The sequence below is a fragment of the Rhipicephalus microplus genome, chromosome X, assembly GCF_043290135.1.
Source record: "Rhipicephalus microplus isolate Deutch F79 chromosome X, USDA_Rmic, whole genome shotgun sequence".
NCBI lineage: Eukaryota > Metazoa > Arthropoda > Arachnida > Ixodida > Ixodidae > Rhipicephalus > Rhipicephalus microplus.
The window spans coordinates 427,647,046-427,791,224 of NC_134710.1; the positions used below are offsets into that span (position 1 = coordinate 427,647,046).

Below are 144,179 nucleotides of genomic sequence, written 5' to 3' on the forward strand. Positions count from 1 at the left end.
CCACATCATGCGGTAGCGCCCACTCCAGTATTCTACGCGTACTTTGCCCGGCTTAGAGAAGAGGAGCGACGCTCCCTCGTGCGCCCTTATCTCGCGGTGGTGAGGAGGAGAAATTAGTCTATCTTGGCTGCCCTCGGGTATAAAGTTGAGCATGTTGGTAAGACATACTTAATCGACGTAGCGCGTTTTAAAACATAGGACAGGGGAAGGGACAGACGGGAGCGCTTACTTCCAACAAAATTTGATTTCAAGGAGCGTACATATATATGCTCATGAAATTCGAAAACAACAGACAAACAGATGAAAAACCCTCTATTGCCATGCGCTAAAAACTTTTGATTTCAAAAACGATAATTCTTTTTCACAAAGACCGAGAGAAGGATTGCTGACGCAGTTCAACCCTAATCTACTAATCCTTTCTGCTTCAATAATCTCCCTTGTCACTTTATTTCTGTTTTTTCCTAGGATTACCGTACCATGAAAAAGTGTTTTGCAGCCACACGTGCTGCAATGTAGTGTCAAAAAAACCATCTCGACCATTTTTTACGTTGCAAGCGTGTTCGCGGAGCCGGTCATTATTACACCTGCCAGTTTGTTCTGTGTAGTGCTTACCGCATGAAAGAGGTATCTGATAGATTACAAACTGCGCGCATGTGACAAAAAGTGTTAAGTGCTTTTTAGAGCATCCCGGTTTTGCTTGTGAAACAACTTTCATACACAAGTACGAGAGCTTTTTCGGGGCAGAAAACGTTGTCCTTTACATTGTCCCGCTCTCCAACCTTTTTCAAGTTGTGGGAAATTCCATGCAGATAAGGCACTACGGCCAGCTTCTGACGTCTTACTGGCTCAACATGAGGGAGAGCTTGTTGCATGGACTGAAGCTTCTTGGGAATTCTGGTCAAGAAGCTTCAGTCCTTGCAACAAGCTCTTCCTCATGTTGAGCCAGTAAGACGTGAGAAGCTGGCCGTAGTGCCTTATCTGCATAGAATTTCCCAGAACTTGAAAAAGGTTGGAGAGCGAGCCAATGTAAAGGTGGCATTTTCTGCCCCTAAAAAGCTCTCGTACTTGTGTATGAAAGTTGTTTCACATGCAAAACCGGCATGCTCTAAAAAGCACTTTACACTGTCACATGCGCGCAGTTTGTAATCTATCAGATACCTCTTTCATGCGGTAAACACTACATAAGACAAACTGGCAGGTGTAATAATGACCGGCTCCGCGAACACGCTTGCAACGTAAAAAATGGTCGAGATGGTTTTTTGATACTACATTGCAGCACGTGTGGCTGCAAACCACTTTTTCATGGTACGGTAATCATAGGAAAAAACAGAAATAAAGTGACAAGGGAGATGATTGAAGCAGAAAGGATTAGTAAATTAGGGTTGAACTGCGTCAGCAATCCTTTTCTCGGTCTTTGTGAAAAAGAATTGTCGTTTTTGAGATCATAAGGTTTTAGCGCAAGGCAATAGAGGGTTTTTCATCGGTTTGTCTGTTGTTTTCGAATTTCATAAGCATATATATGTACGCTCCTTGAAATGAAATTTTGTTAGAAGTATAAGCACTCCCGTCTGTCCCTTCCCCTGTCCTATGTTTTAAAGTGCCCTACGTCGATTAAGTATGCCCTCGGGCTTAACCTAGAACAATTCTGCTCTAGTTACCGGGCGCACAAAGATCACTGCAATCATGGCAGTCTCCTTTTGTGAAAAGCGCGCGCTTTTTAGACACAGCGAAGTAAGAAATAAGGAGCTCAGTTGTGTGCATGCGCACCTGGGAGTACGTTTCTGGCGTCATTTGTGCGTGAGAAACGCGGGGCACGTTTCGATCTGCTTTCTATTCTGCACGTAACCTTTCAATTTTTTTCTATTCATTGCTTCGCCTTCGCGGCAAAGCTGTGACTTTTTTTTTCAATTTAGCGCGATGTGGTTACGGACACCGGCGGCGGGTGCGGCAGCAGCTGTGGCGGAGAAGTGCGCGTGACCCCACTTGAGGTCTCATAACAGCTTTCGCTGTGAAACGTTCGTGCCTGTGTCAATCAAAGCTTTTACAGGAATGCCATCAACATCGACTTGAAGGGTGTTCTGTTGTAGACGCAAAGAGAAAAAAAGGTTTTTCAGGTAAGATTGACCGTGCAGCTTCACCTCGAAAAGCTGCGCATCATAGTTTTCCGGGGACCTGTGGCAGTTACTGTTAGGGCGAGCGGCCACGTATGGGAAAACGAGACGTGTGGCTTGGAGTTGGTGGTGACGAGAAGGTGCAGCCGTAGTCCTCAGGAGCAGCGAACGTTCAAAACTCAAAACGGGAGAGATAACGCTGCATTAGGCGAAAGTGGCCGTTGTAAGCGGAATACGGGCTAAAAGGCGTAGAGGGCCACCGGCTGCGACAGTAATGAACAATGTGGCCTGCACGACCAGGCCGGCCGCAGATCGGCTTGCCGTCTGCTGTGCACTATTCAAGTGGGTTTCTTGAACGAGGGGGGTATTAATGGCGGCGTGTTGACTATAGAGAGGCTACGAAGGCATCATTATTGTTCGTGGCGCAACCGTTAAAAGATAAACCCATTTTAGTGAATTCCTAGTAGTCGACAGCCTGGATCAAGGAGACAGGCTGTCGGTACCGGTGTCTCGGTCAACGTTGGTTTGTTCGCAGCCGGGCACGAGGCCTCGAGGTCGCGTCGGAATATGCGCGTCCCATCTTCTGGTGTGGACGACTGACAAGGAGTTTCTTCGCAAGGCGACGTGGCATTGGTGTTGGGGAGTTGATGGAACTGCTGTAAAATGCACCGGCTATTCGCTGGCTTGAGGCGGTGACATTCCTTACTTTACGACGTCGAGGGTGGCTACGTTGTTAAAGACGAGCGGGTTGAACGCACCATCGGTGATATCTTTTAAAATGTGCGAGATCTTGTCAGCCTCAGACTTGCTGTGGTTAGACTTCTCGCAGAAGGCTAGCACGTCTTGGATGAATGTGGAATATGGTTTCATTGACGTCTTAGTTCGGACGGCCAATAGTTTCCGCGCAGCAAGCTGTTGACCACATGTGCTGCCAAAAAAGTCACGGAGCTTCTGTTTGAACATGTCCCACCTCGTAACCTCGTGTGCGTGCTTCTCAAATCAGACACGAGGACTTTAGTTGAGGTAGAGTATGACGTTTGCCAACATGGCGGTTAGGTTGCAGTGATATTGATTTCTTTCGCGCTTGTACATGATGAGCCACTTATCCACATTGATGTTGCTCTCTGCAGCAAAAGTACCTGGATCGTAGGGTTGCGTTATGCCGCCGTACCGGGTGGTTGTCGGGGATGTTGCTTACGTAGTTGGCAAAGGCGCGTATTCACCTGGAGCCATGGTCGTAGATTGCAACAGGCGTTTACTGCGGAGCTCCTTTGTCTAAGATAACTACCCCACAGCTCCAACAAAAATGTTACGTGACTATCACACTACCAGTCACAAGCCACAGTACAGTACAGTCAACTTGTTGTTGTTCGTGTTGCCCTTCACTTGTAGCTCATACCCACTGTGAGGGATCGGCCAATAATGGAGTGGTCTTATAAAGTATTATTCTATTTTAGAGTAAATGAACTTACAAGTTGAAAACGTTACAACTTTTAGAATACAATTTTGATGATCACTGATCTGTACTTACAATAAAGTTCTTGTATTAGTAATAGATAATGACCTAGATCAGAACCTAGCTTAAAAAAGAGACAAAAAGGGAGAAGTTATGCGTATGCCGACACAGAATAATAATATTAGTTTATAAGTCTTTTAGTATCATTCATATAATTCCGCACTGCCTCGCAAACTTTCGCACCTGCATACCCAGAAATAGAGGCTCCAAAGAACAGAATCACGGGCATGAATAAATCAATTCCAATAGCATGTAAGGATTTTCTAACTTGGATCTTTGCTTTGCTTTGCTATCTTAGATACATGGCATGTACCCATTCTGGGGGATGGGCGGATTTGGAAGATTGGCATTTTGGGGAATTTTGAGGAATTGGCGTTTTGGGCGATTGATTCAACGTAGAGGCTAATAAATGTTATTTCAGGTAAGCTATGAAATTTGAAAGCAAAAATGAAGAAATGAAATGGCAAATATATCTAAGAGCTCTAGTAAATCGACTTCTCCAACTTCCCACTTAACACCTTTTTGGGTATGCTCCGCTACACACTGATAATATCAGTGGAGCCACACAGCAAGATCTCATTTTAGTTATTTAAGAGGATTTTTAGATATATTTTCAGAAGTGGCTTCCTTGTAAATGCCGCAACTATTGACGATATCCCACGTCTCTCTCTTGTAATGACGTATCCTTGTATCATCTGAGGCCATTAGAATGAAGACTTGCATTCCGCGATGAAATGAGATGAAGTAGTTGTAGATCATGTTGTTTTTTTGTACTACCGTCAAACCCACTTTTACAATACTACGGTGCAAGAAGATCATGTTGTTTTCTTTGTACTACCGTCAAACCCACTTTTATTATACTACGGTGCAAGAAAACTGCATTGTTTTAACCAATAATTGCTGTATTGGGTTCTACAAAAAATATAGGTGCTGCAGGCTGTCGTGAGAAATCCATAACATTATATTGGATATGCCAACAGATATCAATGATAAGGATAAGAACACTGCCGAGTTTTTCGGACATGGTTGAAAGTAGTTTGGAAGACTTTAAGGCAGTGGCTCTGCCCGGATTTTTTTACAGGGGGGAACAACCACAAAAAGTGCGTTTCTTCGGGGGTGGGGGGGCAGCAAGGTGGAGACGTTATGCGCTATATTTTCACTATGTTTTACTCTATTCTACTTACATTGTTTTATAATTGCCCAACCTATTCAATTGGAAGCTCGAGATATGGAACCTGTCACTGGGCACCTACGCTTCCTTCCATCGCTGAAAGCTTCAATAAACGTGCGCGCTGTTCTACTTCGTTAATCGCAACGTAATAGATATTGAGGTCACGCATGATACATGTTGATCATTGCTCATTCCAACGCTACTGTGCATACAAATTCTCCTATTAGTCATCCAGACAGCATCTGCCTCGTTGCCTTACATTAGAAAGACCACAAGAGTTGGTCTAAATAAACATAGGATATTATCTGCAATACTCTATCTCAAACTAGGTCAAGTCCTACATCAGAAATACAAAAGCACAAGCCATATACGGGCCAGAATTATGGTAAGTAAAAAAACAGCTGAGCTGTGTAGTTTCCTTTATTAGACACCAGGGCAATAGCATCTTCAAAAGGAGTGGCGCGCAGCTAGGATAATGTTTTTTTTGTCAAATGTTCATCAATAATAGCTGTGCAAAGGTGAAATAACAATTTCAACGCAATCGTGATAAAGAGTTCGTTTCGCAGAAATTCCGACGTTTGCGTACGCGTCGGCTTCGTTTGTGTTGAGTGAGAAATAATCGTATTGTCTGTGACCAAAAAAGTCTAGCAAGATGCAAATAAAATAAAAAAATAAAACATTCTGTGTGCGAGTAAAGATAGGTCTATGACCGTTTGCGTGGCAAGCAGGTGCTCTACTACACAGCCAGGCGTTCTACCACACAGGTGTCCTACCAAACAGTATGCTTGAATGTACAGTGAAAATAACTTAAGCTGCTTGCCCAGCCACGGTGGTCTAGTGGCTAGGCTACTCGGCTACTGACCCGCTGGGCGAGGGATTTAATCCCGGCTGCGGCGGCTTGATTTCCGATGGAGGCGGAAATGTTGTAGGCCCGTGTGCTCTGGTTTGGGTGCTCGTTAAACAACTTCAGATGGCTAAAATTCCACTATTGCATCTCTCATAATCATATAGTGGTTTCGGGACGTTAAACCCCACGTATCTATCATCAATCAACATAAGCTGCTTGGAAAATCAGTTAAAATAACTCGTGCTTTACAAACACCAGTGTCCTGTATACAAGTGTTGCAATACAACATGTAATAACGCAGCAATATTACGCGGTGCAAGCGCACATTCTTACCTGACATCAGGGCATGTGATTATCGTAATAACATCGTGGTTTAAAGTCCGCCACCCATTACAAAAGGCACGCACGTTACTGTGAGTATTCCCTTAAGACAACGTGGTGGGTGCATAGCAATCTCGAAAACATTTCTCGCGCACAATTGCTAGTGGATTTAAAGCACGCTATGCTTTACACATTAAGAAGTTATGTGCAAAAGCGTCACCGACCCAAGTAATTTTGAGGCTTATTGATTCCATTGCAGTAATTCACAATGGAACATCTCGAGTAACTTGATGAAATAAAAAATGTGCACCAATTGGTTAAAGTATGAACTAAAGGAACAAGATATCGCTGTCGCGTTCAACTTTTGAAGGCCAAGCCTAAAGGGCCACTCTCACGCCGCGTTCGAAGACGAGGGGGTGGCTTTCTCCTCTCGTTTGCACACCTGGTGCGCCATGCTCGTCCTTTAGTTCTTAAAAGCACGCGCACAATGTCAGCACCAAGTGCTAAAGCCTATCAGGATTTTGTGCTTCTCGTCTACACGCTGTTACCACAACTTGCGCGGTTTTAAACACACAAAATGAAGAGAGATACTTTGTTCATGCGAGAAAAGGAAGAAAAGATAGGCGGCAGCGTGGCGACGCAGTGCAGGAGACAAATCACATTTGATATTTCGCGTGTATGGACCAATCGAGAGCATGTATACTATACACGTCATGGGAACTACTGTCTGCGTCACAGAAGTGCGCAAAGAGGGCTAGAAATATCAGGAGATGATATCGCACTAGTTTTTTTTTTATATTGAGAGCCTAGTGAGTGGCCCATTACGGTTCCCCTATTTGGTTTGAAGTCAACGCTTCGTTTTTTTTCTCTGTGCCTCTCTGCGCAACCGACAGTACTTGTGTTCTATTTCACCATGCCTTGCGTCAGCTACTAATGAAATCACGGGAAAAGGAAAAAAATGGCATTTATCCATGAACATTCAGCACAAACTTTTGAAAACGCAAAATGATACCGATTTGTCAGTGGCTGAACGCTTATAAACCGTTTAGCTCGGCTGAAAGCCCAGGTTCTAAACACGTAATAATCGTTTAGATGGGCCAGTGCTTCTTCCATTATTTTAGTGCGTGGGCGAAAGAGCAGATTTAAATGGGAAGCGGACGTCAGTGCTAGTGCGGCGTTTCACCGCCAGTCGCCGCGACTGGACTACAGATACCGCCGCGTCTCTTTTCGCGAAAACTAATGCAGCGGCTGCATTTGAAGCATCGATACGGCTCGGATTTCGGATGTATTTGCATTATTTAAGGTGTAATAAAAAATTGGATACGAGAATCGTGAAGCACTTGTTGTTGTAAACGCCTAGCTCAATTCAAAGGCATGTGTCGTTCGTTACTACTTCATAGAGGCAATTGTGTGCCGTCTACTAGACTGATACCAGATAGTTCATGCTAGTAATTCGGAAAAGATTGTTTTGTCACCGTGCCGTTTGCTTGTCTGAGAGTTGCTTTTTTCGACTAATTGAAAATTGATTTTTTAGAGAAGCCTCTGCCAGGAGCTATTATTAAAGCTTCGGTGCCTACTGCCCCCCTCACTTGTACTTTCGTTGCGTAGGACACTATGCGCAAGTCTGTAGTTCATGCACTAAATAGCAGAAAATGACTATAAATTGCTTTCAGCGATATATGTCATATCCGTTCCCTTCGCAACGCATTACCTGTGTTGCCACCGAGAAAAATAAAGTGCCAGAATTGAGGAACTATGGCAAGTGATTTAACCATTTGACAGCCTAAACAATAAAATCATCGTAAAATAAATAAAAACAGCTCCATATGCGCTGCAATTTCTGTGATGATTGCATATGTCTTGAACAGGTGCTGTTAAAGTCTGAAGTTTAATGCTGACTCTCAACTTGAGCCAAAGGAACAGACATAAAAAATACGGCCTGTGGTCAGTTGCTTGAGTTTGTCTGTGCAATCGTTGATGGTTTGTAGTATCCCTAATATCCAGCTCTTCAGCTCTATTTCTTTCTTCTTCCCTCCGGCCTTTTAATTCGGTAGTGAGCAGAGTAGAGCCGAATGCCTGTGTGGTGCCCATGGGCTCTCATTCAGCTTCGGGACGTAATGTTAGCGTTGTACACGGCAGTGATCGTGAGGCAGCGTTGTTACTGACAGACTCAAGTTTTGACTGTTCGGATGCAGCGCGCTCCCACGTAGTGACACTATAGATGCTATGTTGCTAAACGTGACTGGTAGTCTTCAGCCACCACTACTTATAATCTATAAAATACTCAGGTTGTAAATAACAGCTGCTTATTAGAGTGTACTACGAAGATTTATTAGGAGGCCAATTGTTCTGCCTGATTACTGCAAGCCCCCTCTCCCCGAACACATGCGGAAGCGACACTTTCACGGAGCTACAGCCGTACAATGCATTAAGGCTATAGCTTTAAATGCCTCACTAAAAGCGGAAATTGATCGCCGGCGGCGTCCGGCGTCTTCTCGCGTTGGCGGTGCGAACGCGAGTGATGCTATAAATCATCAATACTCGAAAACGTCGTCATACGACGTCACATAACATATGACGCTTGTGACGTATTAGAAGGTCACGTAACTTGATGGCACCATATACCATCTTCACTTGGTTGAAATGGGATGATCATGAGGGCAGTGCATAACCAGCTGAGGGGCAGAAAGCTAGCTTTGTCTCCAATCCTTGAGGCAGTAACAGAACGATGTTTGGCGGAAAAATATCCCATAGGGAAGTAGGAAACATTTAGTGTATTGAATCGGACGAAAACGAGGATTGTCTTTGCTTTCAGTCGTCTCAGGTGAATTCAAAAAGCAACCAGCGAGTTTTTTTTTGTAACTAATCAGAAATGAACAAGAAAATTTGGTTTTTCTCCGTCAGATATGCAGAGTGGTACACAGCAGTATTATATACTGAGGCAGGCAAAAGATGAGGTGGCAAAAGCTTGAAAGAAAAAATAAAACGCGATTGCCATAAAACTCGAACGCGTATAACGAACCGGTAAAACGGCCTGACAGAGCCAGGTGAAAACAGTGCGCCGCTGTGTTAGTGTTACTTTTCATCCTCCCTGCATCCGTGAAAGCCACCAAGAAGCACAACAGCATAATAAATCGCATGAAAACACTTCGCGAGCTTCCTAGTATGCACGGCCATTCAGCGTCAGCATTCCGTAGTCTTAGAGTCACTGGAAAAAATTTCATAGTATTGCATCTGTTTTCCGCTCGCCGACGCCGCCATTGAGCCGCGGTGATTGGGCTATTTGTGTCGCGTGACCTTCCCGCGCCATATCTCTTCCAAGCACGTTAGGCGCCGCCGCGCAGAGACATTTCTTTCGCTGTTGAACAAGCATTGCGGACGGATTTCAACGTGCCAGCTACGTATTTTGGACGGATTATGAGCAAGCGTACGTGCCAGAACTATGCTGGCTGCTGCGCCTTCGGGTGCAGCAACAGAACGCAGTCTGGGAAGGCATTTTTTTTTGCATTCCGACCAGAAAAAACGGCCAGCAACGAAGTTCGAAATGGCTGCACAGAATCAGCCGCAAGAAGCTCGTGTCTTCGAAGAACACCCGCTTGTGCGAGGTAAGTTGGCGAAGTCTCCAAGTGCAATAAAAGTAGCGTTACAAGTTGGACGCTACTTTGCGTGATCGTATTGCAAGTATTTATTTCATAACTTTGTGACGATGGTTAGCCGGCCGAGAATGGCAAAAAAATGCCAGTAATATTAGTCTGTAGAATGCGTTTCGAGAATGTTGGTTTAGTTGTACATACAAATCTTGAACGGAAAGGTGGCAGTGGTTTCCTCCTTTTTTGTCAACATGTTTTCGCCTTTATATTCCAACCTATAAGACTGAATAAATGTGGACAGCCGTTTGCATAAATTTATTTTAAATGAAGGTGCCTAGTCCATTTTTATATTGTTGTTTCAACTGTGCACTTGTTTCTCTCACTGTTGTACTACACAACTCAGGGCCCCCCTTTTCCATGCCTCCCTTTTCATCTGAGTCAGCACCCTTTCATTCTGTTTTACATTTAAAACTAGGAAATAGTGAGCAAGCATACATGAAAATGCCTCTGATAATTTAGGAACGTGGTTGTGGCCCCAACATCGATAAGTGATATTTTCAAGATGTTGGCAGCAAATATATTCCCTATTAAATCTTTTCTCATGACTATTAAAGTACTTTGAAACAATAGGTCATAGTAACGTCAATCACATTTTTTCCTGGTAGGTAAAAAACAGGACCACTTCCTTCCGGATGATTTTGAGAAACTAGGAGTGGATGGCAAAAATAAGTTGAAGTGGATCGCGGTGCCATACATTTTCCAGCATAGACCACAGAAAAAACCCAGAAAGCCTCCATTTTCTTGTCTGGTCTCACAACCAGCATGCCAGCAGCCAATGCCAGATAACCCAGGCAAAGCACTTTAAGCGCCACAATTTACAGACAACCAAGGTGCACCTGAGAACCCAGAGGAAACCCCGCATTGCGAGGGAGCACCTGCGAGCTCAGAAGGCAATTAGTCTTTTGTGGAAGGAGGCACAGCGATTGAATGCTCTGTAGCAAGTACCTTATGTAATTACGCAGTTAGAAGCTAATTCGATGCACGAAAGCATTAACGAAATGAAATCCTTATGAATAGTATTTGAGTTTTGTTCAAGGGGTATTTGTGGCTTTCATTTTATGGAACTAGAGTTACCAGTGGAGACTACACGTGCGCATAAAGACGCCAGTCCTCTGCTGCAAAACCAGGCTACTCTAGAGATTTGCCAGATGAAAAATATGCTTGTCCTCTGCATTTGTTGGCAATATTTATTCTTAATATTTTCGTTTTCATTTTTCATGGTAATACACCAAGGAAACCGGAGAAATCGAAAGAACGTGAGCTTAGGCGTGTTGGTAATCCATCTTAACAACAATAGCGCACTGCAGGGACAGGAACACAAAGCTACACGTTGTCGCGACGTTGTATCTTTGTGTTCCTGTCTCTGCTGTACGTTATAGTTGTTCCTGTCTCTGCTCTACGCTATAGAAATCGAATGATGTCTGAGTCTCAAATTTTCAAAAACTCTGGTTTGCGCTGCTCAATGTATGCTTTAAATACGCATTCAGTAATTGCGTTTCAAGTTGTTTTGTGCACTCCGCCAAACGGCTATGGGGCAATCCTTGTGCAAATGTTCCCACAGCTTCCGGATTTCGAAGCCTTTGTGACGCTCTAAGGTGTTATTTGTGCTAGTTTTTTTTGCTAAAGCAGCAATGTTTGCACGATCTGTGTTTCTTCTTCGTCCACATTCTTGGTTTGCGCCGACAATTTTCAAGCCAGCACAACAATGTAGAGAATCATTCAACCAGTGGATTGAACAACACCTATAGCAGTTGTGTGTGCAAACTGCTCTATTTTTTGTGTATCGGCTTTCTCTATTGTCAATGTAAAGTTACAAATAGAAATTGGTTGTTACTGTTTTTATCCAATGTTTGCATGGTTTTCGTTAGGTCCACAAACAAATCAATTGGTTCAGTTGAATATGCTCATTGAAGCACTTTTTTAGGTGTGTAAAGCCATCACATTGGTCATGGTGCACTTAGCCTCGAATGTCTTTTAGGTGCTTTTCTTAATCCTGCATGTTTCCTGATTTTGTATTGTTGAAAGTTTTTAGTGCTAAAACTAATAACTAACGTCATGAATGGAATCATGTTTTGCAGCAGAAGGTGACCGAATGAACGAGGCGTCATCAGTGCAAGAATGCGAAATGACGGGAGGGAGCACTTTTGCAGACAATGACCCATTAATTGAGCTTTTCGTCTTAAAGCCGCAGCTCAATTTGAAGCAGAAGAAACGAGCACAGGCTGAAGAAAGAGTGCAGAAGCCCAAAAGAGTCGTTTAGGAAGATCTTTGCTGGTGATCAACTGCGTTATCTTGGTAAAGGAACTATGAGGCGATCTGCATGGAGTGATAGTACAGTGCAGGACATTAAGAGTTGTACTTACTTGTGGATTGAGGGGTCGCGAATACCTCCGTGACAATCAATGGCCACTGCCCGCAGAAAGAACGCTCCATAAGAACATTGAAAACATCAAGTTCTCGCCAGGTACGTGCCTTCTTTTTCGTACAAGGGACAATATAAAAGAAACAGTCAATCATCAATACAGCAATTTATGGTACGTCTTCTTGAAGTAACCAACAAATGCGAATAATACACTACTGGAAATTAGGGTGAAACTTGATGCGTATAGCTCAGTACGAAAAATGTAAGAAAAGCCTATATCAAGCCACATTTTTACAAGGCTTCCTAATTCACCTAAAGGGGACGTGAGATGCTTTTCATATGCATCCTGCAGCACTGCAGTGTCTGTAGTGCTGAATCATGAGATGAGCGCAAAAATAATGATCAATATTGGTGCATGAGAATGGAAGTTATTAGTGCAGTGTAATTGTGAACTTCTTGTTGTTGCAAACACCAAGATGCAAAACTGGTTTCGTAGTAGTGGTGACAAGGCCGCGCATCACTGTCTGAGTGTTCATGTAGTATTTAGTTCATTCGATTGGATTCAGCATGTCAAAGAACCCTAGGTGGTCAAAATTTCCAGAGCACTCTACTATCGCATGCCTCATCATATCATGGTTTTGACATGTAAACTCCTGGCAGTTATTATTATTATTATTATTATTATTATTATTATTATTATTATTATTATTATTATTATTATTATTATCATTATTATTATTATTATTATTATTATTATTATTATTATTATTATTATTATTATTATTATTATTATTATTATTATTATTATTATTATTATTATTATTATTATTATTATTATTATTATTATTATTATTATTATTATTATTATTATTATTATTATTATTATTATTATTGGACGTGCTTCTGGCACAGTTCAAATCCTGTTTCATTCGGTCCCAAAGCTGTTCATGCATGCCTCTCAATAAAGCTGTATGGCAAGTCGACAACAGTCTCCATAATTCTAGGAATCCTTGAGGATGTCTTTCCTGCACTTGCGGCAAAAGTTGCAACATTCAAGGCAGAGGATCGGTACGCTGTCCTAATGCTTGATGAAATTCAGCTTGCTCCAGGCCTCGATTTTGACTGTACTACAAGTTCTGTCATTCGTAAGGGTTCATGCGAGTTCTGTTTTTCGCAGTCCGACCTTGGTGTAAAGGCGCAATGCTTACAATGTGTGAAACTTGAGCTAAAGATAATGAACAACATTTTTTCAGCTCGGCGTAAAGTGTCCTGCTCTTAAGCTGGCTTCTTTCGTAAGCTGTGAAATCAATAGCTCACTTTCTATTCATAATGCCACATGGTAATATGTATATGAAAATTTCCGCTAAAAGGCATGTAGGTTATTTGTTTTCAAGTGCAAAAGACAACTTGCCACTGGTAGGGCCTGAACCTGCACCCTTCAGATAATGCGTGCTTTTTTGTACTAAATAACAGCTAAATAACACCTTACAAGTAATTATTACTTCTAGTTAGGCGTTACCTGCATCAACAAATCATTTCTGCATTCTCTATTTAATATTTATACTATCAAGTGATTACTTAAAATTATAATACTGTTTACAAATATATGCTTGTGCGCTACTTTTCAGGATATTCCATTTTAACATCATCAGACCCAAGTGCACCAACCGGTCTTCCAACACACGCCCTGGTGTTCATGCTTGGAGAAGTTACGTGCAGGTGGAAACAGACAGTAGCATACCACTTTTCAAGTAAATAATGCATTGCTCTGTAACTTCTAGAGGACAAAATCAGTTTATCTAGCCAGCAGTGACACATTGTTCTCTCTCGTTATACACTTTCTGTTTAAGTGAATCTCAGTAGACTGCAAAAGTAAATAAGCGAGCTTATCATAAAACTTTAGCCCTTGCCGCCACAGTGAAGCAGTGATTATGGTACTCGACTGCTAGCCCAGAAGATGCGGGTTTGATTCCAGCGGCAGCGGTTGCATTTAGATGGAGGTGCAATACTGAAGGCCCATGTATTGTTCAATGTCGGTGCACTCTAAAGAACCCCAGGTGGTCGTAATTATTCAGAACCCTCTGCTAGGCCATGACTCGTATTCATATCGTGGTTTTGGCGCAATACCTGCAAAGCAGGTATTCGCCATACTCTTTGACATCATCAGGAAATGGGAAGCAGTTGGTCTGTCTGTAGACTGTGTAACTTCTGACATGGGGACCGGAAACCAGGCCATTTGAAGACTATGCAGTATAATGGCCACCAAGTACGGGCGCCCTCGGACCACATGTGTTCACCCCTGTGATGAAGGCCGCAACCTGCACTTCCTTGCGGATGCAGCCCACCTTCTGAAAAACTTGCGTGGTCATCTGGTGAGGCAGCAGAAGATATTTCTGGATGATGAGACTGTGGTCAAGAACAAGTTGCCAACGAATGACGTTAGGTACTATGTTGCTATGTAAGCAGTCAGTGCATGGCATCTTGTGGTCACGTCGTCGCCAAAAGAAACTAATTCCTTTGACTGCGTTTTTTTTCATGACCACGCGTTATAACACTTCAAGACAAATGCAAATAAACATCCTCCTATGTGCTAAAGTGGTTGCTTGAGCGCGTTGCTACGACATCTTGGAGGGAAACAGCACGAAAGACAGAAGACCAGGCAGACACCAGGATGTTGTAAGTGTCCTTTCCTGCCTGGCCTTCCACCTTTCAAGCTCTTTCCCTCCAATGTCACCAATGTGCACAGCTGTATGAATGCTTCTGCTTGCAATTGCCAATTAACCCTGCCAGAATGCCTGCACAAGGGGCTCTACCACGTTCAAGTACAACTTAAAGTACATGAAAGACAAATGTGAAAGCCAAACAAAGCACACACTGTCCACATTTCTGCAGGTTTGATGGTTTATGCCTTTCAAACTGTCAACATGATACACCAAATGGATCAGCACATTCTGATAGCCCCATGTTGCATTATATGACTCTATCTTATACCTGCATATTTCCACAATTCATCGCCTCTATTCCTCTGCTGTAGACTGCACCCCTTCTGTTATGCTGATCGATGACCTGTTATCTACTGCAGACATAACTTGCTCAACTTCAGGTCACTAATTCAAACTGCCTCTGTTATCTGATTTACAAGCATTTACTCTCTTCAGTTAGGGGTTACTACTCGCACTACTTTTCACATTTATAAACGTTATTTATATACTTTTTTCTATCCTTCAGTGCAGTCCTTAGCTTCCTTATGAACTTCTCTGCTTGAAATGAATGCACAATTGGTAAATACAAGTAGGGTGAATACAGCACTTTCAGTCCTAAGGGATACTAGTGAGCTGCCAGTCACAACTTAGAAGAGCCTACAATATAAGTATTTATATGTCATATGCATTTCTAAATTTACTTGTGAGCTTTGCTGGTTAGTCTGAAATGGCGAAATTCTGAAAACACATCGTAAAGGTTGGCAGAGAAATGGTTTCATTTATGCAAGTTTTTACTATATTTCAAAATGAGCAAAAAATTGTTATGTACACTTTTCCTGAATTTTTTGATAATGCAACCAATTCATGTGTGATTATTATTACATAAAGAGCAAATTTGACCATAATGACTCGTTTTCCTTTAAGGTCAGCTTAAAGTATGTGGAGCATCTGTGCAAAATCGACGAACAGCACAGCCTCAAGCTTGCCCCACGTTTAAGGCAGAAATATCTAAACCCAAGCCACTTCGACAAAATGAATGTTGGCACAGCTTGTGCCTTGTTCGACCACAGTATCTCTGTTGCTCAGCGGCTTCTGGTTGAGCAGAAAAAAATTAATGAGAAAGCTGTAACAACGGCTTCGTTTTTAGATCAGGTGTTTAGGTGGTTCTCGCTAATGACATCAAAGACATCGACATTGGCTTTGAATGATTTGTGCCCACAAAAGGGCAAGGAGGTTGAAATATTTCTTCACAATTCTATCGAGATGTTTAGGAAACTTGACATTTTCGACCACAGCCAGCCTAAGGCAATGTGGAAGCCAGTGCAGACTGGCATGATAATAACAACTACTACAGCATTAAATCTTCGCGAGGGGTATGTCAAGTCCAAAGGCTTGAAGTTCCTTCACCTGAGTCGCTTCTCGCAGGACGCCCTAGAGAATCTCTTTAGTGCCAAAGGAGCCAAGTCCTCTGTCCCCAGAGATCGGGAATTTAAGTACACGCTGACACTCATTGTGCTTGCACAGTTTTTTAAGCCAAGCAGGCATGGCAGCTATGACACAGATGACTGTTCAATTAACAGATTTTTGGAACTCAAGACCAGGCTTGAGGGCTAAACTAGATGATGTAAAAATACATGCCATGCTTGAAAATCTTGAGTCAGAAGAGCAGGAATCGCTAGAGTACCTGGCAGGGTACATTGCTCGAAGCGTCGGTAAGAACTATGGATTTTGGGACCTTTGCAAAGGCACGTTGACTGGAACTGACGCTGCTCGGGCTGGCTTGCTTTTGCAGTTGAAGAATTATGTACCAAACAAGCAATCGTTATGCATACCATCAGCATCAGTCATGTCCCTCATGGAATGCATGAAGAGTTACTTTACAAAAAAATGAAGAGTCATGAGTAGCAGGAAAACTTCCACTCAAGCAAGTTGCTGACGTGATTTCGGCAATGGAACCTGCATTTTCATCCCTACTATTTTCATGCCACAACATTGCTGATAAGGCTGTGTAACAGTTCTTGTTGTGTAGACTGAGGTTTAGTTTGCGTAAAAGGAATGAAGAAATGCAGAAGGAAGCAACACAGCAAGCAAAAAGTGCGTCAAAAATTGTGGGAATGCGTGTAGCTCTTAGTAATGTTAAATAGGATAATTTTTTTTCGTGCTTTGTAATGTTTTTTCTGTGGGTTTTTTTATCTGTGTGACAAGTTCCATTTTCACAGTGGTCATACGAGAGCTATCAGTATTATTTGCTGCTGACAGCATTATTTAGAGTTGTGCGAATTGCTTGGTATACATTGTTCTGTGCATTTTTATGTGTATAAGCTGGCTTACTCTCAAATTAATGTAGCCACTTTAGTTTTTAGAAGAAAGCTGAAGCTTCCGCATTTATTGTCTGTTTAATTGATTCGTTGTAAATCACTAATTACAATGGCAGTTTTATTTTTCAATACTTTATTTGTACGTAATACAAGGCATTTTGATACTATTTACTTCTGCGTAATGGGACTATTTAGAGCTGTGTCATTTGCACATAGTAATAATGGCGTTAACTTACATCTTCATGTGCTATTTTAAAACCGGATTCATAACCTATCTTAAGGAGGCCATGGCACCGAATTCGCAAATTCCATTCATGCATTGCTTGTTAAGCAACACATCTGAGAGCAAGCAGAAAAATATTAGCATAGTTTGCTGTGACAGCGAATTTCTATTTGGTTTTTTCAATTTAACTATACAATTACGTAGTACCACTGCGTGGTACTACGTAATACTCTGGGAAATCTCTGGTAATATCTGGTAATACTCTGGTAATACTCTGGGAAATCATTAGAAGCAACTCAGGTACAACAAGCATTTCTTGAAGGCCATGCATTTACACACTGTACATAAAGGAAGCGATTGCAAGAGCTGTAAATAGCTTGTCTATGACGCGTCATTGTTTTTATAGTATTTCCTTAGTGATTTTTTATGCCTTCTACTCCAACATGCCAACACAATTTAAGGGTGACACCCTTGATGCTTCATGCCAAAATGAAAGTTGCTGCGTGAGAGAAGAGAGTTGCAGCAGCGTTTTGAAACTTCATAAAATGTAAGCTTAGAGTCCAGAATTGTTTGTGCATAATGAAACTGGGCTCTCTACTTTGTTACAATCTTAGACTGAGAATGGAAGGGCTACAGTAACACGGCACCTTTAAGATATTTGCAAAGCTTGGGGCAGATGTTTTGGATATTTGCTTTCCTTGTTTCTTTCCATTGCTTCCTTCCAAGGGCAATGCTTTCCTTGTTTTGCCCAGAATTCTCCCGTAATAATGTTATGGAGTTAAATGCTGCTGCCAGAACGTCTGATAATGTTCGTGTCAGTTGCTTGCTACCATGTATAAACTTCGGCCATTATTTCTGCAGCTTCAATCCACCACTACAGCTGTAGCTGTCAACAAATGTCTTGACATTGTGCTAAAATGCTGTTGTTTGTGTCAATATAGCTTCACTGTGCTGTGCATGTGAATCACCCACAATCTTGCTTTCGCTTTTACAACCTTGTTGCCTGCGGATATGAGAGAAAGTGCAGATAATATCTGCTTTTCTCAGGTGCTCTCGCAATCATACGAGCACTTCGTGTATTAATAAATAACTATTGACTGTTTACCTTCGCGTATGTCTTTGTGATTGCATCCTTAATGAAAACCAACCGATAATGAAGCCAAGGCACACAGCTGTATGCACAGTTTGTATACGCTTGCTATTCTGGAGGTGCTAATTTTGGCCGCTGCATAAAGCAATTGAGCAGAATAGTAAGGTGCCCTCCCAGCAAAAGAAAGCGGCAGAAGGTACTTGAAGCAAGTGGATGTTCTTCCACGCCTGGTCCAGCAAGATATTGAAAGCCTGAAGATTCCAATACTGTTATGTCTCTAACTTTTCTCGTATGTCATTTTCTACCAATGGTACAGTAAAAAAAGAGTGAACTTCAAAAAACGTGTTCCCAATTGACGTGTTTTTTTTACACTTTTAACATCCCTTATTCCAATCGCCTTACCGGCCGTTATCCTAAATGCTGTATTGGTAATTATGTAATTCAGGTAACTTGTCTTCTCGGGGGAAGATGTCATCTAAAAAATTTATGCGACTTGAAAATAAATCCACTCCTGTTCACGCACCGGGAATGCAGACAAAACAATAATGTGGAACAGATTTACATAGCTACAAATACACTGCAACTTTTACAATATCTGCAGCATGAATTGGTCTTAAAGGAACAAAGCTGCACACACAGTTTACGCATGCCCGCCCACAAACATTCCAGATCTCTCGTGAATGAACTTTTCAAATAGCTTATATCTTTGACAGAACTGAGAAAATGACAACTGCGCGTTCGCAAATAATACGAGGCTTGCACGGGACCCTTTGAATTCCGATCGGAATGAGGTTTCTTGATCTGCACTGAGACGCAGAGGGGAGCTGATCGCAGTAAATAAATTCAACCTTGAACGGGATTGAATGTGGTCGTGCGGCACGTTTTAAATAGAACGACAAATTGCCAGGGCAGTAGTATTTATCACCTACAGTCGCACGACTACGGCCCCATAGAGCTATACGCCTGTAACCACAACACTCCGAGCTGCCCACATAAGCGGCTGCTGTCGTACATCCCAGACGCGTAAATACGAAAAGCCGTGTCGTAATAATACGGTGACATGACCAAAATCAACCTGCCGACCAGCAAGCGTTGTATATATGTGCTTTCTTGTACACTTAGACAATCAACCTCAGTACGCCAACGAGTACGTGAACACCGACCGCACAAACTGCAAACACGACAATCTCGCGCAAACATAACCTCAAGATCCACCCAATGCGCAAGTACATAGCATTTAATACGAATGCACCAAGTGGGTGTACGATTGTTACCTGCCCCGGACCTTGCGAGCAGAGCTGTTGACGCAAAACAAGCCTTGTAATGCCACGAAGAGCGTTCGACAGCATCGCAACCATCGCCACAGATGCCATATACAGCTACGGCGCTCACCGCTCATAACAATCGTTACGTTCATAACAATCGATACTCCTGAATCACTTGTGGTGTCCCCTTGCAGAAACACATGAAAAATATTACAGTTGCATCGAACGGAACACGATATTCAAGCGGAGAACTCGGGTATTCTCAACGCTCGCTAGGAATGCGTCGAACAGTCCGGAAGAAAAATGGCCGCCACCGCTCAATGTTGCCCGCATACAGCTTACCTTTGCGGTACTCTGATTTTTTTCCCAGTGACTCTACGTAGTCTACTAGCGCAGCGCCATCATGCGGCAGCGCGAGCGGAGGCGGAGCACGTGCTCGACGGCCTGAAGAGACCGTTCGCCTGGGCACTGAAACATTGAGGAGGCCCTGGCTGGGCTGAAAGCTGAGGTTCTCAACCCGCCAGTGTAAGTTATTCGAGCAACGCAAAATACAAAATATTGCTTGATTGATTGATATGTGGGGTCCAACGTACAAAAACCCCCCCATCAGTATGAGAGACGCCGTAGTATAGGACCCCGGAATTTTCCACCACTTGGAATTCTCTAACGTGCACTCAAACCTGAACACACAGGCCTAGACTATTTTCGCCCCCATCATTAGCAAAAGATCGCTCAACTTCGAGCACATAGATCGGTTGTTTGTCACCTTGCTGCGAAGGCAAATCTTCAGTTTTCGAAGGTAGGAAAATGAGCGATCGCAAGATGATGATGCCGGTATCATCCCAGTGATAACACCTAGTTTGTGCAGTTCGTGGAAAGCTAACTTATTCTCAGCCAAGACAGTCACAAATTCCAACAATGTTTCGACCTTGCCCTTTATTTCGGCTTTGATGCACTAGAGAAGTTTAATTACCAACCTGCACTCAACTTCACCGCTGACCATGTCCCATGCACAGTGCCCAAGAAAAGGCTTGAGTAAAACCATAAAAATCTCTCCTTTAAGGGGAGGGGAGCTGAATCAGCAGAGTGAATCATTATTCTCCGTAAATCGCTTAGTCGCTTTCACAATGAGGTAGTCTAAAATGGGCAGAATACGTTTGACTCTAATTGTTTTAATTGAATATCAGCATTCTTATTTAGCGGGCCGTCCTTCACTGAATGCAAACTGCTCCGAATAAGGTGGAAGGCACTTCGTTCTCTATTTTTCCTTTTGAGGCACCCTGTTCTCCTCAGAAATATTGCAGGCAGTGTTGTACACTTTTGTGTACAACTGAAATGAAAGCTTGTTCTTTGTTTCTTTCTGATTTGGGAACCAGTATCCTGTTACAAGTTTATGTAATGCGAACAGGACGCGTTATTGTTGCATTTGAAAAGCTGGGACGTGTCGTTACATATATATGTTACGTTTAATGTTTTGGATATAGCAATATCATGTTGTTGAACCCTGAAGCGAAATAATGTAAGCAACTGAAAGGTCACATCAAGCTACATATATTATACAAACTCTACCTTGCTGACAGCAGCTTATATGTAGGTAAAGGAAATCAAGAAATAAACATTCCCAGTAGAATTTTTCAGAGATTAGAGGCCATACTACAATTGTGCTTAACTGCTGCTTGCGTGCTCCTCAATTTTAAGTACCCCTCGTAGGGCAGCCTTGCCGCGGTCGTTTAGTGGCTAAAGTAGTCGGCTCCTGACCAGCACATCGCGGGATCGAAGCCCGGCTGCGGCGGCTGTATTTTCGATGGAGTCGAAAGTGCCGTAGGCCCATGTACTAAGATTTGGATGCACGTTTAAAAATTTCCAGAGCGCTGCACTACGTCGTCTCTCATAATCAAATTGTGGTTTTAGGACGTTAAACCCCACATATCAATAAAAAATCACACATAAAGCATTTTCCATGTCGGTCTCTAAATGTGCAGTGAACTTCAGTTATTCGAATAGAAGTCTCCACTTATGCACCAATATAAATATTTTTTTTTCCACAGGAAACCGTATCGAAAGGGACAGCTTTTAGGCGTTTAATGAGTTCATATTCAATGTTTGAGTGGTAGTAGGAAATGATGTTCAGGAAACAAATTTGTAACTTAGTTAAGTCTCCTAGTAATGGTCGGTTCACATATTCCTGAGTATTACTCTCTGCGTATTTCTGACTTCTCTCGTTTTTGTTGAATCTTTCTATATGTCTCTCTCTATCTCTCTGTTTATTGTCTCGCCTTCTTTCCCTTTTTTCCTTTCTATTTCTTTTTTCTATCTCAATTTGTAATTTTTGTGCTCACTCACCCATCTTTTTTCTCTTCCTCACTACCACTTCTGAACTCCTTGCTATATTATACAAAACTGTGCTACGCTCGCCTAGCGTGTACGCATATTGTGAAAGAACGCATAGCCAATCATTTCCTTGACATTTCACCGCATTAGCATGGCCACGCAGCTAAGATATATACGAGTAAATTGAAAGTACGACACAACGTGATTTGCCCAGTTGTAGTGCATAAACATACCTACCGCATTAGTAGCGTATGATTGGAAAATGTCATTACTAATATGTTCGCTCTAAAGTTGAATAGTGATTCTTTAGTGGTGCTCGCCAGTGGACTGTGAATCTAGCAGAATGAACTTACAGTTTTCTGTACTTAATTCATTTATTATTTCATTCATATGTTAAATAAATACCATGACAGAAAAAAAACTAGCTAGATAGCACGATAGGTACGACACTCGCCTTCTGATCGTGCATAGGTGGTTTCGAATCTCACCTCGCCGGGAATTTTTTCCTCCAAGAATTTCTTTCTTTATCTATATTCTCTATAATCGTTCTTTCTCCCATAGTAGTTATGGTATTCCACATTAGGCAATTTTTTTTCTACGACAGACGGCATAACTCGAGCATAGGAGCTGTGCTGAAAAAAACAACTATCAATTTAGCACGTGGTTGGTCTCGGTGTCACGTGCTACCCTGCGCCTATTGCGGGCGCTTTAAAGAGTAAACCAGAACTCATCACAGTCACGTATCTGGCATGGTCGGTCATCCGCCTTGTTCTGCATGATATTCTGCCTGCGTACGCACACCTTCTGGCTGGCGTGACACGTTTAGAGAAAGGACGCCGTTACCCCAGCCGTTCCGTCGTAAACGTTACGAGTTACCGTTACAGTTTCACTGATCCTAATTGGAATGATGGCGTTGCTTCATTCTTACAAAAAAAAAACAGTTTCTGGAACGTCTTTCTGTACAACACTGACTGCAGGTTCTCGCCATTGCAGTGTGAAATGTGCTCTGTGAATTTCACATATCGAAGAACTCGCCAATGACAGTGCTTGCTTTGACGCATGCCTGACTTATAATGGAGTCTCTGCACTGCAGTAGGTTTGAAAGAACCTTAAGGCAGCTGAGAACCTCAGTAAATAAGCGTTAATAGAAGAGAAACGAGAAGTTTGTTTACTTAAGCAGAACCCCAGCTTCTGTTGCCTGTCTGCTGTTAATAGCAATAACTTCAGTGAGACATACGTTGATGGCACGGAAGCTTTTTATTCTAGTTGTTCAAGATGCTATGTGCGATTCCCAACGTGTATTGCTTAGACGCTGCAGCTCTAACACTGTCAGACAATTTTTATGCACATTTGCATACGGGCAATAAACTACAGATTCACTTTGGAAGACATACCGGCGTTGCAAAATGGTAAAACATTTTCTCACTGGTATTGTCGCTTTCAAGACATTCATGACGACAAAATTGATACGGTGGTTGATGCAGTGCACGTACAAAGAGCCTGTGTGCGCTACCCCCTGTCTGAACAGCACCCGGACACCCCTCGAGGTACCACTCATAACACTTTCACAGCTGACAATCTATGCCGCAGCAATTGAATGTTCCCTTTACGTAACCTAAGAGGGACTTTGCATCCAACTGCTCCGCGTGGTGTAAATGAAAGAAAAGCTCAGGTACCGCACTATTGAAGTAGAACCATCTTCTTTATGTTCTTGGTTTAATCGACTATAACTGAGAAACACTGGAAGCTTTCCTTCTCTTCTTTCGTACTTGTTAATGTAAAGTGACAGAGAATTTGAATCATCTGGTCTTGTCACGATTAATGAACGTACTTCGCGTTCGCCGCAGCACCCTTCAGTTTCGTTCCTTCAATGTCGTCATATTTAGCAGACGAGATCAAGAGCTCAAAGAAGTTTTTTCTTGTTTTCACATGTGACACCATCACCGTGGCCCATCCGAGTGATTCTCTGAACGGCAGAAACTCGCAGTATATCCGGAATTCTTTATACACAGATGCATGTTTCATGCACTTCCCTGCAATACGCTTCACCAAGATAAGTTACTACCGACTTGCTTAGTCCATTGATTTTATCTGCGCGTAAAAGACCCACGATGCCTGGCAAGTCTTATGCACAGTGGGTTTTTGTGCTTTCTGAAACCAGCGCTTTTTGTGGCTGTTTCCAATTACTGTATCCAACATCGACAAGTGCAGATTTTTTATTTGCATTAGTCGAAAACGCTCTGCAACGTTAATAGCAAGCTGCGTCAGCCTGCGCGCTGTACTCCAACCATGAAAACAGGTGGTACCATTTCAAGGTAAAGGTACTGTACTTATGTGGAAATTGGTTCAAAATTGGATGTGCGGGTTGTTCTGTCTTGAACTTCAAAATTCCCTACTGGCCGGCCTGGTCGACATTCATATCACAGGGGGTATATTTTGTCGCAGAATGAGGTTCACTCCTTGCTGCACACGATGCGGAAAGTTGGTTAGGTTCCCTGCCTATATGCATCGACGAGGACGGGCAAGCAGTCGTCAGATGTAATGCTACACACAGTCTCTTAAACTGAAATTGAAACAAAGCCTTGGGATTTTTTTTTGTTCGTGAAGCGTCTCCAAATCTTCTGTTATTGAAGCGGAAACACGGGAGCGCGGGACGCCAGTTTGCTTGGCCCTCTTGCTCGAAGTAAAAAAAAAGTCGGCTGTAGCAACGGAACGTATCTGGCTGCCAACGACGGTTTTCATGACAAAGCTAGCCGCAAGTAGGCACAAGCAGCGTTCATTTCCCCTTCTCCCCTCCTGGCTATAAAAGCCCGATTCTACGATGAATAAACGTCCCTCCTTACGCTTGCACTTGACTCGTCTCATTCGCGGATTGGAGCGCACGTTGGGTGATAACTTACGACGCAACAGTATCAACAAAGGCGGAAAAACCATCAATCAAAAACGAGCCAGCCGACAGATACCGAGCAGTGGCGGCGGGAAGAATTGTCCTCATGGCGCATCAACAGCAACCGGATTATGAAGACGAAAGGGAAAACTGATTGATTGATTGATTGATTTGTGGGGTTTAACGTCCCAAAACCACCATTTTATTATGAGAGACGCCGTAGTGGAGGGCTCCAGAAATTTTGACTACCTGCGGTTCTTTAACGTGCACCCAAATATGAGTACACGGGCCTACAACATTTTTGCCTCCATCGGAAATGCAGCCGCCGCAGCCGGGAATCGAACCCGCGACCTGCGGGTCAGCAGCCGAGTACCTTAGCCACTAGACCACTGCGGCGGGGCGAAAGGGAAAACTGGAAAGCATACATTATGCCTCTGAATTTTTCCACCAGCGTCCGTGTCGGTGTTGCTGTCATTCACCGTATCTGTATACGTATCTATTTTTCTGAAAACGCAAGAAAGAAAAATAATACAGAAAAAGACTCCAGTGTGAAGAATCCAACGTCCAATTCTCGCTTGTGAGTGTGAGGTGTTAGCCACTGAGCCCTGAAAGAGCACCTCCTGCAACTTTCAAACGTCAAGTTATTTATATTTAAGACTTACCACTGGTGATGGGCATCTTGCGCGAACTATCGTGTTTTCAGCATTACCAGCGAGCTGGTGCGCTGGCCGCGTGTCGATTTCGCCAGATCGTCAGGGCGGAGCGGGGCGTGCTCTCATCTCTCACGCGTACTTTGCCACGCGGAGAGCGGGCGGCGGACGCTCACAAGTGCGGGCGCTTATCTTACTCTGGGGAGAATGGTACGCCTTGGGCTTTTGCCACAATGATTCTGTTGTAGTTATCGGGTGCGTAAAGGTCCCTGCTCACTTCGCACAGTCCCCGCTTGCGAAAAGGGCATGTTTTTTAGAGGCAACAAAATAACGACTGAGGCGCCTATTTGGAATCATCTGTGCTTGTGAGCACGTTTCTTGCGTCGTTTGTGCATGAGAAACGCGTGGCACGTTTTGATATGCTTACTATTCTTCACGTGACCTTCCAAATTGTTGCTATCACGTCGATTGCTTCGCGTTTGTGGCAAAGCTGTGACTTTTGTTTTTCATTGAAACGATTCGCCATTCGTCACCGTTTAGCGCGGACACCTGGCAGTCATAATTCATTATTATTAGTGATAATGCGGCACGGGGGCTATGTAGTAAGCGGGTTATTTTCATATAAAAATGAAAAAGATGGTGCAGCAGCTTTCTAATGTCATAGTTTATATATTGTTAAAATTTGTATTCTTAAAAGTAGGTTAGACTCTACATAATCCTGGGCAGCAGTTTCAAGTATGTACTGTTGGGAATGTATAAGACTGCAGACCCAGTGAAGCTTATCGAAGGGTATTTATTTTAACACTCGACTCCAAACAAATGAGACCGGTCCTGTTTGAAATAAAGGTGGTTTTTTTCAAGCCGCTTGTCTCACTTGCAGCCGGAGAAAGACTCGTCAGTTGCTTCGATGACGCTCTCTCGCTTCCACGGCGATCACGTCACCCGGCCGTGGCTCATCAGACGCCAGTCACAGGGTTCGAAGGTAAAAACGCTTGGTTCGAAAGCAAGAGGCGCGATGACAGGTAAACACCTCTCGTTTTCTGTAACCATGCGTTCGAGGGGAAGCCACGGTCTGTTCACCATTAGTTTAACGGTCGACGCGGCCGTCTACAGCTCGCGGAGTGCGAGCAAACTCCGTGAAGGCATCCAGCTCTGCAACAACAATATATCTTGAATGAAGTCCGTGAACTGGCTGTCGTGCAACAATCTCCTGTCCCCGATGACGTCCTTCGCCGAAGTTGCTTCCCCTGGTGCAGGGTCAAAAGAAAGAAACACGTGTTTATGTTCTATGAATGCTGGTCTTCACAAACGCAGAAGCACCAACACACACTTTCTCAAACCTCGGGAATTGCAGCACAGAAGTGTTCTGGCTGATGGACAGTTGACTCAGACCTCTGGGTAGTTTTTTTAATTTTGATTTGGTGTACTCAGCTCTCGACTAAAAAATACCCCAATGCTAGAGTTACACAAAAGACGGCCTTTTCATACAATTGCCCTCAAGACACGTGACCCCTCTGCAGAAACCATCTGTATTTTTGTTCTCACTGCTCTTCTGTATCTCACTTCGAAGTTGAACTCCTGCAGAATGGCCACCTTCAAAAAAGATGACTGCTTTTCCCAGTCATTACATCAAGCCATAAAAATGGGTGTTCATTGGTCTTAACCGTGATTTGGTCCCTTCGAGATAGCATCGAAGTTTTTCAATAGCCCAAACAATATATAGGCATTCCTTTTCTCACGTGCTGTGAGCCTCTTTCCGCGGAGTCAGTTTTTGACTGAGGTACCGCACGGTATGTTCTTCACCCGACTCGCTTATCTAAGAACTAATGACAACAAGACCACAATAACTAGCATGGCACTGGAGGATGAATATGTGACTGAAATCAAGTGAAACCAAGACTAGTCCTCGGAACAAAGCAGTCTTGAATTTTAAGAATGGTTTCTTTTTGGCTATAGTCCAAGTCACTTTTCCTGGTTCACTCTTGCTGAGACTATTCAATAGTAGACTCGCGAGTTGGGAGTTGTTCGATATACAGTGTTAATAATATTAGGCCATTCCCAGAAAGGATCCAATATGTTATTTTGTCACGGACGTCCAAAGTTTAGAATTACTGCTACCTTTGCTTTGATCGGCTTGGCTTCGCGCGCCGTATCTCGTTACCTGCGTAAGTGACACTGGGTCACCCCAACTGGCACTTCTCTGTTTCAACTGTCAAGCACGCAGCTCTCAAGTACCTTCCTTCCATGTTCCAATCATTCGGTAAAAACTGCAGCATTGTCCAGGTAGGGCACCGTGAACTCATTGAGTCTCTTCATTACAGAGTCGATCAAACTCAAAAACCAAAATGGTGCTTACTTGAGGCCAAACCTCATTATTTCAATATGAAACGTACCAAAAAGAGTTATAAAAGCTCCATAGCGTCTGGCTCTATAGATAAATGATACTTAGCAGTAACCTCTCACTAAACCATAGATTGAGAAAAACTTGGCTCAAATAACAAGCTCCACTCTTTCTTCAATGCTCGGCGAACGGTAAACCTCGTCCTCGGTTATCGCATTTTACTTTCTACTATCCACGCAAGGTCGTGGATCCCTTCCCGGTACTTCCACTACGATGTACAGAGAGCAGTAATAGCTGCTTTCTGGCTTGCTAACGCCCAATTCGAGCATGCGACTTACCTAACCTTTTATGACCTTTTGATTTCTCGGTGACTCATCCTTCAGACGTAAATGGCACTTAAGATGTTAGTTCATTATGTTATGTGTGAGCAAGCGCGTCTGACCCAGCTTCTCCGTGAAGCATTCAATGTAGTCCTCTATGACGCTTCTTAAATTCTCAGTTTGATATATGTGCAGTTTACTCTTGTTCACAGAGCACACGAAGATTTGTTATCCAGTTGAATCTGTTTCACAGAGAAAGGATGGTACCTCAATAGTAACGTCCCGTGAGTGACTCAAGGCAAAGCCTAGCAGTTAATTCCTTTCAAAATATGGTTTTAACAAGTTTACATTATAAAATTGCTCCCCTTGCCTTTGTACAGGTAACATTACGAAGTAATTTACCTCAGACACGCATTTATTTTTCTTCACCTGCTACGTCCCAAAGAGCCTTTGGCATGTCGTAGTTGCTTGGGCGTAATATCATCACCTTGTAGCGAACCTTGAATAGTCTTTTTCTAGCAGTGTTCTCAGAGTAGCGCTTCGCAACTTTCTGCGCTTTTTCCATATTGGCCTTTATAATTTTTCGAGTTTCATTCGATCTTCAAAAGTGTAAATCACATACGCGGCCACACTCCTGTCGACTCTTTCGTCGTTCCTCAGTTTGCGAACCAGTTGCAGAGGGCCCCTATAGTTTCTCTCATATACTAGTTCTGTGGAAGAAAACGCAGTCCCTTCATGGCACAGCCCGCAAAGCGAAAAGTGCGGCAGCAAGACAACAGTCCCATTATACTCTTCTTTCATAGCACATGGCTCTCAGCACTTTCTTTAGCACAGCATGTCATCTTTCGATGCTATTGTAGTGTGGGTGATATACGCAGCTGTGTAAAATTTTGATTGCAGGCTTCCTAAAAAATTCGTTTGTAAGTTCACTTGTGAATGTCGTCCTTTGGTGTGATTCTATCTCCGCTTGGAAACAAAGGCGAGAAAACACTGCCAAAAAGTCATCTACTACCAGCACTGAAGTTGCCTCTTTTAGTGGTATGGCTTCAGGGAATTGCGTTGCTGGACATAGCACAGTCAAAATGTATTTGTACGCAGATTTAATCTTAGGTATAAGGGTCCTTTAATATCGACAACAAGTCTTGATGGTGCTTCAGAAAAAATAGAGACCTTTGCCTTTTGGGGCCTGTTTTTGTCGTTGGATTACCCATGTTTGAAAAATCTCACCATACAAACTTCTGTGCATCTCTGAAAGACCAGTAAAATTCCCAAACTAGCCTCGTTATGGTTGTTTTTACTCCAACGTGTCCGGCCCATAGGCAATCAGGGAAGGCTGAGCAAATTTTTCCGGCTATTATTTGGCAAAAATATCGGATCAATGTTTCTGCCCCTTTATCTTTGTAGTAACAATTGAGCATACCATCCCTCTCTCTGATCCTAATGTGTTTTGACGAGACGCCTTCGCCTAGGCTGCTGCGCACCACCTGAAGCGTTGGATGGTTTTTCTGGGCGGCCCTTAGTTTACCTCGACAGACATTCACTAGTTTATGAAAAGGTGCAGTTAGTCTCACCAAGGTGTTCTCGCGCTCAGTTTTGGTGAGCTCGTCACACCCGGCGCCTATTTGTGGCGCCCCGCTTCAGAGGTCGCTTCATTTTTTTCGCGCTCACAAGCTCCTTGACCAGTGTTTGTTCCTCTACGGTACCCACAGCTACTGATTCCTACCCATCAGGTTCAACTTTGCTATCTGCATAACGCAAATCCGCTGAAATCTGGGTGGCTTTCGATCGCATCAGCGCGAGCACCTCTGTATTAACGCCAGTAAATGGTCTTTCCTGCTCATTCAACAACGACTGTGGTTTATTGGAAAAAACATTCAGCATTCTACTCGGGCAACCTTTTTGATACAGCTGCCAGAGTTTTAGAAATACCAAATGGTCCTTAAAATTTGTCTTTTGCCGTCGGCCGGCACATGGTGTCTTTACTCACTGCTTGGCGAATCTTAGTGCATTAAGAATGTAGTCCTTACCTGATACGTATTACGGGTGGACCACCACTTGGTGGCCGCTGAGACTCGGAGTACTTTGAACTTCTGGTCATCCACAATTAGACATTTAGGGTATAGTTTTAGTAGCTCACTGTTAGTGGGATCACTGTTTACTAGAGTCGCAAATACACGCTCTTCCTTTCGGCAACTTCTGGGAAAGTGACCGCCTTGTTTGCAAATATACTAGTTTGTGGGCCTTTACTTTTCCAATTGCTGTGCTGGGCTCTCTGGCCATTTCCCTCGGAGTCTGTTATTTCCATTTCCTCGGAGTTTCTCGGAGTCCCTGTTGACGTTAAACCCCACAAATCAATCAATCAATCAATCAATCAATCAATCAATCAAACTCTCACCCAAAGGTGTATGTTGTTTGGCAAGCACTCATCAAGCTGCTCGAGATAGATTAAAATCTATAGCCTTCCGAAGTCATCCTTGGGACCAGAGTCTTTTATCCATTCGACCAAGTTAGGCTGCAAGCAAATACAATGAAGCTTTCCTTCGCTTCTTTCCTTCCTGTTCTAAGTCTTCACCTAGACTCCTTGGTTGAGAGCTCAGATTTAGTGAGCACGCTTTACTTCACCGGATCACAGTAAATGCTTCACCAGCGCTAAGACGAGCAACAACCTGTGAGCAACAACTCCGGAAGCAATGCAAGTAAACTTCATGGCCACATGTCACAGGCGAATGAATGTCTCTAACACATGCATTCGAAATATATGAGGTAGAGATTGGTGTCTCTCTCCACGCTAAACGGTTGAAGAAAATTGTGTTCTTCACATTGTTGGAGAAAGTGAGTTCCACACTCACTCCCGATGCCAATCTCGATTGCTTGAGCTTTATTTTTTCGAGTTCAAGCTCCATTTTTCTCTGTCCTCTTTCACGCCTTAACTAAGCTTGGCCTTGTTCTCTGTTCTCTTTCAACTTGTAATGGAGCTTGCCGTTGTTTCCTCTGTACATCTCTTCTTCTCGCTTCGGCCCGTTTTTCCTCAATAGGGGATATCTTTTCCCATACCTCTCCAATTTCGTCATCTTCGAAGTCAATTCTCCGAATTGCATAGGAGATCTTGGGCTTCCTCATTTTCTGATTCACTTCCATGCCGAGTTCTTCCGCCAGTGCCAGCGATTCTCCCTTTGTTATTTGTTAGCTTTCTGATATCCAAAGTAAAAATAGAGGTAACTTTACCAATTTTTGAAACAAACACACATCTTGTGGTGGCGGACGAAAATTATTCAGCCTGATTAAACCCGTTTCTAATCATTTGGCCAATAATAGTCGCTCAAGCACTTACTGATACCTCGAGATTGCGGTGGCCTGGTAATCCGGGGACGTTGCCTCATCAGTCAATCCCAGAATGATTAGTTCGTTGCGGATGGTTTTTCGCTTGCTTTGTCTGTGCAGTAGAACCCGAGGATCACGGATTGTCAAAGTTACCTCTTTCTATCAGGTGCCTGCCAGCCTGTTTCTTATCCCACCGCTGCCTACCAGTTTATTTGGGATATATCAGATATATATCAGACTCCGGACTCAGTAAACGGTATCGAAAGGTCTTTATTTTACTACATGACCCTAAACAATGGGCCCCTGGCCTGCTTGAGGATTCAAACGGCTTTTGAATGCGAAGCATTTCTTAGCGAACTTCGGCGAGTTTGACCGTATCTATCTATCTATCTATCTATCTATCTATCTATCTATCTATCTATCTATCTATCTATCTATCTATCTATCTATCTATCTATCTATCTATCTATCTATCTATCTATCTAACTCACCGCCTAAGGCTTTTTTCTTTCCGTGGCAGTTTGAATAAGGGCATCAATACGAAAATTGCTGTGGCATATTATGACTGTATGACGAGAATGGGTGACTTGTCATAACATGAAAATATTTACATGTATGTCATGAATGCCATGATTTACATGTCATGGGCTTGCTGCTCCTGCGGTGGTATCGCTCACATAACATATCACAAAACTGGTATGGTATGACATGACTGCATGCCGACCAGAAGTGACAGGCCCTCAAGTGAAAATCATGGCTTGTGTGCCATGTAAGAACATGAATGCATGCCATGCTCATGATTTGCTCGCAGTCGTTTAGCTAGCTTCACATACACCAAACTTAGTATTACGTGACGTGAATGAATGATGAAGGTATATGACTGGTTGAAATACTATAATCATGATAAGCGTCTTATGTAAGAACATGACTACATGTCATGTTAATGATGCGCTCGTGGTCGTTTACCTGGTTTCACGTAAACAAAATTTGGTATTACGTGACGTGAATCGAAGATGAAAGTGTATGATTGGTGCAAACATGATATACTCGAAATGCCTGTCATGTAAGAACATGACTACCTGCCCTGCTCATGTTTTGCTGAAGTTCGTGTCACTACGTTTATATATACCAAGTTTGGTGTTAAATGACATGAATGGATATCGAAGGTAAATGATTGGTGCAAACACAATAATAATCACATGCATGTCATGTTGGAACATGACTACATGCTCCGGACACTACCTGCATGCGGTCGTTTCACTGGAAATACATACACCTAATTTGATACTACGTTAAGTGAATAGATGGCAAAGGCATGCGACTGGCGAAAACACGATAATCATGATATGCGTGTTATGTAAAAACATGATCATACCACGCTCTTGATGCATTCGCGGCCGTTTCGCTAGCTTCACGTATACAAAATTTGGTATGACGTGACGGGAATAGGCGACTGTGATAATGGACACGACAAAAATAATACCCATGGTATGTGTCTCACGTAAAACATGAAAACATGCTACGTGCGTAGCACGCTCAAGGCCATTTCGCTAGCTTCGCACGCATCAACTTTGGTATTACAGGACGTGAATGGACGACGAGCAAGAGAGCCAGGCGCAAACATGATAATCGTGGCATGGAAGTCGCCTACGGCATAATTTACGTTCGCCTCTTTACGTTGCGCTCACTTTAATGTGACACTTCAACGTTCCTCATTCGTGAATCTCTTTTCATCAATTTCCATGTACGTAGGATCTACCATTTTTCAGAGCAACTTGTTTCGGTGGATGCGGCAGGTAGATTCCCCTTGCTTTGATGACGCTCTCCCGCCTCCGCAGAGATCACGTGACCCCGCCGTGGCCTCCCAGATGCCAGCATCGGCGGTCGAAGGTCAGAACATTGCGATGCTTGGTTGAAAGCTAGAGGTGAGATGACAGGCAAACACCTCTGGCTTCCTGTAACCATTTCAGAAAACAGATGTGGTCTGTTCACTATCATTTCAACGACCAACGCAGTGGTCTGCGGCTCGCGAGGTGCGAGAAAATGGCGTGGAAGCATTCAGGGCTGCGACACCAATATATCTGGAAGAGTCCGAGAACCTGCTGTCACACAACAGAGCTTGCCCAGCAAGCTTGCAATGCTCGCGCCATGTGCGGCAACGACGGCCGGCATGTACACTAGTTTTCTCCGGTTGTGGTGGCTTATCACAGTTGATATCTCCGGTCGCTGCATCGGCCGCCTCTCCAGTGATTTCAACAATGCTCACTAGATGGCGTGCCGCCGCTCAAGGTATCGGTTCTCGATAGTCCGCCGCTCGCCTCCTCGCGGCTACGTTCAGTTCGTTCTCGTCCCATCATAGGCACTCCATCACTTGTCAAGTTCCTACGATGGGCATTACGCACAGATACTGATATCCTCCCAAGCCTCCTCATCTGCCTGCTTTCAACCCTGTTGAAGAACATCTGATAGCTCCACGTCTGCCATTCATGAGCGTTGGGCATTTCATTCACGGCAGCGGCCAGTGTGGCCTTGGGCAGGTGGTTAGCGTGCCGATTGACGTGGCCAACACTGTCCAGTGCTGGCCGCGCAACGTGCCCGACAGCCTTTGACGTTCACATCAAGCGCCGGCTCGTTAACAAGCCTTGCTACTGAAATGGTCTCGCCAAGAAACGCCCAGCGAGCCTGCGAGCAAGCTCCTAGAACAATTATTTCCTAGATGTGGTAGTGGTTTTTTTGAACGTTGCAATGCTATACGATGCCTTTTCGTCTTGAAGTATATTTTCTAGGACGTAAGGCACCATAAAGTTTTGTTTCTTGCACTTTCGTGGGACATTTCCTTTAACCTTTTCAAGCAATAGAGAACGTCATCTTTGTGTTAGCTAAATGTATGCGTCGTCAATGAAGCTTACGTCTGGTGCTCTCTTGTTCTGATGCATGTACATCTATGTGAAGCACACACACACTTACAAGAAAATGAACTAAATGAGGAACTGACACAAATTTTCTGGCGGTTATTTCGATTTCGCTGAAGTATGTTGCTTGGTGACCGTTGAGTCATAACACAGAACATCACGCGCTGCAGCGCATGACATAACTTATTACATCCTATTTACTACCAATGAGTCTCACGTTCGGTGTGGGAGTGCTTCGAGAATGGCAGCCCGCCGACTGCAACCAACCTCACTTCGCGTGACAAATGGTACACAGATCTCTAAGGCACTGCCGCGCTGCCTGCATCGGCTGCTCGCCTTCGCTCGTTGCCTCATGTGCCACGCGATGTCATCGTCGTCATCATCGTAATGGTGGCAACGACTTTCTTCATGCTTCCACACTTTCCATTCCTTCCCCGCGGACGTAAACTCGTGAGCAGTCACAAAATGGTGGCCTGCTGGCAGAAAGCCACCAACACGGCCAAAGGGTAATGACGGTTATGGCCATATGACGTCCTCATCGTAGCTTTGCTGGCTAGAAACTCGGCCGAAGTGGTGACGTCTCAGAAGTTGGGGGTCACTTTCAAGTGACCATATATTATGCTAATGTCTCGAGATGCGACGTATAACACTGGATCACACACACGAACTTAAGAATTTGAAAAAATTACCTCCTAACCTTTATTCGCTGTTGAGTTTCGGTATATGATACACGCATCTTCTCGGGAGTGAATTCCATATGATGCCTGGACTGCTAAATATCGCGCCCGTATACCTTGAAGAATGAACTCTGCGAGAAATCACCGTCACTTTTCTTCTCTCTGTCGCATACGCAGGAGAAGGTGGAGCGTTTGCCGGCCCCTTACAAGTCAAGCTGTACAGATTACATCTCCATGGGCAACCAAAAAAAATACTTTGGTTACTACACTCAGGACGTGAGTACGCTGACGTTTCCAACACCCTCGAATTCTTTCTTCGTGAACTTTTTCGTGCTCAGATTTGGGTGCACGTTAAAGAACCCCAGGTGGTCAAAATTTCCGGAGCCCTCCACTACGGCGTCTCTCATAATCATATGGTGGTTTTGGGACGTTAAACCCCACAAATCAAATCTTCGTGAACTTTTCCTCGCACTTGCCAGATTATAGAAGTGAAAACAGAGAATACTGATGAGGATGGACCAAGAAAACACAAGACAAAGGCGCTGGTCTCGTTCTTACAGCGCATGTCTCTTGTAATATTTTGGTTCGTCTTAATCACAGCGTGCCGTCCTCGTCAGCACGCGTGGTTTTCGCCTTGATAGGAACAACAAACAAGTTCGAAATGCGTTATCATAGATTATAGAAATCTTAGAAGAAGATTGAGTATCTGACATGTCACATCCTTGTCACCCCACCCAGCTTAATGTTGTTACGTGGCATGTTTACAATACGACTCACGTTTATTAACGGGATATTGTTAAAGAGCTTGTTACCAGAAATTGTGGCGTCGGTGTCAATGTCGGCATCGGTGTTGGCGCCGTTGGTCGTAAGCGAAAAACCATGTTGTGCGTGACTAAAAAATTGAGAAAGACGCAATAAATAAAATTGTTCCGGTTCGAATGAGGAACGAACCTAAGTTGTTTGCGTGGGAAGCAGCTGTCCTACCACACATCTATGTGTCTGCTTGAAAATTCAGTTAAAACAAGTTCCTCTGTTAAGAAATGCTGTGAAAATAATGTTTATGCTTTATAAGCACGCGTGCCCTGTATAAAGACTTCACAATACAGCATTCATTATATCACATTATAGAGCTCTAGAATACTGTTTCCAAGCGCTGCGGGCGTTGCGGGCGAAGTGGGTGCCATATCAGTTTTAGAATAGCGTTTGCCCTGCTGCGAACCGCAACGCACGATCGCAGCGACATCGTCCTCGAAACCAGCGCTTGTGGGCCTCACCGCGAGCCGCCATGACCGCCCGTAGCCTCAAAACCAGCGCTTGCGGGCCCCATATGGGCCGCCATCACAGCACGCAATTTCGGATTTTCTGCGTCCGGTCCGCGAAAGCGATCGCCGACTTGCGTTACGACGCATGCGCGGTGGTAGCGACAGCACCGCGGGGGCTCGCGTTGCGCTATTCTAAAGCTCCCTAATAATGTTGCATGGTACAAGTGTGCATTGCCATCATACATCAGAACATGTGATTACCACAATGACTTTGTGGTTTAAAGCCTGCCACTCATTACAATAGGCACACACTTATTGACAGTATCCACGAGAAGGTGCATAGAAAGTTCAAAAATATTTTGCGCGCATAATTGCTCATGGTGTAACAAGTTCTACATAATAGATTGAACGCAGCCATATGCGAAAGCTTCACGGAACAAATCACTCTCATTTTTACCAGTTACATTGCTGCAATCCCGAAGTTAATCTTCTCGATTAACAGCATACAATAACATATACGGGGCATGACGGTGGTTACAAAGAGCGACGACGATGCCGACCGCAGAAACCAGCTGAGAGTGTCCATATAAGTGCTATCGCAGTTAAAATAAACACTAAGTTGTTGAAGTAAGCACTAGGGACAGGATATCGCTATCGCGTTCAACATTTGAAGGCGAAGCGTACGGTTCCCCCAAATTTTATTCAGCAAGAAGGATTAAAAGCTTTTTCGGCTTCTCACTGTATGTGTGCGTGCAAGAAGATAATGATAAGTGAGAGTGGGAAAATGGTCGGCTGGTTCGCTCAGGTTTGAACTTTGCGCTGATCGCACGAACGAAAGCGCTAGCACTGTTAGCTTTCTTTTTCCTCAAGAAGTTAATCTCGTTTCATAATGTCAACAACTGTTTTCCTCAGTTCATTTTGATTTTCTATAAATTTATTTAAAAACAAGGAAATGATTGCGATACTAAAAAACAAATAAATGGTTGTGATGCTTATATCTCTTACTATACGCATGCTCTTCAACAAGCAGAATAATAATCATATGGTGGTTTTGGGACGTTAAACCCCACATATCAATCAATGAATCAATGAATCAATCAATCAACAAGCAGAATACTTCGACAGCCACAACTGATCTGCAACTGTTGAATGCACAGGATCGAATGTCTGTGGCCGCTCACTAATGAATGAGGCTGGCCCATGGCACTCGTTTCGCAATGAAGTCAGAAAGTCCGCAATTTCCAACGGAATGCTACAGCGCTGAAGCATTGCAAAAGACTCGTATGCCACAGAAACTCCGGCCTCAGTGACTATTTGTAGCCATATGTGCATGCAAAACTCACCTGGTCTCTCTCTTTTTTTTAGTTTCTTTCTTCTGAACCCAATGTACTGTAGCAAACCGGATGCTTGTCTGGTTGTCCTCTTTTTAAGTAGTTGCCTTGCTTTTCCTCTTTACGCACGCCTTGCTTACTATCCTTTACCTTAATAGTTGGAGGATGAGGAGTGCAAAAAGCACAAGAGAGCGAGTGAAGCATACCGAAACGCGCTGCAGGAGGGCACCCATTGACAGGGTTGCCGTTGGTGGCTACTTTTCTCCAATTGCGCAACTTTTCGACCCCTTTGGCAACCAAAATTTTCAGTTGGTACCTTCGCTATTCACTGGTCACTTGAAGTTCCGGTTTTACTTTTTCAAAAAGACTTCGAATATTCGTAATAGTAAAGACTGTGTTTATAACATCACTCTTCTTCTATTTGGTTACAAATTTGGCGATAGTATTAAAGGACATGGCTACTTTATCTACATTTCGCTTGAGTTCTAGTGCTTTTTCAATTATTCCCGACGGCAACCCTGCTTAGTGGGCCGAAGACTTCTCGCGGAAAACATAAGCTCCAGCCATGATTCCCTGTTCAGCGACTTGTGATCCCTTCTGTGCAGCGTAAGCCAGCTAGGCAAATTACGCAGCAAAAGTACTACGGCGATTTACCACGTGAATGAATTCATGCCCTTCGTGGATCATCGTGGAGCTCGCTCATCCGTCGCGGGAAGTAGCCTGGGTACGATGTCGATCCCAAGCGGATAATATAGAGGAACTTTCATCTTGCACTCAAGTGAGCCCCACTTCCTTCAAATGGTGCTACTGCAGAAACATTGACGCAATATTCAGCAGTTCTGTGCTACTACGTTGACTGTGATGTGAAAGGCACGTTGTGAAAACCCAGGATATGGAACACTTGCCATAGTCTTGCGGAGAAAACAGTTTTGAGGACACGCGGTATTTTTGCATCGTCACGGTTCATAGTATATTACGTAAAAGTAACGAAGCATTAAGTCTATTGTTATTTCTGTATAAACTCTTTTAAATGGTTCACTACAACCTAACGTCATGGCGTCTATATAGAAGAGTACTTTAAATACATTTTCAATGCAGTCAAAATACAGAATACAGCTGGTGCCCCTCGGGGGGTTTCTATATCACAAAAGTAGCCATTTTGCGTGCGGTTTGTTTTTTCACCACCGCAGGCCCAGTAGTCTCAAGCAGAGTTACGGAGTCGCTAGTTCGTAATCGGAATAATTGTGGAATGGTCCCACATTTTCGCGGCCCCGGAACGGAATGGGAACAGCACTAGGTGGAATGGAATGATTATAAAATTAAGGGCATTTTGAAGTGCATATTGCCCGGAATGGAGTGGGAATGGAAATATGTCTTTCTCTCAAAATAGAGCACAATTTCGTCTACTCGCTTTTTCAAGACTTTAAACATTAGTACATCTGAACCTAGAATTTAGTAAAAAAGCAGCTTTTTTTCAAAAGGCTTGGCTAATTCACAGCACGGTACAGCTATAGGTACAGCACCTACTACGACTCTGTCCTTATAACGACTGTGTTTCTAGAAAGTTTGTATCTATTCTTCGCGTGACTGTGGTCGAGAGGAACAACGGCAGCAGTATCCACACCCTATTACGCCTTGTTTTTTTTTGTTATAATAAGATTGATTTATTCAAAGTAGATAATGCATTAGGTTAAAATAAAAAAATATAAAACTTTTTATTTTTTCTTCCAAGCTTGGTGGCACGCATGTCACCACCACGTTATAATGGGGATGCTTCTACATTCATACATCTATCTAGCCAGCCGCCTGCTGTCTCCTCACCCTTCCCTTCTTTTTGCTAAATTATATCACCGTCAGCGGCTTGGATGCACCTGTGAAAAAATTATTCTCTAAGTTGTGATTCGTATTAAGGCTGGCGCGATGCATTAGTTCAATGAAAGCTTTGGTATACCAGCTTGCATGCCATCTAACCTCAACCCCTCCCCCCCCCCTTATAGCAATGCTGTCCCCCCTGTCCCGACACATCAGTGTCTTTGCCAGAAACAATGTAGGTGACGTTCTGTAGGTGCAGCACACAGTCGAAGACGATGAAATGTGTGCGCTCCCCCACCGTACAGCCGGAGAGAGAAAATTGCATTCGTTTCGGAAGCAGCCTGAAGCAGGAAAGCCCGTAGAGTTAATAAGAATTCTATGCGAAAGCCCACACAGCCACGACCACAGCGGCACTTTCCCAAGCCCCGGCACGAGAATTCCCGCCGAAGAAAACCCACGTTTGCTATGTTCTAGGGGGCGGAAGAGGAGGCCCGGTTGGCTGGAGAAGTACTACAGGCTTCTGCGCCCAGTAATTCACGCTTGAGTAGCCCATGTTTTTCAAGCGCCACTCATAAATAGGTAGACAACCATTGTTTTTGTCTCACTTATTTATAGAACCAACCGCTTTAAGAGCTGTCACTCACAAACAATTTTGGTTTTAAAACTGAATGGCGAAACACCCACTTAGCTGCAAACCATTCGTTGAGAAATTTCGAAGAATAAAACCAAAACAAAGCTTCTTTATGCACCCTCTACGGATTGCAACCTTTATTTCAGCATTTAAAAATTACGAAGACGCCGCTTACGTGCTTTTTATGAAGTCAACCTAGTGACTAAAGAACTAGTGACCAATTGCCGAACATGCTCGGAAGATCAGGCATTTGGAAGATGAAGCCCAGGAGATAAGACGGTCCTGAATATCGATCTGAGAGCTGGTTATCGCACACTCCTAAGGCTCCGTGCCCGGAATCATTTCATGGAATCCTTTCATGGAATCATTTCATTGATACCCCCCGCCCCCACAAAAGTGGTGAATACTTTATGGATGGCATGATCTTTTTTTTTTTTCATAAGCAGTTTAGTGCCTGACACACGTAAGTCACTCTTGCAGAAAGGAAGACATTGCATACCTGCGCACAGGCATGCACAGAAAGTCCTCACCCCAGCCATGCTTGCGAGGACAAGCGTGACTGCTGACGAGCAGTGTAGCGCAGTGTCCAATATTCGATGCCAAGGCACAAGGTGCCCGAGTGGTGGTGCACTGTTCCGTCTAATACCGGCAGATCTAAAACGTTTTGTCCCAATTAAATTATTTTTAGTTTTCTTCAATTTCATGGCCACTCTAGACGCGTGGCACAACTGCTTAGTATTCTTGAATACTACAATTTTCAACATAAAAATAGGCTGCCGTCAGATTAGCATCAACAAATTTAAGCTTTAGGAATTAAAATATCCCCATTTGTTCACACATGCCGACCATGCAAGCGCTTTATGTAGCGACAGAAATGATCCTATGGCAATTAGTAGGATGCTTTTTTACTGCACGATGTATGCCACCTAGTTTTTTTCCTCGATCTTGGTAACGTGTTTTGAGTACTTTTGCAGCTTTTCGCCCATCTGATGACACAATCTTTATGGGGGCGTTCATTATTACCTAAATAAAAGTCTCAAAATGCATTTCCAACATTGATGAATATCAGGAGTGGAATTTAACTGCCCCGTCATTTACGGAGTGGTAATGGGCGAAGTTTTTTTAACCCCAAGGAATTAAAACGAATGGAGTTGCGGCTACTTCCTATTCCTCAGAATGGAATTGAAATGGAGTGGTGGCAGCCATTCAGCAACACTGGTCTGAGGTTACAAACAGCGTGTGCGCAGTCAGCTTGACATAGCATTCCTGAAAGGTAAGCGACGAGTTACGGGTTTTGAAAAAAAAACGCAAGCAAGTCATATTATCGTCATTACTGTGGAACTAGAGGACTCCTTAAAAGGTTAAATCAGTTTTTATAGTGTGATGAACTTCGATTTGGCATTTGAGACTTTCTGCGCATCCATCATTGCGTGCGAGTGTGCATCTCTTCTATCCTCTGTTTCTGTTGCCCAGATTTGCGTCCAGAACTGCGAAATGACCCTGGAGATGAAGCACTGCCAATGTGTTCGTACGCACCACGAGTTCGCGGCGACTTTTGGGGGCCAGGTCTGCGATATCATCAGAGACGGTAACCATGCTTGCTTATGGAAGTCAATTCCTCCCTTTCGATTTTTCCTCAATTTTTTTCCAACTCAAGCTCTAAATTATTTATTTTAACTTTATACAATGTAAAATAAAGCTGAAGTGGGTGTCGTGGTTGATTAGGTAAAAATGCCTTCAACATGCAGCCAATACATGCGGTTCACCTCACCTCAAGGTTCTGTTTCAACTATTGTGATTTAAATCCACATTACAAGTCATTTACTCGGCAGTGAAAAGCTCTGCAGAGGACGAGGTCGCGAGGTCGATGCCAGGCAGAAGCAGGAACCATTGCGACGGCAGCAGACAAGTAGGAAAGCAACCATGAACCAGAGTACAAGCGTGTTTCACCCGAATCACGTATGCGTGCATGATTTCAATACTCACTAAGCTTGACTATTTATTTTGAACATTGTGACAGCAGAAACCTTGTGTGCGAGTGCACACCCGTGCCCGCGCAAGCAATGGCACGCTCTCTCCTCATAATAAGAATAGCTGCGGTTTTACTGCTCACAACCACGATATGATTATAAGGGATGCCGTCGTGGAGGGCTCCACAAATTTCGTTGACCTAGTGTTCTTTACCGTGCACTGATACCACGTACTTACATTTAGCCTCCGTCCGAATGTGACCGCCGGGGCCGGGATTGAACGCACGACCTTCAGGTCAGCAGCAGAGCACCATTGCACTCTCTTGTGCTGTGTGTACGTTTGTGGCAAAGTTATGTGCATTCATTTATCCGCCAAGAAGGTACCAATATCAAGAGAGAAACTATGCGTAACCCTTCATTGCCTGGTATATACAAAGTACTGTATCTATTCTTGCCTGCCAAAATGGAGTGTGTGTTACTTCTTTCAGTGCAAGATTTCATTGGGCACGGCGGTCGACAAAAATTGGACACGCGAGTAAAGAAAGCGAGGCATGTTCACACAAACTGTCAGTGCGCGTGAATAACTAGCTGCTTTGTTTGCTGCCTAGCTGTGCGACTGCATTTAAAGGGGTGTGTCACTGCTATTATTTTGGTATTGGTAAACTTGCAACCCAACTTTCTTTATTCGTTTAGTTCTCTAGAGCTAAGTGACAGAGTTTAAAGGCGTGCCGAATGGATTTCGGGCTGTCAGTTCCTTCAACCCAAAGTGAGCGTTGAGAGCACAGCCAGTTTACGAGGACTCTTTGACGCCTGTTGAGACAACGCGCAACGCAGTCTTCTCCTCCCCTTTCACGACCTGGCATCCCTTCATACTCCTTACGAAAGGCAGGTAGGGCAGTTCACGTCTCTTGATGAGCTATCGAAGGCAGGCCTCATAGGCGGAGTCATTACCTTTGTACACTCTAAAGCAGTAGTTGTAAGTCAGCTCTTGGTGCCTGCATTTCATTGTATTGCGTTTTACGCTGCCTCTCAATGCATTGAACACTCTCCAACAGGCCAAATAAGCACTCTTAAGTTACCTCTAGGTCACACTGGGCATTGGCTTTCTTCACAGAGCGAAAATTTTCTGCCGCCGAAATGCATCCTCGTTCCCACTGGACGCGCCCCGCACCACCGAAAATGCCATCTACCACGGCGCGAACGCAGAATGGAGGCGTAGTCACCCGGCTGTTGTCGCGGCTCGCAAACGCCACTACGCTAACCGGTGGTCTACACATCGATCATTCTCGTACGCAGAAAGCCAGAAGAAGCAGTAGTTCTTACTTTGCTGGTATTTCGCTATCTTGTAATGCATGAAGAGCAGAAAAGACTGCCGAAACCTGCGGCGTTGGCGGGTTTGCCTTGCTCTACCAGACCGCGACAAGCTCGGTCACGCTAACGAGAAGCTCGGTCACCTATTCCACGAAATAAGGACGTGAAGTAGGCACAGAGTAGATTAAACTCCCGTTGGTTACAACATTCAGTTATGTGCACTGCGACATGACGAGAGAGTAGGGCTTTGTCGCCATTTTTCATAATTCCGTGACTTGCGGTCCCATTGGTCCGCGGTCACGGACCAATCCGCATTCGGCCACAGACGCCACCAAAATTGATCCGAGAGCGATCGGCGCGGACAGGGCCTTTTCGGCGGATCTCCCCGCCACCGAATCAAATTCGGCGCACTTTCGGCGGCCGGAATGCTTAGTGTGAATGCACCCTTACAGAAAACTTGGCCATCATATGCCGTGGAGCCACCACACAAGCGCAGCGCCAGGAGGGGGAGGACACAGTGGGAGGGGGGGGGTGGTTTCCTCGCCATATATTGTGTCCTTGAAGATTCACCGGAAAAGCACTTTCAGCGGGCATTGGTATCGAACCGATTTCTGCGGCAGCTGCCGCCAGATTCCCACACCGCGAACAAATTGGAGTGCGAGACAACCATTCGAAAAATGGCGTCGTGCTTGTGTTGCTGCAGTCGTTGAAGCCTGTACCGACAGAGAAGTCTTTTGCAATCATAGTGTAGTTCTCAATTGAAAACACAGCAGCCGCGACCGTGATTCGTGGCGGCCGAATTTTCGTTGCAGCCGAAAATACTGGAGCCCGGTGTACTTAACTATAGGGCATGTTAAAGGATCCCAGTTGGTCGAAATTTCCGGAATCCTCCAGTACAGCGTCTATCCTCCTAATAATCGTAGTATTGAGGCATTAGGCATCAACAATTATTATTGCGTTTATTAAAAACGAACACAAGTCAAGCGCTCAGCGATCCAAATCAGAGCTGTCACAAGCACGAACCACGGTCCTCTTCCTCGTCTTTTGCAGGCACTGCTATATGCACCCTATCCATTCTACAAATTATTCCTCGCGGAGAAGGAGCCATCCTGGCGGCCTAAGGCAAAGCTACAACTGGTGGGTCATAGTGCGGCTTCAGTCGGTCGACGTGAACAGTCTCACGGCCGTGACGGCGCTGGTCGGTGGATGACTGTACGGGCTCGACAATATAGTTTATCGGGGATGCTTGACACAGGATGCGGTAGGGGCCTTCATACTTAGGCAGCAGCTTTGAAGAAAGGACTGGAGCTGAGGAGGCAACGCGAAGCCACACCATGTTCCAGGCGAATATGACTGGGGATGCAGGTTGGCGTCATGACGGTCCTTTTGGTGTGCTTCGTCTTGTGTAGTTAACGAACGTGCTAGCTGCTTGCATTCTTCCGCATAGGTGGCAACTTCTGAGAGAGTTGCAGACTCTGAATTATCCGGGCGATACAACAGAATAGTATCCATAAATGAGGAGGGTTCACGGCCATATAGAAGAAAGAAGGGAGAAAATCCAGTCGTGAACTGAGTGGCGCTGTTGTACGCATAGGTGACAAATGGTAGTATGCGGTCCCAGTTGGTGTGGTCAGCAGATACATACATGAACAGCATGTCACCTAATGTGTGATTGAAGCATTCAGTCATGCCATTGCTTTGGGGATGGTACGCACTGGTCGTTCGATAAACAACATTGCATTCATGCAGGAGCTCTTGTACGGCTTCTGAGAAGAACGTGCGCCCACCGTCGCTGAATAACTCGCGAGGAGCGCCATGGCGAAGAACAAGTTTGGGGAGAATAAATAAGCCGACTTCACGTGATGTAGCCTCTGGTAGCGCGGCAGTCTCAGCATACCGTGTCAAATGATCAATAGCGAGAACCACCCAGCGATTCCCTTCAGGTTTGTATGGAAGTGGGTCGTATAAGTCAATTCCGATGCGATCAAAAGGTCGGGATGGGCAGGCCGACGGCTGGAGCGGTCCAGGGACGGCATGCAGTGAACTCTTCCGGCATTGACATTTTGAGCATGAACGCACGTATTGGTGGACAAATCGGTATATTCAACGCCAGTAGTACCTTAGCCGGAGGCGTGCATACGTTTTTATTACACCAGCGTGGTCGCATTGGGGGTCCGCATGGAACGAGGTGCAAATGTCAGCACGTAGATGGCGAGGAATCACCAACAACCACTTGCGACCTTCACTGAGGTAATTGCGGTGGTAAAGTAGCCCATCGCGCATGGTGAAATGGCGAGCTGTGCGCCGCAGCGAGCGACTGGCGGTACTCGGTGATGGCTTCGATAGGATAGACACTATCCAAGGGTCTTGACGCTGCTCGGATGGCATGTCAGTGCGTGTGAGGGAGGCAGAATTGTGGGTAGAAACAGGCGAATTTTTCTGCGCCCTGACCTGTAGGCGACGCGGATGTCGTAGTCTTGGAGTCGTAATGCCCAACAGGCTAGGTGACCAGGTGGGTCTTTTAGAGACGACAACCAGCAGAGGGCGTGATGTTCAGTCACTACATCAAATGTCCGACCATATATTCGGTGTAAATTCAGCAATTGCCCAAACGATGGCTAGCATTCTTCTCCGTAACCGAATAATTTTCTTCAGCTCTGGTCCGAGTGCGACTCGCGTAAGAAACGACATACTCATCGAAGCCAGACTTCCGTTGCGCAAGGATAGTGCCAAGGCCGACTCCACTAGCGTCTGTGTGGATTTCGGTAGGGGTGTCTGGGTCGAACTGACGGAAAATCGGCGGCGATGTCAGAAGATGACGTAATTTCGCAAATGCGTCGTCATAGGTGGACGACCATGCCGAGATACCTTGGCTGTCAGCAAGTAGACGTGTTAAAGGGATCATTAGAGATGCGAAATTATGAATAAATTGTCGAAAATACGAGCATAGCCCTATAAAGCTCCGGAGTTCTTTGAGTGTCGACGGCTTATGAAACTCGGTGACAGCGCGGAGCTTGTCTGGGTCTGGTAGAATGCCATCCTTGCTGACAACGTGCCCAAAAATTGCGAGCTTCCGTGCGGCGAAGTGACATTTCTTCAAATTTGGTTGTAGCCCAGCCTGTGTGAGGCATTCCAGGACACTTGCGGGGCATTGGAGATGGGTATCGAAGTCTTTTGAAAAAACCACGACGTCGTCCAGATAACAAAGGCACGTATGCCACTTGAGACCTCGAAGTATGTTGTCCATAAGACGCTTGAATGTGGCCGGGGCATTGTAAAGGCCGAACGGCATCACATTGAACTCGTACAAGCCGTCAGGAGTTGCGAACGCAGTTATGGGGCGATCGGCTTCATCCATAGGTACCTGTCAGTACCCCGACCGAAGATCCAGCGAAGAGAAGAACTCCGCTGCTTGCAAACAGTCGAGCGCGTCATCAATTCTGGAGAGCGGATAGACATCTTTGCGCGTGATCTAGTTAAGGCGCCTATAATCAACACAGAAGCGGATGCTACCGTCCTTCTTTTTCACAAGCACCACCGGAGATGCCCAAGGACTGTGGGACGGCTGTATGACACCCCAGCTAAGCGTGTCAGTCACCTTGTCTTCAATAATCCGACGTTCAGCTTCAAAGACGCGGTATGGACGCTGGCGCAAGGGTGCATGGCTGCCGGTGTCTATATGATGAGCGATCGAAGTTGTTCTGCCCAAACTGGGTTGCTTGTAATCGAAAGACATCCGAAAATGGCCGAGAAGCTCCAAGAGTTGCGTCCGCTGAACGCTGGGAAGGTCCGAAGCAATGGATGGAAGGAAGGCATCTGGGGTGGATGTGTTGGCCGTGGTATCGAGATTAACGCTCGCGACATGGAGGCTAGCTGATCGGCTAGGTAGAGAGTTAGGACATACTGAATCAATGTCCTCAAGTTGCATTATACATTCTCCGCGGAACATAGAGGTTTGGACCGAAAGCAGGTTCGTGACATAAATGGTTGCGGAGGAGTTTTCGATCGTGATGAGAGCAAATGGGAGAAGTGCTTACGGGAAGTGAATTTCGCTGACAGCCTAAACAAGGTGGTAGAGAAAGCATAGTCGCAGGAGATTGGCACAATAGCAGACGACATAGGTGGGATGTCTGTGTCCTCGGCGATGAAGACACGAGAAAAAGATGACTTGGCTGGAGCGATGTTCGAGATTGCTGATAAATCAAGCTTGGTACGGGCACAACCAACAACGGCGTGATGCATGGAAAGAAAGTCCCAGCCCAGTATAACGTCATGCGAGCAGTGCGGAAACGCCCCGCCGCGGTGGTCTAGTGGCTAAGGTACTCGGCTGCTGACCCGAAGGTCGCGGGTTCGAATCCCGGCTGCGGCGGCTGCATTTCCGATGGAGGCGGAAATGTTGTAGGCCCGTGTGCTCAGATTTGGGTGCACGTTAAAGAACCCCAGGTGGTCGAAATTTCCGGAGCCCTCCACTACGGCGTCTCTCATAATCATATGGTGGTTTTGGGACGTTAAACACCACATATCAATCATTCAGCAGTGCGGAAAGACGACGAATTCAAGCACATACAAAATGTCCTGAATGAGTAGACTAGCTTTGCACGTGACGGAAGGTTGTATGTGATGTGCGGTCGCCGTACGAAGAGAAACGCCAGAAAGCGGAGTCGTAACCTTTTTCAACTTGGGGCACATTGGTTCGCTCAGCACGGACACAGCAGCTCCAGTATCGACTAAGGCGGACACGCCAATACCTTCAATGAAGATTGGGATTTCGTTTGCACGTTGGGAACGAGGTCTTGTAGATGTCGACAGTGGCGCAGTTCTTGCCTCGGCAACTGCGGTGGTCAGTTTTCCGTATGGACGGGCGCGGTGCGTCGAAGCATTGGCAATAGCGAGCGCCGGCGCGGGGAGGGTGATCGAGACGAGTTGGAGGTGCGGCAGATCGACGATGAGGTGTTTGAAGGAGCGTGGGAGGGTATTGGCTGTTGCGGCTCTGTATGGTCGTAGCTGTAATTGGCTTCAAAGGCAGTTGGACGAGGAACGCGGCAGCGGCACAAACGCTCGACATGCCCGGGTAGACCACAGTAATAACATATTGGTCGGTTATCCAGTGTGCGCCAAGGATTATTGGGACGGGTGGCAGGACGTCGATAAAGCGGAACTCGCGGGCTTGTCGGCGCCTGCGGTGCGTCGAAGACATGAGGGCGTTGAGGAGGGCCTGTGCTGCATGCAACTGCATGTAAAGGCCTTCTCGCGACGTCGGCATAGGTCAACGGCGCTGATACAGGTGGTGGCTGGTGCGTAGGCGGAAGAGCTTCAGATACTTGCTCCTCAATGGTTTGGCACAGTGACGACGGGAGTCTATGACTATTACTAGGGAGAAAGAGAGCAATAGACAATTGACGGGCAACCTCCTCGCGGATGAACGATGAAATGTTGTATTCGGTGCGTCAATACTACCGCACCTGGGGAGATCGCGCCAACGGTCAGTGCTGACGTGCTGGTCGTGTCGAAACTGTGACGTCGCGTGGAAATGTGCTGCTTTCGCAACTAGTCGTAGCTCTGGCAGTGCTGAATGATGTCTGTGACGGTTCGAGGAGATTTCGCCACAAGCATGTGGAACGCATCGTCCTCGATGCCCTTCATGATATGCTTGATTTGTCGGCTTCGGACTTGGCCGGATTGAAGCGCCGGCAGAGGCCTACGACGTCCTCAATGTGAGACGTGAAACTTTCTCCTTGCAACTGGGCACGACCACGCAAACGCTGCTGAGCTTGCGCACTGCCGGTCGGCCGAATACGTCTGCGAAGGTCGTTTTGAAAGAGGCCAAGGTGGTAATCTCAGCCTCATGGTTGTTCAACCAAAGCTCCGCGACATCCATCAGGTGGAAGTGGACGTGACCGAGTTTGTAGTTATCGTCCCACCGGTTGTTGACATTCACTAATTCAAACGAAGCGAGCCAGTCCTCGACGTCCTGTTCATCAGTGCCGTTGAATAGAACTGGGTCGCGCTCCCTCGGAATAACGGGGCAGCGGAGAGCGGGGTGTGTGGCAGCATTCGGCTGTGCTGCAACGTCGTCAGGCATGATGGACGGCGGAAGTAGAGACTGGCTACGGAGTTCCAGGGTGAAAAAGAGAACCAACACTCTTCACCACTTGATAGTACGCGTTGACCGTTGAGTCCGTGACGCGTTTATTGAAAACGAACACAGGTCAAGCGCTCAGCGATCGAAATCGGAGCTGTCACGAGCACGAACCACGGTCCTCTTCCTCGTCTTTTGCAGCCACTGCTAAATTCACCCTATCCATTCTACAATATATATATATATATATATATATATATATATATATATATATATATATATATATATATATATATAGTCCAGTAGATCCTCCGTGAGCGGTCACAACGTGGTTTATTTCGACGTTTCGGCCTAGAGTCTGGCCTTCATCAGGAATAAAGATACAGTTTTGTCGGTGCTCAGCTTTATACAATCTCAAATCAGAGGGCAAGGTAAGAGGGAAAAAAAAAGAAAAGAAAAAAAGAAAAGAAAAGAAAAGGAAAGAAAAAAAGAAAAAAGAGAAAAATAATATACGGTGACCGCCCCTCGGGTGCCCCCCTTCCACTTTTCCCTCCACTCCCCCCCATCTCTCTCCCCCCTCTCCCCTTCACCTTTCTGATGTCAGCGGTCTGTGTATGTTTCCGTTCACTAGCGCATTCCTCCCGATCAGACGGTCCCTCCTGGCACTGGCGGTTCGGTGTGGGGCAAAAAAGAGCTTTTCAGGAAGTCCTAAGCCTTTAACTGCTCGGGGTCCCGTAAACAATTCGTCGTAGAAGGACGGGGGCCGCGTATTGTGGCAGAGGCTGGTCAGCGGGCATTTTAGGAAGTTCTAAGCCTTTAACTACTCCGCGCCCTGTCAACATTTCGTCGTAAAAATAGGGGTGCCCCGTATTGCGGTAGGCTGTGCAAGCGCGTGCAATGCGAATTCCTGGCCCGCTTCTAAATTACGCGTGTCGTGGGGGCCTCCCGGCTGTGCACATGGTTGCTGTTGGGCATGTCGTGCATGGCACAATTGATTGGGTAGTAAAATAAAACAGAAAACAGACGACAACTGCACTTAGGAAGAGTAGTTACACTTGGAATTGTTTTAGGTTGTCCAGTGCCCTTCGCAGCTGCAGTGCCGTGAACTCAGTTACTATTTTCATCGTTGCCGTTATTGTTTTCTAATGCTTTAATTGCTGCAAGTGTACCAGGATTCTCATTTATTCCTCTATCGAGGGTGTTAAATCGGTGGATAAGGTATGACTCTCGTTGTTCACGTTCTCGATTTGATTTAAATCCCGTCTCTAAGAGCGTTACTGATAGTTTGTCGAATGCATGGTCGGGAAGATTGAGATGTTTTGATAGAGGTAGACTTGGGGCTGATTTCGCATGGGCTCTGTGATTATTGAAGCGAATCCTAAATGGTGTTTCTGTTTGTCCGATGTACTGCATACCACACACGTTGCATTCGAGTAGGTACACCACATTAGAAGAATCGCATGTTAGGTTTCCTCGTATGTTAATCGAAAACTTGGATTGCGTGCTGGTTGCTTTGTCTGTTTCTCGCATCGCCTTACATACAAGACATCGTGGCTTTAAGCAAGGGCGGCATGAATAATTGGGGGGTGATGTGTTAATTTGGGAGTGGACAAGGGTGTCTTTGAGGTTACGTAACCTCAAAGACACCCTTGTCCACTCCCAAATTAACACATCACCCCCCAATAATTCATGCCGCCCTTGCTTAAAGCCACGATGTCTTGTATGTAAGGCGATGCGAGAAACAGACAAAGCAACCAGCACGCAATCCAAGTTTTCGATTAACATACGAGGAAACCTAACATGCGATTCTTCTAAAGTGGTGTACCTACTCGAATGCAACGTGTGTGGTATGCAGTACATCGGACAAACAAAACACCATTTAGGATTCGCTTCAATAATCACAGAGCCCATGCGAAATCAGCCCCAAGTCTACCTCTATCAAAACATCTCAATCTTCCCGACCATGCATTCGACAAACTATCAGTAACGCTCTTAGAGACGGGATTTAAATCAAATCGAGAACGTGAACAACGAGAGTCATACCTTATCCACCGATTTAACACCCGCGATAGAGGAATAAATGAGAATCCTGGTACACTTGCAGCAATTAAAGCATTAGAAAACAATAACGGCAACGATGAAAATAGTAACTGAGTTCACGGCACTGCAGCTGCGAAGGGCACTGGACAACCTAAAACAATTCCAAGTGTAACTACTCTTCCTAAGTGCAGTTGTCGTCTGTTTTCTGTTTTATTTTACTACCCAATCAATTGTGCCATGCACGACATGCCCAACAGCAACCATGTGCACAGCCGGGAGGCCCCCACGACACGCGTAATTTAGAAGCGGGCCAGGAATTCGCATTGCACGCGCTTGCATAGCCTACCGCAATACGGGGCACCCCTATTTTTACGACGAAATGTTGACAGGGCGCGGAGTAGTTAAAGGCTTAGAACTTCCTAAAATGCCCGCTGACCAGCCTCTGCCACAATACGCGGCCCCCGTCCTTCTACGACGAATTGTTTACGGGACCCCGAGCAGTTAAAGGCTTAGGACTTCCTGAAAAGCTCTTTTTTGCCCCACACCGAACCGCCAGTGCCAGGAGGGACCGTCTGATCGGGAGGAATGCGCTAGTGAACGGAAACATACACAGACCGCGGACATCAGAAAGGTGAAGGGGAGAGGGGGGAGAGAGATGGGGGGGAGTGGAGGGAAAAGTGGAAGGGGGGCACCCGAGGGGCGGTCACCGTATATTATTTTTCTCTTTTTTCTTTTTTTTCTTTCCTTTTCTTTTCTTTTCTTTTTTTCTTTTCTTTTTTTTCCCTCTTACCTTGCCCTCTGATTTGAGATTGTATAAAGCTGAGCACCGACAAAACTGTATCTTTATTCCTGATGAAGGCCAGACTCTAGGCCGAAACGTCGAAATAAACCACGTTGTGACCGCTCACGGAGGATCTACTAGACTATATGCAACGCTACGGCCACTCAACCACCATGCCTGCCTATATATATATATATATATATATATATATATATATATATATATATATATATATATATATATATATATATATATATATAAGTATATATATATATATATATATATATATATATATATATATATATATAAGTATATATATATATATATATATATATATATATATATATATATATATATATATATATACGTTCAATCTGCTCGTCTTTACCAACGTAACCACGATACCAAGTCGTAATTAAAAAGTGTTGCCGCATCGAGCAAGCTGAGAGTCGGCGCATTCCGCAGCCTTTCCATCGTCTCCTCAACACCGCTACCACGACGTCTTGTGAAAGAACTCCTTGTCATTCGTCAACACCTGAAGATTTGACACGCATAACGTGATGCACACTCGACGTCGTGTGCCGGGCTGTCGACAATCCAACTTTGATCAAGACACCGGTACCTATTGTCTCCTGGATCGAGGCTGTCATCCGCTAAGTATTAGCTACTATGGGTCTGTGTTTCTATATATGTGCCATGAGCAATAATGGTGCCTCCGTAACCTCTGTAGAGTGAACACGCCGCCGTCGACAACACCGTATTTCCAGAAACCCACCCGGTAAGCATACAGCAGGCGATAAGCTGGTCTGTTTCCGGCGTGGTCGTGCAGGCCACATTGCACGTTACCGTCACAGCCAGTCGCCCTCTATGCCTTTCAGCCCGTATTCCGTTTCAACAGTCCCTCCCACCCAATGCAGCAGTGTTATTTGTCCCGCACTGAGTTTTCAGCGTTCGAAAACTACTGAGGAATATATACGTTATCGCCACCACCAACTACAAGCCGTCCGTCTCGTTCCCCCACATGTGTCCGCTCGCCTTTGCCACCCTTTAACTGCCGCAGGTCCCAGGCAAACAAAGGTGCGCAACTTCTCGATGTGAAGCTGCGCGGCCGATCTTACCTGAAAACTTTTTTTGCCTTTGCGACTACACCGGAATACCCTTGCAGTTCATGTTGATGGCATTCTTGTACGAATTTAAGTAAGACACGGGCGTTCCCATTTTTTTATGAGCGCAGAGTTTCTTCGCTGCATGAGGAAGATTCTTGCGCCAGCCTTGGCCAGTTCGGCACAAGTCGCTGACGGAGGCACATTGCCTGTGTTAGGCATATGCGCTACACAACTTACCGTTGCAGGTCATCAGGTGGTCGTCCTGTTTATTGTTTTCTCCTAATGGCCTCACGACCTCATACTTAAACTGGATTTTCTCACCATATAATCGGCGCTCAATGACGGTGAGTTCCACCTTGAACTGCCGCAACACCGTGATGCCCCACGCGAACCTCTGTTTCGAATCAATTGCAGCGACTTTATCTATCCCCGAAGCTGTTACTTATGTTGACATGCTCTGTTCACCAACTGTGTCAAATGGCAAATAATACGCTGTGCCCATTCCCGATTTGCTGCTCACGTATTCTCTTGCTGTTCCCTACATGGTTCTCAGAATCACGGCTAATAGAACCTGGGCCCCCATTGTCAATTCCAGTTTCACAAGTCGAGTGCTCTCACAAGGCATATCCGTAACCAATATTTGTTAGCTGCTGGATTCACAGGTCGAAGCTTTCGATGTGAATGCCAGTGTTCTGGAGCACCACCCACTACGGAAAACAAACTGTGGTAGCCGTGAAACTTTATACATGATCACTGCTTACCTTTCACCTTGGCTTGTTGAAGCCCTACGGAGTGTTCTCTAGTGCAACCAGGACATTTTTGTATCGCTGATCGACCTTAGGCCAGACGTTCATTGTTCAGCATCGCATACACACATGCGATGCGAACCCTGTTCACATCCGCGCCTACAGAGTGTCTGGGTCGGAGCAGGGCGTTAATTAGCAGGAAAAAACAATATGGTCGCGAACGACATTATAGTGCCATCATCCAGTCCCTGGGCATCTGCTGTAGTGTTAGTTAAAGAGCAATGATCGTGGCAATTTCGTGTGGACTATCGGCACTTTAGCAACATCACAAGGACAGACGCCAACTCTCTTCCGTGAATTAACGGCGTCTTTGATTGTCTGCATGATGCCGCGCACTTCTCTTCCATCGACCTTCAATCCGGATGCTTGCTGATAGCTGTGCACCTTATGGACTGAGCGAAGACTGTCTTTGTAACGCCTGATGGCCTCTACTAGTTCACGGTCATTCCTTTCATTCTCTGTAGAGCCCCAGCCACATTCGAACGAATGATGGACGAATTTAAGTAGTCCGCGTGTCTATGTTATTTAGACATCATTGTGTTTTCGTCCACGTGCGAAACTCACTTTGATAGACTCACAGCTATTTTTGACCTGTTCATTCTTGCCAGACTTAGGCTGAATTCGTCCAAATGCTGGTTCGGGCGCCACCGCATCACAATCTTCGGGCATATTCGGGCATATATTGGGCATATTGGGCACAATCTTCGGGCATATATTGTTGATGCTTCGGGCGTACAGCCGGACCCTGAAAAGATTGAAGCCGTGATGAACTTCCCGGTGCCGAACCACAAAAGATGTTTGCCGCTTTGTGGGGTACTGCTTCTACTTTTGGCGGTTTATCAAAGACTTTACCAAAATTGCTAGACCTCTCACTGACCTGCTCTGACAAGACACCACCTTTAATCAGGGTCCTTTCCAGGCAGCGGCTTTCTCTAACCTTGTCACCCTGCTCACGTCTTTCCCTGTTGTAGCCCACTTCAATCTTTCAGCCCCGACAGAAGTCTGCACGGAAGCCAGTGGTCATAAAATCGGCACTCTACTGACCCAGTGACAATGTGGGAAAAATTGCATCATCGCTTATGCCTGCAGACTGCTTTCCTCCTCGGAGTGCAATTATTTCATCACGAAGTGCGAATGCCTCACTCTGGTGTGGGAAGTTGCTTCGTCCTTACTTATACAGCCGACCTTTTACAGTGCTCGTGGGCCATCATTCACTTTGTTCGCTTGCTTCTTTGAAAAATCCCACAGGTCGTCTCGCTCGCTGGGCACTTCGCCTGCAAGAGTATACCCACATAATAGTGTAAAAGAGTGGCAGAGTACACCAAGACGCAGATTTCTCGTCACGCTACCCTGTGGCTGAAGGTGACCCTACAAGCAGTGACTCCATCAAGGGCATAACTTTCGTGTCCTACCTACATCGCCTTGGCCATGAGCAGTGTTGGAATCCGCACCTAAGCTAAATAATACAACGAATGCGATACTCCACGCATTACACCTCGTTAATGTTTGCCTTCAGTGATAACACCTTATTTCGGTATGTGTCACCCATCGGTCCCACCAGTCATACCAAAGCATTTGCACATCACTGTTCTTTCCGAGCATCATCACGCACCAACAGCTGATCACCTTGGTGTTTCTGGCACGTATGACCCTGTCCGCCGCCGTTTCTACTAGCCTGGCCTTGCACGCTCTGTGCAGCGTTATATCAACGCCTGCGAGGTTTGTCGGCACCGTAAAATGTCATCGGGACGTCCAGCTGGCAATCTTCAGCCTAGCTACATCCCACTGGAACCTTTCTTTTTTGTTGGTTTGGATCTTCTCGGTCTCTTTCGAACATCCACTTTGGGCAACAAGTGGGTCATGATTGCCACTGATTACGCTACCCGCTACGCAATCACCCCAGCCTTACCCATCAGCTGTGCTACGGACGTCGCTGATTTTTTGCTTCGAGACCTAATTCTCCTGCACGGAGGCCAACGCCAACTGCTGACAAACAAAGTCCATACCTTTCTTGCTCAAGCTATTGGCAATATCTTGCATTCCCACTGTGCTCAGAATAAGCTCACGACCTCGCAACACCCCCCGACAAACGGGATTTCAGAGCAATTAAACTGGACCCTACAGACATGCTTTCCAAACACGTGTCAACCGATCACCGTGAGTGGGATCGTGCAGTACCTTACGTCAAGTTCGCGTAAAATCATTCCGCAACGACATTCCTGGGTACTCACCATTTTACTTTTTATTTGAACGCGAAGCAACGTTGCCACGGCCCCGCCGTGGTGGTTTAGTGGCTAAGGTACTCGGCTGCTGACCCGCAGGTCGCGGGATTGAATCCCGGCTGCAGCGGCTACATTTCCGATGGAGGCGGAAATGTAGGCCCGTGTGCTCAAATTTGGGTGGACGTTAAAGAACCCCAGGTGGTCGAAATTTCCGGAGCCCTCCACCACAGCGTCTAATATGTGGTGGCTTTGGGACGTTAAACTCCACATATCAATCAATCAACGCTGCCACTGAATACATTCCTTCCGGCATCGGCAGACTCGACCACTGCATACGCTCGCGAGGCTATAGCTCGCACTGACCACGCCCGTCAGATTGCCCTAAACAAATTTACGGCTTCGCTAAAAACGCAGAAGCACCGTGACAAGGTGCGACATCGCCAAGAAAGAAAGATTTGCAATGGGTTCTCTCGTTCTTTCCCGGTCCCCAACGCGACACGTTTGCCTTTCAGAGAAGCCATTTTCTTGTTTGCGGGCCAATGCCACGTGCTTCGACAAGTCCCCGACCTTCCCGGATCACCCCACTACCTCGTCGCCTCTGTTGTCTCTTGACGTGGTTCATGTATCAAGGTTCAAGCGCTACCACACGCCTTCTACTGTGGCCCCTAGAGGTGCCGGGTCGGTGCTTTGGCCTTCGGGAGTTGTGTTGAGTGATTTTACTGACATTATCTGTGTATAGTGAAAAATACCCTAAAATGCGTCTAGTAGAAAGTTGACCAAGTTGACTTATCTGTACTGTGGCTTGCGACAGACGGGGCTATCGTCAAGTAATAATATCATCATATATTATCTCACCAGCGTTTGCTGAGCCCACACTTGCTTAGAGAAACTTCAGTGTGCTGAGAATTTTCATCGCAGTGTAGACACACATGTGAAAAATGATATTTGTGCCCCTTTAAATATTAAGGGGGGATAACCACTCCTTCGGGAGAGCATCTTGACATTAGTGCGATTTCATCTGACTGTCATTGCACAAGCCTCACAGCAGCCATTCTATTTGTGAGGAATGATCTAAAATAAGCCTCACACCTTGCGCCCACGCCTATAGGTGCCTTTTCCTGTAGGACAAAGCCTTGCTTAACGAAGCCTTAATGAGGTAAAGTCCTAAAATAGCCCTGACATCCCAAACGCTGTTATCGAAACATGTAGCATTACTTCTGGTGCGAAGAGGCCGGCCCGAATCCGACCATTTGTTCGGCTACAGTTTCTTGCGTTCTATGTAGTTCGAGATCCTCCCGTGCTACCGGGCCTGTACGAATGATTAGGAGTATCGCCATTAGAATGTCGAGATTTAGGGACTTACTTCATTTCGGTATAAGCAAAAATTTCCACTCGTCTGATACAATACCACTCCCGAATCTCGTAGGCCAGTTTGTGTAATAGCTAAATTAACCTAATATACAGGTTCTTTAGCAGTCTGAGATTCCGTTCAGACCTGGGGCCGACGTTGCAAAGCACTGCCCTAAATTCAGACTCTGTGAAGGGGTCATCGGTATCGTTTACCACGCCAAATTATATGCGAGCATGCTCTTTCGAGGTTCTTACTCACTAGGGAAATATCAAATCGCTACCTCGGCAAAGAGAGTCTGTTCCATCCGTACACATTCTTTTCGTTTCTGAATGAATGAGTACAATGCCAACCTTTGTGCGTGCCATCTAGGATGCGTTTAAAGAAATTACTCTTCTCCCCGGGCGCTGGTGCCTATCGAATGCTGAACAGATGTCATCTCATTGTAGCCTAGCCAACTCTGGTCAGTACTGTTTCGATATCCCTCGGAAATTCCGCAAACCTCTTTAACCGCACTTAATCGTTAGTATTTTCTCTCACTTCAAAATGGAAGCTTTGTCTTCGAAGATATGTGCGAGGTGCGAGCTTATCCTGGGAAGCTCAGTGAGAAAGTTTTTTGTGGTGGCCTTATCAACGTTCTGCTTGGAGTGTCTCGATGACATTATTGAAGCTACCGTATTCCCCCTTGTACTCCTTTCTACGCTTACGAAAAGCATCCGTGCTTGTCATTCTAAATTGCCGGGCCTAGGGGGCTTCGACATGAAGGGTAGCACTAATTGATGTTTTAAATGCGAATGCACTTTATAAGGGACCCTGAATCCGCCGTCCGCGGTGCGCCTCCTCCTCTCCCATAGCAACGGCACGAGGAGCGGAGAGGAGCGTCTGTAGCAACGGCGCAGAGACGTCCCACACCAGGTGATCGCGCGTGCTCCGCCCTCCGCTCCGTGGCTGCGCGTGCCCGCACAGCCACGACTTGCTCGAGATCGGCAAGTCGTCATAGGTATGGATTCATCGCAGGCATCAACCTCGACTGCAATACCTCCAACAACGAGTACAACGCAATCGAATGCGAGCATTGCACGCGTCGTTGAAGATGTCGCGCTGGCTGAAGACAAGGCGGCGTGGCGAAGGGCCCGTGATGCCGAGCGCAAGTGGGCTAAGCGGGCCGCGGACATAAACATCATTAGAGTGCGAATTTACTTTCCCATACACACGTAAACTCAACAAGATTTCCCGAGAGGGTCTAGTGGTTCCTGGGAATCGGAATGTGATCAGATGGGGGAGTTTACGTTAACTCACTGGCGAATGCCAACAGATTTTAACTTTACTCCCTCTCATAGCATCACCTCGTGCATTCTCGCTTAACCTTGTTCACCCTCGAGGAAATGCTTGGCAGTTCTTTTTTGCGTGTTTTTGTTGACTGTTTGCTGCACATTCTCAGTAAGGGTGAGGTCGGGGGTTGCGTCGGGTGAGGGTGAGGTCAGCCAACGACGGGCCCATTCTCGTGGGAGGATGGGAGATCGGTGATGATTGTTAATGTTGGACATCTATTGTCCCAACTAGATTTGTGCCCTCAGGCATCTGCTTGGTAGGGCATTGTGTAGGGCATTGAAGTCTCCCACAATTACCAAGGGTGGCTGCTTAGCTAACAAACTGGTCTCAATAAAGAGATAGTAGAAATACTCTCTTTCATCTGATCGTGGACTGTAAACATTCAGAATGAGCACGCTTTGTTCAAGCAAGCTGTGGGGATTAATCTCAGTGGCAGTGCCTCAATACTGCCGAAACGTATCCGAATGTTGTGTTGAACATATGTGGTTATTTTGCTCACCAGCGTAGCTGTACCTCTCTTAGCCTTGCCCTTTGGCACCACAAATTTGTAACAAAACCAAAAAAATATCAATCTTGGCAGAAGCTGATAGAATGGCGGTGATTGTGTCTCAAAAATAAAATTGTCGACATTGTTACTCAATTTTCGCTTCGCTCAGCGATGCCGAGTCTTACCGATAAATCTTTCTCTTGCTTCGTGTAGTTAAACAGACAACCATAACCAGATCTCTGGCCTTTTTTTTGCACTATTGTTTCATGTGCATCAGTATTACTTTTGTGGGATGTTGATACGTGTTAACCTTAATAACAACCAGCAGCTTACACTCTGTAAATTTTTCCGGCAACAGACGTATGTACGAGAATGGTTGAAAATCTGGGAACATATCCACTATGCCTGAGCCACTGCCGAGTAGCCTGCCAGTGAGTATAGTGTTTCTTTGTTACGTTGCTCTCACAGCTCCATAGTTCCAAAGTTCTCTCTCTCTTTTTCTCTCTCTCTCGATATATATATATATATATATATATATATATATATATATATATATATATATATATATATATAAACATTATTTATTCTGAGCTTGCGGCTCAGAATCTTCGATCTTTAATGAAGGCTGCTCCCCGGCCTCATCATCATCATTATGAGCCTGACTACGTCCACTGCAGGACAAAGGCCTCTCCCATGTTCCGCCAGTTAACCCGGTCCTGTGCTTGCTGCTGCCAATTTATACCCGCAAACTTCTTAATCTCATCTGCCCACCTAACCTTCTGTCTCCCCCTAACCAGCTTTCCTTCTCTGGGAATCCAGTTAGTTACCTTTAATGACCAGCGGTTATCCTGTCTGAAGAGGAAATGGACATGCCCGGCCCATGTCCATTTCCTCTTCTTTATTTCAACTATGATATACTTAAGCCCTGTTTGTCCCCTAATCCACTCCGCTCTCTTTTTGTCTCTTAAGGTTACACTTACGATTTTTCTTTCCATTGCTCGCTGCGTCTTCCTCAATTTAAGCTGAACCCTCTTTGTGAGTCTCCAGGTTTCTGCTCCGTAGCTAAGTACCGGCAAAATACAGCTGTTATATACCTTCCTCTTGAGGGATAGTGGCAATCTACCTGTCATAATTTGAGAGTGCTTGCTGAATGTGCTGCACCCCATTCTTATTCTTCTAGTTACTTCAATCTCGTGGTTAGGCTCTGCGGTTATTACCTGCCCTAGGTAGACATAGTCTTTTACAACTTCAAGTGCACTATTACCTATCTCAAAGTGCTGCTCCTTTCCGAGGTTGTTGTACATTACTTTCGTTTTCTGCAGATTAATTTTAAGACCCACCTTTCTGCTCTCCTTGTGTAACTCCGTAATCATGAGTTGCAATTCGTCCCCTGAGTTACTCAGCAATGCAATGTCATCGGCGAAGCGCAGGTTACTAAGGTATTCTCCATTAATTCTTATCCCTAACTGTTCCCATTCTAGGCTTCTGAAAACCTCCTGTAATCACGCGGTAAATAGCATTGCGGAGATTGTGTCCCCCTGCCTTACACCCTTCTTGATTGGTATTCTGTTGCTTTCTTTATGATGCACTATGGTAGCAGTTGATCCCCTGTAGATTTCTTCCAGAATGTTTATATATACTTCATCTACGCCCTGATTCCGCAGTGTCTGCATGACCGCTGATATTTCTACTGAATCAAACGCCTTCTCGTAATCTATGAAGGCTATGTATAGTGGTTGGTTATACTCTGAGCATTTCTCTATTACCTGATTGATAGTAGGAATGTGGTAAATTGTTGAGTAGCCTGTTCGAAATCCTGCTTGTTCCGTTGGTTGATTGAATTCTAATGTTTTCTTTACTCTGTTAGCAATTACCTTTGTAAATAGCTTGTACACTACAGAGAGCAAGCTGATCGGCCTGTAATTCTTCAAGTCCTTGTCATCTCCTTTTTTATGTATTAAGATGATGTCAGCGTTCTTCCAAGACTCTGGTACCCTTCCCGTCAGGAGACACCTCGTAAACAGGGTGGCTAGTTTTTCTAACACAATCTGTCCTCCATCTTTCAGCAGATCTGATGTTACCTGATCCTCACCAGCAGCTTTGCCTCTTTGCATGCTCTCCAAAGCTTTTCTGACTTCTTCTATCATTACTGGTGGGGTGTCATCTGGGTTACTGTTAGTTCTTATAGTATTAAGGTCGTGGTTGTCTCTGCTACTGTACAGATCTCTGTAAAACTCCTCCGCTATTTTAACTATTTTATCCATATTGGTAGTTATTTTGCCTTCTTTGTCCCTTAGTGCGTACATCTGACTTTCGCCTATCCCAAGTTTCCTCTTCACTGCTTTGAAGCTTCCTCCGTTTTTCAGAGCGTGTTCTATTCTCTCCATGTTATACCTTCTTACATCGCATACTTTACGTCTATTAATCAACTTCGAAAGCTCTGCCAGTTATATTTCGTCTGTTGTACTTGACACTTTGATGATTTGACGCTTCCTAATTAGGTTCTTCGTTTCCTGGGAAAGTTTGCCAGTGTCCTGTCTAACTACCCTGCCTCCAATTTCCACTGCACACTCCGTAATGATACTCATCAGATTATCATTTATTCTATCTGCGCTAAGGTTGGTTTCCTCACTAAGAGCCGAGTACCTGTTCTGCAGTGACACTCTGAATTCCTGTACTTTCCCTCTCAGTGCTAGCTCATTGATTGGCTTCTTGCGTATCAGTTTCTGTCGTTCCTTCTTCAAGAGTAGGCGAATTCGAGACCGTACCATTCTATGGTCACTGCATCGTACCTTGCCAACCATTTCCACATCCTGCACGATTCCTGGGTGCGCAGTCATTATAATGTCCATTTCGTTCTTATTTTCGCCATTAGGGCTCCTCCATGTCCACTTGCGGTTTTCTCGTTTTCGGTAGAAGGTATTCAAAATCCGCAAATTATTGCGTTCTGCGAATTCTACTAGTAGCTCTCCTCTGGCGTTTCTAGTGTCGATGCCATAATCTCCTACTGCCTGGTCTCCAGCCTGCTTCTTCCCTACCTTTGCATTAAAGTCGCCCATCACTATAGTATACTGTGTTTTTACCTTACTCATTTCCGATTCCACGTCTTCATAGAAGCTTTCAACTGAAGCGTCATCATGGCTGGTTGTAGGCGCGTAAGCCTGTACTACCTTCATCTTGTATCTTTTATTCAGTTTAATTACAATACCTACCACCCTTTCGTTAATGCTATAATATTCCTCTATGTTGCCAGCTATGTTTCTGTGAATTAGGAACCCCACTCCCAGTTCTCTTCTGTCTGCCAAGCCCCGATAGCAAAGGACGTGCCCATTCTGCAGCACCGTATAGGCCTCATCTGTCCTCCTAACCTCACTGAGCCCTATTATATCCCATTTAACACCCTCTAGCTCCTCGAATAGTACAGCTAGACTTCCCTCACTAGATAAGGTTCTAGCGTTAAACGTTGCCAAGTTCAGGTTCCAATGGCGGCCTGTAGTCCAGAGATTCTTAGCACCCTCTGCTGCGTTGCAGATCTGACCGCCGCCATAGTCAGGTGCTTCGCAGCTGCAGGGGACTGAGGGCCGTGACTTATTTGACGTATGCATATGGGAGGTAGTGGCCAGATACTGCACCAGGGTGGCCAATCCTTCTCTGGTGAGGGAGTGCGTTCCCGCTGGTGGTTACCGGTGAGGCCGCACCCCAGGCCTGCGCGGCACCGGGATTTAAACCCTGTACCTCTTGCATGCGAGGCGGATGTTCTAACCACTACGCCATCGCCGCACCCGGATTGTTATGTTCTAAAGTAGGTTTCAGCGGTGTATCAGTCAAGTTTGTGGTTATTTTAATAAATGTTTTAATGAAATGAGATTTCTGCTGATTACCCCCTTAATTAAGGGTCTAGAGAGTACCGACTTGGGCCTCCGATTAGCCTATGGGGTGCTGTTTATTAATATATTAAGCGGACAAATTTAAATTCATTTGTGAGGTGATGTTACCAAATTAATCTTTTTAGTGATTAGGCTTAATTTTGGTCACGAAATAGTTCCGTTGCTATTACTCCTGTCCTGATGAAACCTGAGCGGCGACGGGTCTACAACTAGTTCTTTACACTGTATGAGTTAGAAGTTTCCCGGTAGGTTATTAGCAAAGATAAAAACAATCGTTAAAAAAAACGTGGTCCAACTGTTGTTCTTTTCACAGATTCATACTGTTTTCCGCTCCTAAAGTTTAAAATTTTTGTTTGTATTAGCAGTATTTGTAGAGGTTGAACTCCTTTTATCTTCACGAACAAATAGACACCACTCTGACCCTCCTAGAACCAAAATTGCTAAAGTTATAGGTAGGTATGTGCAGAGCTCACTTACCCGTGCTGCTGACGCGGCCGCTCCCGCTCCCGCAGTTTGAATAATGTGTGCTTATTGGCTAAAAGGTGGAGGAGCAGTTCCGGTGAGCTTAATTCGCTGTGGAAGCTGTTTCGCCGAACCCAGCTCAAGCAGTGACAGCAGTCCGGCAACACTGAGTGTGTCTTCTGAATAAGTCTCTTTTGACGCTCTCAGTTGATATGGGCGCTCGCGGTTTTTTCTACGGCTATCTCTGGATTTTAACGACTCAATTGACACCTGATTTGTCGTCCTGGGGTGTGTAGAAGTCGAGCCCCGGCCTAAAGCTGAGTAAATATTGTTTATGTTTTTTTGTTTTTTACTGTGACCTTCTTGGATATATTTAAACCAGTTAGCCAGGAATATTTTTGAAACTGCTTCTCTCCTCTCTCTCTCTCTACATATATATATAGAGAGAGAGAGAGAAAGAGAGAGAGATTTATCTATCTATCTATCTGTCTATGTTAAGAACAACCTCATCTTAAATATAAATCGCCAGTGGCAGACAGCATTCCGCATTTGCAGGTATGCTTGCAAAAAAGTCTCGTAGACCATGAATTGGAATGTTCAGGAGGCTTTCAGGAGGAATCATGAATTTAAAGTGTTGAAAATGTTCGACACCTTTTAGTGCACGTATTGCTGCTGCGACTTGTGAAATATAAATGTAGTGAAGTCACGTTTGCTTGAAAAAAAAAAACTGTGAACCTAATTTAGCTTTGCAAATGTCAAGTCATAGGATGCGGCACCAAATACATTAGAATACTTTTAGGCAAACAATTTCTGAGAATGGTTTCCCTAAAAGCGTGCGTTAAGTGACTCGGAATGATATTAACATTACGCATTGCTTTGTCAGGGTTGGAAGACTTCAAGAAATTAGAGTGCATTAAAAAAAAAACTCCTGATTAGCGAATCTATGCTGCTGCGTGTATTCCATTTCGCGCATTGAAGGCATGACCTCAGGCGAAGCACTAAAGATTACTTGATGGTACCATTGGTGACATTTTTACAATTTGAAAATAAATCACAGGCAATGTCTGCTTCCGCATGTTATTAATTTAACGAGGACAGGTTGTTACATGTAATATATAAAATATTATAAAATTAATTAAATCGCGAATGTACCCTTCACTTTTAAAACACATGCTTTTTTTTGCTTTCCCTGTCATGCCCCCCCCCCCCCACCCCCGTCCTAATGCGGTGGCTGCTGACAGAGAGTTGAACCACCAATTGTAACTACTGAAAGCCGTGTTAATCGAGTCTCAGTGACTAGGGCATGCGTCTGATTATCATGGCGTCTGCTGTTTTTCAGAAAAAGCTGAATAATTCATTTATTTTCATGCTGCCCACCGCGTCAAAGGGAGACGAAGTATGATGTAAGACTGAGCAGCCTCGCCGTAGATAAGGTAGGTATCACGCATTTATTATCCGTGTATGGGTAGCTGTATTTTGTATGTGGACATTCAAGCCACCATTCTTCTGGGGGATATATTTTATGCCGTTAAGTAATTGGCTGGTTTTTTTTTTTTTGAGGCACACAAAGCAGCCGTGTTCTCATGCGTAATCCATTAGAGGAATCACGTGAAAGTTGCGGCTAGCTTAGATAGGATTAAATTAGCTGCAGACTTCTCTCTAGAATTCACCATTAGGACTGATATGAAATAAATATTTATTGAAGAATACGTTAGGTCAAACTTCCAGCCTATCGAAAGCAACAATGAATTTTATTCCTATAGCAATAACTTGGAAACAGTTTGAGTCAGCTTTTACCTTCACCGTTACCGTCATGTTTCGTATAGAATCCAGCTCGATAACAGAGCCATGGGCGTCGTACGTTCTATGCGCTGTTGAAAGCGCACAAGCTGTGTTGATGAACGTGACTGCAGCATCAATAAAACGAGGCGTTTTGTGTTTGGTACAGTGTTTTGTTCAGTTACGCGAGATGGAATCCCGTATAATTAGCCGTTAGCTTTACTACGATGTTCTGTGGATGACCGTGACTGCAGCACCAAAAAAAAAAAACAAAAAAAACGAGGCGGCCATCTCCGTCGAATTCAGAGTGCATGTGATGTTGTTACGGGGAGCAAAATATACGTAAATACTATATTTGCGAGTAAATGCGTACAACGATGCTGCAGTTCGTGCACGTTCCCCTCGACACTTCGTCGTCATCATTCTCAGGTATCTACTAAGCCCTTCACATTACCCGCCGGCGGCAGAAGCACCGCCCCGGTGCGATCGATCCTCGTGGCGTGATTAGTAGGGTTTAAGTGCAATATATCGGTCGGGTCTGAAGCTGTTGCGGACGTGATATGGAAGGGCGATATCTGATAGGTCACGCTGGTGACCTCGCGTATGACGCGGTAAGGGCCAACGTAACGGAACATAAGTTTTGCGCAAAGACCGACACGTCGTGATGGGAACCACATGAAAACGAGCGACCCCGGGGAGTACTGTACGTCACGGTGCCGCTGATCGTAAGCACTCTTTTGGTTAAGCTGCGAGGCACATGAACGATACCGGGTGACTTGGCGGGTGATGTCAGCACGGGCCATGGCATCACGAGCATAGGCCATCGATGAGGTGGCGTCAGAATAGAGCGTGGTGTCCATGGATAAAGGTGGGTCATAACCAAACAGTAGGTAATAGGGGGAAATCCATCTGTATCATGACGTGAAGAGTTGTATGCGAAGGAACGATAGGTAAGTGGATGTCCCAATTTTGGTGATCCTTGGAGGCGTACATCGCTAACATGTTTGCTAGGGTATACGGTTGAGGCGTTCGTTGAGGCCATGGGTTTGTGGGTGGTATGAAGTAGTGAACTAATGGTAGGTAGAACAGGATCGCAGGAGCTAGTCGACTACTTTAGATTTAAACAGCTGCTTCGGTCGGTGATGAACTGACTAGGAGCACCATGACGCCCGATTGTTGTCATGAAGAGTGAAATTGGCTACACTAGTAGCCGCTGGAGGTGACGCTGCATACACCACTCGGACTGCAAACTCTCTGAATACTCCCGACCAGCGGTGCGACCTTCTTACAATTCTCGTGAATGGTTTATCTGTAACTGCTCTTATTGATACTGGTGCACAAATATCTGTGATGAGCTCAGACCTCCGCCGCCGCCTCCAAAAAGTTGCGACACCTGCAATTGCGTTTACCGTTCGTACAGCGGATGGGGGTACTCCTGCTGTGCTTGGAATGTGCACCACGCAATTAACGATTTCTGAGCATCAAACTTCTGTTGTGTTTGCTGTACTGGAAAATTGCCCTCGCGGCCTCATCCTTGGACTCAACTTTCTGACCTCGCACGCTGTGCTCATTGACTGTTCTGAAGGCCTTCTTCGGCTCAAACTCCCCTCCTTTTCAGGTATCAACTCTTATTTCGCGTTGAGACGACAGACAACATGAAAACAGGTTGGATCCTTGCAGCGGCAGTATCTCCTTACACCTGTGTTTCGTTGAGTTATGGGAGATGAGATTCCAAATAGATGTTAGCGAGAGGTCACTCCTTCGATTCCCCGAAATGGATTTTAACATTTTTTCTGCTGGTTCATATTTTTCTTTATTTACGCATTTTTACACACATAAATAAATATACATACCCAGGACATGCCGATTACAGCCAAATTGAGCCAAGACTGTCCATATATTTGCTAACGGAATAAAATATTTTTCGACGCGCGGAATTCAACGGGTGATCTCTCGCTGCGCAGCGCGGATCTGCTCATTCCGCTACAACAGCGCATAATATTCAGCATACTAACAGTGAGCTATTCATACACACACTTACCACTAAAAATGCGCTGATCTTGGGGAAACATCAGCCTCTTCTCTGCTTTGCGAGCGGACCCGTGATACGGCGGGAACTGATCACATGGCTTCCCTCTTGTCGCGATGCGCTGGATCGTAACATGCCATTTGCCCTTCGGGGTGTAGTCGCCCGTGCCCATGCGCGTGTGCTTGCCTTCTGACGGGGCAGTTTGGACATCGTGTGCTTTCGCCGGAAAGATTCCGTTTAGGTTACAGAGTGGGCAAACGCCCCTTCACTCGTTGCAGAGACCCCGTTAGCGAAAAGAGCGCGCTGCTCAAACACAGTGAAGTAACAACTGTAACCCTTGTTAGTTCGCGCTCCTCGTGTGCCCACCTCTGCGTGTGCTCCATGCATTCTTTGTGTTTGAGAATCGCAATAATTGTGCAGCTGTGAACGCTGTTAGTACGCACTCGTTCTGTGTGCTCTTTTCTTGCGTCTTTTGTCCTTGGATAACGTGCTCCAAGTTTCGATCTGCTTTCCATTCTTCGCGTAACACCCAAATATGTAGCTATCGAGTTAATTGCTTGGTGGTTACGGCGAATTTGTGACCTTTTTCTTGCCACCAGAGAATCAATATGCACAAACCAATAGCAAAAAAAAAATGCATAGCCGCGTTCCTTGGCTAGCGGGAAGGTAGTGCAACGTTGGGCAGCCTGCTTTGTTTTTGTATATTGATCTAATTTCCCCCCTTCTTATTCCACCTGTATTTTCACTCCTTTCTTCTCTTGTGTTTATGTGTATTTTCGCATTTCCCTATCTCTATCTTTGTTTGTCTTGCTCACTTTTTTCTTTCTATTCATTTCCTTTTTTTCTTATCTATTTGTTAATTCTCACCTTTTTACTACCGCTTTCTCTATTTTTGATTTTTCTCTTTCTTGCTCGATTTGTCTCCTCTTTTTTTTATCTCCTTTCTGCGCCAGTTTTTTTCTTCATATATTTTTCTCTGTTTATTTCATTCCATGTTTTCTACCTCATTTTTTTCATTTATCAGTTTGTACTCGTTCTCTAGCCCATTCCACTAATTGCATTCTAAGCCAGACAATTTGGCACACGTGTTCTAGGAATAAAATAGAAGACGGGGAAGAACCTGAAGAGAGTATGGCATGTAAGGCACAACGTGCCTTAGGCCTGATTCGTAGAATGACCTGCAGATGCTATGGTTTACGCAGGGACACTCTGGTTATGATTTACAAAATGTATATGCGTCCCATTCTAGAATTTAGATGGGAAATGATTTAGACTCCAACCAAAAGTTTCGAAGAAACCCGACGTTTCGAAACCGACTTGGTTCCTTCCTCCGGAGTTACTGCGGGACTACGTAGCAGCGGCGTCTTCAAAGCATTCGCGGGGTGGATAATGACCCCCTCCCCCACTTCTCTCTCTCTCTCTCGTTTTGTGGTGAAGCGCAGTCCATCTGTATGCACTAGGGGAAGAGTTCCGAGGGAGCGGTTGTTGGTATGGGCTGTCCTGTGTATGTGCCACGACTCGAGCAATAACCTTCTGCTCCAGTTCGGCTCGCTTTCAAAGATGGTCATTGCTTCGAAATTTATCCGGTGATCCAACGTCTCAGCATGTTCGGCGACTGCGGTGCGCTCTTTGTAGGGCTTTCACGTATCGTTGGCGTGTTGCTTCAGTCGTTCCGGGAGGATTTTTGTCTCGCCAATATACGAAGAAGGGCACTCGGCGCACGAAATTTTCTAAACGACGCCGTGGGTCCTGTTCATTGTTAGCCGGGCTTTCGGGCGGGGAAGGAGGTGCCCCAGCGTACACGAAGGCACGTGCGCGATGCGCACGTGCCTTCGTGTACGCTGGGCCTTCGTGTACGAGCAATATCTGCATGAAGCCAGGATTCTGATCCTAGAATGATAGTCGGACTATTCATTTCAACAAGGTTAAAAATTCATCACTTTTACTGCATAAAATTCTGCAATTCACAATTATAAAAGAAATAACCGACCTATTCGCTTTTGAATCCTAACAATCCGCCCACACGATCTGGTCCTGGGCAGCATCGTAGATGTACTTCACTTTATAATATAAAAAGTCGTGAACTGAAGTTTTCTTTTGTCAGTTTCACCTTGATTCTTCTTCGCGTAATCGTAAAGGCGCTTACACGTTCTACGTACATTCTCTGAAAAGTCTTCTGATATGCTAATAGATGAGCCTTTTAATATCCTAGCATTGGAAAGTACTAACTGCTTGTCTTTACACGAGAGAAACCTCATAATTATTGGCCTCTTTTTGTTCAGACTGTACCTTCCAAGAAGAAATGCTCTGTCTATGAAAACTTTATTACAGTGTAGTTTCCTTTCACAAATTTTAGTTATGTTCTCAACTTTTTCGTGTGTTTCGTGCCCTTGGTCATCTAGCACACTATCAAATATTAGGTTGCACCTCCCACTACAATTTTGAAGTTCATAAACCTTTTCAACAAGCGATCTTATTTGGGCCTGTTGCTTTTCACACGACTGTTTCACTTTCATTACAACACCGTGCAAATCTTCTAGTTTAGCCAGTGCAGTTTCTAACCTACTAATTCGTATGTTCAGGCTCGAAATGGCAGACTTGCTTTCGGCTTGATTTTTCTCAATAGTACCCAGTTCTCTCTTTATTTCTTTTTTGACATTCAACTAGCTGTTTAAGCATTGTATCATCGCAACATCCCCGCATATGAGTAAGAATAAGAAGTAAAATGCAAAACGGTGCAGTAGCTTGAACCAATAGCGTCTACAATAAATGGGTCGCGAATGACACGTATGTGCTCTTATACTATCGAAAAGCACAGGACCTGGCGCAGGCAACATAAAAAAAATATCGAGTACTGTATGTGGCGTTCAGACTAACCTGCACAAGCAAAAGCATGCTCGTGAGTGACGCAGTCATAGTCGAGCTGGTGCCACGCCCCAAAGACACATTGAAATGCCGATGTATATGTAGGCTGTAGTTATGCACAGTGACATTCGAGGGTTCGTTGACTGGTATCGCGCAATGTCCAGAAGAAGCGGTGATGATCTGTGCGCCACATATTTCGTTACCTCCTTCAATGCCTTCCCAAAAAAATGGGCGATAGTACAATCGCCCGCCGAAGATGCGGGTTTCCAAGATTCATCCTGCCAATATGCAAATAAATGGCAGGAAACTGAAGTGACGAGAACCTGCACAAGGAAAAGCATCCTCGTGAGCGACGCAGTCATAGTCGAGCCGGTCCCGCGCCCCCAACGACCCAGACTCTGTTTTTCTAGCTCAATGAGCACGTGTTTATACACCACAAAATAATTTCGTTCAGAAGCAACTAGACAGAATAAACATGATGATTCGACATATCAGCAGCAAACGTGCGAAATCAACATCTTATCATAAAATGTGATGAGATTTTCTCTATAAGCCTAAATTTATATCACACAGGGTCCTAAATAGCCACATGCAAGATTACCTTGCACACGTGGAAACAAATTATCTAATGGCCACTGATGCTTCAGTAATAGACGAAGAGGCAGGAGTAGGTATTCGGTATTTACTCTCCTTGACTTGACTGGTCGTTTTCAGTAAGACTACCAGACTCCGCAGCTTTTTTTGAAGCTCAACTTTTGGCATTTGTTCTAGCACTACTAAAACTAACTTTGGACACCCACATTGCTATAATATTTACAGACTCCTTGTCCATATGTACGTCACTGACAGCTTCATCTAAATCAGATGCCTTTACAACATTTCTTACGCTAATTCTTCGACAGCTGAAGCTCTTAAATTACTATGGGTACCTGGACATTGCGGGTTAGAAGTAAATGAAATAGCAGACTCGTTAGCACAAATTGCATAAATGGCCCAACACTTTGTGTGCTTCCGGTGCTGGCCAGTATGACGGTGACAACATATCGAAAATTTTCGCTCAGCGCTGATGCCATAGAATCAGTAACACCGTGTACTGAATTCAGACATTTGAAACATCGGTAGAAATCCGAGTGGTGTCATACTAGATAACTGGAAGTCATGCTAATGAATTACAATGTCGTGTGCCCCCTTTAAATCTATATTCACACAGGGCTGGTCAGGGAATATCTCCCCTATCCAGCTTTTGTACAGATCTGGAATCAATAGAGCATCATTTTTGTCATGTCGCCGTTACAGACTATTAAGAAAACGTCTCCTTGTTATCCCATTTGCCAATCTTGGGTTGCCCTTCATCATTAAGAATATACTCTCCTTTGGTGCTTTAATTCTGGGCTACAGCCACAGGAATGCTTTTGAAGCCGTTTGTAGCTATCTACACAAAAGAAAACGATTGCGCTTCTAAACTCCTAGCTGTATATTTGTGATTATCGTATTATTAAGCAAATAGTAAACATAAATTTTAAACATGTTGAAACTTACAGCAATTTCAATTCAAGATATATAATATTCTGTCTGTTCGAAATGGCGAAAAGGAGTGATTGCACTCTTTCTTTATTTGTGTTTGATTTTTCCCCTTTCTGTTAGGATTACGCATCATTTGAAACGACTTAAATTTCATATCCTCAATTCTTGACCGATCCCCCTGAGTCATAGTTGAGGCATCATCATCATCATCGTGAAGAGGAACGGTCACTATGGCACTGGGAAAACTTCCGGTGAATGAGAACAGTGCTGTAATAATTACTGATTCGCTCTCGGCATGCACTGCTTTAACCACTTCTCATGCCTCTCGACTCACCATGACGTTACGATCTTTAGCCCCGTCTCAGCTGAAGTACCTGAAATTAGTATGCATCCCAGGTCACTGTGGGTTAACATTAAATGAAATGACCGACGCCTTAGCCCACTCATCGCCAGATCTCCCAATAGTTCAGGTTCTCCCGGTCGTAGAATACTTCAGCGGAATCAGGTTTAGAAGATTAACTAGTGAGACAAATAGAATGAAAGCAATAACCACGTCGACTAAATATAGTCACCTAAAATTTCCATGGAAATCGCAGTGGAGCCATTCTCGACAATCAGAAGTGACGATCAACAGATTTCGATGTCGTGACCCACCAATAAACCTTTACTGGTACAGGGCTGGTCTTACAATATCACCCCTCTGCCAACTCCGCGGAGAACTGGAAAATATTGCACATTACTTTTTGTCATGTTCAAGATACTTTCGTATTAGAACTCGACTTCTAATTACTTCTATTGTAAAATTAGGCTTGACCTTATTGAAGGAAAAAGTTTTAACCTTTGATGCCTCAGGATTAAGACAATGCCACAAGGATACCTTTGATACTGTGTGCAAATTCATTATAAGTACTCAACGAGTACTATTTTAATCTGGCATTTCAAATTATTCGTTATTTCATTTAATTAACATCTACATTTTCAAAATTGTTCCCATCAGGTTAATATAGCAGTCTGCAATACAAAATCAAAGGCATGTTACCTATAGGTAAATTGAATACTTTACGCGGTATGGCAATTTAATTTCTTTATTTTTGGTGTTTAACTTCATATCATGCCTATAATAAAGTTTAACGGTCTCAACATTGCATTCTTGGCCGGTCCCCCAAAGTGGGTGAGTGCCATTTAGCTAGGTAAACAAAGAAGGAAGAAAATAGCGCACTCCAATTTATTAGCTTTGGCTCTTTTTATGTTGTTTTTATTTTTACATTAGTCTTATTATAATAACAATTCATTACACATAGTTTAAATGATCACAGAAAAACTGCACTACACTTTCTTGGCCAATCCCCCTGAGTGGGTATGAGCCAACCTCCCAGGGAAACAAAACAAAACAAAAAACAATTTATTAGCATGATATTTTCTGGTTCACTCCGCACAAACTAACAGTCGGCTAAAGCAGCTACGCTGATTAAAAATTGAAGATCGCAACAGCAGTAATAAACGCAAGTAGTAGGCGATGAAAAATAACTGCATGCGGCCCAACTTACTTTTGTCTGGATGATGCAGCACAGCTATGAGCCTAGTCGGAAACAGGTATTACTTAAGAGTCGCTTAAGGAACACAAAGACAAAAAATAAATACATGCTGCATTTGTATGTACCTCTTTTTCGCCCCTCTGTTTCTTTGGCGCTTCTTATGATACCGTGCTGTGCACAGTGAGAGGTACAGTTATTTTTATTTCTTAGCTTGGTTTTTTGCACGTTCACTTTTCTCGAGACGTGCAGATTATTCTTCCTCCATCTCCTCGGCCCGCTGCCTTCACTTGCTTTCGTTCTGACGAAAAATCATGGCCTCTTTTAATCTCTCCGATTCACTTTCCTAATTTGCGACAGACCTCACCCAGCCACCCCTTCTATAAACACGATGCAATGCCGGCTCCTCCTTCGTTGTACCATGGTTTCACCATACCTTCCTTTGACGTCATGCCGAATGGCGTGGTGCCATGGGTGGTGGCGCTGACAGTTACGGCAGTTGCTAGGCAACGACGCAGCTCACAATGCGGCTAACCGCCGCAGCGAAACAGTGAGAATACGGCTATTCCTCTGTTGTCGCAACGTGGTTTCATCGTCTTCTCCTGTAATCTCATGCGAGATCAAGCAGTGAGCGGTGGCCCTCCGAGTTCCGGCAGTTGCTAGGCAACGGTGCAGTTCGCGATGCGGCTATCAGCGACAGTGAAACGGCGAGAATACGGTTCCTCTTCTGTTGATGCAGCGTTTTCACCGACTCCTCCAGTGACCTCTACCAGATGCGGTGGTAAGCGGTGGTGCTGTCAGAACCGGCAGTTGCTAGGCAACGGTGCCGCTCGTGGTGCGGCCATCGGCCACAGCGAAACGGCGAAATCACGCGTCCTTCTCTGTTGTTACAACGGTGTTTCACTGTCTCCTCTTTTGACCTCATGTCATATGGCGTGATGAGAGGTGCCTGTTAGTTCTGGCAGTTACTATTCAACGGTGCAGGTTGCGGTGTGTCCATCAGCCACAGCGAAACGGCGAGTATACGGCTTCTTCTCTGTTGTTTCAACGGGCTTTCACCATGCTCCTGTGACCTCACGCCAGATGGCGTAGTGAACGGGGGCACTGACAGTTCTGGCAGTTGCTAGGCAACGGCGACTCGTGGTGCGGCCATCGGCCACAGCAAAACAGCGAGAATACAGCTCATCCTGTGTAGTTGCAACGTGGTATGATAACTGTCTCCTCCAGAGACCTCATGCCATATTTGCGGTGAGCAGTGGCGTTGATAGTTCTGGCAGTTGCTGAGCAATGGCGCTGCTTGAGAGGTGGCGATTGACCACAGCAAAATGGCGAGAATACGGCTCCTCATCTGATTTTGCACCGTTTTTACCGTCTCCTCCTGTTACTTCTTGCCAGACGGCGCGGTGACCGATGGCGCTGCCAGTTCCGGCAGTTGCTAGGGAACCACACACCTCGCTGTGCGGCTATCGGTCACAGCAAAACGGAGAAAATACGGTTATTCTCTGTTGTTTTAACGTGGTTTCACCGTCTCTTCCTGTGACTTCATGCCAGATAGTGCGGTCAGTGGCGACGCTGTCAGTTCCGACAGTTGTCAGCCAACGGTGCTGCTCGCGATTTGGCTAGTGGCCACAACAAAATGGCTAGAATACGGCTCCTCTTCTGATATTGCACCGTTATCACCGTCTCTTACTGTGAGCTCATGCCAGATGGGGTGGTGAGCGATGGTGCCGTCAGTTCCGGCAGTTGCTAGGCAACAGCGCAGCTCATGGTGCAGCTATGGGCCATACCGAAGCAGCGTGAATGCGGCTCCTTCTCGGTTGCAACATGGTTTCACCGTGTCCTCTTTTGACCTCATGCCAGATGACGCAGTGCGCGGAAGCGCTGCCAGTTCCGGCAGTTGCTAGGCAACGGCGCAGCTTGCAGTGCAACCATCGGTCATAGATAAACGGCGAGAATACGACTCCTTCTCTGTTGTTGCACCGTGGTTGCATCGTCTCTTCCTGTGAGCTCATGCCAGATGGCGCGGTGAGCAGAGGTGCTGCTACTTTCCGCAGTTGCTAGGCAATGGCCCAACTCGGGATGCGGCTATTGGCCACAGCGAAATGGTGAGAATATGGCTCCTCTTCTGCTGTTGCACCGTTTTCCCGGTCCCCTCCTGTGACCTCATGCCAGGTGGCGTGGTGAGCGATGGCGCTGCCAGTTCCGACAGTCGCTATGCAGCTGCCTTCGGCGACAGCAAATTGGCAAGAATACGGCTTCTTCTCTGTTTATGCAGCGTGGTTTCACTGTTTCTTCCTGTAAGATGCTTCTATGTGGCGAGGTGAAAGGTGGCACTGCCAGTTCCGGCAGTTACTAGGGAACCGATTACTCACATCATGGTGCGGTCATGGACCACCATGAAAATGCGAGAATATGGTCAATGCAGCGCTCGCTAGAAAAATCTTTCCTTTTGTTTTCTTCGTTAGTCGTTTTCTATAGCGCTACAGCATTTTTCAAGCATATGTTCTTTGGACTCCAATTGGTTGTGCCTGAATATTTTGAACATGCAAATAAAACTACGTGAAGGGCGCGTATTTTACGACGTTAGGGGCCCGATGATGCTGATAAAAAAGGCTACCTCATTATTGTTGCATGACTATCCTTTTTTTTTTCTTTTTACAGTCTACGCCCGGTAAAGAAACGTGAGTATGCCCTTCTTTACTTTGTAGGTGTAGGTAAAGGTTGCTGTTTCTTTATTTTTAATTTTAAAGAGTGGAACTGAGGTATCGGCTTTCCTAAAAGGTCGTCCATAACAAAATTTTGGGATATGAGAAATTCATCGGATAGGATATTGGTTAGAACAATTTGATGGTGTAGTTTTTGTTCTTGTAATAAGCTGAGGGAATGCTCACAAATGTAGATGTTTGTGATAAAGCTTCTCTTGCGTTTTAAAAGGAACCCTACCTAAGATGTATCGCCACGCATTTTAGGCCACATAACTCACTGTTTGACAAAGAATGTGTTTATCATTGCGCATATGATGACTACAAAATATTTCATCAACTATTCTGGTCGCTTGGGCATTATCACTATTACACAAACAAAATTGCTACGCTAAGCAATTGTTAGAAAAGACGAGCTACCACCGTCTACTGTTTTGCTACTGAATATCAACCAGTGTGACTGGTATGTAAAATATTATTTACAAACGAAGATGTTTTATGTGGCTCCCGGTATAAAGCGAATTTTTTATGGGTATTCCTGAACTATGTTTGTTATGCCTGGGTCTCATAGGTACGGCTGCTATACAGCCGATGTTCTGAAACATACTAAAATATAGAGGCTGTACATTTCTAGCATTGGAATTTACTTTAGGCGTAGCTTTATAGAAACGTTTGGCTTACACATCTACATGAAAACACACATGTTAAGCGAGCAAAGTCCTGTTATTTTATTGTGCGCGAAGTGACCTATTTGAATTTTGATTCCATCAAAGAACTATGTTACAATGTCGCCTAACAGAAGCGCGCATGCAAGTTGATACCATGCATCGCATTTTAGAGCGTATAAATAAAACAAAACTTGAGCCTACTTTGAGCAAAACCGAAAAACAAAACACATATCCACCACGTGATTCACGCGACCGACACAACTGCCGATTAAGTCGCCAGTGGGATCGTTGTAGTTTGATATCACGCATTTTTTGGAGCTATCTCAGTTTTCATTAGAGCCCGTCAGTTGTTGGTGCACCCTGCTCTTTCTTATACACTGTCTCCAAATTTCAGGAAGTTATGCGGTGATAAGTCGACCGAACATGCTCGGGCGCAAAGTCAGGGTAGTTTAGAAAATATCAGCTTATACATCACTCGGTAAACAATGCGTTCGAATACTCATTACATGCCGTATAGAACGCGCTCGTTTCAAAGAACGAAAGTCTAGGCAATCTAATAAATGTGACGCAGTTGTCGAACTTGGAATTATTTTTACTACAATGCAGAAGAAGCTCATTCATTCGAACTCAAAGGAGACTGTAAAATTGTTCGATTTAGGAGGAGTTTTATTTAGTGGGTGGGCGCTAGATTGAAGGGACAGCGCCTGACGCTGCGCAAGCGCAACCTAAATGCACCTCTTGGCTCGTTATTGAGAAGGAGGCGCTACTACACGTTTGTGCAAGGGATTACGTAAACTAACTTCATGGAGTTCTAACTGTGAACAGAATGGGTTTTTCCAGAAATCACAGCGCCACGCCTTCCCCTGGTGGATCGGCGCTGGGGCATTATGGGAGAGCGGAGCGCCGGCGGTCAGAGCAGACGACGCTTTCCCGCTTTCGCATGCTTCCATCGCACGCCATGAGTGGTTGTGGCTGGTGTAAGGAGCTGATATTGTGAAAAAAAGGCTACTTCTGACAGCTCTGACTTTCATTCGTGCATACTACACTGAGTTGCTCATTGTAAATAAGCTTGATCGTCACTCAACATGCCGAAGAAGAAAAACAGCCAGGCACGCGCGGATCGAAGGCAAAGCACTGTCACAGCGAAAGTTGGAACAGTGGCATTTCACACTCTTTTCTAATCACTAGTTCGGGAAATTCTGCAAGCGCACTTGCCTGATGCCCACTACGTAATAAAAATTTTAGGGTGGCAGGCCAGCATTCGCTATGCTATTTTTCGTCATTAATCATAGAAGCGTGGTATCTGCTATTTTATTGCGAAGAATTTTGTGCCAATCGCTCATGCAGTAACTCACGACGATGAGGAATTATGCCTGAAGTGGGTATGCACCACAGTTATTGGCTGAACAACAGCAAGCTTTTGTAATAAGTTGGAGCATTGAACGACCCACTCGTCAAGCTATTTCCTTTGTGCGACGTCTGCTTGTTCTTTTGCTGTTTTAAAACGCGTTATAATTCGTATTAACGCGATTGCTTTCCCAACATCAAGCCTGCCTAAGACAAGTTTGCCAACAAGTTTCAAACACCGGCGTGACTCAGTGGTAGAATACTGGGCTGGCACTCATAGAACCTGGGTTCTAGCCTCACTTTGTCTTTGGTGCTAGGTTTTTTTCTCTAATTTTATGCGATGTGGTTACGGACACCAGCGGCGGCGGCGGCTGCGGACAACTGCGAGTGACCCGAGTTATGATCTCATAACAGCTTTCGCTGTAACAAGCTGCGGACACACTTGCTCGGTTTTTTAATGTGGTAATGCGCGAAAGTAACCGTACGTTTCATTCATTGCATACCCCCCACGGTAGTCTAGTGGCTAAGGCACTCGGCTGCTGAGCCGCGAGTCGCGGTATCGAATCCCGGCCATGGCGGCCGCATATTCGATGGAGGTGAAAATGCATGAGATCCCGTTTGCTTTGATTCGGGTGCACGTTAAAGAAGCCCAGGTGGACGAAATTTCTGAAGCCCTCCACTACGGCATCTCTCATAATCATATGGTGGTTTTGGGACGTTAAACGCCGACAATTATATCATTCGTGCACTGCTTGGTGCTACTTCATGGCTTCAATTTTTGAGATCGTGCAACTAAGTTGTACCTTTGTTAAGATGTCTTTGTCCTCACTGTGATTACGGGGTTGGGATTTTACACCTGCAGCTTACCGTGTCATCAACTACGCGAATTAATTAAAGCAAGAAACTTATATACTTCGTCAAAAACTGACAGGGTGCACTATCGATCCAACTAAGACGATTAGATGGGGAAAGCCACCTTCTTTTTCTTCTCAGTTGATGCACTGATCCTACCTCGCCTTTCTATGATGGTCAGCAGGAAGTTTTCCGTGGGTGCGAACCCGTCTTGCATATCGGCTGGGGCAGGAGAAGAGAATTGGTTTAGCTTGGTCATGGGAAAATCAAAATGTGGCTCGAAGGGGGGGCCAGTGCCCTTTTTGAACCCCCCGACTGACGCCCCTTCCCGCTACCATCCACACGAGTGTTTGAAAACTTGCTGTACCTCGCGACTTTTGCACTGCCTCCAAAATCGGAGGCAGTGCAAAACAGATTATCCATAGCCTCCATGATCAGACGATATTTGACCAAGTTCGGATGTCATGCATTCACGTGATTCACGTGAAGTCATGTCATGTTTTAAGGACGTCATTATTTTTGGCGATGTCTGACATCATATATGTTGTCATCAGGTGATGGTATTTTGACGATCACTCGACGCCGCCGACGCGGGGGGACGCAAACGGTGAAGTTTTATGTTTGATGAGGCATCTAAGGTTTTAGTCTAAAAACAAAAAAAAATTAGCATATTTGGTTTTGGCGTCCCACGGCGGCAGCGTCAACAAGAGTGATACAAAATCCATTGCATCATGGCGTCACCCTAGGACGTCATCATGAGAGCACGGATCACCAGATGTGTAAGGTCATCATGGTGGTCCCATGATCACGTCATTCAGACGACATCATCGCTTCGCACTGCTCTTTGATCGGCTAACCAATCACGGAGGAAGAGCGGAGCCAGGTTAGGTGCTGAAAGTTTGCAATGGCTTCAGCTATAGAAACAGTAAAAAGCCATTTTAAGTACAGCAAACATTCAAATGAGGGGGGGGGGGAACTGGCGGTGGGGAGGACAAATAAATTTACTGAACAAAAGGAAGCAGACGGCTGTCGCCTTCAGGTCACCTTGGGTGAATGCATAAGAAACCCTGTGAGTTTTTAAAATTTTTTATTGCACTGCTGCATAGTGTTTGCTGTTTACTGCATGGTTAGGTTCAATCAGATCATAAACCTAGAGGCTGCACCTATTTTGGCTTAACGCCTCTTACTTTTGCTTTGTTTTTCTGTGTCAAGGCAAACAGCGCTAGTTGTGATTTTATTATTATCAATACAAAAGCTACAGTTCCCGTCAGTTTCTTTTACAACATGCGCTGATGTAAGCGCTGCTGTAACTATCTATACCCTTCCACACTGATTAAAGCTTTCACAATTGCTTTTAAAGTCGGTCTCACAATTAACAACCTTTCACAGCATTACATATCAACGTTTTCTAGATTAAACCATAAGTGCTTAGATAATGAGTGCTTATTAGCACCGTAAGAATGGTCATCCTGCAGAATGTTCTTTTATGAGTACGCCTGCAATGAGTCCTTCAGATGTTTTGTCCATAGCCTTTTTGGAAAAGGTGACAGGAAAGGTTGTATGTTTCCAGCAGCTTGGAGAGGCATCTGTTCAAACGACAAATTACTAAATTAGCAAAATCATAAATTGTAATGAAACAAGAGATCGCGGCAGCTTAAACAGTAATATAATATTGTGCGAACAATTCACCCTGACCCTCATTCCGTTATATCTTCCTTACAATTGTCAACTAGTCACGACCTCTTGCGCAATGAGGTTTACAAGTCTTGAGTTATTCTGCAGCTCACAGTCGTGGAAACAGGAACTACGCAGCGACAGCATGTTTTACGCTGTTTGAACAAAAATACTGCATGCGAAGTATCCGCTCTATGGACGTGCTCGTGGATGGTTTTCACTACTCTGGGCGTCTTAAGTTGAAAGTTTCTCACACACATCATTTGAAACAGGCAAATAGTATTCAAATATGCATGGCATAGTGGGGCTCAAGCCCATTTATAAGTGTGGGATTTCGACTTTGATTATCATTTGAGAAGTGCATGGTCTTGCACTGCGTATCACGCGGAAGCATATCACGAGTGATAGTGACTAACATAAAGTACTAATAATAAAGCTGTACGGTCATACTGACAATATAGCGAACGAGGAAAGCTTCCGATACAAGAAAATACGATCAACAAAGCACAGGGGACTCGCCGCGAAAGCCGAATAAAGTTTCTAATTCAATAAGCCTTTTCGTGGGTACGTGAGCATTTTCCTGGGCCATTAATAGGCCAACGATACTAGCATTTCTTGGCTCCTTGTTGCTCTGGGTGGTGCCTCTTCTTTGAGTGCAGATTGAAACATGGCTATTATGTGCGATATTCCCGCAACGATACGTTCGTACACCCGTGCATGATGGGAAACGAGCTAAGCCAATGCTTCCGCGAGCAGACGACACTCTGCTGGCGCTCCGGCTTCCCATAATGCTTTGCACCCGCCGTAGGGGGCGCGCGCCAATTGCTAAAAAGGTCCATTGACTGAGAAGTCAATGATATTTCATAGACAAGCATGCACAAAATTCATGGGAGCAAGCAGCTCTATCGTGGAAGATATGACGCTACTGATTCACTAAAACACGTTTATTTACACGAAAGATTTGACGCAACCAAAATAAGAGAAATGAATTATTTGCATCGAATTCCGTTTGTTTTGTCGTGACTCCGTGAGCTTTCATCTGTGCAGCCTAATAGCCGTAGCACTGCGTGCCGATTCTATTCTGCCGAGAAATGCTGTGGTTTCGTTGTTTTTTAATTCGATAAATTTTGGTTTGACTTGGTTTTGCAACACTTTGTGAGCCCCTTGGACCAATTTCTGCTAGTAACAATAAAAACCGGAAGTGTCAAGTTTCAATGAACCATTGTGAATGTCGACGCGTAAAAATCATCGAGAGATTTTTCCCCATAGAGATATACAGGGTTGTGCTGGGATCAGGGCTTCAGTTCTAAATAACACGTAAGTTCAAATTACCCGTGAATTTGAATTAACTAGGGTTCGCTAAGGTTGTTGCACTCAACAAGTGCCGTCATAGGATGTGACATATCTAATAAGCTGTCTTGTCGACACGCTAAAATTCCGGCTGTATCAACGTGCGTGCTTCCGCAGTCCCGGTTTTGTCGAGCAGGACACAGAGTGCTCACTTGAGGGGCAACCAATGCCGCTGCTGGTGACAATTCAGAATTGTGATTTACCCTAGAGCATTATACTCTCCTTTATGTTATGTGTATGGCTGCAGAAGTGTTGTGATCGGAACGTGGCCATATGTTGGCGATTCTTGAGTTTCGACAAGTGTCGATACGAAGTGAAACTTCTACTTTTCATCGAGACTATTTCGCCTTCTGGATCGTGCAGAAAACAGCCAGTTTGAAATCCTACGTTAGGTGCGGGTGCACGTGCAGTGTGCCATGAATGACGTCTGTGTACACTTCTCACTATCAGAAGACATTTTCACCTATGCGGCGTCTCGCGCAGGGCCCCGTCTGCTTATTTTTTCTACAACATTTCATTTTCTGGCAATTCATTGCCGCTTTAGTGATATTATTACGAGGCAGTGGGCATGGGTGCACTCCGTCGTAGACGCATTGATGAAGAAGAAGCGGATTCGGTGCACGAGATCCTAGCAGCCCTGGGGTATCACACCTACCTGAAAATATTGCAAATACACTGCTTTCTCTCTTCCGTGTATTTGTAATCCCCGTAACAAATTCGTGGACGTGCGGGGTAACAAAGCGCCATACAACAGAGCTCCGCAGTGGTCGTCAAATCGAAGTTTCCGTGATGGAACACGAGACTGATCCCACGGCCACCTCTCCATCGGCCTCGGCGACGCCTGCATCATCCACAGCAACGCCTCCACAAGCCCCACCCCAACCCACGTACGTACTGATGCATCCGAAACATCCAGGAACGTTATGCGGTACGGACGAAGTTGATGTTGATGACTGGATAGCTGACTACGAACGTACCAGTGCGCTCAACCGGTATGACCCGACTCACATGCTGGCCAACATGCTGTTTTACCCGAAAGGCATGGCCAAAATATGGTACGAGAACCATGAGGAGGAGATCGGCAGTTGGGACACATTCAAGGAGAAGCTTCGCGACTTATTTGGGAAGCCCATCGGTCGAAAGGCAGCTGCAATGAAGGAGTTGTCTATGCGTGCTCAGACGTCCACAGAGCCGTATACCTCGTATATACAGGGCGTGGTGACTCTATGTCGTAAAGTCGACAACGACATGTCGGAGTCAGATAAGGTTGGCAACGTCCTCAAATGGATAGCGGACGATGCGTTCAACCTGCTAATGTGCCGGAACAACGCGACCGTCGAGGAAATTATTCAGGAATGCCGGCGTTTTGAACAGTCCAAAAGCAGGCGTATTTGAATATCATTCACTCAACTACCGAACACCGCTGCGACGTCCTCCTGCGAAGATGCACTGACCTCTCATCGGCAGTCTTCACCGGCGTCTGAAATTACGCGAACCATCCGGCGGAAAATCAAAGCAATTACACCTGCTCTTCTCAGCAACGGCCACGTCTATTCATAAGTACCTCAGGTTTGCTCAGTACAGTCGATTGTGCGGGAAGAACTCATCAATTTGGGCATCGATGTCTGCGCCGTTGCTCAGTCTCGACCAATTGGCTTCCGTTCAAGGTACCACCTCGCCCCAGGTCACTGCCCCAGGAACGGCCTTTTCCACGCTCTCGCAATCCGGCAGAATGGCGAACAGCGGATGATCGGGCGATCTGCTCTAACTGCCACCGCATAGGGCACGTCGCACGGTATTGCTGCAACCATTGGTCTTCGTCCCGAACGCAGTATAACACTGCTCGCCGCGCCGACAGCTACCGCTTTTTTCCCAGCCTCCTGCACCAATCCCCGACAGCTACCCCCACTTTCCACCCTTCGATCCCCTGATACGCAGCACAGCCGCTCACCGTCGCCTCGACGTCATCACTCTCGTTCGCCGCCTGCACGTCACCCATTGCCCCTTCTCCTATACGACAACGCCCGACCTCTCTGCTCAATTCTCATCAGGGAAACTAAGCCGTGCAACTCTTAGAGGTGAAGCTGCATCTTCGATACCGACCTCGAATTCTCTCCTTGTACTGCCGACACGACGAAATTTGATCGACGTAGACGTTGACGGTCTGACTTTTTCTGCGCCTATTGAGACAGGGCGCATATTTCTGTGATGAGTGCCCGACTTCGTCGCCGCGTGAAGGAAGTTCTTACACCGGCTGCTTCTGGCATTATTCGTGTCACCGACGGAAGAAGTATTGCCTTCACAGGAATGTGCACAGCACGTATCACAATCACCGATTACCTCACATCTGTTCTGTTTGCAGTCATTGAGGAGGGCCCTAATGACCTGATTCTTGGATTGGATTTCTTGTCCACTCATTCCGCTCTCATCGACTGTGCAACCTGCGTTTTCCTACTTGAACTGCCTCGACTTGGGGCCGTTCCGTCCTCACCGTCACACCGCTTGTGCGCTGTTGATTATGTTCGGCTGTCACCGCAAGCCACCACGTTTGTGGCCTTAACGATATCACCAGCTCTTCCTGACGGTGACTACATCGTGTCTCCATTAGTGGATGTGCTCTTGGAGCGAAGCGTTGCTTTGCCGCATACCATCGTGACTATCGCGGACAACTACGTTCAGCTTCCGCTTCTCAACTTTAGTAGTTTGACCCAAGTTCTCCCGCAAGGCATTTCATTAGGCCATGTTTCCCCACTTGATGCATGTAACATCGTGGCATTAGACCCTGAAGACTGCTCGTCCCCTGTTTCAGCCCGCCGAGCAAACGCACCTTCCGATGAAATCACGATGATGATTGCCCGTGATCTTCTGCCCTGTCAGGCTGCGCAACTCCACCACGTTCTGACCACCTACCCAGATATTTTCGACATCAATGACAGCCCTTTAGGTCCAACGTCCGTCGTGCGTCATCAAATACATACCGGCGATGCTAGTCCTGTTAGATGGCGACCATATTGTGTTTCCCAGTCCGAATGGAAGGTAATGCAACGAGAAGTCGAGAAGATGCTCTCCAAAGGAGTCATAGAGGCCTCTTCAAGTACATGGGCGTCACCTGTTGTTTTAGCAAAAAGAAGGATGGCAGTTGGAAATTTTGCGTTGACTACCATGCCTTGAACAAGATAACCCGCAAAGACGTATATCCGCTGCCACGAATCGACGACGCCCTTGACTGCCTTCATGACGCGCGATACTTCTAATCTATAGATCTGCGTTCGGGCTATTGGCAAATTTTTGTCGATGACTTAGACCGCGAAAAAACGGCCTTTGTCGCAGAGGACGGCTTTTATCAGTTCAAGGTTAGGCCTATTGCGCTGTGCAACGCCCCGGCAACGTTCGAACGCATGATGGACTCTCTCCTCCGTGGTTATAAATGGTCCATTTGCCATTGCTACCTTGACGATGTGATTGTTTTCCCCCAACATATGAAAGCCACCTAGCTCGTTTGTCGACCATTCTAGCCGGTTTTCGTTGAGCGGGACTCCAGCTGAACTCGAAAAAGTGCGATTTCGGCCGACAAAAAATCACGGTCCTGGGTCATCGTGTAAGTGCTGCTGGCGTCTAACCTGACCCTGACAAGATTATCGCTGTCAAGAACTTTCCTATGCCTTCTGCTACCGAAGATGTTTGTTGATTCGTGGGCTTATGCTCGTACTTGCGACGTTTTATACGTGATTTCGCTACAATTGCACGACCACTCACTGATCTTCTCAAAAAGAATGCGCCCTTCTCGTGGGGCCAAGACCAAGTAGCTGCGTTTTCCACGCTGATCCAGCTGCTCACTTCACCACCAATATTGGCTCACTTCGACCCGTCCGCGATGACTGAAGTTCGCACAGACGCCAGTGCTCACGGCATCGGCGCCGTCCTCGCTCAACACCAAGGGGGCCAAACGCGTGTTATTGCGTACGCCAGCCGCCTTCTCTCCACATCTGAGCGAAACCATTCGATAACGGAGTGCGAGTGTCTTGCGTTGGTCTGGGCTGTAGCGAAATTTCGCGCCTACTTGTATGGCCGGGAGTTTTCAATTAGTATGAACAACCACGCTCTGTTGGTTGTCGTCGCTCAAGGACCCAACTGGTCGCCAAGGTCACTGGGCTCCACGTCTCCAGGAGTATAACTTCGACGCAATTTATAAGTCTGGCAGATTACACAAAGATTCCGATTGTCTCTCGCGTTATCCGTTGGACCCTGTTAGCATCGCCGTCCATGAGAGCGATTTTTGTGTGCTCGCCATATCCGATTTGCGCTACATCGGTACAGAGCAGCGCCAGGACGCAACCCTCAAGACGGTCATTGAGCGAGTATCTTCAAGACATTCTGACCTTTCGCTTCATCGATATGTCCTCCACAACGAAATTCTGTACCACTGCAACATGAAGCCTGATGGCCAAGGACTTTTTTTAGTTATTCCCCGATACCTGCGTGCCACCATTCTTCAACATCTGCATGACGCTCCGACGGCAGGACACCTGGGTTTTTCACGCACCTATCCCCGCGTGCGGCAATGGTTTTTTGGCCTGGCCTGTATAAATTTGTGCGCCGCTATGTCGCTGCTTGCGAGCGCTGCCAGCGTCGCAAACGTCCTGCTTTCCGTAGGGCTGGCCTGCTCCAACGTATCGACATTCCCCCGGAACCATTATTCCACGTTGGCCTCGACTTGCTCGGACCTTTCCCAACGTCCATGTCAGGCCACAAAGGGATCACTGTCGCAACTGACTATGCGACCAGATATGCTGTAACTCGTGCCTTGCCAAGTAGCTACGCTACAGACGTCGCAGACTTTCTACTGAATGACGACATTCTGCGGCATGGGGCCCCATGCCAGCTTCTGACGGATCGTGGCCGCTGCTTCATCGCAAAAGTTATCGACGACATCCTCCGTAGCTGCTCTACCGAACATCACCTTACTACTGCCTACCATCCTCAGACCAACGGTCTCACAGAGTGCGTCAACCGAACTCTTACAGATATGTAGGCCATGTACGTCTCTGCTGATCGCCGTGACTGGGACGCAATGCTCCCCTACGTTACGTTTGCGTACAATTCATCAAGGCATGACACCGCCAGCTATTCTCCGTTCTTTCTTCTGTACGGCCGCCACCATGCCTTGCAATTCGACACACTACTTCCTTCTGATACTACCAAACCAACGTTGTATGCTCAGGACGTTGCTTCTCGAGCCCGCGTCGCTCGCCAAATTGCGCACACTATGCTCAGTGCTTCTAACGCCTCACAAAAAGTCCGCTACTATGACTGACACCGCGATGTTGACTACCCTGCTGACTTCCTCGTTCTACTTTGGACGCCGCATCGGCGTGAAGGCTTGTGCGGGAAGCTCCTTCCACAATACACCGGGCCCTACAAAGTTCTCCGCAAGGTCACTGACGTCGACTACCGCATCACTCCCGTGTAACCACACTCATCTTCTGTCACACCACCTACTGATGTTGTTCATGTGTCGCAACTAAAACACTACTACACTGCCAGTCCTGATTGACTTAGCGGCGCCGTGACGGCGCTTCGTCCGCCGGGGGTGATATTACGAGGGAGGTGGGCATGGCTCCGCCCCGTCGTAGACGCATCGATGAAGAAGAAGCGGATTCGGCGCACGAGATCCTAGCATCTCTGGGGTGTCGTACCTACCTTTAAATATTGCAAATACAGTGCTTTCTCTCTTCCGTGTAGTTGTTCTCCCCGTAACAATATTTTTCGGTTGGGTAGATTAATAAACACAACTCAGTGAGAGTTCAATTTCAAGCAATGCTGTGTCTATATACATAACTTGCAGATTTTGACATTGTACGCAAAACAACCTGGTGATAGTTATATAGCACGAAAATGTGGCTCTCGAAAGTTCACTGGTCACGTGCACATAGTTATATGCATCGTTTTTATTGCGATAGCATTTGTATGGATACTCTCGGCTAGATTTTGCCGCCGGTGTCGGAATTGATGTTGGCGTCGGCGTCACTTTCTGTATATGTACACGTATGCGTATCTATATATATAAAAACGCAAGAACAAAATAATCCACAAAAAGACTCTGGCACGTGTAATAGACCGTGAGACCTCTAAACAATGGGTGCGAGGCGTTAAATACTGAGCCACGGAGGAGCACGTCTTTAACGTTAAAACGGCAAGCTATTTATATCTACCACTTTCCGCCAAAGACGGACATCCGGGGGGGGGGGGGGGGGCTATGATGTTTTCAGCATTACAGAAAAATGGCAAGATGGCGCAATCAGTGTGCGTTGCCACATCGCTATGAAGTGGCGATGTGCACTCTCATCTTCGACGCGTACTTTGCCCCGCGGAGAAGAGGAGGGTGGATGCTAACTCGCGTGTCTTTATTTCGTGGTGGGGTGTGGGGGGATCGTACGTCTTGGCTGGCCTAGAACTTTCACCAATACGATTCTGTTCTGGTTACCGGGCAAAAAAAGGTCTCTGAAATCGTTGCACTGTCTCTGTTTGCGAAAAGGGCGCGTTTTTCACACACAGCGAAGTAACAACTGAGAAGGTTAATCGCATTCATCTGTACCTGTTAGTTCAGTTCATGTGCCATTTTCGCGTGAGAAACGCGTGTGACCTTACAATTTGTTGCAATCGCATTCATCGGTTAGCCTTTGCAGCAAAGGTGTGACTTTTTTTAATAACTGATGCTTTCTTGATAATGAACTTGTCAGCGACGAGTCATTTCTTATACGACAGTGTGACGTTTTATTGAGATCACTTGCCACTTAAAGTTGCTACATTTCATTGTCGCCTAAATGTGAAATAATTACTGGATATTTTATGGGCTTAGCGCGTTCACAAGATCCAATTCACGGATTGGAAGAAAGAAGAAGTAAGGAGGGAGCATGGTGGCATGCGTCGGAAAGAAAAAAAAATGAAGAAAAAAGTAAAGGAAGCAAAAAGAGAGAAAGAAAAAAGGAAAGAGAAGAGGAAGAAAAAAACGAAGAAACAAAAAAGAGAAACAATAAAAGAAATAAGAAATGAAAGAATAAGTGAAATAAAAAAAGAAAGAAAGGGAAAATAGAAAGAAGGAAGGAGAGACATAATTAAAAAAGGAAAGAAGAAAAGAAAACATGAAGAGAAGGAAAGAGAGAAAGGAGAGAAAAGTGGCAGGTCAAGTACTCAGACGTTAAGCTCAGCTCGCCCCCCTCCTTTTTTTCCCGAAAGGACAACATCTCAAAAATTTTTGGAAAGAAATGTGTCTCTCAGCCTATCTTGAAGCTAACACCACAAAAACATAGCACTTCAACAGCGCTCGTGCATACGTGAATGAAAAGACTGTAGCCCTTTCTTATGCTGCTGACAGAGAGATGAAAATAACGACTTCGTTGATGGATCATGTAGACAGTACCAGCTGATCCACATTTGAAGAATGGCACAGTCTCATTACAGAAACAGAGAAGCTACAAAAGGTAGGGATGTTTGCGAGTGCACATCAGATGTTGACCATCTCGGACAGTAGAAAGAGGATTCGGCACAATGAAAAAGGAGGCGGAAAAATTTAGAATGAGTTGTCATGCACAACTGTAAATACCAGCTGTTCGAGTGTCATGAAAGTTCTTTTTTTTAATTTTGTTTTCCATACACAAAAAAATCACAGCGAATCACAACGTGGAGATCATGCGGAAATTTATTTCAATCGCATTTGTACATTAAAGAAACCCACGCGGCTCCACGCAGTTAATAACAAAAACTAGGTGAAGCTCTGGGTATCGGGTGGGTGAGTAACTATACGCTGGCCTTTGTAATGTAGAGTGAGTGACATAAAGAGCCATTAAATGTCATGTCAATGTTGAAGTCGCCGACTAGGATGAAGGATTTTCGCTCGTAGGTGTTTTATATTGCTTCGTCACAAATATAATTGATATTACTGTACTTTTAAACCTTTTTGTGTCTCACATAATTTATCCGAGAGCTTCCGCATATAATGTAAATTGAGTGGTATAAAGTGTAATAAAGGGTCGATGCTAAAGTTGGCTCTAAGATCCATATTATCTACATTTAGGTCACCATCTACAATAGAGAATTTGTACTTGTAGGTGTTTTACATTGTTTTGTCACAATTATAATTGTTTGTCTTTGGTAAACTTTCACAGCGGACAGTGAAAGTTGGCGACAAAGCTAGGTACTAAAGTTTATATTGTCTGCGTTGAAGTCCCCGACTAGTACGGAGAATTTGTACTTGTAGGCGTTTTACATTGTTTCGTCAAAATTAAAATTGTTTGTGTGCTTTGAACCTTGACAGCGGACAGTGAAAGTAGACGACAAAGATAGGTCATAAGGTCCATGTTGTCAACGTTGAAGTCACCGACTAGTATAAAGAAGGTGTTGGACATTGTCTCGTCACACTTATCATTGTTTTTCTGTTGTAAATCTTGATAGGGGACAGTGAAAGTCGACGAGAAAGCTAGGTCCTAAGTTCTATTATTGTCTACATTGAAGTCACCAACTAGTATGAAGAATTTCTACTTGTAGCTGTATTACATTGTTTTGTCACAATTTTAATTGTTTGTCTGTTGTAAAACTTGACAGTAGACGGAGAAAGTCGGTGACAAAGGTAGGTATTAAGGTCCATATTGTCTACATTGAAGTCACCAACTAATAAAAAGAATTAGTATTTTAAAGTGTTTACATTGTTTCGTCACAGTTATCATTGTTAGTCTGTTGTACACCTTGACAGCGGACAAGGAGCATCGACGACAAAGCTAGGTTCAAAGGTCCATAATGCTGCATTGAAGTCGCCGACTAGTATAAAGGGTCGTGCTTCTAGATGTCTTATATTGCTCTGTCACATCTATGAGCGATATTAGTATAAACCTTCTTTTATTCTCACATCCACGATTATTCCCTTGATGAACGCCGCCGACGAACAAGGCTCGGCAACAAGCTGTCTTGGTGGTAGTGCGTTATAAGTAACGCTGTTACCCGTGACGTTTTACTTTTTTCATAATTTAGTAATGTACTCGTTACAGCTTCGTTGTTGTAATGAGTAACGTACTTACGCTACCATTTTTCAGTAACGCGTGGTGTCGCGTTACTCGTTATTTGATTATATTGTATTCGCGCTGTTTTCTCAGACCTCACACCAATGAATTCTTCAGCCGCCGTGTAGGACAGCTGTTGGCCAGCAAGGCATAGGCGAAGAATGCGTGAGAGGAATCAGTGTTTTTGTGTAGAAAACGCTGGTAGAAATTTTTGAAGATACGCTGGCCACCAGTGGGGAAGGCTGTGCTATTGCCACACAAAGCTTCAACAAAGCACCCAAATTCACCAAGGGAAACTGTAGAGACAGGCTTGTAATTGAAGTGTATTGTAGTAGGTGGATTGCTGCTGCAGCTGGCCCTTCTGTGCCAAGAAGACAGGCTGCCCGAAGGAAACGCGCCCGAGTTGGCTTACTCCCTACCGCGTTTTGCTTGTGGCGCTTCGTTCTTGGGGGGGGGGGGGGAGAAAGAACTTCACGGAGAGACTACGGCAACATGAAAGTCCTCCAGTTCTAGTAAAAAAGGAGCACGCTCGCGGAGCATAGAGTGGTGGGCGACCACTGCATCATATTTGACAACTCCCGTGGCTATGACTTACGGCTGTTTTATTGAATTCTGGCTCATCAGAGAGCTGCTAACTACAGCTGGTGTACAGGTGTGCTGTCTATCGAAAGCCTGCCTCCACGGAATTTCGCGCATTATGAAGAATACGCTTAAACCAACGCAAGAAAGAAACGCCTACAAAAATTATGAGTGGGACGTGAACCTTGATTTTTTTCTTGCAGCGCATTTTCCATGGAGGCGAAAATGCTGTAGGCCTGTGCGCTCCGATTTGGGCGCACATTAAAAAAATCCCAGGCGGTCGAAATTTTTTGAGCCCTCCACTATGGCGTCTCTTACTATAATATGGTGGTTTTGGGACGCTAAACCCCACTTATCATCAACATCATCGTCATTACTTTTGCAGCGCAAAAAAATGTTTTTTATTCTATTCGCTACCTTGATTGGCGTCCCTATTTCAAATAAAGCCTATTGATACCACTATCTCACGAATATCATGGCTAAACACGGTTACAAATAGCCACATAGCATAAATAACATCAGTCAGTCTCCTAATCGTTATCATTGCAAATGGTTGATTCCGTGAGAGATTGACCTATACACGACAATGGATATTTTAGTTGTGACTGATCAAGTATTTAAAGTTTCATAAACATACCACCTAGTGGCCAGAGAACGAACTTAGTTTCCATAGTGCCTAATTTAAGAGGCATTGTATATCGAATGGAGGGACCAATTTCCTTTCTCGTCGAAGTTAATGGCGATGTCCCAACGTTACACAGAAGACTCTCTATGTATGAAATATTTGCGCCACACAAAGTAAACTAAGATTCTCTGAAACTACTAGAGTGAAGTCACAAATGTATAAATATGTGACATTTTATTCTACTTTATAGATACTATGGTTTCCACAGAGTTCATAAGTGACATATATACTTTACTTCGAAATAAATATTGCATCTTTCTCTCCGAAAATAGCTACGTTTGTGGTCAATGAACTCCTGAGCGAGCGAGGCACATCTTGAACATCCTGACACAAACGTTCTCCAATTTTTACGGTAATTATATAGGTTATAGGGAACAAGACGTGTTTATCTGCAGACATTTTTTTCTGTGACGAGGCGTTATAAACCCGACACGGTGATGTAGTGGCTAACCCACTCGGCTGCTGACCAGCAGGTCGCGGGATTGAATCCCCGCCGCGGTGGCTGCATTTTTGAGGGAGAAGAAAATGCTTGAGGCCCGTGGGCTCAGATTTAGGTGCACGTTGAAGAACCGCAGACGGTCGAAATTTTCGGAGCCTTCTCCTATGGCGTCTCTCAATCGTGTTTCAGTTTATAAACATGAAAAACCTTAATAATAGTTATACTAGGTCGTTAAATTATTTCTTTACTCTTTTACATTAGCGCATCTGTTTTGCTAATACAAGCCCACCATCAAAATGAAACTTTCTTTGCGTAGGTAGTCTGCGCGTGTGCATGATTTTCGGTGGCCGAAACGTGGCAAAAGGTGCAGACCAAAGGATATCTGGTGTCACAAATGTGTAAACGTCGTCCCCTCCCCCTTCTGAAAGCCTAAAAATGAGCGCCTATGCAGGTCTCTGCGAATCCCTGCTGGTGCGCGGTGAGAAAATAATGGGGCCAATGACAACCAGCTTTGATGTCGACGATCTGCATGGGAGGTGGTGTTCGGACCCAGCGAACTCCAAATACTGTAAATTTCTTGAATGATCGCTAATTCTTTCTTTGAATATAGCATGGATGATTGAATCTCATATTGTGTTTAATGTCATATCGAGAAAACTGGCTTCATCATAAGTGCTACACAGTTAGAAGTCATCACATGTAACTCTACAAGTATCTGGTCTACTCTGCCTGCTATTGTCAAACACTTAGATCTGAACACGGATGGGCGGTGCCCACACTGGGAGAAACCAATTACATATTTAGCATAGTGTAGGCGTGTGCACAACCTCCCCCCCCCCCCCCGCCTTACCCTCTTCTTCTGCCGATTTCCGAAAAGCATCGGAGACTGCCCTTCTCAAATGCTTCTCGCTGGAGTCTCAGCATACTATAGTAAGACGGGCACGAGTCGGGGCCTCGTCATGCGTTGTTCTGGAGTATATGGACGCCGGTCATGTAGCAGGGTCATCTTTTGGCCCGCAAACTCCCTCTCTTTTTTACAATATATATTTCCATCCCTCTGTCACTCATAAAACTAGAGATCATGTAAAACACACACACGTGCACGCACACGCCACGCACACACACACGCACACACTCATACACACACACAAACGCACGCACGCACACACACACGCACACACACAGGCATGCCCACATACTCACATACATGCGTCACAGAAAGACATCCTGGTAGAAGAAAAACATCACACAATACGTACAGTCAGCTAAATCTTTAGCTGTCGTGCATGAATGGCAGTTTTTTCTATGTATCTTTGCCATACGACTGAATTAGGTTTCAAAAAAGGTAAGTAAAAGTTTGCGCCCATAAAGCGCATGTGCACGAAGCAAAATTCGTAACTTCGTTCTATAAGACGGCGCTGACAGACAAAAAGTGGCCGCCATGCACAATAGCTACAGTGTTGGCCAACTATTCATGGGTGTGAGCACGTGTTGTTAAATAAGATGTATTTTCTTGAACACGCTGCAGTACAATTCTTACAAAAGATTTAACTTTGTTATGAAAAATGAGGGAAACTACAAAAAGTTATCTTGCTGGATAATTGCCAGCAATGGGAATACAGAGGCGTCCTTCTGTAGAGCTTCATTTTAATCTCAACCTCGTCTAGCGGGAACACTGTGCGTATATTGCCACTGTAAAGGGTGATAAGGCTCTTATAGAGAAAAAAAAGCAATATCCACACATCTCCACGACGTGAATCAAGACAAGTAGGTCTACCACTCGGGATGCAAATAACCCATGAATTCGCGCATATAGATGCATGACAACGCGTGTGTGCAGTATCTACACTGTTTTATTTGTCATAAGTAGTATGTTCGGTTGTGCATTACGTCTTACCTTCATTATTACAGCTTTGTAATTCGTGAAATGTATATTTATAAAAGTGATTTATTGGGATCTAGCTTGAAGTTAAAAAAGAGGACCTCTATGCACGTTTTCTTTATATTCAGGTATTTATTGAGGGGTGAATCTCCTATGTATATTTAATATGCCTGACTGTTTAGTTTCTTGACTCGGCCAAACTTTAACGAAGGCTTGCTTAACAGCCTTTGCTCTACACTCTGAAAAATAATGGTGCGTTTCGCGAGTACAGTTCTGCCACGCAACAATAATCGTGATCTGACTTGCTCGCGTTTTCTTTTTGAAAACCCGGTGTGTACCACTTTCCTGTCAAGAATACTATGTCACACTAATAACGGGCACGTAATTCTTAACCGCGAGCTACGAAAACCTTGGTGATAACACGAGGAAAGTACACGCAGTAGAAGACAATCTAGGTGTTGCGTGGCAGCAACACTCTGGGAATTCTGGATTTATACTTAGACTATGTGTGCATGTCGATATCTACGCCCTCGGGTATGTTTTTAAAAAGGTATTGCACCGTTTTCTGAACGGCTATCTGGACGTTGACCACTTGGCCTTTGATTCTATTCTGGCCGTTTCCGTGCATTAAATGCCTAATGCTGCTGAACGGAAGCCACAGAGTGATCGATCACTTTTTTCTGAGCTCTCACCTCCGGGGTAGCTTGCTGTCTGCGGAGACGGTGAGCCACTGCACACCGTGCTCCCTCCCCCGAAGTAGTGGCTTGTTGGCCGCTTTTCGGCAGCTTCGCAATTCTAAAGGATGGAATACACTGCTACATAAATCAACTTCAGCGCATGGCAACATAACCAATATTGACGTTAACCCGACATGCCTTCGCTTCCGAGCGAGCTTGTTTTCTGCGTCGACGTAGCTTTTCGCAGGTTAGAGCTCGTTCGCGCTCGTTTTTATCCATGGCCGAAACGTTTTATGCCATTTTATTCCTAATTATTATGGCACATACCCACTTTAGAGGATTGGCCACAACAGTGCTTATTAAACTTATTTTATTGAAATGCCCTTTTCCAAGAAGGAAATGATAGAAAGTGTGAATGCATTGCTTTACGCCCACAATGGCGTTTCGCACGTGAGAACCCAGCGTTAGAAGATTATTGTTTTTTTTTTCACACCGTGAAGCCAACTGCACCGTTAGCCGCACGTGAGGTTTTTCTGTCGCGAAAAACGCGGTATGCGTTTTCAGCTCTTGTAGCTAGCATGAACGGTTTAAAAATATTATCAAGTGAACAAAACAAACATCGTTCTCAGCTTGGCGTTGGCGTTTCACAGCGGCGTCTTGAGCACATACTTCCGGATGTTCTTGAGAGGCGACGAGCCAGCGAACGGGGGAGAGTGGGGGGCGAGTGAACAGGAAACAAGGGCGTAGGGAGTAGAAAGAGTGAACGGTGAAAGATGGGGTGGCGAAGCAATGCACCTACCCTCTCATATACATTCTCTCGCACCACATGGTCTGGTTGTTAGGTTCGAGGATAAGTGCGCGTACCCAGAGCTGCTGCTATGGAAGAGGGCGGTGAACTGATTCCGAGGAATGCCTGACATAGCGCGACTAAGAAATGCATTCGCGTTTAAAGAATAAAAACAATGGATAGTTTCGAACGTGCTCACTCTTTATCATCATCAGCTACAGCATAAAATGCACAGAATGCATTAATATCTGTAGCAGGTATCTCACTTATCAACAGAAAGTTGAATTGCATAGTGGCATACTAGATGCTCTTCTATTCTTCATGAAAGTTGCGGGGGCTTTATAGTGGGTACTTTGCATGTGCTGTGCCGGACAACGGACAATGCATAACAGACAAGCCCAGAATCTAAGGGGCTTCGCCCCTAAAAGTGTGAGTGGGAGGCATATGTGTTTTAATCTTTTAACCGGAGCCGCATTACGTGACTAAGTTCAGTCGGAGCTGCCATGGCTAGTGGATCTAGCAGATCTAACTATGCTGATTTTGATCAGGCGCTTATAAGATGATGATATAATACTGCTATCCTTCTACTTGTGCATGTACTCAAACATTATCTCAGTGTACTGTCATTGCACCTCTGTTGGTTCCTTTGCAGAGACAAGTTCTCCTTCATAATAAAATTTTCGTCTGACACACAACGAGTGCTGCAGTACCAGCCCAATCTTTCGGTAAGGATCAAACACATTTTTTGTTTGCATGAAAGTTGCACCTCGCAAGTTTAGCGTTGTTTGGTCCTGTCATTCGTACAAGATTTAACTTGTCAAGCCTTCTATATCAGAAACGAATGTCATACCCGGGTGGGTGAGACATCTCTTGCATTAATTGATAAATATATATCTTCTCTCTGGCGCGCCATACGCGTCAGACATGACTTGCGATTTTTTTTCATGTCTTCGTGAGTTGTAGCTTCCGCGGAAAGGGCTGTGGGCATAAATGGGGTGAGGTTACCAAACCAATCATCAGAAAAGCCGAGTGTTATAGCACCGAGGAATCTGCGTATATGCACGTGCGTTGCAAACTGCGAGAAGTGTGGTGATCCTGATATCCCCACATACCTACACTAAGGTGAGTGAGCACAATCGCACACAAACTCGCTAGAGGAGCTGTGTAACTACATATTCTTTAAGCCTAACTCCCGCGTTTAGAATAACCACACCGCATTGATGTTGCCACGTTTACGTTTGCCAGGTTGGCAGATGAGAGAATCTGCGCCTCCGGGAGCTTGGGAACGCTGTTAAAGTTGTATTCACTCACGAGGGTAAAATCCCGCTGCTCCATGGACCGAATAGTCACGTGATTAGTTTAATATGGCGCAGTAGCAGACGCGTCGCATGCACACAGCCAGAGCTATGCTCGCGCAATCCTCCTGCACACTAATGACTCTTATGCTTATCCAGTGCGTTTGTTCCATCTTTATTTTCTACGTGAAGCTAATTGAGAAAGGACGCAGCTGACACCAGTAAGATTTTGTATTACTTTTATCTGCTGTGACTTTGCACTTTTGAACACATGAGAAAGGCCCGCCTTCTTACGTGCACCTCCAACGCTAAGCGGCGTCTGCGTCTGCATGAAACGCTCATGGTGCGCCCCCATCGCTTTTCTCCGCGTTACGAGACGCGTGCCGAAACAGACTACTTCGCGTTGTGCTACATGTTCAGAAGCTCTGCCTCCGTAACTTTCCCTTCAGGGCCAAGAAAATTTGTCCTCGAGTATAAAACACGTGGCTTTTAAGCCATGGAGCTGCCTGCTTTCTAGCCACGCCAATCTGACAAATAATGACAGATTCGAAGCTGAATCCTCTAGATCGAGAGCAGACGACCGTCAAACGGAGGAATCAAAATAGCGGAGACACATTTCCATCCGTGCCACGTGTGGAGGAGAGCGGATGAAGCAAGGACGGCACGTTTCGATCACATGCATGTCACGTGATGAACCATCCGCTGCGAAAATTCCTCCTCCGTTCTCTCGTCCACCTTAGAGGTCCAGGTTTTTCTACACTGGTGGTTATGCGTTGTAGGAACTGTGGACTGTGAGCTAATATCGCAGCTACCACAGTTATGCTCGACCATCCAGACAAGATTACGAGGTATATTGGTGAAGCCATTCATACTATAGAACAAGTTCATATATATTGAAATTTTGCTTTGACTAGTTCTTAAAAAGATTTAAATTTCAGGCCACTCCTCTTAGCCCCTGACTGGAATCGAAAGGTATGTTCCAATGCCTCGGAATACTAATCAGGCCCAGTTGGAAGCAATTTGTGGCATAGGCGTCTGAGTTAGCAATTTGTGACATAGGCGTCTGAGTTGTATTGTCGAAGGCAATGAAATTTGTGAGAGTTCCTTCCGTTTTTAACATGGACAGGTCTTATATCCGGGGCCACCGCGGCACTGTTTACGTATTTTCCTCACGGACATGACGTTGTAGAACATACACCAACCGATTGCCAAAAAAGAAAGAGAAGGTAAAGTTCTGTCGCTGGGCGTCGAACAAGTGACCTCTCACTCCGCCGCGCACGGCTCTAACCACAAGGCCACGTAGCTTACATTGCGAAGAGTTGTAACAGCAAGCTATTTATATAAACAATATGTCGTTTGGTGGTTCTCAGAGCTCTGCAACTTCAGTGCGTTTTCGTCATAAGTAGCGAAATGGCGCGAAGGACTCGTGTTGGGCGCTCTCTAAATGTCATCGCCCCTCGCGTTTCGATGAGCATGGGTCTCCATGAAGCGTGGTTTCTCCTTCGTGTGTGCTTATCAGACTCATGATTCACTTTACTCGCTGCGACGGCCATGTTCCCGAAAAGAGCATGCTGCTTACACACGAAGAATTAAGAATTGTGATCGTTGTTCGCGATTGTCTTGTGTATAGTTGTACGTTTGTTTCGTGCGTATTTCTGCTAGAACAGCGTCTGCAGCATTCAATCCTTCAGCCTTGTGGGAAAACAACGAACAATATACGCTCAACTACCTATGTTAAGACGCGTTTCGCTTCCGTGTTATACCAATTTCTAAAAAGAGAAATCAGCTACGTTTTTTGGTAAAGTTCGGTTGAAGTGAGTACTTCTGTTATATTCTGCCCTGTGTCTCTCGAATCCCGGCTGCGGCGGCTGCATTTCCGATGGAGGGAAAATGTTGTAGCCCCGTGTGCTCAGATTTGGGTGCATGTTAAAGAACCCCAGGTGGTCAAAATTTCCGGAGCCCTCCACTACGGCGTCTCTCATAATCATATGGTAGTTTTTGGACATTAAACCCCACATATTATCAATCAATTAGTGCCCTGTGTCTCTGTTTTGAATTCAGACTCTCCGGTAATGAATCTGTACCAACTCACCCAGTTGTTTGTTATACTTGAAGACGATAAAACAAGCTTACTTCACCCTTTTATTCATCGCAAAGGCCACACACGCACGTCAATGTTTTGGCACACATTGTGGCCCAAATGTACTTCTGGCGTCCGTTTAAGATCTGTCAAAATATTTTTTCATCAGTTTATTATGGTTCCTACTGCATAGGTTGGTCAAAACTGGCGACCTTACTAAGACTCGCTCACGACTTATTTTGCCCTCAGGACTCCCTCGAACTCAGACTCAATAAACGTATTCTGAGACAGACCCTCTGGGACTCATGTTCACGACAGCTTTGTTCAACCGGACTCACTGAAACTCAAACTGACCGAACTATTACTTAACCGTGAAACACTCCGACTCACTGGGCTTTCTGAGTCATTCGACTCGCGAGTCTGCTAGTTTAGAGTTGGCCTTTAAAGTTGAGCAAGGTGTCAATGCCCTTTAACTCTAATATCTCACGCAATGAGTACTCTTTATAGCACCTCTTGATAGTACCTTAAAATACGAGCTATGCGTGGTTGCAAGCAGCAGGGATATTTTTCTTGAAAGAGATGGTAACATAAGATATATTTTTAAAGAACTTCCCCTCAAGAGTTGGCGGGGAGGAGGGGGTAATAAGGCAACGCCCTACGTAATCCATGCCTCAGAACAATAAATATTGAAATGGCCTATGAACAGCACTTCTTTTGAATACTTGTATGTAGACGTGAGTAGAAACGCGTATCCATGGAAGTAAGGCTCATACAAATGCTAAGTATGAGTAGGTAAGACCATAGGTCAGCAAGCAAAAGTGGAACTCACTTTGACTCATTCAAGAAGTATATCTAGCGTTTCGGACTCACTCGGACTCAGACTCACTGAAAGTTCGTTCAGCCGGACTCCCTCAAACTCACACTCAATAAAATTTTCTTTATTCTAGCTAACTCAAAACCCAACTCCCCAACATATTACTCACCCGGAGTCGCTCAGACTCATGCCTCGATTTGAGTCTGAGAGCACGGTAATGAGTCAATTCATGATTGAGCTGGCCGACCTAAGTCATAATGTAGTGTGTTCACTGAGCGCCCTAATTTATTTATGGACTACCAGCACCTGAGTCTAGTTTTTGGCAAAACTTAGTTTCAGTGAACCGTGAGATTAGAGTGATTTCAGAAAAACTGACACTCCTTTGGCCATGTGAGTCAACCAAGGACGTAAGCGCGAGATATTGTGCTTTTGAGCACTTGACGACCAGTTTATTTTGCCGCTTTGTAAAATCACTTTTTGTTTGTTTGTTTTTTTCCTTTTCTGAACGACAGATAGTGGAAGCCTTCGGGTACTTCGGAGGATACATAGGAATATGGCTGGGGTTTTCCTTGCTGTCAGTGCTGCTTAATCTTGAAGTGCAGATGGCCAACGTTTTCGCCAAGCGGATGCTTATGCAAAAGTGAGTGGTCTTTTGTTTTCACCAGGTTCCACCTGCAATGTGTTTCGATCTCACAAAAATGTTATTTAACCGCACACACTCAGACTCCAGCTCACCAAAGCAAAACTTATCTGGACTCACTCAGACTCAAACTCACCGCTCGATATAAGTCTGAGTGAGCCCGAGTGCGTCGCAACATGAATCTGTTAATCTAGAATTGGCATTTTTCACCTTGGTGAGAAGACTCTATAACACCAATATCTCACGTAATCGGTGCTCTTCGTGGCGATTTTTGATACAGAATCTTCGAATATGAATTATGGGTGCTCGCAAATTAGTAAGGCAGTGTTTTTAAAGAGATACCAGGATAAAATATATTTATTAAGAACTTTTTTGGGAGAGTTCGGGGAAAGCGGGGCGGTATTCATGACCTTCACCTACGTAATTAACGCCCATGATAAATAACCATTGAAAAGGTGGATGAAAGACGCTCCTGTGGAATTCGTGGCGGTAGACGTGAGTGTAAGCGTGAGTGTGGATGAGGCAGATAGTGATTTTGAAGAAGATTATATATGACCATAGGTTGGCAGAAAATAGTTTGAGTCACTCATACTCACTCAAGATTGCAGTTTGGACTCACTCAGACTCTGACTCTCCAAAATTTTTCTGGCACGAACTAACGTGGACTCACCCTCAAGAAAATTTTCATTAACTGGACTTACATGCACTCAAACTCACCAAAACAATACTGACTCAGGCTTCGGACTCACTCCGACTCTGACTCATGGCTTGGCTCAATCTGAGTGAGTCAACTAATGAGTACAATCACTATGATATATATATATATATATATATATATATATATATACAAGAAAAGAAGCTGGTACACGTACGAGAAACCAAGCAGTTCGTTTATAGATTTACGTTTCGGCCGTGGCACGGCTTTCGTCAGAGAATGATGAAAAGTGAACAAGGCTTATGCCGCTTTTAAGGGCCACTGATATCTCAAAAAAACGTCAGGAGTTCAAAATCAAATATCGATGACAATTCATTTTTATCTATCACCTCGTGTAACAAGATAAGTGCTCCAACTCAAGGCATATATGAATAGGAAGCTATCACATCATTGAAACATATGAACCAGTAAACCTATGATGAGGTCGCGAAGGAGACACGAGAGATTAGGGCTACATGCGTGGCAAAACAGATATCAATCGCATCTACTGAGGCATGGCACACTTAAAAGTACTGAAAGATAACCAAAGAGAATTTTTTGACAAGTCACCGTGATCGCTATACAAACAATATATATATATATATATATATATATATATATATATATATATATATATATATATATATATATATATATATATATATATATATATATATATATACACTGAGAGTATTAATTCAATGGCCCAGTGAGTCTTCGTGGAAAATATGGAATATGGCAAAACGGGAGCGTTGTCAACAAGGATAAATATATTTATTTCCCAACAGTTTTTGCAGGGGTCCTCCCTTGGTCAGGGGATGTGTTATACTAACATAAACGTTACTGCCTTCGTTGCTGCTGCGTCCTTCTTTCAAGTCGAGAGGGACGCGGCAGCAACAAAAGGGATATATATATATATATATAAATATATATATATATATATATATATGTATATATATATATATATATATATATATATATATATATATATATATATATATGTGTGCGTGTGTGTGTGTTTGTGTGTGTGTGTGTGTGTGGACATAGATAAATAAAGTGGTGAACTCACTTATGAGTCGACTCATGCGGACTCAATAGTGTTTGGCAGTGTGATTTCAGTGCACGTTAGAGAACAAACATCACAAGGTCGAAAATTGCGTGACCCTCCCCTATGTCGTCTCTCGTCATCTTAAAATAGTCCTAGGACTTAAAACTTTATATAACATCATAGTGGCACACTAAAATGGGGGGGAGGCATTTGCTGGTTTTTTTTAGCACACCAATCGCTTGCAGTATTTAAAAACAATTATGAATGTAGGTAGCCTCCCGGTGAGTCTCTAGGCTATGTTTGTTTGTCGTGCAGAGTCAAGGCAGCTGAGGACACCGTGATGGTATTCCGGCTTAAGCAGCGCTTCTAAGACCTTCGTCCGCAGCTGACCACAGCTCGAGCATTGGAAAGAGACACATGCGCAGAGATTCTGCTCCACAAGCTCCGTTCCGTGTGACGATAAGAGAAATGACACTTTATGCATCATCTTCTAGGCTGTCTTCGTGACACTGAGCAAGCTTCACGAATCACTTAAGCAGCGCTGTTTCTCCCTTCTACGCTTGCTGATTTCACAAAATAAATAGATGAACAAGTATAACAAAATGCTTTTGTTGAGTACGCTACTATATACGTTATCTCGCGGGCACTCGGAGCTGACACGCTCACGCGATGCTTTGGTACCATGCGCCTTCTGTGAAGCACATGCTTGCACAATATGAAGGGTGTTTTTTCAGGAAACACAAACTTTTAAATAAAAATTCCAGACATTCGGGCCCTCCTTGCCTTCACAAACTAACTCTACGTGGCACGGAAAATCTTTGCCACACCTAAAGTTACAATGAAGCTAGTCATGGGCAAACTGCTGTTAATCAACTTTTTATCAAGTTAATTGCTAAACTAGAAATGATTTCTGCACTGGAAGCATTTCAGCTGGAATTGTCGATTTTTTATCCCGGCGTTCGGAATTTGTCTTTCCTGATAAAGCGTCATACTACCACAGCCAGCACAAAAGTGATACAAAACTGTTTCGAAGATGATTGGCCAATCTGAAGCAAGCGTCTTCTAACACTCGTTTTCGGGCGCTTAACAGAGGTACCACAAAAAATATATATTTCATCTTATGAAAGAATACAATATCTCAACTGACTGCATGCTAGATTAAAAAATCCTTTTTCAGGAGAAATTCAGTCAATACAAAAAACCATGTTATGAGACGGACTTCTAAAGACTCCTACAAGCGTCGTCTTATTTATACTTTGCCTTTTTGCGTATATACCTTATTAGCCATCAGTAATACAGATATTAGAAGTCGACTTCAGTAAGAATATAACTAAAACTTGAAATACCGCTGTGAGACAGACTTTAAAGAGACGTTTTTTTTTTCGCCATGCAGCTCACCGGCGTCATTTTGTCAATGAATGCACGAACATGCATCAACCACAGTGAAGTGAAATTTTGAAGTCGAGCCTGCGCACACCATCGCTCACTGCGATAAAAAAGTAGTGCGCCAAGTGACAAACGCGTATGGTGTTGACATTGGTTCGGCAATTTCGATGGCTTCCACCACGTTACGTAATATATTGGCAGCGATAACCATCCAACGTAATTCCTCCCGAGTATTTTAGCGCTGGCCATGTATCCAAGCACGCTCCTCTTTCGGCTTCTGCAATGTCAGTTAAGCCGATTCAGCATGTGCCATCGCGTCCGTTAGTGATATCTTGTTTAGCGTTACTTTGTGTTTGTGTCGTGATTCTTAGAAGAAACAGACGAGGCTGCGAAAAAGTTTTATTTCACTGCATGTACAACATATGCACCTGATCGAATACAAGCGTGTTTCTGTCAATGGCTGCTACGCCAACTGGTGGTTAGGCCTGCTGGATTTCTAATGGAAAGATGCACGCCTCGTCTTGCGAGTAGAATGCTCTCAGAACTTCCCTTTTTCTATACTGCAGAGTTACACACGATAGTCTGTTGTGCGATTACTTTTCTTTGAATTTATGTAATCAATATAAATGACACGATATACTGTCATATCTGAAGGTAAGTTATATTCGTTGTGTTGTACTATCTATTCGAATCACCAAAATAGTCAGATAAGAAACAAATAAGTTTGTGGCATTGTATCGCGAGATATTCGCACTGTGTAACTACTTCCTTTAGGCAGATTAAATCATTCAGCTGTTGAAACTTTATGTAGGACATAGTCTACGTTTGTGTTTGAAAGTATGTGAACGAAACAATTTTTATTAAAGTTGACCTGAATCACTAAATTGACCTCAAATAATCTTCATTGACTGCTTTATAGAGCTATTTGAGATTTGTAAGTTCGCTTTAGCTATTTGTGGTACGTAAAAAAAGTGAACTTACACATATGTGTCACTTGCTTTTCGTGTCCCTGCAACAAATTTGTTCATAATAGAACCTTGATAACAACGTTTCTCGCACAACTATGCATATGATGAGCGCCTAGATGCGATTTTCTATTGGGAATATATCAGGGAGTGATAGTAAAAGGCGCTTTTTTAGAGGAGGAGTTCAGTGTTTGTTCTCTGTGTTGTGAAGACACTTCACCTTGACTGTCTCGACATCCGCATTGAACCTCAAGTTTGTGGCTTATATTTTCTCTTCTCTGTTCACCTCCTTCTTTCTCTTTGATTCCGGCACCTGATGAACAATCCGAAAATACTCTAACACGTCGGTCACGCCTGGTTAATTACAACTTGCTCGCTCTACGTTGGCGTGCAGTGTAATCGAAATTCTCCTTTTCCCGCGGTCATCTGTAACGTAATGATGGATATAACAAACATCTGCTCTCTCCTATTTCTCACAGTTTGTGGTTACCCTAGGCGTTTATAAACAAGTGCACCACCAGCCAATTCATGATATCTCTATTGACGAGTTTATATGCTCTTCTTCGTTTGAATAAAGGTAGATACCAAAACAATGTAGCTATTTGTATTTTGGGGAAGAGTTGGACTTGCCATTTTTTTTTAGAGTTCAGCAATTTCGACGCCGTTGATTTAGAAACCAATTACTATAGTAATAAGTTTTCAAGTCAAGAACGCTGGAATTGCTAAAATTTAATGCGGTGGTAGTTCAGAACGCTGTGGCATTCTCAGTGAGTGTGCTCCTTTATTACTAGAACTTGCGAACGTCGCTTTCATATTCCCGCAGGTTTTCGAGAAAGGTAATCGCTTTCCGCACGAATGACGTGTCATAATCGCACGTGTAGTGGAGTTAACCGGACCATGTGGTTTCCCTGTGGGCAGCCTGTCTTTTCAGCACAAAACGGTACAGAGCCAGCAGTCCACCAGCTTGAATGCACTTCGACACAAGGCATGTCCGTACAAATTCCCTTGGGGGACTACGTGGCTTTCTTCGAGCTTTGTGTACAGATGGCCCAACCCTCCCCCCAGAGAGTCGGTGTGCCTAAAGTAATTTGTGCACGCAATTTCTTCAAACAAATTCGATGCCAAGTGCGCTTTTTTCCCACACCTTGCAGGCTGACCACAGTTCGACGATGTGAAAAAAGATTTCGGTGGGGTGAGCTCTAGAAAAATAATGCCTACATAAGAAAAAAGTATAACAAGTAACGTGACTTCACACTCTACCAAAAAAAAAACGAAAACGTAAATACGTTACCCGTTCAAATTCTGTAATTGTGACGAGTACCTCCCTACGTTAGGGAAAAAGTAATTGTGTATTTTGTAACGCGTTACCGAGAACACTGCGATAGAAGGCTATTTATGCTCTGCTAAAGGTCTGGTTAGCCGGGAGTTTATGACGCTCAGCTTCGTAACAAAAGCACGTGGGCTCTAATCTCTCTTGGTGAATAACTGTTTTCGTCAAGGGTTTCCCTATTTATTTGTATCTTCTGCCTCTCTCTTTCTCTCTGTGTACCCGTTTTCTCACCTGCCAGGGTTATCACAGGGCGTTCCCTAGAAGTCGGCGGACATGTTCTGGGAGCGAAGAGGATGAAGATGAACAACAGGATGAAAAAAGCACGTGCCGTTTTGTATTGATGATCAGTTTTTTTTCCAATTTGAAAATTGTGGCAGTGTTATACAGCTTATCTCTCAATACTCAGATAAACCCGGAGAAAATAGAACGCGATGCCGAGCGTCTCCTGTGGGTGGACTGTGCCTGGTCTAGAAGGGGGAACGCTGCCTATTTACAGTTATTACCTGCACTAGTGGCCAATGCCAGAAAACTTGGGGCTCCATGTCACTCTGGTGAGGGGATAGGATTACCACGGCACAGTGAAGCTTCAATAAATATTGGAGTCTCAAAATCAAGCGTTACGATTTTATGCCAAATAGACCCTGTTGCAGCAATACAAAATCATACAAACATTCAACATTCATCATGCATTCACCAGCTAGACGACAACTGCTAAATTTATTTATTCGGTCATGGGAAGATGGCATCGTACCTTAAGTATGGGAACGCAGCCGTCTTTTTCCACTTCTCTCTCGGAAACAGTCCCAGAAACAGTTACTGTTTCCTGAAAACAGTCACTATTTCGATATACGCTGATGACATCTGTGTCTGGGCATCAGCATTACCACGCTTATAAGTTCGAGCAAGGATACAGAGGGCAGAATGGCAAGCATCTAAATATCTTCGCACGCAAAGCCTAACATTCTCAACAGAAAAGTGAGCACTGGTGGCCTTCACGCGCAAGGCGATAGCAAGTTACCCGATAAGCATCAAAGGCCAGCCTATCTCTTACAAGCGTAGCCATCGTTTTATAGGTGACATTGTTGACTGCGACCTCTCCTGGAGCCCTCACGTGACTAGCTTGAAAGCGAAACTGGAATCTATTGCCCACGTCCAGAAAGTCCTCGCTGGAAAAAGAAGGGGTCCGTCATTGAGTTCTTGCTACAGCTATACCAAGCACTTTTTATTGGTCTACTGGACTACAGTTCTGATCTGCTTACTAAAACTTGCAAGACAAACATTTGAGCACTTCAGAGCGTGCAAGCACAGGCACTACGTGTTTGTCTCGGCTTGCCATAAACTACCTCAACCACTGGAACAGTTATATTGGCTCGGGATCATCAGGTTAAGACCTACGCCACAACCGACGTGCTGAGAGCACAAATTCGGCACATTTTCCAGATGGTGTCGAGCCATTTGGCATTTGTGACAGAACAACGACCACAGGCGTCGTTCTCATAAGGTCGACAGCTCCCACCGCGCTTTGCTACTATCTGTTTTCATACCCTTGGCACGTTCATCGTCCACCTTAAAGAGCCTACAACAACCCGACGTGCGCCTTTCCGTACCATGAATAGTAAATGGAAAATTCATTTCTATCTTGGCCTTGACGTAAACAACTGTTGACTGTTTGCACACCTTCTACCCTGACAGAATCAATGTATACACAGATGGCTCTACCACCCAGACTAGCTCCACCAGTGCCACCGTCATTCCATCGCAACACATCAACATCACTTACAAACTTTGTCACGTAAGCACATCGACTGGTATAAAAATTGCTGCCCTGCGAGGTGCCATTGATTATAAAAAGCAAAAACCATCTAATCGATGGGCAGTGTTCTGCGACTCTAAGGTGGCTCTACATTGTCTTTTGTCGGCACTTCGTCGCGGGTTGTACAAACAACTGGTGTGGAAGATCAGAAAAAGGTTGCACTATGCAACTGAACAAGGACGCAACATTGTGTTCCTATGGATACCAAGTCATTGCGGTATCTCCGGCAACGACTTCACCAGTGAAGTAGCCAGAAATTCACACGTGCAAACAAACCTGTTTCCATACCTTTATCTATGGTTGACGCGGCTACATACCTAAGTAATCTGGCGCGGAACATGACACTCCAAAAGTGGCAGTCATCACAGTTCGCATATCATCGAATGTATTCTCTCGACCCATCTCTACGACTGCGCCTGCCCTCTGGTCTTTCCAAGAAAGAAGGTACAGTGCTGTGCCATCTGCATCTGAGAATGACCTTTGCTAATGCCTACTCGTTTAAGATTGGGATGGCCGACAGCGTCCAGTGCAACGACTGCACCGTCGATGAGACTACTAAACACCTCTTATGTCACTGCCCGGCATGCATAATCAAGAGACTTCACCTGCGCAGTGTTCTAAATCAACTGAACAGAAGTGATTTCACTGTCGAAAAATTATTGGAACCATGGCGCTGCTCATCCCAATTCCAAAAGGCAACGAAAGCGCTGTTGCATTTTGTCAAAAACACCAGCCTGTTTTATAGTTTGTGATGTGAAACTGTTGCGCATTGGTCCAGTCAAACTTTTTTTCTCCTGTTCTATAACTTTTCTTCCCCTCTTCCTTTCCCCAGTGCAGAGTAGCCTACCGGGGCTCAGCCCTGGTTAACCTCCCCGCCTTTCTCTTTATTTTCTCTTTCACACATTCAAGGTAAACAACTGACATAGCGCATGAGTTGCCATCTGCAACGAACATACAGAACCATAGACAAAGCTAGCGACTACTTTTCTGGTGATACCGCAGTGACTGCGCCGTCAATAATTTGAAGAGACGCTGTACCTCGCTTCTGCAGAGGAATGACAACGCCCGACCGTGTGAAGTTATCGATGACAAAAACGAAAACAATACGTGTCCAAAGCCCGCACTTCCGGGTGTGGATGCACATTCGTTCTTTTCGCTTTTTTTTTGCACTGGTCCTCTTTGTATGTATAGTTTAGTATAGACCATTTCGCTGTTTACAAACTCAGGCCCTTGATTACATCCGGTTTCTTCACAGATGTGCCAAAATAACATCGATTGGCAAGAAGAGCTTTAGAAAATAGCCCGCTCGCCTTTTACACTTCTTTTTCCTTATATGGCAAAATATCTTCAAAAAATATTTTTTTTTCGCCTACAAAAATTATACGAGGTTCGCTTGAGCTTTACGCACTTTTGTTTTATGAAAAAAAGTAAAGAAAAACTACTTTGCATCTAAAAGAAACTTCAAAACATTCCTTTAGTTTCTATGCTAGGGGCTGGCAAATGAGGTGACTGGAAGTTTTCAGGGATACAATGCTTGTGACGGTGAAACAGTCTATAGCCGTGAACCTCTCAGCTGAATTAGGAACTTCGTCGGATGCACACTCCTTGGTACCAGCAGCTCCTTCAGCCTTCATCTTCCACTTGGAATCTGCCAGCGTCGTCATTTTCTCCGCAGCCGCGCCAACAGCGGCTTCTAGCCTCTCGTCCATAGTGCAGATAAAGTCCCTGTTGGCTCTGAAGAGGTGTCAGGGATGGAGAACGCTATGTCTTCGCTGTGGGCCAGAGAGGTTAAGTGCAGGACGCTGGCCTTCGAAGACATTTCTTTGGCGTCGAGTGTCACATTTCGGCCCAGTCACTCAGTCTGAGCAATAGCAGTGATGGAGCGCCCACGTGCCGCATATGCTGCTATGGAGACTTGATACAGCCGCTGCTGGAGCCATGCAACTGCCGCGGTAAAGATGTTCTGCGTGCTGATGTTTTTCTTTATTCGATCGGCATCGTAGCCGAAATCTGAACCAAGCACAGACCACAGAGTGCTAGGTTGCTCGACCTAAATGTTCAGTACTGCCGATGGCTGCCTATGGCTCCCTGCGTTACCGATGGCTGCGTTGCCGAGTACATAGGCTGCCGATGGCTGTAAATGTACTGCCGATGGCTGCCGATGGCTGGCTGGGTTGAGAACATGGTATGCTTTCTCTACACCGGCAATGTGGTCATTGCCCTGCAGCTTATGCATGGTGTTGAGGTGGGAGGCGTGCGCGTCGCGATGACTTCCAGTCGGGACCTGGGTCACTTGTTGCTGCTTCTCGCTAGGATGTGTGTTGCGGCGCTGGTATGGAGAATAGAGATGCTGTATATGTCAAAACCTCCTGTGCAGTGTACCTGTAGATCGAAGTAAGCTATGTTGGACGATAGTGGAGAGATGAAGTTACTGTTAGCGAGAGAGAAGCTGTGCGTAAGCCTTGAAAAGGGGCTCGCTGTTAGTCGCAAACAAGTCTTGCAAACGCAAGCCACTCCTTATGTTAGCGTTCTGGTCGCTATTTCAAAACGTCGCACACGTCTAAGGTTTGGGTATTCCGTTGGGAAATAAATTCAATACTGATGGCAACTTCATCTACGTTTGTTAGTATATGGGACTTTGCTGGCACGCTAAATTTCGTTCTAGCAAAGCCGCGATTGCAAGGAGCGTCGAGGGATGTTTTGTTGAAGCGTAACGCCGGGATACTCGTCGTAGAGGGATACATAACGTGGGCGATAAAGATTGTCCGCCATGTATCCCTGTTATCCCTGAACTTTGTGTTATTTGTGTCCCAGACAGCGTGCTCTTTTTTCCTTTTGCAACACGTTCTGAGCACTGGTAAGCATCATCTGCAAGCAGTGCCTGCTTAAGTATATTGAATACGTTTGATTCAAATCGGTATTGCATTCTCAAGCTTAGCCATAATAGTATTAACAGCAATTTATTCGCATTTCAGCGAGTACTGACAGGATGCAGAAACATCGAGTGAGGAATATTTTAGTGCCCTTCACGGATACACGCCAGCGCAGTGCGCACAAGCTGAGGGTTAAGAAATGGACATATGAGCAACCCGCTTATATCAGTGCCCTGTTGCATCGGGTGAAATATGAGGGAAAAAAGCTGATGCACAATAAATGAAATATATTCAATCAGCTTACAGGATGTTTTACGTCGTCAACTAGAATTTGCTATATTGTCATCATTTAAATAATATATAATAATCACGCTTCAGCGCTTACAGAAAAAACTGCCCGGCACATCACTAAAAATTTTGATCGGTGCGCCAGAGTATTACAGATTAAGCATAATGTTTCTTTACAGCACCTAGATAGCCATTGCAACATTGCTCTGCTTTGTGTGGTTCACAAGTATGTCTATTCAAATAGCCTTTGCATATTACCTCTCGTAGGCGCACATGCACAACCTCAAGTTACACAATCTTCTTAGCTTCAAGGCCATTTTTGGTAAAGCTACTGCTTTCAGTTTATCAGCTATACGACGTGCCATATATCACTGGAATAATCTTCCTGATAAAATTATTTCGATAAGTTATTGTAAGATATTTCTGCATCGTGTCAACGCATTTTTACTTAATCTACATTACATTATAGTGATGTTTTGTATGCTCACCATGTTTCACTGTTCTGCTTGTTCACCATCTTCTCTTTCACTGTACACTCTAAGTCAGGTGCCGGATAACAAACACAAACGACACATAGGCGGCGCGCTCATGCGTACTGACTAAAATCCTGCCTATAGAGAGCCCAGCAATAAAAATACCTGTGACATTCACGCGCCATGAAAATCACGTATACAGGCGGTAAGCGCAGGCGCAATAAGGGAAAAAAAGAAAAAAAGGGGAGAGCCGCCATATCCGTCGCGCCAGCCTGGCGCCAGGAGCCAGCATCAACTTACGCAGAACCGTTCAGCCACAAACGTGAGCGCGGAAGGACAAAAAGAAAGGAACGCCCCCCCCCCCTTGCCATCGCCACGCCAGCTGGGCGCCAGGCGCCGGCGTGACGTTCACCGTCGCCTGCATGCCGTGGCATTTGTGCGTCGCCGTTTCGTCCCACTGTCTTCTGATGGTGGTTTTTCTACAAGATGGTCTGAGGCGGAAACAATTTCCAGTGCAATATGGCACACTTTAAATCAAGATATCTTACATCTCTCTGCATTTGGGCATACACAGGGATGTGCAGTCCCATTGTTACTCTTTTGACTTCAACAAAAGAGTACAAACAACTTTCCGTTCATCAGTTGTCGAGGTATGACGTTTTGTCATGCACGAAACAAAAGAGTTCTAGAGCATGCGTGACAGCTTTCTGAAACACTGGCCTAAATATGTTGATGCCCATGTTCTACCAAACAATTTGAACTGATTATTTTAGAAAAGCATGGCAAAAAGAAACAAACCGGAGGCAGTGAGACAGAGAAAGATCAAAATTGAAAATCTATTGGTCTATCTTCGATTAGTGGTTGCGTAATTGGATTGATTGATTGATTGATTGATATGTGGGGTTTAACGTCCCGAAACCACCATATGATTATGAGAGACGCCGTAGTTGAGGACTCCGCAAATTTCGACCACCTTTGGTTCTTTAACGTGCACCCAAATCTGAGCACACGGGCCTACAACATTTCCGCCTCCATCGGAAATGCAGCCGCCGCAGCCGGGATTTGAACCCGCGACATGCGGGTCAGCGTAATTGGATGATGAACATCAAGTACAGAAGTCAGAAGTCAGGTGCAGAAGTCAGCAGGAGAGCCCCGCCGCGGTGGTCTAGTGGCTAAGGTACTCGGCTGCTGACCCGCAGGTCGCGGGTTGGGATCCCGGCTGCAGCGGCTGCGTTTCCGATGAAAGGGGAAATGTTGTAGACCCGTGTGCTTAGATTTGGGTGACCGTTAAAGGACCTCAGGTGGTCGAAATTTATGGAGCCCTCCACATATCAAGGTCAATAAATTAATCAATTGAAGTCAGCAGGCGAGCATATGTCACCGACATTTGCTCACTCTTTTGAATATAAAGTACAGTTCTCAAACTCCAGCATGAATTAGTAACAGTGAACCACGACCGAGACGACCAGTGTACTGCTGTTGAGGTAGAAACTGCTTGCGGTAAGAATAAATATTTTGAGGTTCGTACTGCACCATTTCTTGACCCCAAGTGCACGCCGACGTTTGCGAAAGAGATGTGCAAAGGTATTATTTATTTGGAGGGAGACCGACCTGTCCAACGCTAATTTGTGTACGTCATGCTTGACCTTAGGGCGCGTTTGGGCATTCACTTGAACAACGATTTGATGCTAAATAAAGTTAAGAGCAGCCACTTCCCATAAATAAGATCAGCTAAAGACTGAAAATGAGTAAAAAGCACTCTATATAACGAAATAGTGTGCATAAATTCTAATTGCAGAAATAAGTAATCGTTAAAATGCTAAAAAGGTGCTGCTGCCCCAGCGTGCAACTCGCTACAGTTCGCGCGTACGAAATGCAAATGCTAGAGTAGGCACGCTAAAATACCCATGCACCGTTTACGTGCGAAAGCACATTGTCTTCAAACAGCTGACAATAGGCTGCTGTCAGTGACAGGCATGTACCTCCCGACACAAATTAGATAGATTTCTCACAGCACACGCACGTGTGATAAACATACACAGGCTTCGACAGCCAAGCACAGCCTCGTCCGCCAATTTCAGTTAGCGTAACAGCCGCAGTTCACGGGGAAGCACTAAAACGACGCAATAACACACGTTAATCGTTCTTGCGGAACGGCCCACCATAAACCAAAGTCGGAGCCGAAAGCGCTCACCGTGCTTGTCTCGAATTCATGAAACCCCACAAACTATTCGCTGATCAAATGCATGCACCTGGCACAAGAACAGTTCAAGGATCCGAAGATGGTTTGCCAAAACCCACTTTGTAGATATATCTACAAAGTGGGTTTCTACTCTTTTGCAGGCTATATATATATAGCCTGCAAAAAGAGTCGCCGTCATGCGGTGGCACTGTGGGGCAATGGGTGAACATCTGCTTCACGCGCATGCGGTCCCGAGTTCGATTCCAGGGTCGTGCTTTGCAAGGTAATCTCGCAAATATAGGTGATTTTGATACTGATGGCATTCTAATTAACCGTAGTCATATTATCCGCAGTATTCTCGGCGAGAAACCGCTCTGAAAAGCGGAAAATATTCTTTTTTCCCCCACCACATCAAGGCCGGGCCGCCTACGGAAAGTCACGCCTAACCACAGGCCGTCTCTTTCGAGGAAAAGTTTGACCTAAAGTCCCAGCTAATCTTTGTCCCGGCTATTCTGAAGGCCACTTATAATCGGGTCGGGCCGGTTTCTCTGCAACATGGCTACGGAGCCGCCTAGAAGCGGCGATAAGTTGACCTTATTTCCTGCCTGTGGGCGTGTAGTCTAGCCAGGATTTGACTAAGAATACAGTTGCTCTAAACATATTTTTCATCTGTTTATATTGTTTTTATTTGTTATTGTACAAATGCCGCCTTACTCAATGCCTTTCAAGGCAGGCTTCTTCTAAATGAAAATAAAGAGAAAATTAAAAATGAAAGCATATAAACTCTTGTTAACTACTGTAGAGTTTTGAAAAAAACAAAAAAAATAAAAAATTGCTATAAAGGACACACACATAAAAACAGAGTTCTATAAAAAAGCAAAAAGCATGATTATCTTTTTACGAATGATGAGTTTTTACGTGTGCTGTCAGTACAACGAACATTTACGATGATTCTAAAATTATTTAGGGACACTCGGATATATCCACCGAGAATCCCTGAAGCGCTGGATTCAGCGTACGGCCGACACACACACACACACACACACACACACACACACACACACACACACACACACACACACACACACACACACACACACGCACACACACACACACACACACACACACACACACACGTGCGCGCGCGCGCACACACACACACACGCACGCACACGCACACACACGCACAAGCGCGCACACACACAAAAGAGTTGCGAACTGTTTTCTTCGGGCGTTGTCTAATGGCATTGTTGCGAAGTCGCATAGCTGCACAGCAGGACGCTGAGGCGTTACAGTGTTTTGATGGAACAGTGCTCTGAGGTTCACCGCTGCAATTTGATGATGATGAAGACATAAGTGAAGCTTAAGGGTAATTTTATCGTGATTATGTCTACTGTGTTAGCCTCACCGAAAACGTTGTCGAACGGCATTAACAAAGTCTTTTTTTATAGCAAACGCCAGCGTATTGCACGGATTTATTGGACTGCACCTCAGAACACTCAAAACGCGACGTCCGATAAGAGTGTATTGAAATTATTTTTACTAAGTAAACGTTACTTTGTGTGCGGGTCATTATTTAGGAAGTGGCTGAGTACGCAAACATCAGACAAAGACGTGACGAAAGACGACAATTTAGTAGAAACGTCTGCCGTCACATCTTAGTATGTTGTGTACGTAGTTTTGCATAATAGAATTATTCAAACTACCCACACACTTTCTCATGCTTCTACAGTCACCATCATGCAGGTCGGCTCTAAAACTTGTCCAGAGACGGGTTTTTTATTGCTCCTTTGCAATGAATATCGATGATAGTTTCATAAAAACTGTTCTTCTTTTACGTTTCTTGATTACCACTGGCAGAACCCATGATTAGAATATATTTGTCATCTGTGAGCTTGTGTATCTAGCCTAGTGCGTAAGAAAATCCGTTTCGGACCGAGCGTTGCGTTGCTCACAATGGCCCGTTGCAAGTTCGTTGACATTGGCCGATAGGGGCACACAAAAAACAGACTCCGTGTAACCCGGCCAGAAGCAAGGTGCTCAACAGGGAGAGGCACCACAAGTGTTGAAGACTGAGCGAGTTGTTTCATCGCTTAAAAAAAAAAAACAGCCGAGCATACTCTATCCTCTAGTGTTGGCTGGATAAACCGTTTCTTTTTTTTCCCGTAATGCCCTATTCAAGTTCAGGGAGGCAGACACAGGCATCAAGTTCTATTTTGACCGACCAAGTCTCATATTGATTTTTTAACGGCTATAACATGTCCCTTTCAGCGCTGCAGTCCCAATATGGAAAACAACTGCACTGTGGCTATGTATCAGCATTCACTGCACGTTCGTGCGGAGCATGCCGGTGGTGCTAAGCAGTGTCTTTGCGTTATTTCTCTTTGTACAACCAGTCATGTGAAAGTTGCTGCTTACACCTAAAGAACTTAGCTCGATTTCGGTCTGCTACCACAATTTTCTTGCTTCCTCTGGCGATAAAGCGAAATGAAAAATAGAAATCATGATTCTGGCCCCCGACGATACTGTAGCACTCGTATAACATTACATGGAGCTTGAGCAGTACTGCTACATCTAAGCTTGCATGGCTGTGTCCCATTGAGGCTCTTGTCTCGCCAAACTCCACTTAAAAGTTGATGTTTGGAGACAATTTAAAAAGCATTTTTAGCAAGTCTTAGCGCAGCGGATACGTTTCCTGGGCATGCACGTGAAAGGCAGGGGGTTCGCCCTCCTAGTCACCTATCAAAAGTGTAAGGGGGGGTGAATTCTACCTCATACATTGATCTAATAGGGTAAGGTGGCGCTGCGTTAAACCGTTACCCCCCCCCCCCCCCCTCCCTCAATTCTTCAGAAAGAGTAACCCTGAGCACTGACAGCCGCGTTTCGCACAGTGCGCAAGAGCGTGACATCTGCGCACGCACTCTACGCGATGCAAGGTGTTCCTACGTACGCAACGTCTATGCGTCTGTATTTACGGTGCGTGCTGCACACATGACGCTACATATGAATCTACTACCGTCTTTTAAAAAGAAAAAAAGTGTTTTTCACGCATTGCTCCGGCAGATGGATTGGTGCCCCGTAGTGCACCGCACTAAATTATTGGCATGGCTCTGATAATAGCAAAATACTTAAGTTTAAAGCATATAAAAGGAATGCATAGTAGACTGTAAAATAAGTATTGCTCATCTTGTGAAAAGCAGGCCAGCTCACGTTTAGAGTGGTCTTGTATGTTAACCCACGATCATTTTCACACCAGTTTAAACTATCTGAATGGCTATATGAACAAGCTTTCAAAGCTGTCAAACGGGGCAGCGGACGCATTTCGAAAACTATTGCCTCGGATTAAACCCTACAATTTGGTGAAATAAGCAAAACACAATAGAATTTTTCGAAAATACTGATAATCGCTTCTACTGCTGTGCGTTAGCCGTGACTGAGACTATGAAAAAAACAACAATACGATTGTGTTACAGGCGGCTGAAAACAGCATTGACAAATTCTACCTTTGTATCCTGCTTACCCGCACGAAGGCTCACGCGCACACCAGTTGACGTAAATTGGATGGCAAATGACGCTGATTGATTTGTAGAGTTTAACGTCCCAAAACCACCATATGATTATGAGAGATGCCGTAGTGAAGGACTCCGGAAATTTCGACCACCTGGAGTTCTTTAACGTGCTCCCAAATCTATGTACACGGGCCTACAACATCACCGCCTCCATCGGAAATGCAGCCAGGCAAATGAAGCTGTACGTTTAAGAGGGAAACCTCGAGGATGGAAAGAAACGCAGAAATGGGACATCTAAGATTTCTGCTGTTTTGAATTTATTCTCAAGCTGTTTGGGCCTGAATGATGAAGGAAGACTACTGGAATAACTGATGGATATGTGGTGTTTAACGTCCCAGAACCACCATATGATTATGACAGACAGTACTCGAGTAATTCATAATACAATCGATAACCGTACAGGATGTTCTTACTGCCAGAATAGTGAGAGCGTGATGAAAAGAGCCCGCACCCTGTTCACATTCGTTTCCATCGCCTGTGTAGATGAGGCTGCGGCGGCTGCATTTCCTGTGAAGGCAGAAATGTTGTAGGCCCGTGTGCTCATATTGGGTGCACGTTAAATAACCCCAGCTGGTCGAAATTTCCGGAGCTCTCCACTATGGCGTCTCTCATAAACATATGGTAGTTTTGGAACGTTCAACTCCACATATCAATCAATCAATCCTCTGTATATGCTCTTAATGCCCATTAGACAAGGCGCACTGTCTTAAAATGTACGGAGACCTAAACTGCATAATTGAAAAATTGTCGAGCATGAAAAACGAGTATGAAACAACGCACTCGAGGTAATTCAAAGTTTCAAATGTTTAAAAATAGACAGAAATATCTGACAACTGTTGCTTCTTCAAATTTTGAAGCTTCATAATGTTCTGTGCCTTCACAGATGCATTTTTAAATGAAGTTTCAAAACAGTAAGATCTCCTCGTGTGCGCGCAGCCGGAATAGCGCCTGCTTTTGCATGTCGTGTCCTGCCGTCCAGTGCTGGGGTACCTGGCGTTGTGTTCGCTTTTTGTGCTGATCATCGTGCTTGTTTTTACGCTGGACTAGCTGTACGTCGTGTGCCAAGCTGGCCGCCACCATTTTCACGCTGATGGTGGTAAAGAACATCCTGTGGCTGCACTTTCGTTTCGTCAACTTCAGGCTATAGTCACAGGTTTCAGCGATTTTTATATTTCTTAGAATCCATACTTCTATTGCAGATCTGGGTATGCTGCACAGTAGCAAAGCAGTGTACATCGATGATTAATCACAGACTGTCCCAATCGTCCATTTTTATAAGCTCGGTTGCCGAGTCCACGCGGTCCACTTTAATGTGATTGGATTGATTTGAATCATTTGGAATTCTTATATGACTTCAATAAAAAAAACGTTGTTTAGACTTACTTCTTAAGTTTTAGTAAGCCAACAGAGGACTTGAGCAGGGAATATTTTGACGTCAAACTAAATTTGTGTTCGATAACTATGTCACAAGATAGTAAGAAAATATAAACTCGCCACGAGGTCATGCAAATGCGGATGCCAAGTGAAACTGTTGAACGCCATACGGCGTAGAGAGAGGGGGAGGAGTGGTGTAAAGGGTATGCTTGTCAGCGGCACTCTTTGCCCATTGTCCATGTCCCGTTGCCTTCAAGATCGTTTTGCAGCCGAGTGCGATTTGAAGGTTAACATGCCAGCTTCGACTAATAACTATAGAACAGCGCCACTGCACCAGAATCCTCTTTTAATGTGAGCGAGGAACCATGCAAGCTTCCGTTCCTCGTATTGTGCCCCTCTTAGATGGGAGTCCGAGGAAGAAACATTTGTCTTTTTTTACTTCAGAAAACAGACAATAAATGTATGGCGTGCAGTGCGTATTGTCAGGCATTACCAAGGATGTGACGTCCCAGAACGAAATTTTTTTATCGTTGGCGAAGATAAAAAGCCAACACGATGTTACATTATTTTAAATAATTTGGAAGCGTAGAAAGATGGTATGATGCTTGAGCTTAATGAAACTTCATGAAGCTTAACAGTTATGGCATCCGCGGCGTCGCCTTCGCTCTGTTAAAAAAGTTATTATTTTTTGCAGAAAGGAGTGTGTAAAAATATGGGATGTTATTTCCCCTACTACCAGAATAAAACAAGGATTGCCCCAGGGGTTAAATTTTGGTCCATTAATATTATTGATATTCTTTCGGAGGGAAAAGGCATCGGAGAGTGTTATAATATGGGCTGAATAACGAAGAGCCACCGGTAAAGACAAAGAACAGCTGCACGCACGGGTGGCGAAAGAGTGCATGGCAGCATTCGACAGCGTTCGAGGCACAGTAGTGATCGAGGCAGTTCTCGGCTGGACGTCCGATCTTGAAAACTCGTGAACGTCCTCGGTGGGCTGTTCGGTCCCTGGAGTCCGGCTGGGTGACTAGCCAAGGGACCAGGTGGTGTGCTGTGGATTTGGCTGCCGTCACTGACAGCTGGGCAATTGACGGACGAGACCTGCAGTCCGCCTGAACGACTGGCCTAGGGTCCAGGCAAGGTGCCGTGGTTCCCGCCACCCTTCAGAGCTGCAGCGAGTTCCCGTCTGCTGTAGGCCGCTGTTCCGGCTTCCGTTCCAGATGCCTAGCATGACCCTGTTGTGCGTAGTGGCTGGTAATTAAGCTACCGCTACCTGAGTGCATTGCGGAAAACAGCCGTGCCGTGACGACGAAGAAGCCACGGATAAACACGGCGAAAGATTTTTAATTAAGACTCGCATTCAGAAAGGACTGCATGGGACAGCATAATTTTAGTTATATGTTATTAGTATATTTACATACTTTACTGTAAATATAATCTCGTTTTTGTACGTGCACTTTTGGATCGATTGCATTCCTTGTGGGTGGTGCTGTGCCTAACAAAAACTCTAGTAGATCACTATCTGACGAGCCTGCCAGGATACCGCTGCGAAAGGTATTAAATGAAAATATTGTACCTATAATGCACCCTCACAATAGTAAGTTCAATTATACATACCGAGAAGTTAGCGGCTGTTGGCATACAGCTGGGTCTGTCAGACGCAGAGCTGAAAAAGTGGATTGAGAGCGAGCAGGTGAGACTACGGGATGATCATGCTACAGAAAAAGAAGCAAGCAAACAAGCAGATGAAAAAGCTCACAAAATTCTCGAGCTGAAGCTAAAGCTTCAAGTAGGCGTAATTGTGGGTGCAGCAACGAATCCTGAGCTTATGCGTCTCGTGAATCATGTCTCTTCAGTTTTCACCCCGCAAAACCTACTGCCATTGTTTGATGAACGATGCGATCGCCCGCATGCATATTTACAAAACTTCAAGCAGGTGGCAACAGGGCAGGAATGGCCAGACGATGAACGGCCTCTCGCAGTAAGCATGGGTTCAACAGGTGAAGCATTAGCAGTCATGGGCAGTATGACTGCCGCAAATTCTATGAATTATGACAAGGTGAAAAAGGCATCGCTGCAAAGATTCTGGTTTACCACGCAAGGCTATCAGGAGAAATTCCGAAAAGCACGACTGGAGCACGAAGTAACGGGAAGACAGATGGCTGAAAGACAATCAGGGTACTTTGACCACTAGATAGACATGGCCAGTGTGGCCTACACTTTCTACATCTTCGAGACCACGCGATTGCTGAACACTTTCTGCAGTGTTGCCTCCGAAGCTTCCCGTATTCCTGAAAGAACGAGAATGCAAGTCACGTCAGAAGCTCGCTGACGCTACAGACCGATATACGGTAGCGCAGAACCTTGCTAATCTAGGAAAGCTACCGGATAAAGCGAAGCAACACAAGAAGACTACTTCAGAAGCCCCAAAGGAGCAATTTTTGCAGTGGCTGTGCAAACGTATGGGCCATCAAGCTCATGAGGGTTGCCACCCAGCAAAGGAAGTGACCAAGTGCCACATTTAAGGAGCGCTCAGAAGAGCGAGAACTGCTGCAGCGTGAAGGCACAGAAGGAGCAGAGTTCTGAAGCGTTCATGCGGCCACAGCAAAGAACTGTAGCACTGCCCCACGTGACAAAGTTGTCCGAAGCCAAGAAAGCAGACGTCCCGTGACGTTTGGGTAACCTGTTTTCCTTGTTGATGGAAGGCCGGTGGTCGACAAACAAGTCCTGGATAAGAAAGTATGAGTTCTCAGAGACACTGGCAGCAATAGCGCATTTATACAAAGTGACTTCGTTCTAGAGCATTGGTTGACTGGATCCCTGAGCTGAGGGATCCTAATAGATGAATTTCGCAAACAATTTCCAAAGGCTAAATTACAGATTCATGCGGCATATTTTACCGGAGAAAATTCGTCATAATGTGTGGATAGCCCTGTTTATTATATGATTTTAGACAACCTGCCTGGCGTCAGAGAACCCCTCGAGCGAGATCCTAATTGGAGGTGCACTGTCGTCGATGGAAACAATGAAACACCCACAAGCTTCCGGATAGAAGGGGTGCCCCGCAAGGTTTCCGTCACGATCAAGCTACAGTGAGACAAGATAACTCCGTTATATGAACTATCCATAAAGCTTGAAAAATAAGCAAACAGAAGCTTTCAGAGCAACAGCAGAACAACAAGACGCTTAGGTCATTGTTTGTGAAGGTAGGCCGAACCTTCAAATCACAAAAAGGCCACTGCCATTCATTTCTTTTTTGAAAATGGTGGGCAGTACCACTTGTACCAGCTTTCTACAGGCAGGACTTTCAATCAGCTCGTCGTGCCGACCGCGTTTTGTTGATCAGTCCTGGAAGTAGCACAAGAAACTTTTTTGGCAGGACAATAGGGCATAGGACGAAAAACAGATTGCGTCTTCGCAGACGTCTTTTGGCGAAATCTGCATGTTGACGTGAACGCTTCGTCGAATCCTGCGATCTGTACAAACGAAAGACACCAAAAAGTAAAGTTGATGTTGCGCCATTAGGCAATATGCCTTTAATTCGCAACCAATTGAGCTTTGGCGGTCGACTTGATCGGTCCGCTATCGCCGAAATCACAATGCGGATCCCGGTACGTGCTCACGCTAACAAATTTTGCCACTCCATATGTAGATGCAAGAGCGCTCCCTGCAATTGATGCAGTACACGTGGCAGAAGCATGAAATGAAATGTTTGTGCGTGTTGGCTTACAAGAAAAGATTTTTAGTTACCAAGGGACGAGCTTTACATCAGAGCTCATGAAAGAAATTGCTCATCTACTAGCTGTGAAGTTTTTTCAGATGACACCATACCATGCGATGACCACTGCACGCGTGTAAACGTTCAACGGAACCCTGAAGACAATAGCAAAAAGGAGTGCTAGGAAAAGCCTCGTACGCCCCACCGTGGTGGTCTAGTGGCTAAGGTACTCGGCTGCTAACGCGCAGGTTGAAAGATCGAATCCCGGCTGCAGCGGCTGCATTTCCGAAGGAGGCGGAAATGTTGTAGGCTCGAGTGCTCAGATTTGGGTGCAGGTTAAATAACCCCAGGTGGTCGAAATCTCCAGAGCCCTCCACTACGGCGCCACTCCTAATCATATGGTGGTTTTGGGACGCTAAACCCCACATATCAATCAATCAAAAGCTTCGTATCTGGGACAAACACCTTGGCCCCTTGATTTTCGCCTACAGAGAGGCACCGTAAGCGAGTCTAGGTTTCTCAACCTTGCAGTTTATTTATGGTCGGCACATCCGAGGACCACTTACCGTCCTCAAAGAACTATGCACTAATGAAAGCATCGATGGTGAAAGCCACACCACGTACACGTACGCACCTTGACAATCTGAGGAATCCCTTAAAGATACGTGCAAGCTTGTCCATGGGGAACTGCAAAAGGCACCCGCGAAACAGAAAGTCCACAACGACCAAAATAGCCATCCGCGCAAGCTAAACGTGGGTGATAAAGTCCTAATTTTGCTGCCTACAGACGACAAGAAATTGTTAATGTATTGAAAAGGGCCATTCTAAGTCATCGAGTGAAAAAACGACGTCGATTATGCGTGGAACTTAAGCAGCAAAATGAAAATATTCCACCTAAATGTACTCTAAAAATATGAAGAATGTGAAACCGTTCTCACGCCACACTTCTCTGTCGTAGCCAAGGTTCAACAAGATCATGTGACACTGAAAGAGCAGTCTGGCCGCGACGATGTGCGTCACGACATCCCTTCTCCGAGTCTCTTTCGTACCCAGACCTCCGCTGACGTGTAGTTGTCTGGAGAGCAAACTTATGCAGAGTGCTCATAAGTTCGGTAATTATTCAAAGAATATGAAGCAAGAGTCTCTGACTTGTATTTCCTTGCACTCTCAATATAACTTAAGACCAAAATGTCTTTTCCCTGTCGCTATGTGTCCGTGTAGTTTATAGTGGTCTGTACATGTCAGACTTCCGTCTGCCCTCTAGTTGTCCCGAAGTGTATCCTGTTTTCACTATTAAACAGAATTGTAGAACCCTACTTTTTGCAGATACTCGTACAAAGCGTACAAGAAGTTGCAGAAAGGTAGTGCTCGCCTGAAGCTCACGCTCAACACTGACGAGACCAGTGCGATTACATGCTCGAACTTTTACTTCTGGCGCGCTGGCAGCGTGGGCCGAGACCCGGTGTTGTCTATTGGTAGCACTCAATAAAAGCGTTTTTTTATTTAAAAATATCTGACCCGTTGCAGCGCGCATAATGTGACAAATATGACGGACTCAACTCCAAAAGCTTTTGAAAAAGTGTCTCAAAGAATAAAATTTACATGTTTCTTGTGCTTGCTGACAATCCGACGAGCAGCAGACAGCTACCTAATTGCACCACAATAATACAGAAGCACTTTCCAACGGTTTCAAGTGCATAGGAATTTGAACACGCCCCACCTCAACAATTGTACTCGCATGCGTCGCATTCACAAATCTCGCCCTTGTCCCAAAGCCAGTGAACGTCGTGTGGCTCGCCGGCTTCGAGCTTCTACGTGTTCCAACAGTGGACCATACTACACATCTACAAGCTTCTCTACAACTGGTTTTCTCCAGTGTGTGGAAACTCACGCACTGAGTAGGCAGCCAAAGACAATAGAGGGAATCGAAACTTGTGTAAAGTTATGAGCGCCCATCACTATAGCCATTTTGATATAAAGCCCCAATCCTTTTTCGGTCTTTTAAGTGACAGCAAAGTAGTCCACAGTAAGTTTATTCGAAATAAAAGTGGCACTTCGTAGGCGGTTTTTGTGGAGCGCAGAGTATGAATACCCCGCAGTCCAGCTATTTGGAGGCAATCTGCTAGCAAGTGCATGTCGAGACGAGCGCCTCATGAGGTTTATGTTATGTGGGCTTCTCAGAATTTTCAGAGTAAAGCGAACACATAATGTGATGGAAATGAAAAGGCAGGAATCGGATCAATGCTTTGTGAAATAATTATTTACACTAATGAGCATATTGGAGTGTCATTACTGGCTACTGAAGTGTCATTTATAGAAAAGTCATCAATTAATCTCCACACCAGTGGGAAACGATTACGCATAGGCCTGTACATAATGCATCATAAAATGGCTTAGGTATACTGTACTTCAATTATGTCGTTATTATTACTAAAACTGTGTTTATCAGAAGTCAAAAAAAGACTTCATTACTGTAATTTGGGCCATGGACTGCATTATTCTTCAATCTTTTACTCCTGTCTCTCCCCTCCGTTGTGTACCGTAGCAGGCCAGGGGGAACTGTAAATTAGTCCGACCTCTCTCTGCCTTTCAATAAATAAATTGTATCTTTCTCTTTGCCTTTTTGTAATATGAAGATGTTAAATATAACCTGCCCATTTGATGGTTTAAGGGGGAAGATACTATTCCATGATATTGACACTATTGCCCGCTTTGACGTTCTTGTCAGCAGTATTTACTAATACAAATGACACCCAATTTCAAAAAATGCATTATTCGCAGCCGAAATGCCCCACGGGAGCCTTGCGCTGACGTGTTGTGCAGCAAATGTGAGGCAAATACAAGCTTTGTACTATTTGTCATCGTTGAGATAAAATTTTATTTCTCCCCGAAAACAAATTTAGTATCTTGAAATTTCCCACATGCTTTACTACAAAGCATGGTATGCTTGTTAGCAATACTTTTCAACTTTGTTTGAAATAAAAAATATCTTTTGTAGGACCTCTACGCTTCAAAAATAAATATCTATTAGAGCAAAATGATATTTTTTTTTTCAAATTTACGACAATACTCTGGCAATATTCTTGCTTCATTCGCTTCTAAAGACTTTTTTAATTATTGAATAGCACATTTTGTAGTACGAAAAGTGCGAATACATCACTCGAAAAAAATTGTATAAAAAACGTTAAACATGCAGCATATTGCAATATTTGGCATGACAAAGAATCAAGGAACCTAAAACAAATATAAGCAAACGGTCTTAGTCATCAAAGAGTAGCACCTCGATATTACGGAAGAAATTGTTTCGCAGTAATTGCTCTGAGCACTAATACTATATAAATCATTTGAAGCGACAGTTTCACTTGGATGACCAAAGTCTGAAGCACCCTCTAGGCAATACAAAATCTTTTCACGCTATCTAACGGCTAAATACCTACTTATTATATTCACATATGCCTGCACTATTTTTAGACCATGATCAGAGGTGGTCGAAATTTGACCGTAGACACTTGATATGGGAAGTATATTAACATACATGACAGTACAAGATGCTGAACCTTTTTTCTAGTATCGTGAGCGGGCGGCGCTATTCGCGGGCTCAGTCAAATGTGTTCGGATATCTACGCCAGATGGCTCTGAAACCCGCTGGCACGCTGGAAAGTTCGTGCGCGGCCAGGCCTATGAGGCGCGGTAGCGAGGTGTTGCGGTATATTTGCGCGTGTGATGTGCTTGTGTGGTTTCAAACTACTTCGTACTGGTGCTGTGTTGAGTTATAAAGGAGCTGCAAGAAATATATATATTGTCGATGATCACTTTTCTTGTTGGATGTGTGACAATGCCTGTCCGTAATGGTAGCGCGTGCTTTGTACCGCTCAACAAGGGTGGATACAAGTCGTCGAAGGTAAAATTATCATTTTTTCGAGCTCCTACAGATCATGTTCGTCTGCAGGAATGGTCTCGATACATCAAATGAGATGACAAGGTACTTGACAATACATATGTAGTGTACTTGTCATTTTGATGAACGCTACATACAGAGAACATTCAAGCAGGTCATCAATGGTGAGGTGGTGGAGCTTAAGCGCGAACGGCCAGTGCTTACCGATGACGCTGTTCTGCCCTCAATTCTGGATGCATCTGTGCATTTCACAAAGCATATTAAAAAAAGGAAAGACAGAGACCTCGCTAATCACTGTGTCTCACCACCGAAGCGTACGGGTTTAGATGAAGGCATGCCCCACTGTGAACTGACTGTGTTGATGTGCTATCAGCGTCGCCGACTTCTCAACTGTTCAGCAACGCTTCACCGCCATCAGCTTTTTGCACTGAAGTTGGGCTGTGTAATGATCCTGGGGAACTTTGCTTCGAATGGCACATTAGTGAGGGAAAACGCGGAGTTGTGCTCATTCACAAGCACGTACGTGACATCGTTGAGCCACATATACTGCCGCAACATCAAGGTTGATGAATATTTCGTGGCCACTGAATGTGATGCGTTAGCGGCGTTAAAGAAAGCTGACGCGTTGTGTCTGTGCCCTGGATATAGTATTGAGCCCATCAAGACAAGTCAGTGCACAAAGTTTGATGAATTGGACTACTCGCACTCGTGCTCTGTTACCACAGCTGAAGGGAAACAGTATTTTTGTTGCAAGTTTAACAGGAAGCTCATATCAAACCAGATGCGCCGACTCCAATGGAATACCGAACCGAAATTGCGGCAACAAGCTGTCAGGCAATCTATTTGTTCAGCTGTTACAAACTAGGACAAAACTTGCAAATGTCCAAGAAACGGTAGAAAAACAGCGCCTTGTCAATCAGTCGGTGGCCGAGCCGACTTTCGACCGAAAAGTTTGAGGACTGTCGCCAAAACAGCGGTTGGCTGTACGAACATGTTTTAAAGCCACGTCAAGAAAGTCAAGTCGTGGCATGGTTTACGACAAGCTGTGGGTTCTACCATGCACCCTGATGTGAATGAAGAGCCTACAGCTGTATGAACATATAAGAAATCACAAAATAATGGCACTACCAAGCAAGACGTGTTTGGACAAGCACTTGCAAGGATTTAAATGCACATTTAGTTTCAACCGCAAGGTGTTATCAGCCATAGAGCAAAAAACAATGGACATCGATGAGTTCAGCCTCCATAAAGGTTTGATGAACTGAGGCTATTCAAAAATATTGCAGAGAAAGCATTAGGAGAATTGAGTGGCTTTGTAGACGTTGTCAGCTTCACCGAGCCCGAAGGCAAGACTTCTATGACTGACCACGGGCTCATCATCATGTTTCAGCCTTACTAAGGTAGGTGGTTTCAATTAATTGCACTCCATCACTGCTACTTCTGGCATACAAAGAACAAAAATTCGGTTTTTGTCCACTGTTTAATTTCGCTAATATGAAACAAAGAGCCTTCCTTTGCCTAAAAACTGCAATAATTGCGTCATCTTGTTTACAGGCGAATGGACCCAATTACTTGGTGCATTTTCTTCCAAAGGAAACGTGAAGGCTTCTCTACTTTCAAAATTACTTCTTGAAGCGACAGTACTTGCCGAGAAAGGAGGCTTTCATGTTGATTATTGGACGAGTGATGGTGCGCCATGGAACAGAAGTCTTTGGAAGCTGCTTGGAAAAAAGGGTAAATTGCTTCATTCTGTACATCTTTGTTAAACTCTGAATTTTTGCTTTCCTGCATCAGCAAAAATAAATTTCTAATTGGTTGCAGCGTCATCAGTTGAAATCGCATTGAAAGCCCTCCACCCTGCTGACTCTGCAAGACAACTGCACATAATTTTCCACTTTCCACAGCTTGTAAAGTGCGTGCGGAATGCCTTTGTTTCCGAAGGATTGCACATCCCGCAAGGCCACGTTCATGTCAGTCCTATCCAGGAGGCTAGAAAAAATTACAGAGAGGCCATCAGACTGAAAGTGATGCCACATATAACACAAGCACATGTCGAGCCGAATGCTTTTAAAAAGTTTTGTGTCAACCTGGCATACCAGCTGTTGAGCGAGGAGGTCCTAAATGAACTCTTTTTCTACAAGAGTGATCTGCAGGAGAAGTTTCGTATAGTCAAGTCTACAGACCACTTTATAAGGCTTATGGAAAAGTTGATTTTTAATATGTCATGAACCTCAGTCAAAGCTCTTCGACCAGACTTGAAAAGTGCAGAGTTCTTGGGAGAGTTTAATATTTTTTAAGCAAATGGGAAGAGCATGCAGCAAGGCACGGTTGTGGCTTTTTTTGGAGAGTAGGAACTTCCCTGGGGCTTCATGCAACACTGAAAAGTACTCAGTCCCTCTTGATTTACGCCACTTTCTGGCTTCAATATAAGCACCTGCTTACAGTGAACCTCAGTCAGAACGAAGTGGCGAACGTCTTTGGCATTGTTCGTTAGTCATGCGGATGTAATGATCATCTAACTTCAGGACAGTTCTTGATTATTTTTTATTAACCTCAGCTTTCACACCTTAGCAAGACCACCTATGGGTGGAAATTCTCAGCCTAAGCTTATCAGTGCACTCTTGAAGCTGCCTGCTGCACCTACACAAGAAGCTGGTAGAATTACAACTCTCGTGGACAAACTTTCAAATCAAGAAAATTTAGTTGATGTCGCAGATATGATAGTGAGGCACAGCTCCTTGCTTCATCACAAGGACTATGTAGAAAAGAATAGTGAGTGCGGAATAATTTATTATGGAGCTAGTTACGTTGTATGCAAGACCTTGAAGAGAATATTGTGTCTCGAGTGTGCATCATCACTATGAATTCTTCCTGTTCTGGCCACGTCTAACGCCTCATTACCTCAAGTTTTTGATCATGGTGGCTTGGTTTATCTGTTAAAACCACTTCAACGCCTTGTGGCTAAACTTGAGAACGCATTTACTGTTTGTTTAGCCAGAACTAGCTGCATGCTCAGAACATGACCTGTTTTCTTAGCATTATTCAAGACAAAGAACTCAAGATGAGTGGCTGCCAAGTTCACAACCGGGAAGTAACAGGAAATATCATAAAATTCTACGCTCTTACGCGACTGCACTTTCTCGCCAAAGCCTCCAACCAATCTCGAAATTTGTCGAGGCAAAAGCAAAAGTTTTGAAAATGAGGTGGTGCCAGTGAGTGCCGAGTCGACTTCAGGGTTTCAGTTTCGTGTTGTATATAGTTATACATTGAAGAGTAAAGGTGTTTTGTGTGATGATTTCTGACCTACTGTGTTCTTTCAATATTACTTTGACGCAGTTAAAGTGCTTTTTTAAGCAGAAGTTTGGGGATTAAAGGTGCACAATTTGCAGATCAGGCGTCGAAATGTTAGGCGCCGTTTCACTTTAGGCTGATTACATAGGTTGTTGGCAATGTGGGCGCTCTCGTATTAGCACCACGGCAACGCCGAGGGAGCTTTAATTTTGAGACACTATAAAAAGTGTAAGCACAAGGAAGGATACCTATATTTATCGCACAAGATCGGGAACTTCAGTCGCGGCCAACAGAGCTACAATGTACGTGGATCCAGCGAGTAACTTTCACGTACCTTTTAGCCGAAGCCAGTGGTCTTTTGGGCTGAATTCATGTTAATGAAAACGCAACGGGGCGTGCTAAGAGGAATAGTAACATTAGAGTCACCTAGAATATGGGGAAGTGTCCAAAACACCGCACCAATACATGGGCGAAGCGAGGACTTTTTGCGATGAATTAGAGTGACCTAGAATATGGGTAAGTGTCGAAAACACAGCGCCAATACATGGGCGAAGTGAGGACTTTTAGCGGGGAACTTCCGCGTCGCGGCGCTGTAGTACCAGACCCGTGGGCTTTTTCCGTGATGGAAGCCGCAGCAAGGCGGTGGGCGTCTACTACGCACCTGGTATTTTTGCGGCTGTTGGCCGACATTGCGATAGTATTGGTGATATTGTATACTATGTTCCTCCAACGTAATACTGCATTGAATCACCACGCTTAGAACGTGTTTGTGTGGTGCGAATGAGAGATGTTTTTTTTGTTTACGTCTAGCTGGTATATACCCGCAATGGTACACACACAATTGGCCATCTGAGGAACACGCTCTGGACGCACTTGATCATGATCGAAGGGGGCTTAAGTTAGTGACGTGCGGAATGACGAATATAAACGTGCTACAGAAGATTATAAGCTATAAATTGCATAAATAATCTATAGAATGTAGCAAGTGTGTGCGGAGTAAGTGACTAGCTAATTCTGATGCATTTTAAACCTGTGTTCTTTTGTGACTTGAATTTCTTTTCTAAGTCTTCCTCCTGCCCTATTATGTTTTCTCGGATAATTAAAAGCCTTAAATAGTTCTTACAAAAGCATATGTGCCCATAAGTGTGGGCGCGGTACTAAAAAACCGGGCAATTGACGTAAGTAGAGCGTCTCGTTTGATTGGTTTGTGAGCGGCACCACAGTATATGACTAACATGAATAATCGATGACGAGATCAATAACTGGGCATGTTTACGTTTTACGCCACTATTAACAACAACTCACAAGGCCCTTAGTTGTGCTGATGCCTTGGCCAGCTCGATGGGAAATACACGTTATTTTTCTTCAGTCGATATATTCAATTTACCCCTTTCCCCCTCCTGAGAGTTTTCTGCATCGAACGTGGTTTTGCACTACCTGTAGGGTCTTGAGCAATTTATTTCAAGCTTCTACGTCTCACTTTATTTTGCACTGCATTCGTCATTGTCTGGCCGATCATGGAGACAGTGTAAAGCGACGATGCCATAATGAGGCTACATGATGGCGTCACAAACGTTGACATAGTTTATGTTATAGTGACGTCATCACGTGATAACTTTTTGCATCACGTGTACGCCCAGGCGTGTTCACGGTGCGAGGGGCGCCCGCCTTCTTAGTTTCCTAAGAGGAGGGGGGTGAAATGAACACCCGCATATATTGACAATATATGGAGGAGGTGCTGCGACACGTGGTTCGCGGACTCAAAGTCAGCACCAAATGTGGGCGTAATAGGTATGGGGGCAGGCTGCAACCAATCTTCACCCCCTCCCTCCTGACGGGTAACCGTATAACCGTGTGTGCACGCCTATGCTCGTACGTCCTGCGCTGCAAAGGCGAGACACTGACGCCGATGGTCAATTTTCTCGTTAAATGAAGAATCTAAGGCTTTTGTCTTAAAATATGACCTGTAGTCTGAATTATCTTCACCGCATAATAGAAACGCGGTCATCACCTATCTCGTTTACAACTTTTCCACACATTTTGAAGAACTCTGCGCATTCGTAAACTTTTTACAAAAAATATTAGTACGCCAAAGAATGTAGACTTCAGAAGAATGTTTTGCTGGGCTAGTTGGCTATTCGTGAACCCTGAAACAAGAAGCGCTAAAGGAGGTGAACTCAATAGAAAGAGCAGACGCAGGTTGCACACGTGTCTCTTCCTATCGTGCTCTTCCTTTGGTGCTTCTCTCAGGAGTCACAGGACTGGTTATCTACTGATCCCGTCAGCTTGTTCAGCTAGTCTGAAGTTTCACGTCATCAAAACAGTATATAAGGAAATAAATTAGTACGTAAGATAAGCACCGAATCACCACGCATCGGGGAACGATGCCTCTTTCATCCTTAAATGCACCACTTTTTGCACAAGCCCACTTGACCGACTGCCTGCATTCGGCCCCAATTGATGGCACTCGACCAAAACATGAGGCAATCAAATATTCAGCCAAGTGGCACATAAACCGTGAAGTCCATTTAAAGTTTACGTTTGCATGCATAAAATACAAGTTTTCTAAAAAAATTGTAATCTATTTTTCATTGTTCTTTTTTGTCATCTCCTCACCAAGTCGCCCTTCAGTCGTACAGATGGCGGTAATATCTGTGGTGACGTCGTTTGACCGTGGTGAAAATTCTAGAAGGAATGCGTAGTGCAGAGAGGAGGTGCGGTGAGCACGTTCTCTCCTCCTCTCCACACTACTTTCGTTGCTTCTGCAATGAATTCGCCTTTGCTAAACTCCTCTCTTCCGCTCCTTCCCCTCTCCACGTCTTTAGGAGGATTTTAGGGGTATATTAGCCTTCCCGTTCACCCACTTAGCTTCATCTATGCAGTCCCTCTCGTTCTCCTTCACTGTTGCAGCTGTACTTGAAAGTGCAGCCCTCGGATTCCTATGGAATAAGTGAGCGACTACCGCTCCAAACTCAAATTTAGACAAACCCATTATTATCAAGATTGTACATTATATAGGCAAAAATGATCCATGTTCTTTCGTTCAGACGTGGGCTATTATTTTTATTTCTTTTGTAAGTTTACTTGTCTTACGCGTCAAAAAAAAGGGAGAAGGAGCGTAAGATGTTATCACGGGACCTTTGACTTGAGTAAACGGTCAATAATCTCCATGTAAGTGTTTAAGTACAGCACTGGGTTTTATTACAACATAAAATACACTCACGCCTTATCTAACCTAGAATACGCCGATACATCTTCGTTTTGAGTGAGCAGAATAGTGGTGCCGCCTTCGCTTGACATGTGAACAGTCGCTTAAAAACGGTATCACGCGGGTTCTGCGTTCAGTTCTCGCATGGCGCCAACTGCGGAGGCCACGTTCAGCGTAAAAGGTAACGCTTTTGGGTTAGCTAAGAGACTCGATAAACCTGTAGACAAGATGGAGAATAATAACTTGACTATAAACGTTAGCCCTAACAGAGATAATAGTAATTATGAACATTAATTGCTGGAACTATAAGTCGGATAAAAAGATAACGTAACTGATAATCTCTCAAGGAAAAATTCGGCAGGTCCCATGTACCTAGGAAACCGATGTTAAGCGTAGCTTCCCCATGAAAAATGACTGTTGTAACTTATTTATGCCGCGACACATTATGAAGTGGTGCTAAAATTGTACAAATTCACCTTTAGACATACGTTATGAAGTTTCGTGTATTTTACATGACCGCGTACTTACTGTTTCGTGACAATGCCAACAGAAACATGGATATCAGCGCCACCAGACACAGTTAAGAGCTATGAAGCGCTGGTACCCGCGAGAATGGTAGCCTTGGACAACTTCAACGGATGGCGCGTAACTACAATTGGCGTTAACCAGACGTGACGGCTGCATCATAGGAGTACACATTTAATATTTATAAAATTGGATGCCAAGCACTGTACTACAATTGACGTTTCACAAACTTTCAGGTCTACTTGAATTGCAATTTCGAAACCAGCTTGGCTTTTAGGTAGAATACTTGACTGCCTTGCTGAATGCTGCGGTTTGATTCTTGTAGGGACTCTCAAAATTTTTGTTTGCATTGATCGGATCAACGCTGCCAATGACAACTTTTTCTTCACACTCATGTGTTAAAATTACCCATGTCTGTTCTCGCCAATTCTGGGTTGACGAGAACTCCTAATTACCTTAGGCACATATGCACGCCCGCGGGTATGTGCCGCAAGTCTGCCGCAAAGGCTTTCATGACGTTCGTGACGGGACTATGATATTTTTTATGTGATGACCAGCGACTCATGTACGGGAAACTCTATTACTTTGCGTACTAATTTTGTTCTACCCTGAGTGAAGTCACAAGAGATCCCAGTCGTAGGCGGCTAGATAGATAGATAGATAGATAGATAGATAGATAGATAGATAGATAGATAGATAGATAGATAGATAGATAGATAGATAGATAGATAGATAGATAGATAGATAGATAGATAGATAGATAGATAGATAGATAGATAGATAGATAGATAGATAGATAGATAGATACAAACAGTGTCTATAGTACGGAAAGTAATGGTTCGCATTTAATATTATTACGTGCTGGTAACGCTGACAAAGACGCTAGAAGAACAACTGCAAGTGACCCACACTCTAAACTGGCGGCTTCATTAACTGTCGTCGGGCGTCAAGTAATCTGATCTGCGGGGACGTGTGTCGGCATTTATGCATGCGTCATGTAACATTCTAGCCTTATCATTGGCGCTCGCATAACCTCTCGTACAAACGTCAATTTTAAGAGAACGAAAGGTGGAGCTTCCGAAACAATGCCACCCGGTGTGCGTAGAACGTCGCCAACAGTATTAATGGGTGAAACATGAACAAATCAAAATAAACAACAAGCAATCGTGCAATACGCCCTTTTGAAAAAGTCTAGCGCCCTTGCCTAAAGCCCCACATGGAAGCGTAAAAAGGCGTGCACTGCAAAAGAACAGTACAATTGATTGACTTGATTGATTGGAGTTTAATGTCCCAAAACCACTGCATAATTATGAGACATGCCGTGGTGGAGGGCTCTAGAAATATCAACTACCTGGGGTTTTTTAGACGTGCGCCCAAATGTGAGCACACAGACCTACAGAATTTTCGCCTCCATGAAAAATGCAGGCGCAGCAGCCAGTATTTGACCCAGCGACCTGCGTGTCGGCGGCCGAGTACCTTAGCCTCTAGAACACAGCGGAGGGTCAACAATACAATTGGGAGGCCCTTGAAGTTTGCTTTGAATAGTTGAACGTAACAGCGTTAAACTCCATTATGCACTGCAACCACTTAGTCGATGCTTTTATTTGTATGATGTTAACAATACTTTTAAATTGTTGTATGCTACAATGTAATCCGTAAAGTTAAAGGTCGCTTGTATTAAGAAACATTTTGCATATGGCTGCATTCTGCGTAATGGTTAGCACGCGTGAAATCACTAGCGTGAAAGGTTTTTTTTAACTTCCTATGCAACCACTGCGTGATCTTAAAGAAATATGCGCAGTAACGTGTGCGCTTTTTGTTATGGGTGGCTGGCTTTAAAACCCAAAAGGCGCTATGATAATCGCATTTCCGACGCTCGATGGCAATGTGCGCTTGTAACACTTAATAACTGTGATATTAGGTTTCGTATTGTGAGGACTCTATAAAGGATGTGTATGTTTTAGGGGGGGGTGAACATGAACCTAAAGTTCACTGCATTTCCGGTCAAAGATTGTAATTTTCACTGTTTTTCCATCCAGTGGCGTGGCTGTGTGGTAGAACACGTGCTTGCCACTCAGCCTGGTTTCGATCCTCACTTGGACCCGTAAATGTTTTTATTTAATTTTATTTGCACCTTTCTCTATTTTTTGCTTAGTAACGCGGTGACGATTTTTCTCTCCCAATCAAAGAAACTTACGGTGATGCCGTGATCTCAGCGAAGCGAGCTCTTCAATGCTTTCGTCTTAACAGAGCAAGCAACTATTTAAATGCGCAGGTTCATTAACCATAATAAAACGTGTAATGTGCACAATATAAATGACCTAAAGTCATGCATGGCTAAAATAGGAGTTAATAAAATCGTCCTGGGGTGCATCGTAGTAGTGATGCATTACTATCGAAATATTGGATAGTGATATCATTGAGAGTTTCTTTAGAACTATCGATAGTGCATGTAAACTATCGATAGTATTCCAGGCATGAAAATAGTAGTACAAGTATTGATAAAAGAATGAATCGGGCCGTTGGAAGTGTTGTCGATAATCTTATTACCGCAATTGCTATATTTAGTGTTGTGAATAACTATGCTGTTGCTAACCGGTGATACTGCAAACATTTGCGGTAGCACACAATCAGAATTACCGAATTTACTTAATCTATGAAGCTGTTTTGGGACAAATAAAACGCATTCCACCAGTGAAAATTGAGCAGTACCATCAGACCCATGTGTAGCAACACAGGTTTTGCCAATGTGAAGCTGCAGCACCAGCAACATTTGTATGTTTTTGTGGTGAAACAACCAGCTTGCAGCAATGCCCATACGCAACATTATCGGTTAGAACATAGTATTATGACTGTTCGGTTTCTGTGCAGAGAGGTGATGGGACTTTAAATCCTTGAAAGTAAAGATGACATCTTTAAAAAAAAAGTCACCCGAATTCTTCCAGGGGGGAGAATTCGGGTGACTCCCGAATCCCAGGGGGAGGAATTCGGGTGATTCGGGTGAACGTGTCGAAAGGTGGTTGGAGTTTCGCGTGAATGTTGCACGATCGCGTATGGTTTGGAAATGCGAATGTTCTATTTCGTCTATTATTTATATTCACTGAATGAAGAAGAAGCTTTGCCGTCAACAAGTGGGGAGGCGCTGATGTTGGGCTGTGCCCAACTACTGATTTAAGACACTGTTGCTTCCATCGCATATACTCGAGTCAAGTGAAAATCGAGTAAAGACGTCCTTGCCTGAAATCCAAACGAAACGTACGATCCAGTGCCTACATACAGAGAATGCGACAGTTGGCAAGAGACGCGAGCAAGGCTAGCATGCGCAGTGGTAGTGTAGATGACACCAGTGACGCCGGATTTTCTGACAGGTGCAACTATAAAATGCTCCGCATTTAAAATTCAAGGTACCGAATTCCGGCCGACAGCACAAACTTGCCGCCAAGTAACCAGAAATTTTTGGTATGCTTTGCCGCAGAAGATTGCAGCTCTGCGGCAAAGCTGCCGCTTTGGCTTCAACGCGGTGGCTTCAATGCCCTTTCGAAAATTCAATTTCAGTGAAAAATGAGACTTGGAAGACTTACAGTGTGCATATCTGCAGATAATGGCATACATTGATTCTATAAGACTTGCTGTGGTTTCGCAAAGGCGTCAGAATTTTCTAGCATGCCCGGATAATCGGCGGTCATATCCTTCTAACTGATGTCTGGGGGCATATCTCATCCGATAGTGTATTTTACGGAAACTTATGGAAACACATTTAGGAGAGCTAGAGGTATTGTTCGTTTATATGCGGAATAACGTAATCGTGGGCGTCGTATATGGGTCTCGAGACACAATCAGCTATTTTTGGAGGAATTAGTACATATTTTGAGCAGTTTAAAAAAACAAGTACTATGTGACGATTTTAATACACTAGGCACAAGCAAATGAGAAATCACAGTGTATGAACACTTAGTTTTAAGCCATGAGTTTAGAACTTACATGAGCACCAACATCAATTACACAAACGTTCTCTAAATATTGACATCATTTTAATAGCGAAAACAACACAATCAACAAACAAAATATTGATAGTGAAACTATCACTGCCGAACTAATATCATAAAACATGTCAGGTCATTTCGCGACGTTTATTTATGTTTTGGCCACCTATGTAGACGCAAAGAGTTATACAACTACCCAACCATTTAGCATTGATTACGAAAAGAGTAAACGGGCAATCCAAAAAACGCAGTTTTTTTTTTGTTCAAATGATAGGCATGTGAACGCAGCCTACGCGAATTTCTTATCACTGTTGCAATTACGATGCATAAAAGCAGAGTGTGAATTTCGCAGATGAGCACACGTGTCTGTCCCAGTTTGTCATTGAATGAACGAAGGAATACTCGAACTTGTTAGATTTGAGAACATTGGCTGACCAAAACTAAGCAAAATAAAAATAACGGTTGTTATAATGAAAAATTGCACAGAAACACGCACAATAAATTGTTGTCGATGATCAGAAAACGGAAAAGGACTATCACAGTAGCCTTATCAAGAGAAAGAACGGTGACACAAAGGAACTTGGGTGTATGATAAAGGCAGTAGTGAATCAAGAGCCTCGACAACCTGTTTTGCCAAATTTAGGTATTGTATGTTGATATGAAAAAGAGCGACAAGTCCCTAAAGATTTTTTTATTTTGTAACTGTAGGAAAGCAGTCGACAACAAGTACAAATGAAAAGTAATAGTCACCATTCGTGGCAGTTTATGGGGATACTTTTTTTTTCATGAATTTATTGAAGCTGAAATTACTGCAGTTGTCCGTGAGATGTTATCACAAAAGGTCATCGGACATGATGGAGTAGCAGTTAAAATATTGAAGGACAATATTGAAACCCTAAGTATACCTCTAGCTGTTATATTCAACCAGCCCTTCACAATAGGCTTGTACCCGGAGCATGAAGCTTCAAATTGGGAGGGTGACAAACATTTACCTAGGTGAATGTTCCAATAACCTAGCAAATTACCGCCCCTTTGCAATTTTATTATGTGTGAACATTCTTTTCTAGAAGCTCGTTGACAAAATAATAATGAAATTTATTACAAAGTTCAGCATCGCATCTCCGAATCAACATGGCTTTAGAAAAGAACACAATACAGCTACTGCAGTGAGTTTCATGACAGAAACAGTAAGCCTTGGATCAAACGATAGCCAATTCGTCCTCAGCATTTAACTTGATATAAAAATAACCTTTCGACGCAGTGATATGTTACTTAACAAACTTCAACGCCATGGATGTAAGGAAATATCTTCACAGGTTTCTCGCAGTTGTCTGTTCCATCGAACTCATTATGTACAAGTACTTGGTAACAAATCAAACACAAAACTCGTCGAGACTACTGTGCCGTAGGGTTCAATACTTGGACCGATTTCGTTCTCCCTTTTCTATAATGTATATCCTCCATACTGAACCCTTATGCAAGCAGCTGTGTATGCAGATGACACAGCTTTACTTATAACTCATCACGCTCCTCAGGAAGCCGTATCACTAGCTAAAGAACTGTAAACGAATTTTCATGGTTCACACAAAACAGCCTATTTCGAAATACAAAAAAGGTAGGTTGTTTTCATCTCTGAATTTAAAGAACCATTCAGTTCACTGGAAATCACACCTAGGCAATTTGTGTGAAAAACTAAGTTGTGGACCCTTTACTACATGGAAAGCTAGAAACTACTTAATCTCACGTTTACTTCATATTTTACACTTAAACGATTTCTGTTCTCACCCAACTTATTGCATTGAATCATGGAGGCACACATATGCCTCATATTTCTTGGTCGTTACCATTTTGCAAAAACGAGTAGCGCGATTCATTGCATAAGAACCCAAAAATTCACTGTCGGCTAAACTTTTCAGAAACCTCGGCATAAAAGTTTTATTATGGTTAGGAAATTAAAAAGCACAATGTCACTTCACGAAATAATAAGTAATAACATACTACCTATTCATCAATTTTATTGAAACCCAGAGGTCATACTCAGCAGGCAGAACAACAAAATCTTATTCAGCCAATAGCACTAAACAATGTATATGGCAGTCGAACAATACGCTTTGTTTCTATTCGAATTTGAAACAGTATGCCTACCCTAAATAAATCTCCGCGAAATATCTAGCAGTTACTTAAGAAACTTTCTTTTGGCGGGTTACCAGTTCCTATATAATAATTGTCTTTGAAATGTTTGTACATTTCACAATATTCTCTTTGTTTTTTATTGCATGAGCGTATTTGTTTTTGTGAGCTGTGATGGAATTATATGTGTAAACATTCTACTCGCTAATTGATGAACAACATGCCTTGTCTGTATAGAATATTTATTTATCCATATCTGCGACGGATCCGGGTGTTTTCGCACAATTTTTTGTATATAATTTCTTGACAAATAGAACATTCTTCTTTTTCTAACAAAAACCGCCACCACCACTAGTTTTTGTAACCACTATCAAACGGAGTAACAATAAACGAAATAATAAAAAATGCTGAGGACAGAATCGCAATCAATTCTGGGTCTTTGCTGTGACAGCCTAACACTCTACCCCAAAACTAAGCCCGTGTTTGAAGCTTCCTCGCAAGCTGACCCTGTGCAGGTGTCGTGTCAAATAAAGAATCTCGTTACACGCGTAATAAAGCATTCTTAAACGGTCAAGTAACAACCAGGCCTCACACATTGCGAATTGCGGAAAGAGTGGGTCGTTGAATGCTCTGACCCATTAGGAAAGCTTCAGGCATAATTTTTCCTCGTCAGCCGCAGATTCAGCAAAGTGCGTCGAATGCCCTACAAGCACGTAGTGAGCACGAAGCTTTTTAGAAGATTGACAAATAATGACATTGTGGACGATTCTCCACTTCGCAAAAAAATTGTTAATGTATGATGTACTGGGTGGAATACACGTATGTTTGTAGTAGTTGCTCCAAAAGTGTTTAAAAAAAGGCTCCAGAAATATCGTTCTTCCAGCTTTCGCTGTGACTGTGCTGCGTGTTCATCACAGGCCTGGCGGTTTTTTTTTATAGCAGCCAGCCATCATATTTCGCTTTTTTTTCATGCACCCGATTTATAGCAATTGTCCGTTTTACACTGAAAGTTTCGCTCCGCTGACTATTGTTGTAGGTGGGTTTGGCTGTTTGTTCATTTCTAATTTCACATTCAAAAGGAACAACATAAAGTTTACAAATAACAAACCTGTTTTTGATATCTTAACTTTGAAATTTGAAAAGTCAATCGAAAATTGAAGTCGCACAGTACCGTGAAACGTAAGAGTCTCGTGTCCTGTAATCCTGAATTATAGAACCTAGTAGACAAGTGCAGTCAGGAATTCAGGCGAAGGAGTGCAAGCATGTCAACTTTCTTCTCTTTCAGTCTGCTTCTCTTGCTTCCCACTCCCCGGGAACCAAGTTTATGCTAGAACAAGTTCAAGCGGATGATTTTACACTAACTGCAGTATCATAAATCGTACGATTAATAGCGCAATGAATATTTCGATAATATAGAATTATCGATAGCATTGAAAGCGCCATCCATAGTTCTGCATCACTACCTCGTAGTCTAGAACGCCGAGATTTTCAAGCACTTCTAATGGCCCGAGTCCCGAATTATTACTTGAGAAGTTTTGCCCTAAACCCATGTCGACTTATTGGCGTCGAGACCCCCCCCCCCTCCCCCGCAGTCGCCTAGCGGTCGCTGTGTTGATGCTCAGACAGGCGCGTTGTCTTATATAGTCAACGCGGAAAAGGTAGACAGTGATGTCGAGAGTTTCTTTCTCGGTAATGTTGGTGGCATGGCGTCAAAGGTGGTCACCGGGCTTCTTCCATTGACCAAATTGCATGGCATCATCTGCGTCATAACTTGGACAGCAGAGTCGTATCCACAGCTCACGCACGGAAAGATGGCATCCCACGTCTTGTGTTAGACGTTAACAACCATTGCCAGCATGTAGGCTATGACCTTATTTAGACATTCGGTGACGCCACAGGTCTGCGGGTAGTTGGCGCTGCACCAAGGTCGGCTCGTTTGCTACGAAGATCCATTTATTTCCCACCTCGACGTTTCAAATGACCTCAGTAGGTCCATCCAAATTTTCTGGAACGGTTTGCGAGGTGGTTCGATCGGCTGAACAAGGCCTGCTGGTCTTCTTGATATCTTGCTTTCCTGACCATCTCGGCATGTCCTTACGTAGGGCATGCCATTTATTTTGTCGATATCCTGAAGGCCCTACGAGAAGGTAGTGGACTCGAAAGGCCAACTACCTTCTCGTTGAGAAACGTCAAATGCCATTTCAGGAAAAAAAAAAAGGATGACACTCATCACTTGAATATCTACTAAACAACGTTCTTCCTGCCCTCAAACAACGTGGTAATATAAGCCGGTTATCTAAATGTCAAGAACTACAAAAATATTTTGTGACAATGACAAAGTTTAATAATATTTTTGACATGGACGAAAGAGGCCAGGATCGTTAAATGTTTCAAGTGCTATAAATTCGAGAGAGTTTAAAAATAATTGTAACAACCTTCCAATTTCCAGTGGAAAGCGCCATAAAGGTTTCAGATATTAGACTTTGTTTTGTGAAGCTCACATATGCAGGGCGTGCTAGCGCCACGCCCTAATAAAGCCACTTAATCGTTTTGACTCGGCTCATTCAAAGCTCGTTAAAAGGTCCATTGCATTCACCTGCTTCACGAACGTTTTAAACAAACCATGTTTTCACTAGGGACAGCTAGCTTTACCAAACAGACAGACCATCTTCAAGCAGTAGGGTATCCAAAGCATGTGTGAGTGTCCATAGGGGAACCACTTCTCACAAGGGTAAAGGCTTTCTGAACGTGTGAGTGAAAGATAACGGAAATATACAGAACAGAAAAAAAACATTTGTAATATTTTAAAGCCAGCAGTTATAGCGCCTAACTTTTAAAAAAAGATAGGAAAACATGCTAATGTGAGAGTCATATGTTCTTTGCCCCCCAAAAATTATCCCTAACGTGTTATAAAGTAAACAAAACAGGATGCCAGCCACAGGAATGTTCCATGGAGCACGTAAATGGATTTTCGAACTGCCCTGAAGGTGTCGTTTATTCAATTTCATTGTTCTGTTCAAGGAAATATAAAGGGCAAACAGTAACATGTCTTGATAATCGACTAAAAAAGCATTACTACAACATAAATACATCTCTTAGTGCCCATCGCGCCTTCATTGCAGGGGTTATAGTTGCGGACCAATCTTTTCTGAAACAACGGTAATAGCAAGAATAAAATACACTTATAGTATGACTAAAAAAATAATTCAATCAGAAGAAATAAAGCTTATCGAGACTAGCTGCCTAAGCATGCCATCTGTAACTATCCTAAAATAAATAGAACTTTCGAAGGAGAACCCTATTATCTTATACTCTTTGAAGATTTTTTTTACCGTACAGGTTATTTTCTTTTTGATGACACAGATGTGCCAGATGCCAATAATAAACTTGGTTGTATTTCAACGTTGTTGGGGTGCCTCGTATACATCTCGCACATCCCGTCTGACTTTCGCGCAGTTGTTCTCCTCTTATAAGCCTGAACCGACTAGCCCTAGCAGGCATTGCTCTGTCTCACCGGATCCCACCTGACACCTTTTCCTCCGCGACGCAAGAGTCACGCCGGCGCCCGGCGGGCTCTGGTTACGGCGGCGCTCTGGCGGGCACGTCGTCGAGCGGTGCGGCGAGAACGTACGCTACCAGTGTGAAGGAAGCTGTCGAAGGACGTGGGCGGACGTATGCCCTGGTGAGTATTGTTCTATCATATGCTGTTTTTCTGCATAATTTCTTCTTGTTAAGCGGTATATATAGAGGTATTGTTTAAAAGATTATATTATGTACGGAGGAAAAATTGTTCCGGGAAAGACTGTCATTTTGGCCACGGTACCAGCCTTTGTCAGACTGATGCACACATGCGACGATGATGTAATGTAAGGGAACCATTGGCGTACTATAGCACTGTTACTGGCTGATGACCGATTGTTAAAAGCACGTGAGAAACGAACATGCGTGATAGGACAAGAAAAAGAGAATTTACGCAAGTGCATATATATATATATATATATATATATATATATATATATATATATATATATATATATATATATATATATATTCTTTCGAACAGCCAGCCAACGTCAAGGGTGTTGTCTTTTGGTTCTGTCTGTTAATATATATATATATATTCTACTTAATCAGACAGAACCAAGAGACAACGCCTGTGCCGTTGGCCGGCTGTTCTTATTTTGCCCCTCTTTGCCCTCTTTCTCTCGCCGATTACGCGCCTGTGGCCGAGCCCTAGTGACTGTAATCCTTACACTCGGCCGTGACTGCGGCGTCCATGAACCCAAATTGTCTCTG

General features: G+C 44.5%; 1 protein-coding gene across 1 annotated transcript; it reads left to right on the plus strand.

The window, feature by feature from the left end:
* Positions 1-35,195: 35,195 nt before the first annotated feature.
* LOC142777444 (uncharacterized) lies at positions 35,196-103,480 on the plus strand. Its single transcript, XM_075881867.1, has 8 exons — positions 35,196-35,291; positions 41,525-41,639; positions 59,892-59,964; positions 65,270-65,315; positions 76,273-76,292; positions 96,959-97,031; positions 101,008-101,135; positions 103,193-103,480. The coding sequence occupies exons 1-8, from the start codon at positions 35,250-35,252 to the stop codon at positions 103,245-103,247; spliced, it is 552 nt and encodes a 183-aa protein (XP_075737982.1). The 5' UTR covers positions 35,196-35,249; the 3' UTR covers positions 103,248-103,480.
* The last annotated feature ends 40,699 nt before the right edge of the window (positions 103,481-144,179 follow it).

Coding starts and splice junctions, on each gene's coding strand:
- LOC142777444 (XM_075881867.1), top strand. CDS start 35,250: ATGGGCAACCAAAAAAAATACTTTGGTTACTACACTCAGGAC. Junction 41,640..59,891: donor CTGCGATATCATCAGAGACG/GTAACCATGCTT, acceptor TTCCGGCAACAG/ACGTATGTACGAGAATGGTT. Junction 59,965..65,269: donor CACTGCCGAGTAGCCTGCCA/GTGAGTATAGTG, acceptor ACCGCGTCAAAG/GGAGACGAAGTATGATGTAA.